Source organism: Leucopleurus acutus (genome assembly GCF_964270905.1).
Source record: "Leucopleurus acutus genome assembly, chromosome: 1".
Lineage (NCBI taxonomy): Eukaryota > Metazoa > Chordata > Mammalia > Artiodactyla > Delphinidae > Leucopleurus > Leucopleurus acutus.
Genome location: NC_139142.1, coordinates 184,694,956 through 184,805,630, shown reverse-complemented (window position 1 = coordinate 184,805,630; position 110,675 = coordinate 184,694,956). Strand labels below are relative to the sequence as shown.

General features: G+C 37.7%; 1 protein-coding gene across 2 annotated transcripts; it reads left to right on the top strand.

Moving 5' to 3' along the window:
• The first annotated feature begins 6,598 nt into the window (after positions 1-6,598).
• On the top strand, positions 6,599-97,967 carry ANKRD26 (ankyrin repeat domain containing 26). Of its 2 annotated transcripts, none has more exons than XM_082846726.1 (35): positions 6,599-6,957; positions 15,280-15,394; positions 15,557-15,730; positions 19,902-20,008; positions 23,807-23,877; positions 28,478-28,511; positions 30,958-31,030; positions 31,918-31,978; positions 32,068-32,267; positions 35,601-35,727; positions 36,029-36,090; positions 38,949-39,042; positions 41,083-41,181; positions 41,800-41,828; positions 41,921-41,993; positions 52,595-52,677; positions 53,824-54,939; positions 56,649-56,800; positions 59,105-59,275; positions 61,068-61,101; positions 61,385-61,526; positions 64,610-64,823; positions 66,692-66,875; positions 67,481-67,618; positions 69,406-70,362; positions 71,744-71,896; positions 74,756-74,826; positions 75,165-75,258; positions 79,637-79,749; positions 81,338-81,467; positions 87,416-87,706; positions 88,292-88,509; positions 89,895-90,123; positions 96,494-96,539; positions 97,721-97,967. In XM_082846726.1, exons 1-35 carry the CDS (start codon positions 6,728-6,730, stop codon positions 97,855-97,857), a joined length of 6,222 nt encoding a protein of 2,073 aa, XP_082702852.1. In that variant the 5' UTR covers positions 6,599-6,727; the 3' UTR covers positions 97,858-97,967. The 2 variants fall into 2 exon arrangements, with proteins under 2 accessions (XP_082702852.1, XP_082702851.1); XM_082846725.1 differs by lacking the exon at positions 53,824-54,939 and adding an exon at positions 49,894-50,151.
• Positions 97,968-110,675: the final 12,708 nt, after the last annotated feature.

Sequence of the window (110,675 nt, the reverse complement as noted above, 5' to 3'; positions counted from 1 at the left end):
AAATTTATCAAAACTTAATGTGATTTTTTTTCTTCCTGTTTGGGAAGTTGATAGGAGGGCAAGTGCATACTTGTACCCTGGTTCCGCTTTCTGTATGCTGCTTCATCCTTGTTAGATTTTAAGATTCTTAAGTTCATGCTTCTTCTTAGTGTCATAAGATCTCCTCAAATCCTCTCATATAAAATTTGAAGAAAGAGTTGTTAAAGGAGTACATATAAGGTAAAAAGAATGTCTCTCTTGGTTGGGTTTTATAAAAAATACACCTTTTCTTTTTTTTTTTTAAATACACCTTTTCTAAAAGTGAAATGTTACTATGCTTCTCGGTACCTCGAATCACAAATTTCATTTATCCACCAAAGCTGCTGTTGGTCACTGTTAGAACTGATTATATGGTTAGCATTATATTTTGTAAATTACTTGTGATGCCAAGGTGATGTTTAGGATTTGTGCTTAACTCTGGGGGAAATATTTCTTTAAATGGATAATGCTGATTTTTTTTAAGAGGGTTAACATAAATCATAACAGTGGGAAAATAAATTTTTACCAGAACTTTTAAACTATCTCCTATTTCCTATGCACCTAATACCATCAGCATGAAGTCATCCACATAATGGGTAAATTTGATGTCCTGTAAGGTAGTGAGAATATCAAGATCTCGGTGGATTAAATTACCACAGAATTATCAGCATTTGATGAGCAAATGTTGTCTTGAGGCAAGATGATGAAGGTTGAACCCCTATCCATATCAAGTAAGAGTAGAAAGCTTCTGGTACCCTTGGTTAATTTGTGAACTGATTGTATCCTTTGATCATTAAAAAAAAAAAATTTAGGGGACTTCCCATGCAGTGCAGTGGTTAAGACTTCACCTTCCAATGCAGCGGGTGTGGGTTTGATCCCTGGTTGGGGAGCTAAGATCCTTCATGCCTCACAGCCAAAATAACCAAAACATAAAACAAGCAGTATTGTAACAAATTCAGTGAAGACTTTAAAAATGGTCCACATCAAAAAAGCTTTTTAAAAAATTTAGTTCCTTGATTGTAAACAAAGAAAGAATGTTTTATTAATTATGCATGTTAATGCCTTATCTGTATTTGCATTTATACTGATGTGTGTGTGTGTGTGTGTGTGTGTGTGTGGCTGCACCGGCCCTGGCAGCAAAAGCGCCAAGTCCTAACCACTGGACCGCCAGGGAATGCCCTAAACTAAATTTTTTGGTCACAAATTTTATGTGGCCAAATGTACTGATATTTTCTTTTGACACTTCCATTGTTTTTGTTTGGAAAATCTTCAAAAACTTATAAATAATCCCACTCATCCATATTTTCTTCTAAAATATTTAATGGTTTCATTAAAAAGACTAAACATTTTTACTAACCTGGAGTTTCTTTTGGTGTATATGTTGAGATATGTAGTTAACTGCTTATCACTAATTGATTTTTTCCAAACCATTTATTAATAATCTATATCATTCTCATTGATTTGTATAGTTTCTCTTATGTTAATAAGTTCTCACCTCTTACTGTTTTCCAGTAATATGCTTATTCTTCTGTAGGCTAGTATTTAATAATTATATTTTTTTATTTACTAATTATATATTTTATAATCTAACAGAAAAAATTTATCTTTCTTTAAACATATTTAAAGCTATTTTATTTTAACTAGAAACAAATCACTATATGTCTGTGCAAAAGCAACATATGTTTATTGCTGAAAAGTTAGAAAATATAAATAAGAAAATAAATATGAAAGAAGGAAGACCTTAGTAGTGAGAGTGGATGTAGCTATGCCTCATTCTCCTAACACTGGGTCCCCCACGTGCAGGGTTCTGAGGGGTGATGTTAAGCTTTATGCCCTACCTCCTTCCCCTCTTAGAACCCACTTGGGTCCCAGGTTGGTGACTGAGGCACCTAATTTGTTTCCAGTGAAAAAAGTTTGGCCACAAAGGGGATGGCCATAACACCTTTCTTGGTACCAACTCCTTATAAAACTAAGAGGTCCTATGTTTGCCACAGACTCAAGCGAAAAACGGCTTAAGACTTTATGAAGTAGAGATGCCGACCAGTTTTTCTTGTAGATGGAAGTGCATTGCTGGCTGACTATAGTCATGAGAAAATAAGCTCAGTACCAATAAGAGAATGATAATAAGAATAAGAGAAAATAAGCTCAGTGCCTTCTCATAGGAAGCAAAGACCCTCGGAAGGGCTAAAGTAGGCACGTTGCCAACTGATGCTCTATATCCTCACGATGCTGGGGGGTCAGGGACACGGGATAGTCTGGATTCTATGGGGGAGAAGTATGGAAGTAAAACAGCTGAAATTTTAACTTGCATTCCTAATGAGTTTCAATGTTTGAGAGTTACAAAGAAAAGTTACAAACACCCCAGTCTGACTACGGAATCTCAGGAGTCACAGATGGTGTCTACTCTGGCTAGGTAGCGAAGGTAGGAAGAGAGTGAAAATCTTTTCCAGCTATAAACTGCCATGATAAGCAGAAATTATCCTAAGGGGGCCACAGAGATGAGGGGTATGTTGGGTATGAAAATGCTCAGATCAGGTCTCCAGTGCTAGGGACAGGGTAACAAACCATGCCAGTTTTCCCAGGACTGTCTTGGTTTTATCACTGATAGTCCTGTGTCCCAAGAATGCCCCAGTCCTGGGCAAAGTGGGGAACCTACTTGGGACACATAGTAGACTGACAGCCCCAGCAGCTGTCCTTCTGGATCCACGTCTGTGTGTGTCCTATGCCCATGCTTCCCACGACTGCTCCCAGCCATTATACCCACAATAGGGGTAAAATACAGGCCCATTCCTGGAAGATGCGGGATTTATTTTTCATATGACTGTGGCTCCAGGATTCCCCTTTGGCCTGGCCAGAAATGTTGTTAGAACTGTGCTGCAGTTTTAGACTCTCCTACCCAATCCTCTCTGTTTCCCTCTACCTCCACTTCTTCCATTCTTCCTAGCTCCCTCTCTCCATAATTTTCTATGGCCACTTAACATACTACCACAAATTTTGTGGCTTAAAACCACACATATTTATAGTATAGTTCCGGAGGTCAGAGGTCTGAAATGATTCTCACTGAGCTAAAATCAAGGCTGCATTCCTTTCTGGAGGTTCTAGAGGACAATTAGTTTTCTTGTCTTTTCTGACTTTTAGAGGCCACTTGTATTCCTTGGCTTGGGCCCCTTCCATCTTCAAAGCCAGCAATGACCTGTCGAGTCTTTCTCACATCATTCTGACACTTCTGCCTCCTCCTTCCACGTATGAGGGACCCTTGTAATTTCACTGGACCCACCTGAATTTGTTAAGGCATCCATAACATGTTTTTCATCATAAAGCAGGTATTACTCTGACATTATTAATCCATTAGCATATCTATTAAATAAATATGCAGGAAACCACCAGGGCATTATTTGAGTCTTAGATAAGCATGGGAGCTCTAAGCAACAACTTTACTTAAAAAAAAATTTTATTTATTTATTTGGCTGTGCCAGGTCTTAGCTGGCAGCACTTGGGCTCTTTTAGTTGCAGCATGTGGCATCTAGTTCCCTGACCAGGGATCGAACCTGGGCCCCTGGCACTGGGAGCATGAAATCTTAACCCCTGGACCACCAGGGAAGTCCCTAAGCAACAACTTTCTAGAGGGCATCTGTTTGCAAAGAAATCTGGGAATCTTAGCTTTCAAGTGCTTGGGGCTCTGGGTAGCATTTGACAAAGGACATACAGAAGTTCAGAGTTGGCCTAGCGTATACTCCTTGAGTATCTCTGGTCTATACAGAAACACTAGAATCAACCAAATCTTGACAGCCTACCTGGAGTCCTGGTGTGTGGTTCTTATCTCCCTACAGCCTGGTAATGTCTTTGACCCTCATTCCAGGCTGCATCAGCAAGTGTCAGAGTCTTCCTCAGATGTCACCATAGGGAGCCTTTACTGGTCTCATAGGTCACCCTGGGGAGTACTGCAGAGACAAACAGAGGACAAAAGATAATTCTCTGGTTGGGCTATTATAGGAAGAAAATTGTGGGTGGTCGGAGTTGAAACCAGTCACACACACCAAAACCATTTGGTGCAGCTAAGCTGGGCAGACCTGAGAAATGTTTTTTGGGTTTGTTCATTGCTCTTTCACCGGTGAAGACACTGTCCTGGAACCAGCTGTCACTTCAACAGGGACCCTGCCTCCTTCCAGAGTTTTTCGGTGCAATTGCTTTCTTTCTTTCTTTTTTTGGCTGTGCTGCGTTCCCCAACCAGGGATGGAACTCGTGCTTGCTGCAGTGGAACCGAGGAGTCCTAACCTCTGGACCTCCAGGGAGTTCCCCCAGCAGCAATTTCTGCTGAAGGTCTGGACACCTGACTTCTGAGTCACTAATTCCAAACAATTTGTTGTCAAATCATTCAACCTACAAAGCACAAAATGGCATTAAATTGCCTCTGAAGGATAAGTACCTAAATTAATATCTGTGCATTTGTCTTGCTGTAAAATATGGCTGCCAAACTTTCAAATTTTGCTGGTGCATCTTGTGCAATGGTGGTATCTGTTACTTTTTAATTTGGTTAATAAAAATTCTTAAAATCATTAACATGATTTTGATCTTCAAATCATTAACAAATGTAATAGAAACCTGCTGAGTTTGGGGATAGCTGGTTTTGTATTAACGGTTGTTGTGAGCCTGCTTCTGCTTCTGTCTGTTTCACCCACAATACCAGGTTTGGTTTAATTGTATTGTAACTGTATAATTACAGTAATTGTATAATTACTGGATCAAGTACTACATTAAAAGGAGTTTCTGTATACAGTCGCCTGTTTCTACCAGTATGGAGTATGGAGTCAACCTATTTTGCTTTATTCCTAAGAAATGGAGTAAAGATGGAAACACAAATTACAGATAGAGAAAGATGGAAGCAAGGGAAAAGATTATTTAAAGTTTGGGAAATTTTAGAGAATATGGGACAAGTATAAAGCATAAGAGGTTTCATAAAAATGGAGATGATAAGATTCCACAAGGTCACTATGATGATTAGATTTAGGAGTGGGAAACAGATTTGGGTGGATAAAGCGAAGGAGCAAAGAGACTATTAAGAGAAAACAAAAGTTAAATGTCCCTATTAGTTAGCTAATTACTGAAAAATTTGGCTAGTAGAATTTTAGGGAAATTTAGCTATATTGATTTTTTAAATTTGTAGCAACGATCTTATACTTCAATAAAAACAGAGTATCTTGTTTGCATTCTACTTGATTTTTTTTTCATCTGCATACTATTCTTCAATATTCTTCAATCTATACCAACCAGTTTGTGCCTTCCTTAAGTACTGCCAGAAACTATCAACTCTTTCTCCTGTTACAAAATTATAGCTTAAAAAAGTTCTTCACTCTGGTTGTCAAAAGAATACACAGATATCAAACAATAATCATTTACAAATTATAATGAAAGAATAATATACCATTACAAAAAAAAAGCCCAGGTACAGATATGTCAAGAAGTGTACAGGATTTACATAATGAAAAAAGCTACCAAAGGCTAATGAAGGACATAAAATAAGACAAATTGAGACATAACATGTACCTGGATACACTGATACAAGAGACTGATTCTCAGTTAAAATTCTCTTAACCTAATTACAATCAAAATCTCACAAAGAACTCTCTTTAGCTTGGCATAGTGATTAAAAGTTCATCTCAAATAATGTAGAGGTAAACATTTCCAAGAGAATACTGAAAAGGAAGAATAAGGAGGGGAACCTTGGACCTGTAATAGATATTTATATTTTATACACTACTGACGCTAGAAGAAGCAGACCAGAATGGAAAACCCAGAAACAGAAAAAACATCCGAGAATTAAATGTAAGATTAAGGGGTAAACTAGGTGAGGAAAGATGGATTGTTTGGGACAAGTGGATAATCATTTTTTAAAAAGTTCTCAAATGTTACACCATGCTCCAAAATAAATCTTGAATTGATTAAAGATTTAATTAGGGGAAAATAAAAGCAAAAACTAAAATATAAGTGAAGAAACTGTGCAGACGGAACGCTGGGCCACAGGGGAGGGTCAGGAGGCATGCGGAAACGCGTCTTCATTTCATCTGGAAAACCTGCGTTGGTTTCTCCTAAGTTTGCACTTGATGACACCTGTTGCCACAGTCTCTGGAACCATGAAAACCGCTTTCTGTAGTTACATCTGTTAAATTCCATGGAGAAAGCCTGGGGCCCAGAGGGATGTGGAAAGGAATAAACTGAGGGATAAGAAGATTTAGTATTTTTAGGGGAGCTCTCTGGGGGACGTGGCCTTCAGCATCCTGAAGCTCCCCGCCACTCTAGCCCCAGTCGCATGCGAAGACGACTTTCTCACGGGAGATTCTAACATTTGCAAATGTCCGGAAACGCTCAGCCAGCTTGCACCAACGTTGGAAAAGAACCCAGCGCGGCCCACAAAGAATCGCAGAGATTTCAGACGCTTGGGCCTCGCACATGCGCACTGGGCACTCCTGGTCTCCGGGCCTCTGTGCGCAAGCGCAGTGACGCCTTCTTACAAGGCGCGCACGCGCACTGTGTTTAGCTGTATCGCTTGGCTAGGGTTAGTCTGGGCTGAAACATGAGAAACCGCGGAGGTTCCCTGCTGGGATGTTGTGGCCAGACCGCGTTGGCTTATCTGTACCGCTAGTGTTGGGCTCAGGAGACTGTGAGAAGCCGAGGGGGAGGTGAGGTGTGTCTGAAGCCTGTAGGCTCTGCAATGAAGAAGATTTTTGGCTTCGGAAGTAAGAAGGGCGAGTCGCCCTTCGGCTCCTTCACCGGCTCGCGGAGAGAGAGCGGTAATCGAATCAACTCCCGGCCCGAGTACCACATCCGAGACAAGGATCTCGGGAAGATCCACAAAGCTGCCAGCGTGGGCAACGTAGCCAAAGTGCAGCAGATTCTGTTGCTTGGGAAGAATGGCTTGAACGACAGGGACAAGATGAACAGGTAACTGGGGCGGGCGGGAGGAGGAGGGGCGGGCCTGGGTGGGGTCCCTGCTGTCAGTTTCCCCTCCGAGGCTCGTGGACACCCACGTGGGATCCCGCGCCCCGCAGACTTTATAGGCAGCAAAAGCCTTAGCTGGTTTCGGACCCGCTCATGATTCCCCTTATAGAGCACTTTACTGACAGTTTTAAAGTCAGTTGACTGAATGTCAGTAACCACAGAAACGAAATTAAACATGAACAGTATCTTATTTTTAATGTACACATTTTTATACCGTAATGTTATATGTTACAGAGAAGTGCATAATGAGGAAAATGATCTGTCTCATGACAGATAAACTTCTGGACTAAAAATTCTTCAGATACAATCCAGTATCTATTTTTAAAAAAATTAATTTATTGCTGTGTTGGGTCTTCATTGCCGTGCGCGGGCTTCTCATTGTGATGGCTTCTCTTGTTGTGGAGCACGGGCTCTAGGCGCGCGAGCTCAGTTAGTTGTGGAACGTGGGCTAGGTAGATGTGGAACGTGGGCTAGGTAGTTGTGGCTTGCCGGCTCTAGAGCGCAGGCTCAGTAGTTGTGGCCCATGGGCTTAGTTGCTCTGCAGCATGTGGGATCTTCCTGGACCAGGGCTCGAACCCGTGTCCCCTGCATTAGAAGGCGGATTCTTTTTTTTTAAATTAATTTATTTTAATTTATTTATTTTTGGCTGTGTTGGGTCTTCACTGCTGCACGTGGGCTTTCTCTAGTTGCAGCGAGTGGGGGCTACTCTTCATTGCAGTGCGTGGGCTTCTCATTGGGGTGGCTTCTGTTGTTGTGGAGCACGGGCTCTAGGTGCGTGGGCTTCAGTAGTTGTGGCATGCGGGCTCAGTAGTTGTGGTTTGCGGGCTCTAGAGCGCAGGCTCAGTAGTTGTGGCGCACGGGCTTAGTTGCTCCACAGTATGTGGGATCTTCCCCGACCAGGGCCCAAACCTGTGTCCCCTGCATTGGCAGGTGGATTCTTAACCTCTGTGCCACCAGGGAAGCCTGCAGTATCCGTTTTATATCAGTGTACACCTATGTATATATGTTCTCTACTGAAGGACCTTAGAAGACAGCTTTGAAGTGGGAAGATGGCTGTGTCCTTGAATAGGAAGACTCATTTTCTTAAAATATGGTCTTCCCATATTTAAACCAAATAAGCATATGGTGGTTTAAAATTTTTTGAGTTTCACATGCTTTCTTTATTTGTTGTGATGAAATTAAAAGTTTTATGTAGTAGACAAAGATTTGCCCTTCTAGATATCAAAATGTGCTGTAAGTTCCCACAAATTATTCGTTTACTGACAACTGAAAAGACAGATAAGTGAATGGGACAGAATAGAAAATGCCCAAACACCCAAATATATGTAAGACTTTAGAACTTGAACTGATGACATTTCATATTAGAAGGAAAAAATAAATTGTTTGTAAATGGTGGAGAAGTAAACTGCTAACTATTTAGAGAAAAGTAACTAGATTTTTATCTCACAAAAATAAGTTTCAGATGGAGTACAGATCAAAAATTTTAAATACTCAAAGTGAGAAAACGACCAGAAGAAAACAAAATTCCTATTTATACATTTTTTGTGCTGACAAAGACCTTCCTAAGAATGACTTCAAAAGCAAGAATTCTGGAGGTTGATTTAACAACATAAAAAAATTAAAACCCTCTGTAGATCAGAAAAGAAGATTAACAAAATAAAAGACAATGAGCTTTTAAAATATATCAACATATTTGTATCAGGCAAGAAAACATATCTTCATTTTACAGCGAATTCTTTGAAATCAGTAAGGGGGAAAAAACCTCTAATTTGAAATTGAGCAAAGTACTTTTTTGCATATCCATAAGTGACCAATGGATATAGGGAAAAAAATTTAGCATTTCTGGTAATAAAAGGAATTTAAGTTAAAGAGGAATGAAAAACATTTTTCCTTCACAAAGTTTGTGAAGATGAAGAACAGTGGTACTTATACTGCTGCTTAAAGTCTAAGTTGCTTTTGACTTATCAAATAGGCAATTTGGTGATAAGTACCACATTTAAAAAATGTATATTCCCTTTACACATCAATTCTCTTTATACAAATTAGAGGTAAATAATTAGAGATAAATTAGAGATAGGTAACATACAATTTGTTGTTCTCAACACTGCTTAAAATAGCAATGTATTAAGACGAACTCAAAGATTTTAAAAATAAATTACAGTGTATCTGGTATGGAGTAATATGTGACCATTGAAGGTGGCATAGATAACAGATGTGTGTTGACCTGCAGAGACGTACTTTGGTAGAACATTGAGGAAAAAAAATCAGTTTCATTATATATAAACACAAGAAGACTATGGTCTTATCTTAGCCAAAAATATGTACAAAAATATGATAAAATTTGTTATTTCTGCACACTTATATTATAGGTGAAGCTTTCTTTTCCTTTTAAAAAAATCTGTGGGGCTTCCCTGGTGGCACAGTGGTTGAGAGTCCACCTGCCTATGCAGGGGATGCGGGTTTGTGCCCTGGCCCGGGAGGATCACACATGCCACGGAGCGGCTGGGCCCGTGAGCCGTGGCCGCTGGGCCTGCGCGTCCGGAGCCTGTGCTCCGCAACGGGAGAGGCCACAGCAGTGAGAGGCCCGCGTACTGCAAAAAAAAAAAAAAAAAAATCTGTGATTTCTACAGTGAACATGTACAAAAATTCTAGTAAAAGTTTAGTATTAGTGAAATAATCCTGGGAAAGAGCAGGAATATGAATCTTGTACAGATAAAAATAATTCCTCACTTTCTATTTTTTTGGAAGTTTTTCAAGGATTGATATCTTCTGACAACTTTTAACCTCTTCAGAAGTAAAGGGAATCTTTTTATCCATGCCTGTAGATTTTACTAGATATATATTTCGCTATATACACATTTTTGATTTTGTGTAACTTTATTACCTATAATATGTAAATGATTATAGATTAATCATTTTACTTTATTGCAATCTTATGAAAATAAAAAATAGTAAATATAAGTGGTGATTATTACTATTGCAAAAGTTTATAGAGTTTTAGTTGTGTTCTTATGAAAATAAAAAATCAAAAATACAAATGTAAATGATTATTACTATTGCATAAGTATTGCTTTACTTCCCAAAAGTTTTCTTTAAAAATATCGAACTCTCCAAAGTAACAACTGACATCAGAAATACAAAGATTCATGAGAGATTACTACAAGCAACTATATGCCAATAAAATGGACAACCTGGAAGAAATGGACAAATTCTTAGAAAAGCACAACCTTCCAAGACTGAACCAAGAAGAAATAGAAAATATAAGCAGACCAATCACAAGCACTGAAATTGAAACTGTGATTAAAAATCTTCCAACAGGGCTTCCCCGGTGGCGCAGTGGTTCAGAGTCCACCTGCCGATGAAGGGGACACGGGTTCGTGCCCCGGTACAGGAAGATCCCACATGCCGCGGAGCAGCTAGGCCCGTGAGCCATGGCCACTAAGCCTGCGTGTCCGGAGCCTGTGCTCCACAACGGGAGAGGCCACAGCAGTGAGAGGCCCACGTACTGCTAAAAAAAAAAATTAAAAAATCTTCCAACAAACAAAAGACCAGGACCAGATGGCTTCACAGGAGAATTCCATCAAACATTTACAGAAGAGCTAACACCTGTCCTTCTCAAACTCTTCCAAAATATAGCAAAGGGAGGAACACTTCCAAACTCGTTCTACAAGGCCACCATCACTGTGATACCAAAACTAGACAAAGATGTAACAAAAAAAGAAAACTACAGACCAATATCACTGATGAACGTAGATGCAAAAATTCTCAAAAAAATACTAGCAAACAGAATTCAACAGCACATTAAAAGGATCGTACACCATGATCAAGTGGGGTTTATCACAGGAATGCAAGGATTCTTCAATATACACCAATCAATGTGATACACCATATTAACAAACTGAAGAATAAAAACCATATGATAATCTCAGTAGATGCAGAAAAAGCTTTTGACAAAATTCAACACCTGTTTGTGATAAAAACTCTCCAGAAAGTAGGCATAGAGGGAACTTACCTCAACATAATAAAGGGCATATATGACAAACCCACAGCCAACATTGTTCTCAATGGTGAAAAACTTAAACCATTTCATCTAAAATCAGGAAAAAGACAAGGATGCCCACTCTCACCACTGTTATTCAACATAGTTTTGGAAGTTTTAGCCACAGCAATCAGAGAAGAAAAAGGAATCCAAATCGGAAAAGAAGAATTAAAGCTGTCACTTTTTGCAGATGACATGATACTATACACAGAGAATCCTGAAGATGCTACCAGAAAACTACTAGAGCTAATCAATGAATTTGGTAAAGTAGCAGGATACAAAATTAATGTACACAAATCTCTTACATTCCTAAACACTAATGATGAAAAATCTGAAAGAGAAAGTAAGGAAACACTCCCATTTACCATTGCAACAAAAAGAATAAAACACCTAGGAATAAACCTACCTAAGGAGACAAAAGACCTGTATGCAGAAAACTATAAGACACTGATGAAAGAAATTAAAGATGATACAAACAGATGGAGAGAGATACCATGTTCTTGGATTGGAATAATCAACATTGTGAAAATGACTATACTACCCAAAGCAAACTGCAGTTTCAGTGCAATCCCTATCAAACTACCAATGGCATTTTTCACAGAACTAGAGCAAAGAATTTCACCAGTTGTATGGAAACACAATAGACCCTGAATAGCCAAAGCAATCTTGAGAAAGAAAAATGGAACTGGAGGAATCAGGCTCCCTGACTTCAGACTGTACTACAAAGCTACAGTAATCAAGACAGTATGGTACTGGTACAAAAACAGAAATATATACCTCTGGAACAGAATAGAAGGCCCAGAGATAAACCCATGCACATATGGTCACCTTATCTTTGATAAAAGAGGCAAGAATATACAATGGAGACAAGACAGCCTCTTCAATAAGTGGTGCTGGGGAAACTGGACAGCTACATATAAAAGAATGAAATTAGAGGAATGAAATTCCTCTAAAACTCTTAGAGGAAAACTTAGGCAGAACACTCTATGACATAAATCACAGCAAGATCCTTTTTGACCCACCTCCTACAGAAATGCAAATAAAAACAAAAATAAACAAATGGGACCTGATGAAACTTAAAAGCTTTTGCACAGCAAAGAAAACCATAAAATAGATGAAAAGACAACCCTCAGAATGGGAGAAAATATTTGCAAAGGAAGCAACTGACAAAGGATTAGTCTCCAAAATATACAAGCAGCTCATGCAGCTCAATATCAAAAAAACAAATAACTCAATCCAAAAATGGGCAGAAGACCTAAATAGACATTTCTCCAAAGAAGATATACAGATTGCCAACAAACACTTGAAAAGATGCTCAACATCACTAATCATTAGAGAAATGCAAATCAAAACTGCAATGAGGTATCACCTCATACTGGTCAGAATGGCCATCATCAAAAATCTACAAACAGTAAATGCTGGGGAGGGTATGGGGAAAAGGGAACCCTCCTGCACTGTTGTTGGGAATGTAAATTGATACAGCCACTATGGAGAACAATATGGAGGGTCCTTAAAAAACGAAAAATAGAGCTACCATACAACCCAGCAAACCCACTTCTGGACATATACCCTGAGAAAACCATAATTCAAAAAGAGTCATGCACCACAATGTTCATTGCAGCTCTATTTACAATAGCTAGGACATGGAAGCAATCTAAGTGTCCATCGACAGATGAATGGATAAAGAAGATGTGGCACACATATACAATAGAATATTACTCAGCCATAAAAAGAAATGAAATTGAGTTATTTGTAGTGAGGTGAATGGACCTAGTGTCTGTCATACAGAGTGAAGTCAGTCAGAACGAGAAAAACAAATACCATGTTCTAACACATAGATATGGAATCTAAAAAAAAAAAAAAAGGTTCTGATGAACCTAGGAGCAGGACAGGAGTAAAGACACAGACGTAGAGAATGAACTTGAGGACACAAGGAAGGGGGAAGGTTAGGCTGGGATGAAGCGAGAGAGTAGCAGTGACATATATACACTACTAAATGTAGAATAGCTAGCTAGTGGGAAGCAGCTGCATCGCTTGGGAGATCAGCTCGGTGCTTTGTGACCACCTAGAGGGGTGGGATAGGGAGGGTGGGAGGGAACGCAAGAGGGAGGGGATATGGGGATATATGTATACATATAGCTGATTCACTTTGTTATACAGCAGAAACTAATAAATCATTGTAAAGCAATTATACTCCAATAAAGATGTTAAAAAAATTATTGAACTCTCCAGTTATGTTTATCCATTGTTTAATCCATTTGTTCATCAAATATAACTTGAATACCTATTATGTAGCAGATGCTTTCTACTCAGGACCCTGCATCTATCTCTCAGAACTCTTTCATCCTTAAAAACTTCATGTTGCCCCCGTGAGCACGATGAGAAATTTAAAATTTGAAGTATTAAGGCTTAGTCTCAATTGAAGCTTTTCTCCCTTCTTTCAAACAGAAGCATTTCTGAAGGTAGGAAATTGTAAAAGATAACCTTTACTTGTCCTTTTTGAACATTTATAATGGTATTAAATACTAATATTGATCATTGGAAATGTCTGATTTCACACAATCTATAAATGTAAATATTGAATAAAATGAGCCATTCCTATTCATTTGAATCCTGAATTTCCTTTGGCTTAAAGTTTCCTGAAAATCAGAGTTAGAATTACTTTTTAAAAAATTCTTGTTTTGCTTGTTATTTTAGTTCTCTTTCCCCGTGCTGCTTTTATTTTATTATTTTTTAAAAATTGAAGTATAGGTGTTTTACAATATTGCTCATCATGCCTTTAAGAACTAAAAGTTATTTAAGTGCCAACCGTGTGACTAGAACTGCAGTAGACCCGTTATACAGGCCATTATTTCATTTGATGAAAGGCACCATGGACTGTATGATGCCCCACTATTTTATATATTAATATAGAAATTTTTTTAAATGTTACCAACTCACAGATATAGAGAACAAACTAGTGGTTACCAGTGGGGAGAGGAAAGGGAGGAGGGGCAAGATAGGGGTAGGGGATTAAGAGGTACAAACTATTAGGTATAAAATAAGCTACAAGGATATATTGTACAACATGGGGAATATAGCCAATATTTTATAATAACTATAAATGGAGTATATAACCTTTAAAAATTGTGAATCACTATGTTGTACCCCTATGATATATAATTTTTATTTTATTATTATTTTTTTATTTTCGGCTGCGTTGGTTCTTCGATGCTGCGCGCAGGCTTTCTCTAGTTGTGGCGAGCGGGGGTTACTCTTCCTTGCGGTGCGCGGGCTTCTCATTGTGGTGGCTTCTCTTGTTGTGGAGCACGGGCTCTAGGCGTGTGGGCTCAGTAGCGGGTTCTAGAGCTCAGGCTCAGTAGTTGTGGTGCATGGGCTTAGTTGCTTTGTGGCACATGGGATCTTCTGGGCTCGAACCTGTGTCCCCTGCATTGGCAAATGGATTCTTCACCACTGCACCACCAGGGAAATTCTGTAATATATAATATTATACATCACCTATACTTAAATTTTAAAAAAAATGGCAACTTTAGGCACAGAGACAGAGATAATTAGACCAACAGGAAAAATGAGAAACGAACAGACAAAAAATGCTACCAATTATAGTTGTAAGACATCATGAATTATAAATTTCATTCCAATGTCAGAGATGTTAAAATGTGAGAAAATGAGCATATTAGAATCACTGAAGTACAGTGTTCTCTCTAGTCCTCAAGACATATCTTCAAAAGAGGTATAATATCCTTTTACTTAATTGAAATGTTGCCCTTGTAAAATAATAGTAATAATTATGATAATATTACCTAATAATTATTGAGCTGTTATCTGTGCGAGGAACTGTTCTAAACCCTTTGCATGGGTTCTCATTTAAACATCACAGTGGTGTCCTGTGAGATAACTACTGCTCTATCCCCATTTTGTTGATGAGGAAATTGAGGCACAGAAAGGCTAAGTGACAGCTAATAAGTGACACAGTTAAAGTCAAATTCAAACCCAAGTTGAGCTGAATCTCAAGGTCATGCTCTTTCTATTCAAGCAGGTTGTTCTTTCATTAATGTGGAGAGTAAGAAGAGCTAATATATATTGTTCTTTCTCCAGAAGAAAACTAAATATTTGTTTTAAAGGGATAGGAATAGCATGCTATTAAATGTTTTCAATTACATGAACAATTGTATGTTTTGAAATAGTGCACTACAATTTCCTAAAAACTCCTCTTGGTTTCGTAGGACTGCTCTCCATTTGGCCTGTGCCAGTGGCCATCCAGCAGTGGTAACTCTCCTAGTGGAGAGAAAATGCCAGCTTAACCTCTGTGACAACGAAAACAGGACAGCGCTGATGAAGGTACATAGTAGCCAACCATGTCAACGTGAGATGGATTTGATTTAACTGCTTAGAATAAAAATGGATTTATCTCATTTAAATATAACGAATTGGTGAAACTTCTGGAATGTTTACTCTGAATTTCTAGAATTTACAATCTGTGTCTTGGCGTAACACTTATAGGCCATACAATGCCAGGAAGAGGAGTGTGCAACTATTCTGCTGGAACATGGTGCCGACCCAAATGTCATGGATATCAGTGGCAACACTGCTCTCCACTATGCTGCCCTTTATCAGAATATATCACTCGCAGCAAAGCTGCTTTCACACGACGCCAACATTGAAGCAAGGAACAAGGTATAGCTCAACTATATTTACAAAATATTTGCAATACATGGTTGTTTTTTTTTGTTTTAGCTGCAGATGTTTTATCTATAATAATATGTATACTGAATACCACCCATCAGGCCCTGTTACCATGGAAACAACTCCAAAGCCAAGTCATGGGCTGGAGAAAGGTGGTGCTCACAGAAAGAGCACAATTCTGTCTCCCAGCCACCCTTCTACCCCAGAAGGGAAATCTTCCCATTAGGATATGCCTGGGAGTGGGTGGTGGGCTCAGAGCCCACACAAGACAAAGACCTGGGGGGAGTGAGATGAGGTGGGAGCTGGCTGCTTGCAGGGGCTCAGGGAATGGGTGCTGTTGGGGATGGATGGGAGGAGGAAGGAGACCCAGTACCCAACAGGGAGAGCTGGGTGAGTGCAGGTGGCCAGGGCAGGCAGCAGGCCCTGAGTCCTCCAGGACCCCAGGTTCTAAGATTGGGGAAAGTGGGGCAGGTCGTGTTTGACACCCAGCAAGGGTGTTCACTTATGCTGGTGGCCATTTGGTCTACCATGTACACCTTGGGGTCTTCCACACTCAGCCTCGGGTGGCTCCTCAGCAGGGTTGTAGCTGTGCATGGGGAGCAGGTGATGGCGAAGCTGCTGTTCCTGCTTTTTCTTTGGGATACACATTACCTCCTCCTGCTGCAGCCCCGCCAGGAGCTCCCTCTGCTGACATAAATGGGGTCAGTTTTACATATTTGGAAGCTCAAGCATTCCCTGAGTGAAAATATTTTGAAATAACTTAATTATCTAAGATTTCACTTTAAATCATTATATTTCTAAAGCAGCATTAGAGGGTATAGCTTTCTTTTATGTGTCTATAGCAGATATTTGTGAAAACATTGCATTTGTTAAAGGTAAGACTTTTTTTTTCCCCAAATATTTTTTCCCCCGCTCAAATTTTTTTCCTGATTATTGTAAAACAACACAGAAATGCAAAACTTGCCTTGGAGATAGACTTTGTCCTAAAACTCAAACAAAACAAAAGCATTTTACAATAATAACAATCTTGCTGCTGTTGACAAGTTCCTATGTTATTAAAAAATGATTTATGTAAAAATGATTTCTCTCTCATTACCTAAGGCTTCAGAGGGAAAAAGGAAAAGGAAAAGGAGAGAGCAGTTGAAATATGCAGGCCGGGCTTCCCTGGTGGTGCAGTGGTTAAGAATCTGCCTGCCAATGCAGGAGACATGGGTTCGAGCCCTGGTCCAGGAAGATCCCACATGCCGCGGAGCAACTAAGCCCGTGAGCCACAACTACTGAGCCTGCGCTCTGGAGTATGCGAGCCACAACTACTGAGCCCGCGCCCCTAGAGCCTGTGCTCCGCAACAAGAGAAGCCACAGCAATGAAAAGCCTGCGTACTGCAAGGAAGAGTAGCCCCCGCTCACCACGACTAGAGAAAGCCCACGCGCAGCAACGAAGACCCAACGCAGTCAAAAATAAATAAATAAATAAATTAATTAATTAAATTTAAAAAAAAGAAATATGCAGGCCAATTTGGAAATTTGGCAGTTAGGAAGTGCCAAGAAGAGGTTTTTGGGGGGTTTTTTTCCCTTCAGTTTATGTATTTAGGCAAAGTTCTTTTCAGGTTTCGGGGATAATAATTCTTATTTTGGGAAAGAGCCTAAGTGAATTGTAACCTTGCCTAGAGATCAATTTTAGGAGGACTCAGAGGAAATCAGATTGGCAGTGAACGTGTGGTGATTAAATGGGAAATAAGGGAGAAGAACAAATAATTAACTGACATATTATCCTGTTTTGGCAGAAACAGCCACTTAGATAAGAGTCTAGACTCTGCTCTCAAATCTAGAATGTCTTGATGGGAAGTAAAGGGTTTATAAGTAATGAGATCAAGTTGCATTTTGAGTTTACTTGTCCCTGTTCTACCTATTTACCCAGAAAAATTAAATGTAGTTTTGGTGATTCTTATCTCTTACACTTTTCTTTTTTTTTTCCAAATCCTCAATTGAGAAAAGGAATTGGCCATGTGGGTAGGAGATGAGACTGACATGGTTGCTACACTAATTCTCAGCTAGAATTCTTCTCGTGAACCACAGTCACCTGGGAGAACTTATACAAAATTTACAAGCCTAGGCTCTCCCCTAAGATTTAGATTGACTAAATCTAGGAAGGCCCAGACATGTGTGTTTGGAAATATTTCCTCGAGATTCTGATACATTCCTTGGTTAAGAACAATGGAATGGATGAGTGTGATTTATAAATTCACAGATCTCAAAAATAAGAAATCTCTAGAAGAGCTGGAGTTTGATAGATGCTACTTCCATCAACTCCCTCCTTTCCAACAATATTAGCCTGACTTTTATCTTTCTCTGCCTCTGTGATTGAGAAGGTAAAAGGGATATTATTGGCAATATCTATTGGCTTGAAGAATAACTCCTTTTTCCTTCCAACCACTAGTCATTCACTGGCACTCAGAGAGTCTTTAGAAATTTGCTCATGGTGAGTCATTTAATAAGTAGAGTATGAGCCTTTGCGATTTTTGCACCTTTTGTTATCATCCAGGTCGTTAGGTCAGCAGATGTTTATCACAAACAGGGTTTTCCTGACTGCAGTAACAGTAAAGCATGAGCCTTCTTTTGGTGAAAGCTGCATGACAGACTCTTGCAGTGTGTCTGTTAGGTTCACTGGGCCCTGGCATAAGCAAGATGATAGTTTTAAACAACAAAACCCATGAAGTTAGTAACAGTACAGATAGGAATTGTTTTAATAATTTAGTTTCAGCAGTCTTATGAACTAATTATCCATTTGGTTAACATCAGGGAGAATTATAGAAATAGATTGTAGTTTTTTTTTGTTGTTTTTTTTTGCGGTACGCAGGCCTCTCACTGTTGTGGCCTCTCCTGTTGCGGAGCACAGGCTCCGGACGCACAGGCTCAGTGGCCATGGCTCACGGGCCCAGCCACTCCACGGCATGTGGGATCTTCCCGGACCGGGGCACGAACCCGTGTCCCCTGCATCGGCAGGTGAACTCTCAACCACTGCGCCACCAGGGAAGCCCATAGATTGTAGTTTTAACAGGCATTGGAAACATTCTTGAAGTGGGTATTATGAATCTTAATAGCAATTTTTATTACATGTTGGGACCCACTTTTGTTTTGTAAAACACATGATACTAAAGAAAGGAAAGGTTTTACATGCAAATATTTGCTTTATATCCACCCGTTTGGAAACACTCACAGCAAACATAAAAACACAAGTGGGCTATAGACTAAACGTGGCCCCTGGATGTGTTTAGCTTTTCTCCACAAATTGAGTCAGCATTTAAAATTTAGGAGACTCACGCAGAAATCTGCATTTCAGGCTTCTCTTAAGGAATCCAATCTGGTCCCCCTTGAGCCCACGCTACTGTTTGGTCTGCCGTGCAAAGGGTGCCCCTTCTGTATGGTGCGCGTTCTCCGGTTTGCTGGCCTCACCTGGGTTCTTCACTTACTTGGGTCACCTACTTTGCCTCCATAAGCATCTGTGTTTCCAGTTCCTGTATTACAGTTTATTTTGATAACTATTTCTAGATTTTAAAACAGTCATTAATTTATAATCTATTTCATATTTTAAAAGAATCTCTTAAGAATGGGATTGAAATTTTCAAGTTAGAATTTATAAGTTTTTTTTAAAAAAACTCTTTTTCTTTACATGTTCATGTGAAGAATCATATTCCCATTGGAATGTCTGTAAACCTTAGGAGGTTAATTGGTTATCGTTGGATAGGTTATGCATGTTGCAGACAATATTATATCTTTCTCCTCAGCATTGTTCCTAAAATATGCAGTTGATTTAATAGTTAAATGATTATCTCTGGAGGAGTGTTTAGAGTGTATAGACTAGTATAGAGCAATAAAGTAACTCCAGTATACCTGATAAATACTGTGATAGAAGCAAAGATCCTTGGAACCGGTAAATGTTGGAAGTGAGTTTTAGAGAATGACTTTGCAGTTAATCATGTAAAGAAGTGAGCATTTTAAAGAGAAGGAAGAAGCACAGCGTGGGTGAGAAGGAAGGGACTTCTTTTTATTTACTTTCTATATTAGATGTTTAAGTTCAGAGAATCTATTATAAGTTTTAAAATTCAGTTTAGAAATATGTAACTTTGTACCTTCTGTATAAAGTGTTTCTGCTGTCTTACAGGAGGACCTCACACCACTTTTACTTGCTGTAAGTGAAAACAATCAGCACATGGTGGAATTTTTAGTAAAGAAAGAAGCAAATATACATGTAGTTGATAAGATGAAAAGGTACAGTAGTTCTTTTTCTTTTTAAAAACCTTAGTGCTGTTCTAGAGTGGTGACAGATTAAATTAGTAAGAAGAGGATTAATGTATAATCAACACATCATCAGGTCGAAAAGCAATTACTCTGACTGTGTATCATGAAAAATAATATATAGCAGGATTCATATTCCTTTATAATATTGACTGATGTCATTTGCAACCTGATTTTTTTCGTTTTTTGGTCACACGATCTTATAATAGCTAAGGGATTTCGTATTAGTTTTATTAGCTTTTTAAAATATGGATTCTACTTTTTAATTTACCTTATGACACAGTATTGAATTTCTTAATTCTTTTAGAATAATTTTTTAACCTCTACTTTGTATATATTTTTCCTTAAAAGATGCATGTCTTTGGGATGACTCTTTGCTTTAAATTACTTTCTTTGAAGAGTACTGATGTTATTAGGTTATCACTAAGTGATTGTTAATCACTATTACCAGATACTTTGGGCTCATCAGTTTTTATCCTTTTTCATTTGTAGTACTTTTTTTTTTTTTTGTGGGGGGTGGTATGCGGGCCTCTCACTGTTGTGGCCTCTCCCGTTGCGGGGCACAGGCTCCAGACGCCCAGGCCCAGCGGCCACCGCTCACGGGCCCAGCCGCTCCGCGGCATGTGGGATCTTCCCAGACCGGGGCATGAACCCGTGTCCCCTGCATCGGCAGGCGGACTCTCAACCACTGCACCACCAGGGAAGCCCCATTTCTAGTACATTTTGATGTTCTTATTTTTAATTGGTGAAGGTAGAAGGAAGAAAGATAGCTTTAATTGGATAAACATTTCATTCAATGAAGACAAGTCATAGATGGGTGATAAGGAGGAAAGTGATGGGCTTTAGATTCAGACTGGGTTTAATTCCTAGTTTTCCTACTTACTAGGTGTATGACCCTGGGAACGTTACTTATTATCAGCAAATATGTTTCCTGATATGAAAAGGAGGATAGTAGTATATGCTTCAAGGGTGGTTGTGTGGAAGAAAGATTACATATATAGTATTTCATTTAGTGCCTAGCACATGCTTATCAGCAACATTAACTGCAACCATGACTATTTTTATTTCATTATTATTAATATTATTGTTTTAAGCCTGCAAATAGCTTTTCCTTAACCTGACCTCTAGCTGATTTTGAAGTATAATACAACAGACTAAGGAAGAAATGGGGAATTCTTCCTTTATATACTCACCTGCTTCAGATAAGTGACCTCAGCATAGTTTCTTGTCCATCAAGGACTTCAAATTAGCAATTTCTTCTACATGTCATCCGAGTGGGACAGGAGGCTTCTTTTTTGTCCCTTCATTTTAGCCTTGGAGGCAATTTACAAAGATGAACACTTGAATATGTAAATGGTCAGTTCTGCATGGATGGGCAAGATATTAACTTGGTAAAGTATATCAAATTAGCTGTTAAAGTAAGTTAGCTAAAGTTCCTAAGGGTGAAGTTATCTCTCTGTTATTTTAGAACAGCTCTCATACTTGCTGTAAACTATGAATCAACAAATATAGTCAGGCTTCTTCTTCAGCAAGGTATTGATGTCTTTTCTCAAGATATCTATGGATGGACCGCAGAAGAATATGCTCTTATTAGTGGTTTTAATATGTAAGTGTTTACATTAAAATGCCAGTTATCACTAAACTGTGGTTAAAAATAATTTAACTGTTACTTGTTATGTGACAGATGAGAGTTCTCGTTTGGTGCATTGGGAATGGTGGTGAGATGTTCCCCATCATCAGCTGGAAACCAGCCGAAAGACCAGACTAGTTAGATGTAGCAGTGGGCACAGGGTTCTTTATCTCAGGACTTTAAGACTTTATATCCTTAAAGATCCTAACATTATCCATTTCATTCCAAGTGTAACCCCTATGCATGGGGTACAAGTGGTGTCACAGCTCTGATTTTTCTAACTTGTTATTTGGGTCTTGAAGTGTTTAGTTCAGCAGACTATCCTATATTTTCTCTTGGGGACTTACTTCTATACTCTCCCTCTTAAATTTTGCAAGAACCTAAGGGATTCCCTAAGATCAAAGAGACAGTCCTCTTCCACAAGTCATTTGGAGGGGGAAAAAAGGGCATTCTCATCATTCTGTTGATTGCATTGATTCTGTTGCTGCAGTGTTGCTACTAAAACTGGTCTTAGCAGGGTCTCCTTGGCAGCTGGATCTGGAGTCTGGATGTTGCTCTATAAAGACCTTTAATAACTTTAAAAGAAAAAAGAAACTGGTCCTGCAGTCGGGTCACGATCGACCTTTGCTCCCGGGATGTCCTTGTTGATCCGGATTCCTCAGTCTTCATGGTGATGCACACTTAGACTTCAAAGTGACAACTTTTTTAGTTCTCATACATATGCCTGCAGCTCAGCCACTGTTCCAAAGCACCAGCACCCAGTCCTGGCACCTGGGCCTCCTAGCTTTAGCCACACACACCCTCCCCGACACACTCAAAAACCTTATGTAGAGCCCACATCTTAGCCCAGATCTTCACGATGGGTTACCCTTTGAGGCTCTTGTCTTTTCTGCTAGCAGATGTCAATGGGAACTGTTTTAGGCTTTCTGAGAGGTTCAAATGCTCCTGCCGGGAGAGAGCTGACTTTCCTTTTTCCTTTGTTACCAGACCTGAACCTCAAGGCTGCTTTCTATCCTGTGGGGCACTTTTTCTTAGGTCGTGGAAGGTCCCATATCCTCCTCCTCAGAGGAGTGGGTGCCAGCTTGCCTGGGACTCCGTAACTGAGGTTGGCCCCTCAAGTGATCTGAAAATCTTCTAAATGATTTACATCTGCCTCAACCTTCAAAGTATTTTCAGATTCTGCCTCATAAGGAACCCATTCACCAGAAATCCCTGAATCTCAAGTAGGTTAGTTGGCATTAGGAGAGGTAAGCCCTGTCCAGGACTTGTCAGCATCTATTGTAAAAGTAGAGTTATGTCTTCCAAGTGAATTGGAGATGAACATGGAGCTTAAGCATCATTCTAAGAAAGATCTGTTGGTTCAGAGTTTGAGTAGGTAGAGAAGGAGTAGTAGTGGTCCAAGCCAGGTCTGAACTTTGATTAGTTTTCTACTCTTGGTGCGATTAGCTGCGATAATGGGGGACAGTTATGTTATCTAATTTAATGAGGTCATATATTTATAAATAAATTCAGTTACAAATTATAGAATAGCTGAGAGTCCTTGAATTACAAACCACAAAGAAAGGACAGCTAATCACCCTGATTGCTGACATTTTTCCTGAAAACTGCAACATTAGAATGTTAAACCTATGAAAAGACACACACATTGGGTTTTTAATATGATTTTTTAAAGTTAATTTATATATTATTTATTTTTGGTTGCATTGGGTCTTTGTTGCTGTGCGCGGGCTTCCTCTGGTTGTGGTGAGCGAGGGCTACTCTTTGTTGCAGTGCGCGGACTTCTCATTGCGGTGGCTTCTCTTGTTGTGGAGTTCGGGCTCTAGGCGTGTGGGCTTCAGTAGTTGCGGCGCATGGGCTCAGTAGTGGCTCGTGGGCTCTAGAGCTCTGGGTCAGTAGTTGTGGCGCACGGGCTTAGTTGCTCCGTGGCATGTGGGATCTTCCCGGACCAGGGCTCGAACCCGTGTCCCCTGCAATGGCAGGCGGATTCTTAACCACTGCACCACCAGGAAAGTCCCACAATTGAAGTTTTGATAATAGCTCTGACATTGTCTGAAGTGATCTAAGAATTTAATACATTTGGTAATTGTTTTTCATATTAGTATTAAAATAGTAATATTATTTATCACATTTTTAATACATAGCAATCGCCAACTGATTTCTGAATATAAAGAAGAAAAGAGACCTAAAACTCCTTCTCAAAATAGCAACCCAGGTAAGACGTCTGATAGTGAATTACTCTTGGTGACCCTACCATAGATAAAGTAAGAGTGAGGAAGTTTTAATAATGAAAAAGCAATGAAAAAAGCCAGTGTGTAAACTGCATGTATATTTTTATTTTTTTAATTAATTTCTTAATAGTCTAGTATTCAGAATTGTTTAAGAAGTTAATTGTAGGTAATTTAAAATCAGAGACAGTATTGTCTGAAAAGAAATCCACATATTTAATCATGGCGCCTAAAATCCCATATTATATCTTTGTGTAAATAAGAAAAAAGATTTTTCGGTTAGTATGTTGTATGTTTCCTCTATAATCACATGAATATTAGTTATTGTATAGTGATTAGCCTCACTAAAAAAGTTACCAACTTTAAGCCTGGGAACTCAACAGTACCTTCCTGGTACTTTAAACAGATGGCAAACAAGAAGACCTGCAAAGCTGAGCCAGTGTGCAGCGTACCAAGAAGAGATTATTTTTGAAAGATACCTACTGATAGCACAGAAGTCAGAAAAGCAATGCCTGGTAGAGAAGCACTGGTTATTTTCCATATTATTGTACCAGCGAGGTCTCACTATTACCAACTTCATTCCTCACAAGTCCAAACAGAGTGAGATAGGCTGACTTCATCAGAACCAGATGTTTTCTTCTGTGTGTTGGATAATTGTCATGACACTATAATTTTGTTAGAATGAGATGCTCTGTTGCCATTAGTTAAAGGATTATCATAATATTCAAATAGCCCAACTGGAGACTCAGCAAATTCTAATAAAAGCACAAAAATACTTCACATTAAGAAAAACACTATTGTGTTCCCTAGATGTGGCACCTAGCGCGTTGTACAATCTGTATGAGGACACCTCTAACATAGTAGACCTCTGTCCATCAAAGAACTTCTGTAGGTTGGTTTTACACGTTAGAGGAGATACAGAGATGAAATAGAGCTTTGGTCTTCAAGGTGCTCATAATAGAGTTGTCCCTGGTTAATTTCTGTATTTTTTTAAATGGAATTTTCAGAGAACACATTTATTTATTTATTTATTTGTCCACAAATTAACTATCAAGTATCTTTTAGGTACTAGGCACTATTCTGATGTCACAGGATGCAAACATGTAAAAAACACAGTCCTTGGGCTTCCCTGGTGGCGCAGTGGTTGAGAGTCCGCCTGCCGATGCAGGGGACACGGGTTCGTGCCCCAGTCCGGGAGGATCTCACATGCTGCGGAGCGGCTGGGCCCGTGAGCCATGGCCGCTGAGCCTGCGCGTCCGGAACCTGTGCTCCACAACAGGAGAGGCCACAACAGTGAGAGGCCCACGTACCACACAAAAAAATAAAACGAAACAAAACAACAACAACAAAAACACAGCCCTTGCCCTCCAGGAGCTTGTTATTATAATGATCATTTTCATTATTTAGTATACTTTATTCTGTGCTTACTATGTCCCAGAGCCCACTAGGAGTTTATAAATTGTCTTTATGTATTTTTTTAAATTGGTGTTTCATATGTGCCAGATATTTTAAGTCCATGGTGAGGGATTCGAGTTTTAAAAAGTGCATGGACCTTATGGTAAGCGTGCAGAGTGAGAAGTTTGCCAGGTAAAGAGGCAGAAGGACAGCGTTTGGCTGGAGGAACATCTATCAAGATCACATGTTTTGCAGAAAGAACAGCAGTGCACAGGCTAAGATGTACGAGTGGACTTGGCAGGATTTATGAGCAGTTCAGTTTTGCTGGTGCAGAAAGGGTGCTGTGGGGATGGTTGGTAAAGAACACTTGAGGAGGGGCTGGAGAAAAGTAGGGCAGGCACTGAGCTCCGCAGCGGGACAAAGGGAAGGTCTCCTGGGGACAATCTGAGTCACATACTGCAGGGATCCTCCTCTAGGAATTTGAGTACCAGCCAATAACGAAAAGATGTCAGTGGAATTATAAAGCCCTTAACTGAGGACTGAGGGTCTTGAGATGGAGGGAAGTAGCATTGTTCCACGTAGATCAGTTTCTTTTTTTTTTTTTAATATTTATTTTTTTTGGCTGCGTCAGGTCTTAGTTGTGGCGTGCAGGCCCCTTGTTGCAGCGTGTGGCCTTCTCTCTAGTTGTGGCGCGTGGTAGATCAGTTCCTATATTTGTTCATTGAGTGTGCTAAATAAAACTCTCATTCAAAATAAAAACTAAAAAGGAAAAACAAAAAAAAGAAAAGTAGAGAATGGTGGTGATGTTGCAAAAATTTTTTTAAATGAAAAATTCAAGGAGGGAGTATCAATTCTATCAAGTAAAATTACTGAAAAGAAAGTTGGATTTAACTCTTAAAAGTTCTTTGGTGGTAACCTTTTCATAAGGACAATTTAAGAGTCATAACATCTACTTTTTACATGAGTGGTACTTCTGATGTCCAAATATGGAAAAATTATCACGTCTACCAAGGTCCTACCTAAGTTTTTCATAACAGCGGCAGCTGCCCACCCAGGGTCAGCGAAAACAGTCTGGCCTGGTGAGTACGCTTGCCCGCGTCTTCCCAGAGTTGTCAAAACCTGGGAGTGGGACTCCCCTGGTGGTCTAGTGATTAAGACTCCTTGCTTCCACTGCAGAGGGCATGGGTTTGATCCCTGGGGAACTAAGATCCTGCATGCCACTCGGTGTGGCCACAAAAACAAAAACAAAACAGAAAACCTGAGAGTCAACCGTGAGGAATTAAACGCTGCTTAGTTGGAGAAAATTAACTGATCTTTTCATTTTCTTTATAGGAACTTGCATACTTTAGAACATATTATCAATCATCAGAATTCTTTGGTTTTTTTCTTGTTGAAATAGGATTGTTGCTTGTTTCAATTAGTTTCTGACGTCACTGTTTCATCTATCCCTTTTACGCCTTTATTCAAATGGATATAGAAATACAGGAATCTCCAAGGCAAATATCAAGAAAAACAAAATTGAGGAAGGTTATTCTGTGAAATAACCTGACTGTAATCACATATAACACATCAACCCAAATAATACAGACTTCATGTAAACAATGCAACTGTTTGAGAGGTTCCCCAAACCACACCAGGTTTGGCTCTTCCATAGAACTCCCAGGACTCAGCATGTGGTTGTACTCATGCTTGTGATTTATTACAGTGAAAGAATACCAAGCAAAATTAGCAAAGGGAAAAGGCGCACGGTGCGAAATCTGCAGGACACCAGGCGCAAGCTTGCAGGTGTCCTCTCCCCGTGGAGTTACTGCATGTACTTCATTCCCCCAGCATCAGATTATGACAACACATGTGAAATGTTGTCCAGCAGTACCAGAGTCTCTCCTTCCCTCCTTTCCTCCCTCCCTTTTTTTGTTCATCAGCTTAAGATACGATGACATATGCCTTACAAGCTGAAGAAGCATGATTTCTATAATCATTTGCCACATAATGGGAAGGGTTGAGAAAAATGACATCCCTCACGACTACACAGCACTAACTGTTTGGACCGTGCTGCTCTATGTGGTGGGTCCAGATAGACTCTTGAGCAATGGAAGGACACAGTCTCAAGAGATTATACTTTTAAAATGTATATATATTTCAAACTTAAAAAAAATTCAACTTCTCCATCCTTACCATCCAGTTGACCCCATTTGCCCTTCCCTGCCTCCCTTTCAGGAGATTATCCTTTATAAAACTGGAATTACAAAGTCTTTCATGCTTATCTTGCAATTGGAAATAGGGCCAGAAAGAGTTTATTTCCTGTGTTTTGCCATGCTCTAAAGTACAGTGCCTGTAGACCAGGCTTCCTTGTGACAGGGCGTTTTTACCCTGAACTGAAGAGCCGGAGAAGTTGTGTTACGTGATGGCAAAATACATATATTCTCTATGCACTGCTCTGAGTGATGGAAGTCCAGAAATATCATGCTATTTAAGTTTGCTATTGTCAGTTTATGGTACTGATTCTACTAATGATATCATTTTCTGTCAGTCTCACAGTTTGGTTAGGATTATGGTCATTGTAAACAGCACTTCACTTTTAGGTATCAAATTTTGATAAGTACTGTTCCTTTTTTTTTTTTTTTTTTGCATTTGATAAATGTAAAGGTGGGGAAATGGCTCTCATGCATAATTGCCTAGCAGTGGTATAATCAGCATTCACTCTAGTATACTCTCCAGGTGTGGTTCCAAAGGAATACTTTTTTTTTTAATTAATTAATTAATTATTTTTATTTTTGGCTGCGTTGAGTCTTCGTTGCTGCACGCGGGCTTTCTCTAGTTGCGGGAGTGGGAGCTAACCTTTGTTGCATCACGCGGGCTTCTCATTGTGGTGGCTTCTGTCGCAGAGCACAGGCTCTAGGCGTGCAGGCTTCAGTAGTTGCAGCGCACGGGCTCAGTAGTTGTGGCTCGCGGGCTCTAGAGCACAGGCTCAGTAGTGTGGCATGTGAGCTTAGTTGCTCCACAGCATGTGGGATCTTCCCGGACCAGGGCTCGAACCCGTGTCCCCTGCATTGGCAGGCGGATTCTCAACCACCGCGCCACCAGGGAAGCCCACAGAGGAATCCTTTTTAACAAAGCATCAGTCTTACACTTTTAATATTCTGTATTTTTCTATTGTTGATTTAAAATGTGTTTTACTTTTTCCTTTAATAGTGGATGAGAGTTCTGAAGAAGAGTCTTTAAGCAGGTAGGATTTTATGGATTTTTAAAACTTGTGTGTTTAACTAAGGGAACATGGAGAAAAGAAACTAATGTTTGTTGAGTGTTCTACTCTGGGTTAAACACTGTATTATGTGCTTAAATTTGTTACATCATAAAGTCATCACAACCGCTTTGCAAAGTAGCTGTGCTATATAGCTTACTTTATTAATTAGGCAGCTGTGGTTTGGAGAGCTTGGTTAATTGACCCATGATTCCATAGTCAACAAGTTGCTGACCTGTGATGTGACGGTCAGCCCCAGATTCACTCTCATGTCCCTCAGCAGAGATTGATAAGTACCCGTGTAGCACTGGGGTCAAGATACAGACCCAAATCAGATCAACTCAGAAAGTCAAATTTAGTTATGTATTAACTCTGATTTAGAGTTTTCCTAAGAAACCTGGTTAGTCCAAGCCTTTGTCCTGATATATTTGACAATTGCAGTGGTAACTAGTACCTTGTATTTACCATTAAGGTGTTATGGCAGATCTCAGGTAGCTGAGGCCTCAGAACCATAGGGTTTTATACAAGCAAGACCTCCTTAGGCAGGTCTTCTTAGATATAACGATGTCTACTCTCCTTAAGGTGAATTAGTTTTCTATAAGAGAAGAGTATCTGCCTATAGACCATGTTATGTTAATTAAATTCAACATCTACGTAGAGCATCTGTCTAGTTGATTTCTCTACTTACTGCCTTCCCAGTCTGGTTTTGGTTTTCCCTTCAGGGTAGTACCCTTGCCTGGTTTTCTGAAGTTTTTTCTTCTTTCCTAGAGTCTTTTTTCTTTTCTTTTCTTTTCTTTTAAATAAATAAATTTGTTTATTTTTGGCTGCATTGGGTCTTTGTTGCTGCGTGCAGGCTTTCTCTAGTTGCGGCGAGCAGGGGCTACTCTTCGTTGTGGTGCACGGACTTCTCATTGCAGTGGCTTCTCTTGTTGCGGAGTGCTCGGGCTTCAGTAGTTGTGGCACGTGGGCTCAGTAGCTGTGGCTCATGGACTCTAGAGCGCAGGCTCAATAGTGTGGCGCATGGGCTTAGTTGCTCCGGGGCATGTGGGATCTTCCCAGACCAGGGCTCGAACCGTGTCCCCTGCATTGGCAGGCGGATTCTTAACTACTGTGCCACCAGGGAAGTCCCGAGCCCATCCTTGATTCAGGAACCATTGCCTTCACAGGCTGAAATCTTAAAGGTTGGAGGCTGCTATTGAGCAGGCCTCAGGGGTGAGGCACAGGGGTGATTTGGGAGGGGAGCCTATAGGAAGGAAGATATTTAGGCAGTACATAGGGAAAGAGAGGCACAGCTGCCAGGACTCTGTTTCTATAGCACTGTCTCTGCTTGGGGATCTGAGTGCCTATGAGGGTTTTTAAGAGCTAGCTATTTATGTGGACCTGAATAAGGCAGGACCTCTATAGGAAAACTAAGTAGACTTTATAATTTTTAATGTTTTAATCTCTCTGGGAATAGTTTAACATATAAATTAAACATATAAATTTGTTCTTTGACTTTTGTACATTTAACTTTCAAACATTTCAGGGGACTCCCTGTACTGTTTTAGAGTAAAGGGGAGGAATGGGGCCTTCTTTTTTTTTTTTTTTAATAAATTTATTTATTTATTTAATTAATTTTTGGCTGTATCGGGGTCTTCATTGCTGCGCGCGGGCTTTCTCTAGTTGCGGCGAGTGGGGGCTACTCTTCGTTGTGGTGCGCGGGCTTCTTATTGTGGTGGCTTCTCTTGTTGCAGAGCATGGGCTCTAGGCGTGCGGGCTTCAGTAGTGGTGGCGTGTGGGCTCAGTAGTTGTGGCTCGTGGGCGCTAGAGTGAAGGCTCAGTAGTTGTGGTGCATGGGCTTAGCCGCTCCGCGGCATGTGGGATCTTCCTGGGCTGGGGCTCGAACCCGTGTCCCCTGCATTGGCAGGTGGATTCTTAACAACTGTGCCATCGGGATAGCCCGGGCGGCCTTCTTTAATAAGTGGTTTCCCTACTGGAGAACCAAGACTGCCATTTTTGACGGACACAGATTAGTCTTTGAACCAGGCACGGACAATGGAGAAGGAACAGCATATCCTTCTACTTTATTTTAGGTCATCAGGTTTGTTCCAGTTCGGTTAAACAAAAGTTATGTTACCCATTAATTGGGTTTTCAGTTCAGGTTTTAGGACTTTTGGTGGAAACAAATTATTCTCAGGCTCTGCCAGTATATTGGCTGTCACTCTTTGTTATGGGAACTAAGAATGGGTCTTAGCTAGATATTTCATAGGTTGGGAGAGATGGAAGCAGAAATAGGTAACTAAAAGCTTTTCTAAAACAGAGGCCACATTTTAATGATGTCAAGAAACATCATTTAATATATAGACAACCAACCTTTCACTTGATTTTTTTTGTTTGTTTTTGGTTAAAGAAATGAAGTCACTCATTTTTGTTATATATTTTTGCTCTGAAGGCTTTCCAACAAACCTGGTGTTGATGATTCATGGCCTACATCAGACGATGAAGACTTAGATTTTGATACCAAGGTAAAGTTCTCTCCTGTGAAATTAGTTTTCCTGCTTTGAATTTAGTTTTGTGTAGTATTAACTTCTAAAGTTTAGCAGTGGTCTACCTCTCATTGTTTTATGTTTGTAATAGAAAGTTGGTCAGAGCAAACCATTTTATAAAAATATGACTAGTTGAATTTTTTTTTTTACTTTGCTAAATACTGAAGGTCGGGGCTGAAGAGAAAATGGGCTGGGAAGTAGATAGTGACGGGAAAAGTGTATTGGGAAGCACTTTCCCACAAGGGAGGAAATACGAAATTTGGTCAAGCATAAGGATTCTTACTGAGACTTTTCAGCCATACTGACGTGATTTATATAATACTCATGCTTAAACGAAATCTTTAGTGGATACAGTTACTTACTGAAATAATCATAGAATTTTCCTGGGGCCTTTCAGTTCCAAAACTATTTAGCATATATCATCTAGTTCTTTTTTCTTGGACAATTTTTATTTTGGTATCATAGAGTTGTTAGGAGAGAGCTTTTTTTTCCCTCTGTTTCTGTCTTTGGTTCTGCATTAAGCCTAAAATAACAGTTGAAATTATGGAAATTTAGAAATTAAAATTCTGTTTCTCAAAATCCATATTATGAAGGGATTTTGCTGTGTTTTCTGAAGCATTCCATTAAGCGTATATTCAGGGAATTCCCTGGGTGTCCAGTGGTTAGGACTCCACGCTCTCACTGCCAAGGACCCAGGTTCAATCCCTGGTTGGGGAATTAAGATCCCGCAAGCGGAGCAGGATCTTAGTTCCCCGACCAGGGGTTGAACCTGCGCCCACTGCAGTGGGAGCATGGAGTTTTAACCACTTCATCGCCAGGGAATTCCCAATACTTCTTATTCTTAAAGCTCTTGTTTTCTTCTCTAGAATGTCCTGAAACCAAGCTTAACAAAGCTAATGAGTGCTTCTCGGCAATCCAAGAAAAACAGTAAGTTATTTGAAGCCTGTCCTTCTTGTGTTATTCACTGATTTGAAATTACGGATGTTCTCATGTACTCCACTTTGTTTTCACTATAGTAGAAGCAAAATGTGGCATCGGGAGGCCAGAGAAGAGAACCTTCTCTGAGGACAATAGTTCTGATAGTGAAAATGAAGATGTGGTCGAAACCTTTCCCAAACCATCAATCAGACTCCAAGGCGTCTCTCATCCTGCTTTCCCATCACCTGAACCTCTCCCAAAACCTCTCAAGTCTTTAGCAGGCCTTGGTCTTACAAAGGTAAGTTGTTCTGTTTTGTTTTTAACTTTTTTTTTCTGTGCTTTTTCACATACCAGACCCCTGATTCTTACAGTGATGAAAAGAATCCCTTACAGAAATGGAATTCCTCAAGATCACGATAGAAAACAGTGTAACAACAAGAGCAACATATGTGCAGGATTGAGATTTATGAACGTTGGTGGCAGTAAACCATTCTGAAGTACGCCATTATGAAAGGAAAGAATTAGAAAGCAACTAGAAAGAACAGCTAGATGAATATGAAGATGGGGAGGGGGATGAAGGGGAAGAATTCATTTAAGAAGGACAAGATGAATTTAAAGATTGAATGAGGGTCAAGATGAGAGAGATTATTATTATATTATAAACACAACAGAAATAGTGGGGTTAAGTGAGAGCAGGAACTCTATAAAATATGATAGAAATTATTTCAAATTCACATTAACAAGAGAAAGTCAGGTCATGGGAAAAAATGCTCGTACTCTTTTGAATGACATATAGTTGATTTTTATGAAGAACTGAAAGAGAATTTGATCCTTACCTTTTTTGATTGTTGTTTTTTAATTGAAGTATAATTGATTTACAATATTGTGTTAGTTTCAGGTGTACAGCAAAATGACTTGGTTATACATATGTATGTATCTATATTATTTTTTTTCAATTCTTTTCCATTATAGTTTATTACAAGGTATTGAATATAGTTCCATGTGGAAGTTAGTTTTAATCTGAAGTTTTTTCCTTTTTAAAAAATTCTCACTTTTAAATTAATAAGGTTATGTCTTATATTTAATCTAGCAAAACCTTTGTTCATAGATAATGCAAGATGAGCTCTGTTTTAGGCCTTATCAGATTTATTTTGAATTAAGAATTTTTGGCTCTTCTCCTTCTTGTGGTTTCTTACTTACTGTTTGGTATATACTTAACTTACTTAACTAATTTATCTTACTGTTTGGTATCATCTTGGTAGCCGTTTTAGATCTTTTTGAGAATAGACAGAGAGGAAATAAATAAGTATTTTATCTAGTTTTTCACTAAGATTATAATTTCTAATTATGTAAATGAGGTTCTTAATTTCAAGTCATTAAATGAGAAAATTTTAAACTGCCACAGTCTTAAAGAAAAAAATATAGAAATCTTTTTTTCTGGAGAGATTCTGATTTATCTTTTCCTAGTAATATCTGTACATAATGGGCACATATACACGCATCAAATGAATGAAATCACAATTTATGATTTTTTTCTGATATAAACTACTTATTATTATAAAATAATAAGGAAGGAAAAATTACCAGCAGAGTGTACAAAATTATCTCTGGAAGACAATTTTTTACTTTTTAAAATATCTCCAGCAATAGGTACATTTCATGTTATTCTTGAGAAACTTTATTAACTTCAGTATTTATAGTTAAACTAGCATGTAAATATTTTGTTATACAAGTTAAACTAACATGTAAATTCTTTCATATCTAAAACTCAGGAATCCTGGTTACTTGATTTTTTAGTCCCTTTGTTCTTCCCTCGTGTGAACATTGGGTCGTGTTTGTTAATCATAGATGTATCTGAGAACTTTTAAATCTCCAACTTGGATAATCATAGTTTTACTAATTTTTTTTAGTACTAAATCATTTCCCCAATCTTTAACTGCCATTCTGTAAGGCGTAGATAGGAAGAGTTATTAGCGTGCTGTTCACAGGTGAATAAGAAAATCATGTGAATTTTAAAATAGGGTTTTATGTTTCTTTCGTACATCATAATAGTACTTAAAAATGCCTTATAATTCCATAATCACAAAAACATTCTCTTCTACAATTTTTTTTTTTTTTTTTTTTTTGCGGTACACGGACCTCTTACTGTTGTGGCCTCTCCCGTTGCGGAGCACAGGCTCCGGACGCGCAGGCTCAGCGGCCAGGGCTCACGGGCCCAGCTGCTCCGTGGCATGTGGGATCTTCCCGGACCGGGGAATGAACCCGTGTCCCCTGCATCGGCAGGCAGACTCTCAACCACTGCACCACCAGGGAAGCCCTCTTCTACAATTTAAAACTTGTCTTTTAAGATTAATTTTTGAAAAGGAATCTTCTTGTAGTCTCTTGAGTTGGTGTTTTACAAGTAAATCTTTTCATTAACTTAAAAATGCTTATTGCTATTATATCCCAGAAATGAATATTTGCACATATTCATGAAAGAGTATATTTTATATCCTTAAACAAATGTTGCAATATATAATCGAAAAATTGAAGCTCATAGTTTTCTTCCCCAGTCTTGTTTATATTTTCAAAAGTTGAGAACTCTGCATAGGTTTGCATCATTATACCAGGTTAGTATATTTTACAGATATTTATCTTAACATCATATGCTTTTCCTGAACAAGTTTATCTATTACTAATCCAAATGCATTTATCCAAATCTTTCTTCTAAGTCCCCTGGGTGCCTCAAATTTCTTATGCCCCAAGCTGAAGACATTGTCCCTGATGCTTTCCTCTTTCCTGACTCTTTGTAAGCTACTCTGTCATCTGTCTTCCCCATCCTAGTAGATAACATCACTGAAATACTGAAGCAGGAAAAGTCCTAGACTCCATCCCTCCCTGAAATCACCACATCCTGTTGCTCATCAAGTTCAGTATTTTCTACCTGCTTACCATTTTTCATTTCCTATTACTTTCTCACTTATAATTTTGAGATGCTCTTTTCTAGTTTTGCTCCCCTGATGTTCATCTTTATGTTGCTGCCAGAGTGACCTTTCTAAAATATATTTGTGAAGATGTAACGCCTCTACTTATGTAGTGGATCCCCATCACGTGAAGGAGAAAGTTCATGTTCTAGGAGGACGCTTGCTTTTTTTGGTTTGGCTCTGATCCTCCAGTTTTTCTCTCATTACCATTCCCGGTAACTGTGTTCTAGTTTTCCACGTGACTTGTTATGTTGTTTCACGCCTCGTCCTTTTGCTCAGGCTGCCCTTTCTAGAATCCCCTTCACATCCCCGCTCTACACTGTGTCTGTCTTTTAAGACACAGACCTGTCTTTGCAGCATTTCCTGAGCTACCCAGATACAGCTGACTCCTCTTTCCTTTGTGCCCTTCCTGTACTCTGTTCACATCAATTGTAGAGCTTTTGAATGATACTTTTCTGTTATTTGTTTTCATGTAGCTCTACTTCTCCTAGAATACAAAGCAGAATCGGTCTTCTATTTATATTTCCAGCTTTTCTCCCAGGATAGTGCCTATGATTTGATAGATCCAGTAAATGTTTGTTGTCTTAGTGATTGATTGAATGACCAAATGAATGAATATGATGTTTTCTGGAATTAGGTGTTTATTTTATTTTGTTTTGTTTTTATAGGAAGGAGCAACAAATCCAGAAATTGGAGAAAAAGAAGATGATACTGATGTTGAAAGTGCTCCACAAGAGCAAATAGATCATAACAATTTGACTTCTTTTGATGGAGCACACAAAAATAATAGGAGTGGTAAGTTAGTGAATTTTTATGAATTTTTTCTATGCTTAAAGGCTAGTATAAAATCATCTAAAGTGTGTAGATCCAAATATACTATCCATTTCTTTTTAAGTATGTTTCTTTTGCTCTGTTTCTTCAGAAGTATCCCAACTACTACCAACTTTTTCTTCCTGAAAATGCCTCAACCCTCTGAAATTCTTTTCTGCTACTTTATTTTATTTAAATATTTGTGGATGGAGATAGACTTATACAGGTATTTAAAATTTACAGTAGTAAATGTTCTCATTAATGGATCTGTGGCTGCATTTTACAGATATGATGTCAGCATTAGGATTAGGAGAAGAGGAAGGTATAGAATCACCTTGGGATTCTGAGGTACTGTCTTCTATTATTATTTTTTTTTTATTTTAAAATATAAGCACTGAGGGATGTTAAAACATAAAAGGGAGGATGCTTTGACTTTACTTTCTCACCTTTGCATTTGCCCATCAAAATTTTTTCCTTATATTTTTAACCTGTAATTAATTAAATAATTGTGTTCTAAATATAATAACTACCACATAGTGCACTTTTGTTAATTTGCAAGATTCACCTAATGAAACCAGTGTAGTATAGAGCAAAAACCAAGGCTTAGACGTCATAAGGAATCAGTTTGGGTTCTGAAGTTAAATTTATCTGAAAACTGAAGCATTATTCCAGGTCAGCCTATGGCCAAATGTATGTTTCTTTTTTCTGTTCTTTTTTTTTTTAAAATTTTTTGGAGTATAGTTGATTTACAATGTTGTGTTAGTTTCAGATATAGCAAAGTGACTCAGTTATACATATACATATATCCATTCTTTTTTCGATTCCTTCCCCATATAGGCCATTACAGAGTATTCAGTAGAGTTCCCTGTGCTATACAGTAGGTCCTTATTATTGATCTATTTTATATATAGTAGGGTGTATGTCAGTCCCAGTCTCCCAAGCAAATGTATGTTTCTTTGGTACATATAGATGTGTAAAACTCCTAGTGAGGTTCAGAGAGAAACAGGTTGAAATGTAGTTTTTTACCACTTAGACCTGAAAAAGATAGTGCCTGAGAATTGAAAGTATTATTACATTTGGATTGTCAAATAGATCTGCAAGGAACATTTCAAGAGAAGCAAAAGAATGGGGAATAATAAGTATGTGGCATTATAATAACAACAGTTTGGTTTAGCAATGTTTTAATAAGTACACACCATTTTGGATAGTTAAACTAGTGTGCGTTGAGTACCTTTATGGCAGCCGTACTTGAAGTAACATAAATATAAAGTAATGATGACCTGTTGTAAAGTGACAGCTATGGAAAGAAATAAGAAGGGCCTGATCCGTTAGATATAGGCAGCTGCTGCAGTGATACAGCACTGTTTAAAGTCAAAAGACATGGTAGCATCCTGGTTCTGTCACTAGCTGTGGGATCTCGGAAAAACTTGTCTACCCTGGTTGAGCGTCAGTGACCTCCTTTGTAAAAATGGTACTGGTACCCACTTCTCAGGTATGTGTAGGGAACAGATGTGGTAACAGCTGTGAACACACACTGTAAACTGTAAAGGGTGCTATAGAAATGTAAGACAAAAATGATCACAGTCGCAATTAGTGACTCACTAAATGCTGGGGCACTTTTTTAAAACCTGAAGGACAATAAAATGACAGTAGTGTTAAGAATAGGAAAATTAGAACGGGCATGTGGATTTCTAGTTTGGGGTATGTTAAGTTTCTATAGACTGTTATCGGAGATCTCCTATAGGTATCAAGTGCTTTGGTACTTGAGGTGCTCTCGACATTTTAAATGTTTTGATCTTAAATAAATTCCTGTCATTGAATACCAACTATGTGCTGGGCAGTTAGACACTGACTGTACCAACTGAGGGGTTAGGCTGTAGTGGTGGGAACATAAAACCAAACAGAAATCCTTTATAAGTCACTGTTAAGTCCTTCATGTAAAGAAAATGGAGAGGGCTTCCCTGGTGGCGCAGTGGTTGAGAGTCCGCCTGCTGATGCAGGGGACACAGGTTCGTGCCCTGGTCCGGGAAGATCCCACATGCCGCGGAGCGGCTGGGCCTGTGAGCCATGGCCGCTGAGCCTGCGCGTCCGGAGCCTGTGGTCCGCAACGGGAGAGGCCACAACAGTGAGAGGCCCGCGTACCGCAAAAAAAAAAAAAAAGAAAATGGAGAATGTTAAGTTAGACAACATTGAGAGAGTTTGTAGTTAGTATGGGGATGATAGTGGGAGTGGAATTTAGGTAGTCAGAAAAGATCTGCATGTGAGGAAAGCTACCAAGGGGAGGATGGGAAGGAGCCTGTCATGTGAGGGTCCAGGGGAGGGACATTCTGAACAGAGAGAACAGCAGGTCCCATCTGTTCGTCATTTCACTCTCGCATCTTGGAATGACCAGGAAACAGGAAGTGGGGTAACTGTCCTTACAATCATTTTTATCGTTGTTGTTGTATGTAGAAAGTAAAATGTGCATAATAAAAGCTTGGCACATTTAGATGATTAATAAATAAATGTTCTTATTCCCTTATTAAAGCTTGCTGTACTTTTTTGAAGAGTTGCATAACTATATTTAAATTTTTTGCTATTATTTAAACAAAGTTTTTCTTACTACTTCGCTATTTTATTCAACTAGTTTTCCTATCAATAAAAATTTTATCAAATAACAGATTCTTGTAAGCCCTTGTTTACCTAAATGAAGCAGCTTCTACAGTGTTCTGTTTATGCTCAACATGACATACTTCATGGTTTCTTTTCATGCCAAGTATATTATTTTAATACTAAAAAATTTCTGTCTTTAGAAATATTTTAAATTTATAGCAAGTGTACTTATTAAAGAATTTATTTAAATACATATTTTTAAAAAATACTCTCTTCTTTTGACAGGGAATGCAAAGTAGAGTTAGGTATTTTGAAGTTAATTCCTTGCTGAAATGTGCCTGTAAGTCAGTATTCTGTCTGTGAAAATAATTCCTCCGGCTTTCCATGCTCAGTTTACAGAGTCAGTAGCCAAATGAGGATAAAAGATATACTTGATCTAGAGAGTGTATATGAAGTTTTCTATTTAAATGTTTGGGTTTTCAATCCATGCTTCTCTTATTTTTAAATATAATTGCTTGTAAGGTAGGAAATTTTTAAAAAGTAGGGTATTTTCAGGTATTAGAAGGGGATTAGGAAATCTTTATGCAACTCATTAGTAATATCAATTTTAACAGAGTATCTCTGAGAGTCTTCCACAGAAGTACGTTGATCATTTATCTGGAGCTGCAGGTCAAAGAGGAAAAAATATATTAAATGGACAAGTAGAAGGTAAGAACTGTATTTTTATGAAAAAGTCATTTGACAGCATGTTGATTTAAAATGGGAATTCTGATATATTCTAATAGCCAAGGAAAATCACCTGTCGGTTAAGAGGAAGAATCATTCCTCACACTGATTTCAAGTTGAACTGAGCCTGTCTCATTCTGGAAAAGAAGTGCTGTATCAGAAGAACTAAGCAGCTACATCTTTTTTTCTAGTCAAAAATCCATCAACAGTTTTTAGGCAGTTTTTATTTGGCCAAAAAGCAGTGCTTGAATACTTAACTGTGTGCTGTGTTCTATTTAAGTTCTGACTGTCCAGATGTTCTTTTGTAGATGACATGCCATGATATAATCATCTATCTCCATGTCTGTTATCAAGGTACACTGTGAAGTGTGCCACCCTTTTGAGGTGGTCCTCAAAGACACAGTTTGCTTTTTGTTTAACCAAGTGCCCTAAAGCATGTACCTGAAGTTATATCATTTTTTATTCTAAAAAGCTATGCAGCTTATATTCTGAAAACTATTACAAAATATAACACTGTTGATGTAAAAAAAAAAAGAAAGAAAATCACCTGTCAAATGCATAGTGAGGAAAAAGATGAGAAAAGGAGGGAAGCTGTGTATCTTATCTGATGTCAGCCACAGATTAAATTGAGAGTCCCCTTTAAGGAGCTAAATTATTAATTCCGTTTCAAGGTACTCTGCAACCTAAGGAAAGTTGGGAAATGAGGAAGAGGAAAGAAGGAGTAAAAAATGAGAGAGGCAGAGGTTACAGGGAGTAAATGAAGGAAAAGGAAGCAGGGGTCTGTGGAGGACGGTGGCAAAGTAAAATACGTCTTTAGAAAAAGGAAGGGAAGAGTATTTGAAACGTGAGACAAATTTGAAGTGAGCTTCCAGCACCAAAACTTGTCAGAGACAAACAGTAAAGCTTTCCCACTCTTACTGTGGGAATGTAGAAGCAGACTCACAGATCAGAGTTTCTCAAATTTTAATTAGTCCCCTGGGGACCTTGTGAAAAGTGCACATGCTGAGCAGCAGGTCTGGGATTGTGCATTTCTGACAAGCTCTCAGAGTAACAAGGGTGTAGGCTTGCATTTAGAGAAATCTGGAAGAGGAGCCACTGGATAGTTTAAGACAGAACAGGATCAAGGAAAAGCATTATTTTCTTTTTCTTTCTGAGCGTGTTTATAGCCAGAGGGTAGCAAAGCGTTGAAGTAGAACTTCTAGATGTAAGGTACCACTGCTAAGCAAAGAGGAAAAAAGAAGTGGTGGGGATGATCCATAAAAAGAATGTAAAAGGGGAAGAATTAAGACCACAGATCCAGAGACTATCTTTGAAGAGGAAAGAATATAGTGAAAGGAAAGAGGGAGGAAAGAAGGATGTTAGGGAGGTGATTGTGGAGGTGATGAGGAAACTTGAGAGAACTCTTGTTAGATGACTTCAGTGTATTTACACTGAAACAAGGTTACGTCATTGCTGCCCCAGAGAATACTGGAAGCAGGAGTGGGTGCTAGAATTGAGGTAAACCCCAGCTCCTCCATGTAACTATCAGGCATCAAAGATATATGTTGTGTTGGTATGTGTTATTCAAATGAGATTAATTTGAATATGGAAGCATTGGCTGTTTTTGTTTTTTTTCAAGATAGGTTTTTTTTTGTTTGTTTTTTTGGCTGCTCGGCTGGCATGTGGGATCCTAATTTCCCCAACCAGGGATTGAACCCGTGTCCCCTGCAGTAGAAGCATGGGGTCTTAAGCACTGGACCGCCAGGGGAGTCCGTAAGATAGCTAATTTTTTGATGATAATTGTTTCACAGAAATCCTTTTAAACATTAGCATGATATACTGAACCAAACTAATTTTGGAAACAAAAGAAATTAATAGGGTTCATTCCCTAAATGCTAAAATTGTTATTTTTAGTAAATACTACACTGATTTTGAAATATTAAAGATTTTTAATATCTAATAATTCTGTGGCAGTAAAATTTACTTTTTCCTTTTTGATAATCGTACTTCGATATTGAAAACTTATAATACATTATTTCTTAGATGTGCCTTATATACCTTCTTGCATGAGTGGATCGAGAAACTTTAAGATGACTAAACTAGAGGATCCAAGAAATGTAGGCATACCAGTAGCCCACATGGGTATGGAAAAAAAATGAATATTTTTATGAACTATTATTCTACAAGTGTATATCCAAGCTGATCAGTTCATAACACTTTCTCTGATGAGAAATGTATTATACATTCAGCTGAACTGTCATCCCAACTGTGCACTTCCTAAATTACAGGACAAATTGAAGAACGTGATGAACACTTGTAGTATAATGGTGTAAATGATGCTGCCGTATTGCATTCAAGATATGCTGTTGCATTTTACCATCAGCTTTCACATTTACCTTCTCGGGGTCATGATTTGTCCCTCTGATTAAAGATCACTTTTCTCCTCGTCCATCAGCATGTTCACATTGGTACATGTGCATTTTTCTATTTTATAAAGGCTTTTGGGACATAATCTTACTTTTGAAATCTTAACTGCATGTTTTATTAAACCTGTACTCCTATTTTTTCTTCAGTATCTATAGTGGATTCATATGTCTGTCTTGTTGCCGTCCTAACCTCCCCCAAGAAACAAAACACCAAAACCTAAAGTATTCACTGCCAAGGCCAAGCATGAGGAGTCTGCTCAGTACTAACTGCATGAATATATAGGTGGCTTTCATAGTTACGTGTAGTTGATTCTATGTCCCTTTTGCCTTTTAGATTCTCCTGAAGAATATCCTCACTTGAAGGTAAAAACTTATATTTTTATCTTGAATTATTAACTACAGATTGTATCAAATGTACATTATTTATTAATCAACTTGTTTCAAAACCCATTCAGCCTGCAGTTGGAGTGAAAGATTCTGTTCCTAATGAAACAGTAGGAATGAAGGATTTGCAAACATCCAGATCAGGTAAATTCTGCAGTGCAAATTTCCCTCTGGAGGGAGGTACGCTAAAATATTTGAAATGCTCACAGCCTTCATATTCCTAATTCTTTTTTCTTTTGTTTTTGCAAATTTAATTGAAGGATTTGCCGTAAATAAGGCACATGTTATTGTTGGTATCCATGTTTTGAAAAAAGGATATTTACAAGCATAAGAAAAAGATATTTTTAAAATGTAAGCTTTAACTCACATGTTTCTATGTATGTTTCAATACCCTGAAGTTCTCAGTTTGGAATCTCTGTACTGCTTAGGGATTCTCAGAGGTAAATTATTAGATTCTAAGATTTTTCCAGTTTTATCAAATGCTTATTTGAATTCTGACCTTTACCTAGAGTAAAGCTTCACTTGCTAACATGTCAATCGTATTTCAACTTTAATTATTTCATTTTAGTGGTGTTACACGGATGAGCTTAAGCTAACCAGATGTTTTGATTAGCAGACTCTGTGTGTCTGTCTCGTGTGTGTGTGTGTGTGTGTGTGTGTGTGTGTGTGTGGTGGTCTTTGATTATTAAAAGTGGGGGAAAGTAATCATACCTTAATGACGATTTGCTAGACACAATCTTTTTTTTTTTTTTAAAACAGTAATTCTGAAAGTTTTTGGCTTTAAGATCCTTTTATTTATTTATTTGTTATTTTTTTATGAGGCAGATAGAGGATCCTTTTATACTTTTAAAAATTATTGAGAATTGCAATGAACTTTTGTTTAAGTAGGTTGTATCTACTGATGTTTACTGTATTGGAAAATAAAACTGAAAAATTAAAAATACAAGCACACACAATCATACATTCTATTAGCCATTAGAACTATGATGTTATCACATATCTTGACTCTGGAAAACTCCACTGTACACTTAAGACAGAATGAGAATGGAAATAACGTTTACTGTTATTGTGAAAATAGTTTTGACCTCTTGGACCGCTTGAATGGTTAGGTCTTGGGACTCCAGGGATGCTCAGGTGACACTTGAGAACCACTGTTTTAAACCATTCACAGAGCTTATGGATGTGAAATGATAAAGGGACCCTTGTGATGAAACAGGATTTAAACTTTCACTTTTACATTTCTTGCTTTTTTCTTTGATTTGTCTTCTTTTTTTTTTTTCTACAGCAGGTTCTTATTAGTCATCAGTTTTATACACATCAGTGTATACATGTCAATCCCAATCGCCCAATTCATCCCACCACCATCGCCAACGCCACGCGGTTCTCCCCCCTTGGTGTCCATATGTTTGTTCTCTACATCTGTGTCTCAATTTCTGCCCTGCAAACCGGTTCATCTGTACCATTTTTCTAGGTTCCACATATATGCGTTAATATACGATATTTCTTTTTCTCTTTCTGACTTACTTCACTCTGTGTGACAGTCTCTAGATCCATCCACGTCTCAAAAAATGATCCAATTTTGTTCCTTTTTATGGCTGAGTGATATGCCATTGTATACATGTACCACATCTTCTTTATCCATTCGTCTGTCGATGGGCATTTAGGTTGCTTCCATGACCTGGCTATTGTAAATAGGGCTGCAATGAACATTGGGGTGCATGTGTCTTTTTGAATTGTGGTTTTCTCTGGGTATATGCCCAGTAGTGGGATTGCTGGATCATATGGTAATTCTATTTTTAGTTTTTTAAGGAACCTCCATACTGTTCTCCATAGTGGCTGTATCAGTTTACATCCCCACCAACAGTGCAAGAGGGTTCTCTTTTCTCCACACCCTCTCCAGCATTTGTTGTTTGTAGATTTTCGGATAAAGCCCATTCTAACTGGTGTGAGTGAGGTGATACCTCATTGTAGTTTTGATTTGCATTTCTCTAATAATTAGTGATGTTGAGCAACTTTTCGTGTGCTTCTTGGCCATCTGTATGTCTTATTTGGAGAAATGTCTATTTAGGTCTTCTGCCCATTTTGGGATTGGGTTGTTTTTTTTTTAAATATTGAGCTGTATGAGCTGTTTGTATATTTTGGAGATTAATCCTTTGTCCGTGGATTTGTTTGCAAATATTTTCTCCCATTCTGAGGGTTGTCTTTTCATCTTGTTTATGGTTTCCTTTGCTGTGCAAAAGCTTTTAAGTTTCATTAGGTCCCATTTGTTTATTTTTGTTTCCATTACTCTAGGAGATGGATCAAAAAAGATCTTGCTGTGATTAATGTCAAAGAGTGTTCTTCCTATGTTTTCCTCTAAGAGTTTTATATCCGGTCTTACATTTAGGTCTCTAATCCATTTTGAGTTTATTTTTGTTTATGGTGTTAGGGAGTGTTCTAATATCATTCTTTCACATGTAGCTGTCCAGTTTTCCCAGCACCACTTATTGAAGAGACTGTCTTTTCTCCATTATATATCCTTGCCTCTTTTGTCATAGATTAGTTGACCATAGGTGCGTGGGTTTACCTCTGGGCTTCCTATCTTGTTCCATTGATCTATGTTTCTGTTTTTGTGCTAGTACCATATTGTCTTGATTACTGTAGCTTTGTAGTATACCCTGAAGTCAGAGAGTCTGATTCCTCCAGCTCCATTTTTTTCCCTCAAGACTGTTTGGCTATTCGGGGTCTTTTGTGTCTCCATACAAATTTTAAGATTTTTTGTTGTACTTCTGTAAAAAATGCCATTGGTAATTTGATAGGGATTGCATTGAATCTGTAGATTGCTTTGGGTAGTATAGTCATTTTCACAATATTGATTCTTCCAATCCAAGAACATGGTATATCTCTCCATCTGTTTGTATCATCTTTAATTTCTTTCATCAGTGTCTTATAGTTTTCTGCATACAGGTCTTTTGTCTCCTTAGGTAGGTTTATTCCTAGGTATTTTATTCTTTTTGTTGCAGTGGTAAATGGGAGTGTTTCCTTACTTTCTCTTTCAGATTTTTCATCATTAGTGTATAGGAATGCTAGAGATTTCTGTGCATTAATTTTGTATCCTGCAACTTTACCAGATTCTTTGATTAGCTCTAGTAGTTTTCTGGTGGCGTCTTTAAGATTCTCTATGTATAGTATCATGTCATCTGCAAACAGTGACAGTCTTACTTCTTCTTTTCCAATTTATATTCCTTTTATTTCTTTTTCTTCTCTGATTGCCGAGGCTAGGACTTCCAAAACTATGTTGAATAATAGCGGTGAGAGTGGACATCCTTGTCTTGTTCCTGATATTAGAGGAAATGCTTTCAGTTTTTCACCATTGAGAATGATATTTGCTGTGGGTTTGTCGTATATGGCCTTTATTATTTTGAGGTAGGTTCCCTCTATGCCCACTTTCTGGAGAGTTTTTATCATAAATGGGTGTTGAATTTTGTCAAAAGCTTTTTCTGCATCTACTGAGATGATCATATGGTTTTTATTCTTCAGTTTGTTAATATGGTGTATCACATTGTTTGATTTGTGTATATTGAAGAATCCTTGCATCCCTGGGATAAATCTCACTTGATCATGGTGTATGATCCTTTTAATGCATTGTTGGATTCTGTTTGCTAGTATTTTTTTGAGGATTTTTGCATCTATATTCATCAGTGATATTGGTCTGTAATTTTCTTTTTTTGTAGTATCTTGTCTGGTTTTGGTATCAGGGTGATGGTGGCCTCATAGAATGAGTTTGGGAGTGTTCCTTCCTCCGCAATTTTCTGGAAGAGTTTGAGAAGAATGGGTGTTAGCTCTTCTCTAAATGTTTGATAGAATTCACCAGTGAAGGCATCTGGTCCTCGACTTTTGTTTGCTGGAAGATTTTTAATCACAGTTTCAATTTAATTACTTGCGATTGGTCTGTTCATATTTTCTATTTCTTCCTGGTTCAGTCTTAGAAGGTTATACCTTTCTAAGAATTTGTCCATTTCTTCCAGGTTGCCCATTTTATTGGCATAGAGTTGCTGGTAGTAGTCTCTTAGGATGCTTTGTATTTCTGCGGTGTCTGTTGTAATTTCTCCTTTTTCATTTCTAATTTTATTGATTTGAGTCCTCTTCCTCTTTTTCTTGATGAGTCTGGCTAATGGTTTATCAATTTTGTTTATCTTATCAAAGAACCAGCTTTTAGTTTTATTGATCTTTGCTATTGTTTTCTTTGTTTCTATTTCATTTATTTCTGCTCTGATCTTTATGTTTTCTTTCCTTCTGCTAACTTTGGGTTTTGTTTGTTCTTCTTTCTCTAGTTCCTTTAGGTGTAAGTTTAGATTATTTATTTGAGATTTTTCTTGTTTCTTGAGGTAGGCTTCTATAGCTATAAACTTGCCTCTTAAGACTGCTTTTGCTGCATCCCATAGGTTTTGGATTGTTGTGTTTTCATTGTCATTTGTCTCCAGGTATTTTTTGATTTCCTCTTTGATTTCTTCAGTGATCTCTTGGTTATTTAGTACCGTAGTGTTTAGCCTCCATGTGTTTGTGTTTTTTACGTTTTTCCCCTGTAATTCATTTCTAATCTCATAACATTGTGGTCAGAAAAGATGCTTGATATGATTTCAATTTTCTTAAATTTACTGAGGCTTGATTTGTGACCCAAGATGTGATCTATCCTGGAGAATGTTCCATGTGCACTTGAGAAGAAAGTGTAATCTGCTGTTTTTGGATGGAATGTCCTATAAATATCAATTAAATCTGTCTGGTCTATTGTGTCATTTAAAGCTTTTCTTTCCTTATTTATTTTCATTTTGGATGATCCGTCCATTGGTGTAAGTGAGGTGTTAAAGTCCCCCACTCTTATTGTGTTATTGTTGATTTCCTCTTTTACAGCTGTTAGCAGTTACCTTATATATTGAGGTGGTCCTATGTTAGGTGCATATATATTTATAATTGTTATATCTTCTTCTTGGATTGATCCCTTGATCATTATATAGTGTTTTTCCTTGTCTCTTTTAACATTCTTTATTTTAAAGTCTATTTTATCTGATATGAGTATTGCTACTCCAGCTTTCTTTTGCTTTCCATTTGCATGGAATATCTTTTTCCATCCCCTCACTTTCAGTCTGCATGTGTCCCTAGGTCTGAAGTGGGTCTCTTGTAGACAGCATATATATGGGTCTTGTGTTTGTATCCATTCAGCAAGCCTGTGTCTTTTGGTTGGAGCATTTAATCCATTCATGTTTAAGGTAATTATCAATATGTATGTTCCTATGACCATTTTCTTAATTCTTTTGGGTTTGTTTCTGTAGGTCCTTTTCTTCTCTTGTGTTTCCCACTTAGAGAAGTTCCTTTAGCATTTGTTGTAGAGCCTGTTTGGTGGTGCTGAATTCTTTTAGCTTTTGCTTGTCTGTAAAGCTTTTGATTTCTCCATCGAATCTGAATGAGATCCTTGCGGGGTGGAGTAATCCTGGTTGTAGGTTCTTCCCTTTCATCACTTTAAGTGTATCATGCCACTTCCTTCTGGCTTGTAAAGTTTCTGCTGAGAAATCAGCTGTTAACCTTATGGGAGCTCCCTTGTATCTTATTTGTCGTTTTTCCTTTGCTGCTTTCAGAAATTTTTCTTTGTCTTTAATTTTTGCAAATTTGATTACTGTGTGTCTCGGCATGTTTCTCTTTGGGTTTATCCTGTATGGGACTCGCTGCACTTCCTGGACTTGAGTGGCTATTTCCTTTCCCATGTTAGGGAAGTTTTCGACTATAATCTTTTCAAATATTTTCTCGGGTCCGTTCACTCTCTCTTCTCCTTTTGGGATCCCTATAATGCGAATGTTGTTGCATTTAATGTTGTCTCAGAGGTCTCTTAGGCCGTCTTCATTTCTTTTCATTCTTTTTTCTTTATTCTCTTCTGCTCAGTGAATTCCACCATTCTGTCTTCTAGGTCACTTATCTGTTCTTCTGCCTCAGTTATTCTGCTATTGATTCCTTCTAGTGTAGTTTTCATTTCAGCTATTGTACTGTTCATCTCTGTTTGTTTGTTCTTTAACTCTTCTAGGTCTTTGTTAAACATTTCTCGCATCTTTTCATTCTTTGCCTCCATTGTTTTTCCGAGGTCCTGGATCATCTTCACTATCATTATTCTGAACTCTTTTTCTGGAAGGTTGCCTATCTCCACTTCATTTAGTTGTTTTTCTGGGATTTTATCTTGTTCCTTCATCTGGTACATAGCCCTCTGCCTTTTCATCTTGTCTGTCTTTCTGTGAGTGTGGTTTTTGTTCCACAGGCTGCAGGATTGTAGTTCTTCTTGTTTCTCCTGTCTGCCCTCTGGTGGATGAGGCTATCTAAGAGGCTTGTGCAGGTTTCCTGATGGGAGGGGCTGGTGGTGGGTAGAGCTTACTTTTGCTCTGGTGGGCAGAGCTCAGTAAAACTTTAATCTGCTTGACTGCTGATGGGTGGGGCTGGGTTCCCTCCCTGTTGGTTGCTTAGCCTGAGGCAACCCAACAGTGGAGCCTACCTGGGCTCTTTGGTAGGGCTAATGGCAGACTCTGGGAGGGCTCAGGCCAAGGAGTACTTCCCAGAACTTCTGTTGCCCATGTTCTTGTCCCCACGATGAGCCACAGCCACCCCCACCTCTGCAGGAGACCCTCCAACACTAGCAGGTAGGTCTGGTTCAGTCTCTCCTGGGGTCACTGCTCCTTCCTCTGGGTCCCGATGCGCACACTACTTTGTGTGTGCCCACCAAGAGTGGAGTCTCTGTTTCCCCCAGTCCTGTCGAAGTCCTGCAATCAAATTCCACTAGGCTTCAAAGTCTGATTCTCTAGGAATTCCTCCTCCCGTTGCCGGACCCCCAGTTTGGGAAGCCTGACATGGGGCTCAGAACCTTCTCTCCAGTGGGTGGACTTCTGTGGTATAAGTGTTCTCCAGTCTGTGAGTCACCCACCCACCAATTATGGGATTTGATTTTGCTGTGATTGCACCCCTCCTACCATCTCATTGTGGCTTCTCCTTTGTCTTTGAATGTGGGGTATCTTTTTTGGTGAGTTCCAGTGTCTTCCTGTCGATGATTGTCCAGCACCTAGTTGTGATTCTGGTGTTCTCACAAGAGGGAGTGAGAGCACATCCTTCTACTCCACCATCTTGGTTCAGCTCTGATTTGTCTTAAGAAATTTAAATCTGACAATTTTACTTTCTTTAAAAAAAAGAAAAATATTTTTGTTATGTATTCATTTCCTGTCTCATGGCACTGTATGCTCTTTTGATCTAGTGTGGACCTAGACTTATCCTATTTTTACCTGGAAACAATTAATCACTTAAGGCTATCATTTCTTTTGTAAATTTATGATATTTATCCAAGGCTTAAAAAATTATTTCTGAAGATACATTGGTAACATTGAGGAAAGTCCATCTCATTGTAATTAAAGTAGTACTATTCATTAAAAGATTTTTTGAAACCCATGTCTCTGGAACACACAATACTGTCATGCATATTTAAACATAAAATAAGTGGTTAGACATAATTTTGTTAATGAAAAAATTCATATGTTGAAGAAACATAATTATTAATAAAGCTCTTATAGTATATAGAATATGTAATAGAGATTGATGAGTGAATCAAAGTAAGTAATACTAGAAAATTAAAAAGTAGAACAGGGCTTCCCTGGTGGCGCAGTGGTTGAGAGTCCGCCTGCCGATGCAGGGGACACGGGTTCGTGCCCTTGTCCGGGAGGATCCCACATGCCACAGAGCGGCTGGGCCCGTGAGCCATGGCCGCTGAGCCTGCGCGTCCGGAGCGTGTGGTCCGCAACGGGAGAGGCCACAACAGTGAGAGGCCGCGTACTGCAAAAAAAAAAAGTAGAAAAAATGAGAGGCAATAGTTAACGTATCTATATGAATGGCAATGACGTGTAAGATACAATAAGCCATGAAGGAGTAGTGTGTTTGTGGGGAGAAGAGGACATGGGACTGCTTCTCTGAAGAAAGAATTTGTTCAAGTTAGTCAAATTTGTATTAGTATTCACATTCTAATAAATGGAAACTTTGTTTTCAGATTTCTCAGATTGGGATTCTGCTAGTTTGACGCTCAATAATGAGACTTGTCAGAGAGCCGGGCATTTGAAAGTTGATGATAAATATCCATTTGTGTCTCAATCAATGACCAAAAATCAGTCAGCATCCACAGAATTTGGACAGATGACCTTAATAGATAAAGAAAAGATTAATATCGGAGCGGTGTTTCTGTTAGGGAATTACACGCTCCATGACCTGTGTGAGTCACAGCTGCCAGAAAACAGAGAAAGCAAACAAGGTAATAAATAAGCACAGAGCACTCGACCGTAGGCCACCTCAGCATGGCTTCACCATAATCCTCATGTTTCCAAAATCATTTTGTGGCAAAATCTGCTTTGTGTTTACTCCTTTTATTCAACCTGCAGCCAGACATCTTTTAGCAAGGCGTTTGCATTCTTCCTCTGACCAAAGCAACATGATAAATAACAAAGAGAATTAGGAGAGAGAATAAGTTCGTTAGGCTAGTATTTAGCATACACCTGAGAGTGGGTAGCAGGATTATATTTAGAATTTTGGGACCAGTTAGGAAACCTAGGTAGACATCTCAAGATTCCTTTCTCAAAATATAGTTTTTTTAGCTTTATTTTTGTTTAGCTCTGAATTCATTAGTATTAGTTATAACTATATTCAGTGTAACTAAAAAAGCACCTCCAAAACCAAACACTAAACTATTTCTTGTATTTTCTATGAGTTTATATATTTTAGAATTGGCTTTCCCAGCGGTAATGGGAGTCATTGGGGATTGCTACATAGTCCCTCCTTCTTAGCTGTGTCCACATAGTATATCAACTTATTATTTTTAATGAATTAATAGTTCACAAGGGATATTGGTTTTAAGGAGCGCTGATCATTTTAAAAAATAGTATATGGAAAATCAATTCTAATTCTACTAGGATGCCCAGTCTATTGATTAACCACACCTAATATATGTTCTACATAACTACCAATTAATTTAGTGCCCTTGATCAGTCATATGATCAGGGCTATAGTAATCAATCATACACTGTTTTCTTTTTCCAGTCCTATAGTTTTATCTTCTTGTCCTTCCTTACCTGTAGAATTAATGTTACATTTACAAAAGATTCTCAGTTATCTCCTAGAGTAGTGACTACAAGCTATAAACTCAAAGTTTTTTTTTATCTATACAAGTGACTTATTTGCTCTCATTTCTCCATGAGCTTGGTAGGTCCAAGAAGCACGAATTCAAACGAAACAGCTACACGAGCCCCCTCAACACAGGAAGATGTGAAACAGGAAAACTGGAAACTAAATACAAGCAACTTAAAACAGTTCATGCAGATCATTTCTCAGTTGATACCTTTTATAAAGTAATAAGCAGAGTCTAGTTCTTGAGGGACCCAGGATTCGTGCATTTATTTATTTAATAAAGATTTATTCTATGCTGGGTCCTGGTAATTTTATATCTTAAATATTTCTGGAAACAGTCCCTCAGTGTAGGCCTGCATCATCTTTTTTTTGCATTATAATGCCATCAAATTCGTCTCCCTCTATTTATTTGTATGGCCTTCAAATTCATCCCTCCCGCAGCATTTAGAGTGATCTATCTCAAATGCACCAGTGATCATGAACCACTCTTTAAAGCATACTAATGTCCAGCCATCTTAGAATGACACGAGGCTTTCATAATCTAACTTCTACCTGATTCTCCCTCTCTAGCCCTTTCTGTCTGTCCTTTGCTCTGGAATTCTGAACTGCTGGTGATGCTCTCTCATCTATCCCTGTATTTTAGACAAATATTCACCCTGTTTTATGTATGCTTCTCTCCCTGTCTTGCTACAGCTTTCCATGCTCTCTCCCTTTCCTGTCCTCTATTCCCTTGAATCTGACTGACCTCACTGTGTAAGTCTCAGCTCAGGCATTATCTCTAGAAAAGCCATCCCTGACACCTTTTATCTACATTCTTCTTTAAACTACAATGTTTAGTACTGAGCAGGAACTCAGTAAATAATTATTGAGTAAAATAAATAAAGACTGTGTATACAAAGATGATTTCACGAGATTGTCCTCTACAGTCTAGGAGCAAAGAGGATAGTCGTGAAGAAATAATTTACAGTTCAGGTGATGAAGATACACTAGAAAAATCTATAAAGTACTAAGGTAGCTACTAGGAAAGAGATACCTATTTTGGGAAAGAGAGCTGTAATCAAGGAGGACTTCACAAAGCAGGCTGGGTCTTAAAAGATGAAAAGAAATTTGTCAGAAGAGTAGAGGAAAACATTTCAGATTAAGGAACTGATAAAAGCATGAAAAGTAACAGTAATTTTGGAAACCATGAATAACGTTGCAGTTGAAGCTTGGTGTGTTGTTAAATCGGTACTATTATGAAGTAGAGAACAGAGTATATTGTGACTTTATATGTTTGTCCTGTATTTTTAAATTTTGTTTGGTTTTTGATTGTTCTGTTCATTGATGTTTGGTGGATGAATTTGTAAATGAATCTTTGAGATGTTTGTGTGTCTGTAACATGGTGCATCTGGTATTTCCCAGATGGTTTGTTGAAGTTTTAGGTAATTAGAAGTATTTCTTAAAGAAGTAAATATTCAGCTAAAGATTAAGCTTAATTTAAATTGTCATTTGATAAAATTTTTTAAATCTATTTTTATAAAGATTATGTCTTTTATCTAACTGTTCTAAATAGTTAATTTTAACTAAACATATAGATTTGTCAGCAGAACTAGACTTAGAAATAACATCGGAGGAAGCACAAGAAAGGCTTGATGGAAGTGAAAATAACCACTCACAGGTATGTAAAAATGTAAATGTAAATTTCTGGCTCAATATTGTTTTCTATGCTTTAATGACATAACAGAGTTCAAATGAAATTACCTTTCAAAATTAACCTCTTAGAATCAATAGATAATAATTTAATATTTAGTTTTTATAGTGCTTTAATTACAAAGCTTAAAATATTGTTAGAATCTATTATAATTTATAGTTAAACTTTGTCCTTGGAATTGAGGCAAAAAAATTTCCTGAATATTGTTTGCTTCTTCCTTACATGATAAAGAAGGTGATAATCAAATACTGAATCATATGATTAAGCAGTTGAAATTATGAACAATATATCAATGATGGTCCGTGAGTTAGATTCATGGAAGGAGAAATCATTCCCAGCTGTTCAAAATTTGCAGTTTCAAATTGCCAGTCACTAATGCCAAGATTAAAGATTTATTCTGTCTTGTGACCTCTATGTAATCGACCTAAGGATCTACATTCAGGGAGAGAAGGGGTCATACAATCAACCCAATTGCTTATTAAGGAATCAAACCTTCCAGAATTGGACCTTTGTTGTTAGGGTACAAAGAATAACTTTCTAATTTATTTCATTTTAGGGTAGGAAACCAGTAAATATTATTAAACAATGTTTTATCCACTTTCATTAGTAGATATTAGAATAAAATATAACTGAATGAAAGCAGGTATTATATCAATGTATAATATTATCATAGTATATAATTTGCATTAAAATTTAGGAATTTGTTCCTCTTTCTGATTGGTGTTTATTGATTTTGGCTCCTAGTAATTTAAGGTTTGTCTATTCTCCAGTTACTAGTCCTTAAAAAAAAAATCCTTATGTGCACATAGGGACTCTTTAAGGTACGGTGAGGTGAAATATTTTTAAGTAAGGAAGCCTTTGTAACATTAAAAATCATCTCCTAATTCATTTTTGGTAGATTTAACATATATGAATTATTTAGTTCAAACAAACAGTGACAAAATTGGGTTTGTGAGTTCATGTTTTTCTCCTGTTTTAGGCTAAGGCAAGTTATTTTTCACTTCTTAGTTGTAAATCCAGTGATTTGTGAGTAGCTAAACATAGATTAAGAAGTCTAACGGTTGTACTTTAATTATTCTCTAATTTTTCTTTGTCCGTACTTGATTACTTAAGGATAAAGTTATTTTACAAACATGTACCCTGACAGAAAAGACATCTGAAAATCAAATCAAGCCAATTAATCTTCCGCTTTTGCATCTGCAAAAAATGCCTCAAGAACCAGAAATGAATAATGAATGTGATAGAGAGGACATATCTGTATGTTCAGGACTTCCTTGTGTACAAAAGTATGAGGAAATGTGGACCAAACAAGGCAAATTAGAGTGGAAAAATAACTTAAAACTCATCACAAATGAGTTAAAGCAGAAGTTTGGTGAAATTTTTGAAAAATACAAAATTACTGTTTGTCCTGAGGAAGAGCCACTACATGATACCCCTAAAGAAGGAGCAAACATAAAGGAAATACCTTCTAATTTGACAAATAATATACCCGACTGTGAGGCAAAAGATGCATTTGGAGTATCTGTCTCTCTAGCATTTCAAGCATTTCCTGAACAAAAAGAACCCAGTCTTGAAAATGTTTTTCCATCTTATTTAACCTCTGGGTACTGGGGACATGCTTGCCCATCATCTTCACAGCTTTATTTAAATGAAAATAAATTAGACTATGAAAGTGATAAACCAGACACTGAACATGTTTTTAACAAAAATGAGGAGAGTTTTTATAATGATACAAAAAATAAAAAAGTAAGGGACCCAGTAGTTACATTTGAAGTGCAAGAAGACCAAGAGTTTGATATGCAAATGGTACAAAATATGAACCAAAATAACACTAATTGGAAATTAGACATCGGATGTATACCTCAGTCTAGTGATCCCAAAAGACTTTTTGATTTATGGCTTGCCCGCTCCAATGAAATGAGACACATGATTCAAATAAAAAGTCGTGATATTTCTGCTGTTACAAATACTTATAAGAAAAACAAACCAATACAAGACTGGTTCCAGAAGCCATTACTTGCAGATAATTGCAGTGCTAATAATAACTATAAAAGCATGGAACCTGAATTAGAAAATGGGAGTTCTTCTCCACCGAATAGTAACAGAACATCCAAAGTGTATCTAAATGAAGAATTACAGCAAGATATGCAAAGGTTTGAGAATGAGATAGGCATGTTACAAGTACAGTTCCTGGCTTTGGAAAAAGAGAAAATTCAACTTCAAAAAGAGGTAGAGGTTCATTTGCTGCTACTTTGTTCTTTCTCTTTATCAATGATCTGATCCATTCTGATTTTCCACTTATTAATAAAATGGGGTCAGCTAAATAGGTAATTGTGTAGAAGTAGATTACTTCTGCCATTTAAATAATAGGAAACTATTTTCATGGCTTTTGTTCCTTAATCAACCTAAGTCTCTCTCTGTCAGTCTTTCACATGGACTGGGAAACTAATTTAGCTACATACCGTGTGACCTTCTGAGCCAGAATAAACACAAAGGAAATTGCTTAAGAAATATAATCAGCTAGGGTTTGGGGGTTTTAAAAATCTATTGGGTTTTAAATATAAATTACACTTCTATAGTATGGGAAGGAAGCAGTGACTGAAAGAAGGGACATAAACACGTATTCCTGCTAAACTAATCTCTTCATTGTGCTTTAGTGTGTGCGATCTTCTCTCCTTTACTCAATCCCTTGGCACTTAGAATTCCAACATGGCCACTTCAAGATATTTTTAATAACAAATACATGTACTCCCACATATTCTTTAATCACCACTCTCAGATGTTTCTGTTGAGTCAGACCTTTACATTATGTTGTTTAATAAAATGTGGTAAGTTTTGACATGTATGATTTTATCATATAGGTAGTATAAACCCTCAGCCAAAAAAATTCAGTATTTATCTCCAAAGGAGAAAACTGAGTTTTGACGTGCGGTGAGTTTTTTTTTCCTTCCAATAATAGATTTTTTAATTTGTTTGTTTGCTCTTTTGTGTAAGAGGTGCATTGACTGAGTTTTAAAGATAGACAAAAATCTGTAGATATTCTCCTTTAAAAGAAAAAGAGATGAGCCCTACCCCCAACTGAGGCATTAAGTTACTTTGCCAAAGTCACACTTTTAACTTATCTGATTAATTTGATGAATTCATTTGGTAATTTATCAGATTCAGGGTTACAGAATTGTATCATCTCTTTTGGTGCCATGAAATGCTAGGAAATGCCACTTTAGGGGCTTTGGACAAATCATTGAACCTTTCTTGGTTTTATTCCCATTATTGGTAAATAGTGGGGCTAAAGTAGATAATTACTTCTATACCCTTAAGCTATAAAATTTCATGGTTATTGAATGTGAAATTGGGAGGCGTTACTCATTTTCCAGAATTCCACACTAACTAACAATTCATTAATTTCACTCTACTCCTGTTTTTTGGTAAACTTTGGTTCATATATTTTAGTGAACACCGTCACTTTTTTGATAGTCCCAGGATCCAAATGGAAAAAGAATTGTAAAAGGCAGTGGGGGAAGAATAGCTTCAGTGCAGAAAGAAGAATGTTTCCTTTTTGTTACTGAAGGACCAAGGTGTCACATCCTCTAAATTTGGCTGTTTAATGCAAAATCCAGGTGGTAAAGACCGAAGACAAATTTTGTGTCTTTGTCTCTTTATTTCTCTATCTCTGCCATCAGATGGGGAAGAGTGGATGTGAATAGCTGCACAACATTAAAAAGCCCTTTTTGAAATTTTTAAAACTTTATTTCTTTTCCTCAAACAGAAAGAAGCAGAATTTACAAAAATTTCAATGACTTGTAATTAAAAAAAATTAAGCACAAAACTATTTTTATTGCTTAAAACCGGGGCAAACTCTGAGTCAAATAATTAATGAAAAGGTCTTTATAATGAATAAGGTAATAACAATTATATGTAGTGTCAAACTTTCATTGAAGGTTGAAGAAGAAAAGAATAAGCACAAAAGTAGTGAAATGGAAGTATCAGAAAACATATATGATGCTGATGATAGTGGATTAATTCAACAGAGAAAGAGCAGAAAAACTAATAACCAACAGTTTCCTACCATGGAGAATGAAGATTCTGATAGGTAAGCCAATGTCAGTATTTAACAATAGATAATTGTTATTTTCCTATAAAACAAGTTCTCATTTGAGCTAATGTTCATGATTAACAAATTTTATATTTTACTAGGGTTATAGTTATTTCTAATACCCTTGTCCTTTAGCCTTAATACTAGAGTTAATTGGTTAACACACCACCGTATTACAGTATTAGAGTATTCTGGATTTGACTGTATACTTACCTTTACCAGTGTGTTGTATATTTAAATATATTTTATGTTAACTAATTAGCGTCCTTTGATTTCAGCTTGAAGACTCCTTTCAGCATTTCTTGTGAGGCAGGTCTCGTGGTGATGACCTCCCTCAGCTTTGCTTTGTTTGGGAAAGTCTTTATCTCTCCTTCATTTCTGAAAGACAACTTTTCTGGATAGAGTATTCTTGGTTGGCAGTTTTTTTCTTTTAGCACTTTGAATATGTCGTCCTACTCTCTTGAAATCCATTGATAGACTTATGGGGATTCCCTTATAATTTACAAGCCTCTTGACTTTTGCTGCTTTTAAGACTCTCTCTTTGTCTTTGATTTTTGACAATTTTGTTATAATGTCTCCTGGCGAGGATTTCTTTAAGTTGAGTTTGTTTGGTGACCTATGAGCTTTAGGAACTTGGATATCCAAATCTCTCCCCAGGTTTAGGAAGTTCTCAACCATTTTTTCTTTAAATAAGCTTTCTGCCACCTTCTCCCCATCTTCTCTTTCTGGAACTGCAGTGATTTATGAATTATTTCTTTTGATGGTATCTGGTAATTCATTGATGGTATCTGGTAATTTCTTCCCACTTTTTCATTCTTTTTTTCTTTATTCTTCTCTGATTGGATAATTTCAAAGCTCCTATCACTTAACTCACAGATTCTTTCTTCTGTTTGATCCATTCTGCTGTCAGTGCTCTTTATTGCATTTTTCCTTTCATTCATTGTATTCTTCAGCTCCAAAATTTCCATTTGGTTCTTTTTTATTATTTCTATCTCTTTGTTAAACTCCTCATCTTGTTTGTGTATTACTTTCCTGATTTTGTTGGGTTGTCTTTCTGTGTTTTCTTGTAGCTCACTGAGTTTCCTTAAAACTACTATTTTGAATTCTCTATCAGGTAGATTGCAGATCTCCATGTCTTTGGGATTTGTTACTGGAAAATTATTGTGATCTTTTGGTAGTGTCATGTTTTCTTGATTTTTTTTTTATGTTACTTGAAGTTTTGCATTGCTGTCTTTGCATTTGAAGTAGCAGTCACCTCTTCCAGTCTTTAATAACTGCCCTCTCCAGTGTACCCCCAACTTGCATATTTTTGTTCCAGTGTTATGCTGGTGCTTCTCTGCTGGAAACCTGGATTTCCGCAAAAGCTCTCTTGTCTAAGACAGTGTTTCCCAGGGGTTCCCTGGACGTTGCTAAGAGTGGCTGGAGCCAGTTCATGGGCCATGCAGGGTCCACAGCAGGGATGCGGTCTGTATGTCTGTTACCACTTGGGTGGGCAGGACTCTTCCCAGGTCCCTTGGTTTATGGTGCTGGATCCTGCAACTCCCACAAAGCCACTTTTGTCCGTGGATAGATGCCAAATTGTTGCTGCTGGTGGAGGGATACTACGAGGTACCTATTTTTCAGCCCTGATGCTGACGTGACCCCAACATGGGGGTGTTTAAAAGTAAATTTTCCCCCCAAGATATTTCCTTGAGTTCTTCGTTCATGTTGTATGTAACTCATGTTATTTTTAAAAATCATGTAAATTAAACATTATAGATCAAAACAAAACAATATAGTAGAAATCTAATTATTACTCCCATGTCTAAGAATCATTGCTTTTAGGCAGTGAACTTCAGCTTTTCAGTGTAGCACTTGAGGTTCTTCAGAATGTCTTTCCAGACACATCTCTCTGCTTCCTTCCATGTATTTTGTACTTTTCCTTCCAAGTTCCTAGGAAACACCTAGACGCCATGTACCTGATCTTTGTGCTCACATTCTAATCACCAAGTAGAATGATTTTCTCCATTTTCTTTTCCTCATGACCTCCTCTGTTTATTTAACCTCTTCTGTAAAGCTTTCCTATGTTCACTTATAACTTTCATATGTCAACTCTTACATATCACGTTATATCATAATTGTGTATCTGTCCTTGAAGCAAGAATTTGTATTTGCTTGCATATGGTTGGTACTTCATAACTGTTTTGTGAACTAATAAATGACTTATGATGGGTAAGAGTTGGAATTTTTAAAAAATTGGTTTTTTATTCTTTATCAGTAGAATTATTAGAAAACATTGGCTTTTTTATGGATTTTTTTAAGTAGCGGTCCTGGCGTGCATATGAAGGAAGTAAAGAAAAATGAAAATGAAAAATGGACATCAAAAGAATGTGTGATTACACCAATGTTTGAGAAGGACGATTCACTGATCGGTGGTCTGCTACACATGAATGATGACAGCAGTTTAAGTGGAGTAGATCAGGATGATGGCAGGTAAAATCTACAAATTCTTTATTTTTAGGTCAAGAAATATTAGCACTGAATACTTTTTCTGGAAATAGAACAGCATAATATAGTGTACAGGGCACGACAAGAGAATTCTCAACTATACCAGATGAACGCTGCTGAAAGGTTGAGATGAGGACGAGTGGCTTTGACTAGAAGTAGTTTCAATAAATATTCCCCATGGAAGCTGGACTGTAGTGAATAAGTATAAACGACTCCTTAGGGAATATTTACTGGGAAAGGCAATAGAGAACTGGATGGTAACTGAAGAGGAACGTGGAGTTCAAGGGAGTTTCCTTTCTCTTTTTATGTTAAGATGGGAGTTTTTAGAGTATGTTTGTATGCTGTTGGAAATGAGCCAGTAGAGGACGCATTTATTCAGTTTAATCTTGTTTGCATGTCCAATATTAGAAAGCGTATTGATTGTATTACATTATCTTTAAAATATTATAGTAAACTAATTGTACATAATACTTCTATTCACATATAGTTTTATGGTAAGGGCTTGTTCACTGATTTTGAAGTGTAATATTCTTATATAATTGAATATGCAGATGAGTACTTAAAAATTATTCTATCATACATAGATTTTTATAAATTATATAATCATAAATTTGCAAACATTTAGGCCATACTGAATAAGATTTAATCATTCCTTGATAATTCTAGATGACAGTATCATCATGAGTGGCTATGGTTTTGTAAGGTACTCTAAAACAGATTATGTTAACTTCATAGTGGTTTAGATTCCAGGGAAAAGGGTAAGATTTTGTTTATATTCGATAGAAAAAAAAATTATTAACAGTCTATCACAGATTATTACTTTTGGATTATAAAGTTCTAAATTACAAAAGTCATGCTTCCTATACTAAAAGTGTCATTAACATGTATTGTGCGCTAAGTATATGTTGAATGCATGAATAAACAGCTGAATGGGTGAATGAATGCCTGTTGATGAATTTCTTTACAAAAGCAAATCTTTATTGAAAATAGAATTCCAATATTGCCTAGGTCTAAAGCCTTTTTATTTTTAAAAAATATGTGTAAGATTCAGAAATTATTATTTATAGTTATAACTAGACATGGAATAATAATACAGATTCATTTTCTATCATATTACTTAAAAACACTTAAAAATAAATATTACCTTCTCATCATATTGTGAAACACAAGTGTTTCGATGCCAGATTTCCTGGATTTGAATTCTGGGTCTGCTGCTGATCTGCTGTAGGGGCTTGGGCAAGTTACTTAGCCTTTCTGTGCTCCATTTCTTCCTGTGTAAATAACCTAATGTATTACCTCTCTCCCAGAATTGTTGTGAGGATTAAAATGCCTTTAAGACATGTAAGGTGCTTATAATAATGCATAGCAGTTACATAGTAAGTCCTCAAAAAGCTAATATCTTGATTATTAAAAAAGAGTTTCTTTCATATAAGGACTTAATACTTTCCAAATAGGTTTTAGTGCCATAAAGTTAGTTTTTATTGAAAATGACAATAACAAAAAACCCTGGTATATTTCTTCCTGTCAAATAATGCAAGTAACATTATGCTTTTCCTTTTCCTTTGATTGTCAGCTTGATCTAATTTAATGCTTTGTTAATATTATTATGGTATATTTTCTTTGTCCTTTAATGTTACTCTTTCTATTTATTGTTTAATCTCTTTTATAGAAAATTAATTACCGATGCAAAGATTTTATGTAAAAAACAATAGGTTTAGGTGTTCTTTGTATTTTAAGTATTTAATGTTTGCCTGAAAAGAATCGTTTGTTTTTTTAGGGCTACAAAGGAAACATCTAATGAAAAGAACAAGGTAGAGTAAACAATTAATTATAAAAAATATTATCCTGTAGTAAAAAATTACTTTGTAAAAGGTATAGTGGAAAAATAAAAAATCTTCCTTTGTTGTAGAGACATTTACTTTGAAAAAATAATTTAGAAACACTGTTGATAAAATTATCCCTTTGATAAAAATCTGTTCTTTTAAAAAGTATCTGTGTTTTTGCTTTAATAAAGAGATATTTATCATCTCTGTACACTTAGTATATTTTATAAATATTTTGGGGACATTGTGAAATAGTATTTTTTATTTGTAGGTCAAAGAGCAAATTGATTCTATGGATGACCTTGATGACTTAACTCAGTCATCTGAAACAGCTTTTGAGGATTGCCAGATGCTTTACTCTAATTATAAGAATTCCATGTTGCTAATTGAACAACTTGGCATGGAGTGTAAAGGTAGGACCATGGTATAAATATAAAGCCTTTTTGTGTATACTGTTGTAATATTTGGTAGAATTCACCAGTGTAGCCACTTGGGCCTGGAATTTTCTTTTGTGGGAAGGTCTTTAACTAGGACTTTAGTTTCTTTTTTAGAGATAGGGCTGTTTAGTTTACTTGTTCTTTCTTGATTGAGCTTTGGTAATTTCCCTCTCTCAAGGAATTTACCCACTTCATCTGAGTTGCCAAATTTATTTACATAATGTTCATAATATTACTGTCCGTCTTTTAATATCTGTAGAATCTGTAGTAATTTCTCATTACTCATTTCTGTGAAATTGGTAATTTGTGCCTTCTCTCTCTTTTTTTTTTTCATTATCAGCCTGGCTAGAGGTTTATCACTTTTATTCATCTTCTGAATATATTTGGTTTCACTGATTTTTTAAATATTTATTTATTTATTTATTTATTTATTTTTGGCTCTGTTGGGTCTTCGCTGCTGTGTGCAGGCTTTCTCTAGTTGTGGCGAGCGGGGGCTACTCTTCGTTCAGTGTGCAGGCTTCTCATTGCTGTGGCTTCTCTTGTTGTGGAGCATGGGTTCTAGGTGCATGGGCTTCAGTAGTTGTGGCACGCGGGCTCAGTAGTTGTGGCTTGCGGGCGCTAGAATGCAGGCTCAGTAGTTTTGGCACACAGGCTTAGTTGCTCTGAGGCATGTGGGATCTTCCCGGACCAGGGATCAAACCCGTGTCCCTTGCATTGGCAGGTGGATTCTTAACCATTGTGCCACCAGGGGAGTCCCTCATTGATTTTTCCATGTCTTTTTTGTTTTGTTTGTTTTGTTTTTTCTCATTGATTTTTTCTTTGATGTTTTTTATTTCCTTTCTTCTGCTTGCTTTGGGTTTACTTTGCTCTTTTTTAAAAAATATTTATTTATTTATTTATTTTATTTTATTTTTTGGCTGCGTTGGGTCTTAGTTGCGGCACGTGGGATCTTTCGTTGCAGCCTGTGGGCTTCTCTCTCTAGTTGTGGCGTGTGGGCTCAGTATTTGTGACACTCCAAATGGGGTGTGGGCTCCAGCGTGTGTGGGCTCTGTAGTTGCGGCATGCTGGCTCTCTAGTTGTGGCTTGCGTGTTCAGTAGTTGCAGCGGGCGGGCTTAGTTGCCCCATGGCATGTGGGGTTTTAGTTCCCCGACCAGGAATCGAACCCACGTCCCCTGGATTGGAAGGCAGATCCTTAACCACTGAACCATCAGGGAAGTCCCCTAATTTGCTCTTTTTCTGGATTTTTATGTTGGAAGCCAAGGTTATTGATTTGAGACCTTCTTTTCTAATATAGACATTCAGTGCCTATAAATTTTCATGCAAGTAAGCAGCATTCCACAAATTGTAATATATTATGTTTTCATTTTTATTCAGTTCAAAATACTTTGTAATTCCTCTTTTCATTACCTCTTTAATCCAAGGGTTATTTAGATGTGTGTTATTTAGTTTTCAAATATTGGAGTATTTTCCAGAAATATTTTTGTTCTTGATTTCCAATTTGATTGCTTTGTGGTCAGAGAACATACTTTGTATGACTTAAATCCTTTTGACTTACTCCTTTATTTTATAACCCAGAAAACAGTCTTTTTTTGGTAAATGTTCCATGGCTACTTGAAAAGAATGGTGGTGTTCAAGTCTACAGTATCCTTGCTGATTTTCTGCCTGCTCTTTCTATCACTTACTCATTGAGGGGTATTGAAATCTCAGACTGTCATTGTGGGTTTGTCTATTTTTCTTTGCAATTCTCTCAAGTTTTGCTTCATATATTTTGAAGTTATTAGGCACATAAACGTTTAGGGTTGTTATGCTTCTTATTAATTGACACTCTTATCATTATGAATGACCTTGTTTATTGCTGATAATGTTTTTTGCTCTGAAGTCTACTTTGTTTGGTATTAATATAGCCAGTCTTAGCTTAGCTTTGTTTTGTCACATATTAGTGTGGTATATCTTTTTTTGTTTGTTTGTTTGTTGTGTGGTATATCTTATTTCTAACCTTATTACAAATTTATATCTGTGTGTTTAAAGTGCATTTCTTGTAGGTGGCATACAGTTGGGTCTTGCTTTTTGATCCAGTCTGACAATCTGCTTTTTCTTAAAATTTAATTAATTTATTTATTTTTGGCTGCGTTGGGTCTTCATTGCTGCACACGGGCTTTCTCTAGTTACAGCGAGTGGGGGCTACTCTTCGTTGTGGTGCGCAGGCTTCTCATTGTGGTGACTTCTCTTGCTGTGGAGCACAGGCTGTAGGCCCATGGGCTTCAGTAATTGTGGCATGTGGGCTCAGTAGTTGTGGTGCATGGGTTTAGTTGCTCCATGACATGTGGGAGGACCAGGGCTCGAACCTGTGTCCCCTGCATTGGCAGGTGGATTCTTGACCACCAGTGAAGTCCCTGACAATCTGCTTTTTAATTGAGGTTTTCAGATCATTTTCACTTAATGTGATTATTGATACAGTAGGTTTGAATCTGTCATTATGCTGTTTGATTTCTGTTTATCCCATCTGTTCTTTGTTCCCCTTTTCTTTTTCTGCTGTCTTTTAGATTAATCGAGTAATTTTTATGATGTAGTTTTATTTCTTTTTTGTTTTTTTGGTTTATTAACTGTAACTCTTTTGTTTCACTATTTTAGTGGTTGCTTTAGGGTTTACAGTATTTTAGTTAGGGTTATCACAGTCCACCTTCAAGTAATATTGTACCACATCATATATAGGATAAGAATATTACAAAACAGTTTACTTCCACTTCTTCTCTCCTTGCCAGATCCTCCTGGATCTGTGGGAGTGTAGTTTTCATTAAGTTTAGAAAGTTGTTGGCCATTCTTTTCTTCAAGTATTTTTTTTCTGTCTCTTTCCTCCACCTCTTTGGGGCATTGTATATTTAGCCACTTGAATTCCTGGTCAGGGAATTAAGATCCCGCATGCTGTGCGGCATGGCCAAAAAACAAAAAAAATGTATTTGTTCAATGTATGGATGAGTGAAGGGGAAAATGCACAGTGCTTTATACACAAAAATTACTCATATATTTTATTTCTATCTTTGTTTTCTTCCTAATGCAGATTCTGTTAGCTTATTGAAAATTCAGGATGCAGTTCTTTCATATGAAAGATTAATAGAACTTAAAAAAAATCAATGTGAACTACTTACAGGAAAAAATAAAAAAATGGAAAGTAAGGTTAGTGGGCTACAAAAGGAGCTATCAGAAACAAAAGAAATGAAATCACAGTTAGAGCATCAAAAAGTGGAGTGGGAACAAGAGCTCTGCAGCTTGAGGTATTGAACATCTTGGTTTTAAAGAAATATTTGAACTGTTTTTATTTACTGTAATACTACAGATGTGTATTTACTTTAATACTATGGGAAGTTTTATAATTGCTAAGTTACCTGCTGGTATTTTACAGGGGAGAAAACTTCATTAGTATTGTGGAGTGTGAAATTCTTGGAAATAATACAGCAAGTTCTTAACAGTGGATACTTCTACTAATAATTTAATGTATATATTTCCAAATCATCATTTTCATGGCCATACAGAAGTCCTCCATATGAAGCCTCATTTTTTTTGCAATCTCTCTCTTTTTTTAAATTTTATTTATTTTTTTATACAGCAGGTTCTTATTAGTTATCCATTTTATACATATTAGTGTATACATGTCAATCCCAAGCTCCCAGTTCATCCCACCCCCCTGCTTTCCCCTCTTGGTGTCCATGCGTTTGTTCTCTACATCTGTGTCTCTATTTCTGCCTTGCAAACCGGTTCACCTATACCATTTTTCTAGATTCCACATATATGTGTTAATATACGATATTTGTTTTTCTCTTTCTGACTTACTTCACTCTGTATGACAGTCTCTAGATCCATCCATGTCTCAACAAATGACCCAATTTCGTTCCTTTTTATGGCTGAGTAATATTCCATTGTATATATGTGCCACATCTTCTTTATCCATTCGTCTGTTGATGGGCATTTACGTTGCTTCCATGACCTGGCTATTGTAAATAGTGCTGCAGTGAACATTGGGGTGCTTGTGTCTTTTTGAATTATAGTCATTATTTTTTTAACAAATTGAATTTCAGTTGTTTTTCATTTTTCTGTATTCTATTTAATGCTACAAGGAACGTCTCTTCTATAAATTCATTTCTACATTTCTGATTATTTATTTTGAATAAATTCTTTAATATTGTGTTATTTGGTTAAAGTATGAGAACTTTTAAAAAAGGTCTTTGATCCATGTTTCTAAATTGTTCTCCAGAAAGTTTATATTACTTTACACTCCCACCCACAGAAGTATGAAATGGCCATTTTTCTCAAGACAAAATTAAAAAAAAAAATTATGCAGTTTTATTCTTAACATATGCATGGATGAAATAAAAGGTAAAAATGGAAGGTGATTACTGATTAGTTTATTCAATATCTCTTTCATACAGAGATAAAATTAGTTCAAAGGTTTGTACTGAAAGCACAAAATACTCTCTATTGTTTAATTAATTAAAATGGATCCTGCCTTACGGGATTTAAAATTATTTATTAAATAGATAATAATCAACAAGTTGAAAATGTTGCAAAAGAAGAAACATAAAAAGTGTGGGGCAACAGATATTAGATTCCCTAGCCTAGTCTTGGATTAGTGTCTGAAGATATGTGTTCTGTAAAAGACATCTGCAGATTTTTATCTGACACTGTAAGTCATTTAAGGGTACCTGTAGTATTTTATGAAGTTGAAATTTTATTTCTAGTGAACTTATGAACTTGTTTCTAAACAACAGCTTCTCTTTTTAATTAGTAACTAAATTATCTGTCCTAAAGGAGGAGTAATTATGACAGTGTGGAAAACAGGGTAATTTTCAACCTAACTTCACTGAATAATTTCAAAATTTCTTTCCTACACTATTCACCAGAGTTACTGTGGACTAAAACTTACTTAAGTGGCAGAATGTTTTTTCATTGCTACCTTTCAAGTATATATATCTTTATGAAGAGATTGAAGTGAGGAATTAAAAATATGAGACCTAGAAAGGAAAAACAAAACTGGAGAACAGAAATTTCATTAGGATAGTAAATCAGCGGGTGAAGAGCCAGATCATAAAATGAACTTTTTATTTCCTAACAAAACACATTTTAAGGTAAACATATTTAACTGCAGATTCACCCTAAAACAAGAAGAAGAGAAGAGAAGAAATGCTGACATGTTATATGAAAAAATTAGGGAGCAGTTAAGAAGAAAAGAAGAGCAATACAGTAAAGAAGTTGAAATGAAACAACAACTTGAACTCAATCTCAGAGCACTAGACACGGAACTGAGGACTGTGAGAAATAATCTGAATCAGGTAAATTAATCTTTGGTGAAAATTTCAAATTTCCAACAGTATTTCATCAGTATTATTTGTAATATCTCTTTGATTTAATATATATTATTTAGGTTTAAAACAAATAAAAAGTGTTATCCTAAATATGAACTATGACATTTATAGCTTAAATTATTAATTTCTTGCCATTCTTAGCTTCTAATACATGCTCTGTGTATGTTTTCTGAATGGAGGAATGGAAGGTAAATTGAGCTTAATGATTAACATAATGATTGGCATTTTTGGTCCATTCGAAAGTAATATTCTTAATTCCAATCTATGTGTTAATTTTGGCTTTTTTATGTTAAAATACAGGCTAAATTGCTTTGAGACTGTGATGGAACTAGTTAAATGCTTTGTAAAAAGATTTTCTTTCACAATACTATATCTCCCTGTATTTTTGCTCTGTGATAAGTTTAGCAGTCATTTAAATTAAAATCTTAAGTTATTCATGTGGGATAAAGATCCTTGTGTTTATTTAAAAAGGCTACTTCCTTTTAACAGTTTTTTTTTAATTCTGCTCTTAAGCTTTTGACTTTTTTTTTTTAATGGTATGAGACCAAAAACCTCATGAAATGTGTCTCCAGGTTGTAGAAGAGCGAAATGACACTCAGAGGCAGCTTTCTCGAGAGCGGAATGCCAGAATTTTACAAGATGGAATCCTGACCAATCACCTTGCCAAACAAAAGGAGATAGAAATGACTAATAAGGAAATGAATTCTGAGGTATTTTCTTTAATCATTTTCAAATATTTGTGTGTATGTATCTGTATATGTATATATTTTAAAAACCAATACTATACATCACAGACAGTATAGAGGATATTTAAAACCTATTTAAGTATATTTTGGGGGGGGTGACGTTTCTCGTCCATTGGATATTTAATATTTTTAGTTCAAACATAATTGAATTATCTTTAATTAAATTTAATTCAAGTAGTATTTTTAATTCAAATCCATTTGTCTGCAACAGTCAAGCAGTGACATACGATAGCCTCATCCAAGGAGAGGCTTTTAATATTTTCCGTAGGAACTGATGAACTTTTCATAATCTCAAAACTATTGCTACCATCTAGAAAAGTCTGCACCCTGATGGTGGTTTAGGCAGGGAAGACCATGTGTGCTCCACCATCGACCACACTACCCAACCAAATCCCAGCACTGAATACGATCTTGCCCTCTGCTTTGGAGTGAACATGTCAATCACTATGCACCTCATCATTTTCAGTGTCTAAATCAGAGTCTGTTCTTGGTTTCACTGTCATTTCTTTAACCAGTACCCCATCAATGACATTTTTACATCATTTACAATTTTTCAGTATCGTAAAAGCTGCAACATTAGTTGTAAAAACTTTTTTTTTTTTTGCGCGGTACGCGGGCCTCTCACTGTTGTGGCCTCTCGTGTTGCGGAGCACAGGCTCCGGACGCGCAGGCTCAGCGGCCATGGCTCACAGGCCCAGCCGCTCCGCGGCATGTGGGATCTTCCCAGACCGGGGCACGAACCCGTGTCCCCTGCATCGGCAGGCGGACTCTCAACCACTATGCCACCAGGGAAGCCCAGGAAAAAAATTTTTTAGGAAATTTAATCTGTCGAAATATATACAGAGCTAAGGCTTTTACTATAGGGTAGCTGTATAGGTTAGATAGCAGATGAGCAAATTTTTTTTTAAGCTAGCGGGTGGTATTTTATTTTATTTTTTATTGAAGTATAGTTGATTTACAATATTGTGTTAGTTTCAGGTATACAGCACAGTGATTCAGTTTTTTATATATATATATATATATATATATACCTTTATAGATTCTTTTTCCAAATATTGAGTGTAGTTCCCTGTGCTACACAGTAGGTCATTGTTGGTTATCTGTTTTTTATATAGTAGTGTGTATATATTAATCCCAACCTCCTAATGAATCCCTCCCCCTCTTTCCCCTTTAGTAACCATAAGTTTGTTTTCTATGTCTGTGAGTCTCTCTGTTTTGTAAATAAGTTTATTTGTATCATTTTTTTAGATTCCATGTATAAGCGATATCATATGATATTTGTCTTTCTGTCTGGCTTACTTCACTTAGTATGATAGTCTCTAGGTCCATCCATGTTGCTGCAAATGGCATTATTTCATTCTTTTTTTTATGGCTGAGTAGTATTCCATTGTATAAATATATCACATCAGATGCAATTTTTAAGTGTAGTCAGATTTATTAGTCATTTATTTTAAGCCTTCTGGGTTTGTTATAATTTAGAGAAAGGCCTTTCCAATTCTGAGCTTCTTAAGAATTCTCTTGTGGTTTCTTTTTTGCTTTCGTGGATCCATTGTCTTTAATTAAATTTTTGAACTTTTGAAGATTTCTGCTTGTAAGAAGTCTGAGGTTTGTATCCAACCTTATTTTTTCCAGTTGGATATCCACTTATTGCAGCCTTTTCATTGTATAAACATATAGGTTAGTCTTTCAGAGGAAATCATGAAATGTCAATTTATTGAGTACTAGCTAAAAATCTCCTCTGTTTCACTTAGGTGTCCAATAGTCCTGAAAAAGAAAAAGATCTGTTACATAAAAACCACATCTTGCAGGATGAAGTTGCCATGCTAAGACTGGAAATAGACACAATAAAATGTCAGAACCAGGAAAAGGAAAAGAAATATTTTGAGGACATTGAAATTGTAAAAGAAAAGAATGATGATCTTCAAAAGACAATAAAACTGAATGAGGAAACATTAACAAAGACAACATTCCAATATACTGGACAGCTTAATGTTCTGACAGCTGAGAATACAATGCTAAACTCTAAGCTGGAGAATGAAAAACAAAGCAAAGAAAGACTGGAAACAGAAGTGGAATCCTACCGTTCTAGACTGGCTACCGCCATACATGATCACCATCAAAGTCAGACATCAAAAAGAGACCTGGAACTTGCCTTCCAGAGAGCAAGAGATGAGTGGTTACGCTTGCAGGACAAAATGAATTTTGATGTGTCTAACCTGAACGATAACAATGAGATGCTTTCCCAGCAACTTTCTAAAGCTGAAAGTAAATTCAATAGCCTAGAAACCCAGCTCCATCACACGAGGGATGCGCTCAGAGAAAAGACTTTGATGTTAGAACGTGTACAGAGAGACCTAAGCCAAGCACAGTGTCAAAAGAAGGAAATTGAACACATGTATCAAAGCGAACAAGGCAAAGTGAATAAATACATTGGAAAGCAGGAATCCTTAGAAGAGAGATTATCTCAACTCCAGAGTGAAAACATGTTGCTCAGACAGCAACTGGATGATGCGCAAAACAAAGCCGACAGTAAAGAGAAGACAGTAATTAACATCCAAGACCAGTTTCAGGATATTGTGAAAAAACTTCAAGCTGAAAGTGAAAAACAAGGTCTGATGCTGGAGGAAAGAAACAAGGAGTTAATCAATGAATGTAATCATTTAAAAGAGAGAATGTATCAGTATGAAAATGAGAAAACAGAAAGAGAAGTAAGTATCCAAGAAGAGAAATAATTCTCAGACTTCCTGAAAGAAAATTCAAAGTGATTTTGATTATGGCTAAATGTTGAATCTAGTTGAATATAAAAATATATAGACTATAAATCTATAGACTGTAAATCAGCCTAAAAGCATACCTTGTATCCAGCAAATAAAGAATTAGACCTCAGAGGTGCTTTACTTTGAGTAGAGACATTGTGTCACCTATGAAATTTTAAGAGATTAAGTTATAAATTGTTAATGGGTATAGACAGGTATTAGTAACTTACTCTTCTACTGCTAAGATAATAATTTTAATCTTTATGTCACATTTTAGTATCATGATGAAGCAGATAAATGAAACGCTCAGATCTAAAATGAATTATTTTGAAATTAAGATTCAGTTGCGTGTATTACCTTGACAGTCAATTCCAGATTTCCCAGATGAACTGATGTGTCGATGCCATATCTCATAGTACTTTTCCTTCAGTAGCTTGTCATAACTTTTTAGTTGATATAATTTTATTTTTATTCATGTCAATTAGAATTAATTTGGGAAATAGTTCAGCCTCAAACCATGTATTCTTATGACCTCTCAACTCTTTAAAGGCATCTACTTTTCATTAAATCATAATTTGGGATTAAAGTAGTGAGCTTTAGCAAAACTATACTTGATTTAATCTTCCCACTTCTATTTATAATTTACTTGGAACATTTTTACAAATAATTTGCTCATAATTCTCATTTCAAGGCTCAGTTACTATCATTTGGATATAAATTTGTCCAATACAAAGAGAATTGTAGCTCTCTGTGACTTATTAATTTGACATTGGACTCCCATTTTCAGACTAGTGAGGGGTGACAGATTCATGAGTAGCAGGAATAGAGTGGGGGACAAGGTCATAGGGGCTGCCATCGGGAGACCCTGAAGGTCTCATTTTAATTCTAGGAATTAAAATGGGAATGACCTCATTTTAATTCTGAGATAGGAATCTATTGAGCACTGGATTGAATATGTGAGGATCTCTGAAGTTAATCGAAGCCTCCAGTAGAGAAGAGGGAAGATGTTCCCACCACTCGTCCCACCTACACACCCATTTCTTTCTGAGACTTGAGGAGGTCCTCAAGCTCTGCAAATTGATCGGGAAGGGCGGGGAGTGGATAGCGGGACTGAATCCATTGTCTAAGTAACTTAATAGCGATAAGGCCGGAGGGTAACACCTTCTGTGTCTTAAACCAAATTCAGTGAGCAGGAAGGTGCACATATGAGAAGAAGGAGACAAATTGATGTCTCTGGTGATAGTTTTCAAAGTACATATGTTGGAGTTATCTATTATTAACATAACTTAATAATAAGGTAATTTATTAAATCAGTGACAGAGTATCTCATTAGGCACTTGTGAGACAACTTCAACAAGAACTGGCTGATACCCTAAAAAAGCAATCTATGTCAGAGGCTTCACTGGAGGTCACGTCACGTTGTCGTTCTAATTTAGAAGATGAGGCACAGGATTTAAAGAAAAAATTACGTCAAGTCACCAGTCAGGTATGTATGAAATTTAACGTGTCAATACTTAATGTATAGGATAAAGTGTTTTAGGACACTAATTTTCTTGGACGGCTTTTTGTATTTTCGTTACAAGTAAATTTATTACAATTTTGTTATCTTTATAATGCACTTGTTTCTTAAACTCTGACTTTCATTCTGCCGTTTGCATTATATATTTTTTCTTACAATGTTTACCCTTAGGAAAGTTGAGAATTGTGCATGATTCCTCACAGAAGTTGAGAGACTTTTTTTTCTATTAAACAGTATTTTTTAGTGATATCTCTACTACCATGATGAAGCAAGCCAGATAAAATCAGAGGATAATGTTTAATGGAATGTTCCGTAAAATTGTCATTTTTCACTTTCACTTTCGTGAATGGATATAGTATCTGTGGATATTTATTTCATGGATTTCAGAATAACTTGTGCAGAAAGGTCATTATACAAACCAGTTGAAGTTAGGCATTGCCTTCATTTTCTTTTCATTTTAGATATATTGTAAAAGCGTAGAGATACTCAGATCGTGTATAGTATGTACACCCAAAATAGAAAATTAAGAAAATTATATAGATCCTGCCATTGTATTTTTAAGAAAACTATTGAGATAATTCACATATCGTATAATTCACCCGTTTAAAATGTGTAGTTGAATCTCTCCTTGTATATTCAGAGAGTCGTGCCCTTGGCACCACAGTCAATTATAGAGCATCTCCATCACCCACAAAGGAAAACCCTGCATCCCTTAGCCATCACCCATGGCCCCCATCTCCCTCAGCCCCAGCAACCACCAGTCTAATCTCTGTCTCTGTAGATGTGCCTATTCTGGGTATTTCATATAAATGGAATCACACAGTATGTGGTCCTTTGTGATTAGCTTTTCTCATTTGACGTAACATTTTCGAGGTTCATCCATGTTATAGCGCATATCAGTACTTCCATTTCTGTTTATTGTCGAACAGCACGTTATGTGGCTAAGCCATTCATCCATTCATCAGTTGATGGGGCTCTGGGTTATTTCCACCTTTGGGCCGTTAATAATGCTGCTGTGAACATTCATTTACAAGTTACTCTGTGGACATAATTTTTATCTCCCTGCTGTTGGATTTTATCCTCTGAGTTAATTGGCTGATTTCACCTTTTCTTGGCCTTTACTCATGCTGTCCTTTCTGTCTTTACAGTTTCTTTTCCTCCTGCCTAATCCTCCATTTATTCAGACCTGGCCCCCAGTCTTCTCCATGAGGCTCTCTCTGACTGTCCTAGCTCTCATTGACCCTGTCATCTAGTCTGTGAAGAACAGTTTAGCTCTTAGTTTTACACTGTTTTAATTTTTTTCATGAGGGAGAATCTTGTCTAAGTATAAATTTGTCTAACAGGGAATACTTATTGATATGCACAGCACCTGTCTTGCATAAATTGAAAATATTTTAGCTTAACAGTTGCTAGGATACAATTAAGTACTTTATACCATACCAATAATTTTTTCTTGGAGCTATTGATATAATAAATCTTGTATTAAAATGTATTTTAAGCAATTAAATATAAAATTAAAAGCTCTTAATCTAATAGAGGAGAATTGTTCAATTAAATGCTCTTTTTTTTTCCCTCACTCTGGAAAAAAAATCTAAATTTACCTTCCTTCATTATGCAGCCAGAACTGGGAATTTTGACATTGATAGCATTTCACCAACTGTAAAGCTCTGTGGATAGCTTCTCCGATATCCATACCACATAACCTTAATTTTCTCATCCGAGTACTTTCTAGACATAAACAGTCGCTGGGAGTGAACTGATTCAGAACTTTGATTTAGCAATAGGGTGATATTTCCATGCCAGTGACTTAACCCTTCCTCTGATGGTCATGTAAGTTATGTACCACTCAATCCAGGAGGTGCTATTCGCATATTAAATCCATGATCACTTCCCACTGAGTAGTACAGAGAGGAAGTAAGTTATAAATTATTATAAGTGGAAAAAAGTACTGGTTGATTAGTGGAATCAGTGAAAGTTTTTGAAGTACTGGGCACATACATTCTGGTCCTCACACTCCCCGTTTACTGCCAATTTCAATGGTATGGAGAATGCTTTCAGTGGGACTTGTACAGGAGACCACTTCTGTTGGCATGCCATCTGCCTAAAATATCAAATTGTTCAGAACATAAAATACAGCAATAGTAATAATTCTAATTGTAAACACTTAGCATTTACTATGCACCACGTACTTTTCTAAATACGTTATGTATACCCCCTCCCCCAATTTAATCTTCCTGACATCCCAGTGAGGTCAATGCTATTATTATCTTCATTTTACGGCTGGAGAAACTGAGACACAGAAAATTTAAGTAATTTGCTCAAGGACATCCAGCAAATAACTGGTGGAATTGGGACTCAGACCCACGCATTCTGGCTCCTGTGTAGATACTGCCTCTCACACTAGTCACTGAAGCATCTGGTTGTCACCAACAGTAGTGTGTAGTGTGAACGTTCATAATCACTGGAAGAGCTGTGGTCATTCACATATGTGGATATTTAAAATTATAATTGGTATAGAGCGTGGAATAAAAAATATAAATATCTTTCCCCATTTGGCCAATTTATAAGTTTGTGTATTTATTTGATAAAATATAATTTAAAGCATGAATGATGTTGTGGTTTAATACTAGAGGTCAGTAACTTGTAAAGGGCCAGAGAGTAAATATTTTAGGCTTTGTGGTTCACAAGGTGTCTGTTGTAGCAACTCAACTCTGCTGTTGCAGCAGGAAAGTAGGCATAAACAATATGCAGATGAAAGACATAAAAACAGATGATGGCGGATTTGCTAGATTATCAGTAATTTAAAAAATTTTTTTCTCCTTTTAGCTGCAAGAAGCACAGGATCGACGTACAGAGGCCATGAGATGTGCTGAGAAGACACAGGATCACATCCAAAAGTACAATTTAAAGCAGCACAGAAAATAACTTAAGTATAGAGCAGATAAGCAGTATAGTATGAGAATTATATCAGTAATGACAATAAATACATCATTGTGAGGCTGGGTAAACATTTCAGCTTTGAGCTATTTTGAAATGCATAATTTTTCTCCATTATTTCTAAATTTTTCACATTATCCACAGAACACAACTAGAAAACGGCACAATTGCCAAATCATCTACTTTTCAAAATTCTAAGAACGTATGTAATTGAACGTGCAGGTGTTTGTTCAGAAAATGTGTGTGGTATTTTAAAAATCTATATGTGAGAATAATTATTTTAAAATATGCATTTTAGGCTTGAAATTGAAAATGCCAAGTTAAAAGCTACAGTCAAAAAGCAAGCCAGCAAAATTGAACAGCTTCAGAAAAACCTGTTAAGTACAAGTTCAGTAAGTCAATCTCTTAATTTCTGTCATGCTGAAAAGGAATTTTAATTTTTATACTAGTAATATATAAGAATATTTTGGACAATATGAAAAGTCTCATTGATAAAAGAGTTTATTTTTATATTGATACTACTTGCTACTAGTAGCATAATTCTCTTTATAGAGGAAGTTGACTGAAATAATAAAATTGATTTTTCTAGTAAGATTTTAATTAAAAAGATTGTGACAGTCCAAAAGCAATATTTTATATATACCACATTTTGTTAATTCATTCATCTGTCAATGAACACTGGGATTTTGCCACCTTCTGGCTATTGTTAATAATGCTGCTATGAACAGTGGTACACAAATATCTGTTTGAGTCCAGAAATTTGAGTAATGATTTGATCTAGAATTCTGAATTTCCCTTGTAATCTAAACCCTCCAGTGCTATTTTGAGAATGAATTACTTTTTTTTTTTTTTTTTTTGCGGTATGTGGGCCTCTCACCGCTGTGGCCTCTCCCGTCGCGGAGCACAGGCTCTGGATGCACAGGCTCAGCGGCCATGGCTCACGGGCCCAGCCGCTCCGCGGCATGTGGGATCTTCCCGGACCGGGGTACGAACCCGTGTCCCCTTTATTGGCAGGCGGACTCTCAACCACTGCGCCACCAGGGAAGCCCGAGAATGAATTACTTTTAATGTTGTAGTTCGTTTTATTTATCAAGAAGGAATACTAACTAGGTCACTATGCAAGCATTTTTCTGAAAGGAATGTATTTTTTCCTTTCTTGGATTTTATTTTACTTTATTTTTTAAAGATTTTTTTTGATGTGGACCATTCTTAAAGTCTTTATTGAATTTGATACAATACTGCTTCTCTTTTATGTTTTGGTTTTTTGGCCAGGAGGCATGTGAGATCTTAGCTCCCTGACCAGGGATCGAACTCCCTGCATTGGAAGGCAAAGTCTTAACAACTGGACCTCCAGAGAAGTCCCCCTTTTTTCTGTAAAAAAAGAAAAGAGATGCCAGTGAAAAAGTAGAAATGGCTGCTCAGTCAGGCCCTTACACAGTAACAGGTGCTCCTAGCATAGCAAGTTCAGGAACAATTTTTTTCCCAGACACTTGAGTTAATCAGCCTTTCAAAGGTGTAACGGCCAGTCTCAGAAAAGACTGATGTGTAATCCAGGATTCCAATTTATCAATGTATAGTGAAAGCTATGTAACTATTTACCAAGCAGAAAGGGATTCTCCTGCCATTTATACTCTCCTTTGTAGGGGAAGCTACCTATGATTTAAAAATCAGAAGATTCTATTGTGAACCCTAAGTTGGAGGGATGAGGTAGATGCACCTACCAACTCGTCTCTTTCCATCACAATAGTTAGATTCATGCAGTGTCATTATACAGATATACCTGTCAGGGGAACTAGAACATTCTATTGACTGGCCCTTCTTGTGTTAAAGAAACATTGAAAATTATTTTTTCTAGACTTGATATAAATTAGTCACATTGTATTAGCATACTTTTCATACAAGTGACAATACAATATGTTGACAAAAGGAGTCTTATGTGAATGAGAGTGCCAGGTGTCCCCTTACATTGTCAAACAGAAATCTATTCGGGTATCAGAAATTGAAAATTTTGTAAGAATACCCCACACTGATTTAAGCATATTAAAAATATAATTAGGGATTTTCTGTAGATTCCTATAGAAATGAGTTAGGATTATGACATAGAATTATTGGCCACTTTAAGGTCTACACAAATCAAAAATTTAATGAGACAGCTTTTCACCAATTCAGTCAGTAGCCCTGGCTTCTCTAGAAAGTTCTCATCTCAGGAATCCCCAGGCCAGAGCCAACCTGAGTTAAGATATATGGTCAGCACAGTGTTGAGATGAAGAATCTGGGCTGGGAAGAAGAGAGAGCTCTATCTGACTCAAGACTCCAAACAATATAGCTGAGTATTCACCTGAAAGGAGTGTCAGAAGACTTCCATAAGGTCAGGTCTCTATGGAATAGGAAATTATTCAAAAGAAAACAAGGGCAGGGACTTCCCTGGTGCAGTGGTTAGGAATCCGCCTGCCAATGCATTGGACATGGGTTCGATCCCTGGTCTGGGAAGATCCCACAGGCCAGGGAGCCACTAAGCCCGTGCACCACAACTACTGAGCCTGCACTCTACAGCCCGTGAGCCACAACTACTGAGCCCATGTGCTGCAACTACTGCAGCCCACGTGCCTAGAGCCTGTGCTCTGCAACAAGAGAAGCCACTACAGTGAGAAGCCCGCGCACCACAGTGAAGAGAAGCCCCCACTCACCGCAATTAGAAAAAGCCCGCACCCAGCAACGTAGATCCAATGCAGCCAAAAAGAAAAAGAAAACAAGGTCAAATAATTGATAATCTGATCCTTGTGAAAAACTTTCTCATTACAAAAGAAAATAAAGACAAAGTATGCTGGTCAACATCCTAAGGGTGAGGGTGCCCCCCAAGATTAGAAAATAACACTACACTCAAAGTAACACCAATAAGAATAAACATAAAGTGTCCAAGAATAGCTCTGTACAAGGATAATCCACACCAAGTAATGGCTCATGAGTGTGGCTGAGGATGTTGTCTATGAGGAGCGAGGAGGGGGAGAGAAAAGTACAGGTGATCTCAGCAAAGGGGTCAAGGCTTGAAAGCTAGGTTAGGGAATCCGGTACGAAGCCTTGAGATGTAGGGAGCCCTGAGAGAATTTAGAAAGAGGATTAGAAAGGGTCAAGGACTGAACATCAAGGGTTACTGTCATTCAGACTGAGGTGGGCTCAGAGGAGCAGAGGCAGAGTGTGGTCATATTAGCAGTTGCTGCTGAGAAGTAAAGCAGGGTAAGGACTGAAGAAACGGTTCTTGATGACCCTCAAAACTTTTAGTGGAGTTACAAGATTGAAAGTCAATTTAGTGTAAAAGAAGAGAATAAGTGATGAAAGATGAACTGTGGATGAGACCGTGCGTTAAAGAATGTAAGAGTCCAGGGCTCCCCTGGTAGTGCAGTGGTTAAGAATCCACCTGCCGGGCTTCCCTGGTGGTGCAGTGGTTGAGAGTCCGATGCAGGGGACACGGGTTTGTGCCCCGGTCCGGGAGGATCCCACATGCCGCAGAGTGGCTGGGCCCGTGAACCATGCCCGCTGAGCCTGCACGTCCGGAGCCTGTGCTCCACAACGGGAGAGGCCACAACAGTGAGAGGCCTGTGTACCCCAAAAAAAAAAAAAAAAGAATCTGCCTGCCAATGCAGGGGACACGGGTTCGAGCCCTGGTCCGGGAAGATCCCACATGCCTAGGAGCAACTAAGCCTGTGCGCCACAACTACTGAGCCTGCGCTCTAGAGCCCGGGAGCCACAACTACTGAGCCCATGTGCCTAGAGCTCATGCTCCGCAACAAGAGAAGTCACCACAATGAGAAGCCTGTGCACCACAACGAAGAGTAGCCCCCACTCACCACAACTAGAGAAAGCCTGCACGCAGCAACAAAGACCCAACGCAGTCAAAAATAAATAAATAAAATTAATTAATTAATTAAAAAAAGAATGTAAGAGTCCAGTGGCAGGGGTGGGGAGAAAAAGGATGAGAGAAAAAGCTACAAGAATCAAGAAGAAATTACATTTTTATTTAGTGTATAGAAGACTTAAACTTTATTTAAAGAGAAGAATGGTTAATAGAAATGGAGAAATTAAAACCTATGGAAGAATGCTTACAGAGAATAAAAGGCTTTATCTCATGTTGTGTGGGAATTTTTCAAAGATTATATTAGTAGGATGTGATTTAACAAAACCTGGAGTATCTTAAACCATTGATGAAAATGTTTCTAGGGCATCTTTAGAAACTAAAACGTAAATATAGCCACTCTTTAAAAAAATTTCATTAACGTGTAAAAACCTCTGGGTTATTTATTTATTTATTTATTTTTTATTATTATTATTTTGGTTGCTCCAGGTCTTGGTTGCAGCAGACGGGCTCCCCAGTTGCAGCAGGTGTGCTCCTTAGTTGTGGCATGCAACCTCTTAGTTGCGGCCTGCATGTGGGATCTAGTTCTCTGACCAAGAATTGAACCCAGGCCCCCTGCATTGGGAGCACGGAGTCTTATCCACCATGCCACCAGGGAAGTCCCAAAACGTCTGTTTTTAACAAATAAATTTTGGCAATTTAAATTCTAGGAAAATGATGAAATGATGAAAATGAAAAATCAATATAAGCTGTTTCAAGAAAAGTCATTACTTTTGAAGTCTGTCCTTGTTGGCATCAAGTTTATAAACTGTGTTTCACTATAAATGTATATTACTCATGAACTCATGAGAAGTAATATTTTTAAGAAAGAAGAGTAAGTCTCTAGGTTTTAAAAAATAATTAAAATTTTTTTTTCAAAGTCTGAGGATGAAAAGGAGCAATTAAAGAAATGTATTGAGTTAAAACAGTCTCTGGAATATAATTTGGATCAAGAAATGAAGAAAAATAGTGAATTAGAAAAAGAGATTGTTGGGTAAGATTTTAATATTTCTGATAATTTCAACTATTAACTAATTGATTTAACTATAATTTTGTTTTATTAAAACCTTAGATACAAATTCATTTTGTATGTGTATATTCATACTTAAATCATCCATCCTATTTAAAAGTTTACTTTAGAAACTCACAGCACAATCTGAAACTGTTTTGAGTGCCCCAGTATTACAGTTCCTCTTCAATGATTTCTGAAACAATAACAATAGTGTGCCTTGTGTATAGTAATGTCACTCTGCTCTTCATCATCTACCTTGAATTTTTATGTCTGCAAGATATCTTTGCTCTTTTTTGGTAATCCTGCCTTCTTTCAGTTGTGTCCTTCCCCTTCAGCGTTCAAGTATTTTAATATCTAAAAACCTATTTGTGTCACTGTTTAACAACATCAAAAACTACCTTGATTTTGCTTATATTTTCTTTCTGCTCTAAAAGTTTAGTTCTAGAATATACATACAAAAACATATGTATGACTTAAAGAATAATAACATTAGTGATCATGTTTTGACCACTCAGATTAAAAAAAAAAAATAGAGTGTTTCCCAATGTCTGTGATGCCTCCACATGGCTTCCTTTCTGGTTATTTGCTGAGCATAGTTAGCCCTCAGCATCCACAGATTCAACCAACCTCAGACTGAAAGTATTCAGGGGGGAAAAAATTCCAGAAAGTTCCAAAAAGCAAAACTTGGATTGGCCTCAGGTGGCAACTATTTCCATAGCATTTATTTACATTGTATTTATAACTATTTACATAGCATTTACCTTGTATTAGGTATTATAAGCGATCTAGAGATGATTTAAAGTATACAGGAGTATGTGGTTAGGAGGACTTGAGCATCTGTGGATTTTGGTATTATACTTATGGTTCTTCCCTGATTCTCATTAGTATTTTTCTCTCATTTAATTTTCTCTACATTGCTTGGCATTTTGTTAACATTGTGCTGGGCAAGATTTCTAGATCTCTTAAAACAGCTTGAAGAGACTGGTACACATTCTCTCTCTGCTGATTTCCTTTTTTATGCAGCTCAGCCTGGTTTTCTTCCCTGTCAACTCAGACTCCAAAGATTTTTCTTTCTTGTTTCTTTTTCTGTTTTGAGTGAGTGTCGATGTTTTTTGTGTGTTCTTTCTTTGCTTCTTGTAGAGGCTGTGGTCAGTAAGTACCAAAATGTCTTTTTGTGTCTTTTCAAAACATTCATATATGATACGCTTTTCTTCTTCAACTTGGATACTGATCTCTGGTTTATAACTAGTATTTAATAATAAGTTAATATTTCATATTAACATACTAAAAATGGATACTAATAACAGCTTACTTATAAGAACTGTATAATATATGTATACACACACTATATTAACTCTTTACTTAGCGTGTCATAAAATTTTTCTTCATATTATTTACCTAAGATTATAATTTAGTCATTATGCTTTCAAACAATATTGGATTAGAACATATGAGAAAGAATTATAATTTATAGCATTTATTTTACATGATAGAACATATATCTGTTTAAATAATTATTAATTATCTACTCTTAAAGAACTTGACTTATTCATTCTATGCATTTCTACAGACTTAAGAAACTCTTAAAAATGCCAAGAAGGAAGTTAAATGAATATGAAAATGGAGAGCTTAGTTTCCATGGAGATTTAAAAATCAATCAAATTGAAATGGATATTCAGATTAATATGCTAAAACATAAGGTAATTTTTAATCAGTTTTGGGACCCAAAAGTCACTTAATTTGGGGAAATAGAAATCACTCCATGCTTTGAGCAGTGAAACGCAGATTTGTCTCTTAATGTTTTAGATTTGATACCAGTAAAAAAGACAGCTTTTTCCTATATCATTTTTCCATAAAAAGGGCACACTGTTGACTGTCTGTGTCTTGAACCACGGCTAGTGATCTGAAGCTGAGCAGCACACCATTACCCCAAAGCATCCATTATTTTTTGGTGACAGCTTTATTGAAATATAATGAACATACCATGTAGTTCACTCATTTAAACTGTACAGTGACTTTTAGTATATTCAAAAAGTTATACAGTTACCACCACAATCAATTTTAGACCATTTTCATCACCCTATAAAGAAACCCTATACTTTTTAGCCATCACCCTGTGCCAGTTTTCCCTTCCTCATATTCCCAGCCCTAGTACCACGACTGTACTCCCTGTTTCTATAGATTTGCCTATTTTGGATATTTCATGTCAGTGGAATCACAGAATATGGGGTCCTTTGTGACTGCCTTCTTTCATTCAGCATAATATTTTTAAGGTACATCTGTTTTGTAGCGTGGATCAATACTTCATTTCTTTTTATTGCTGAATAATATTCATTTGTATGGACATACCACGTTTTATTTATCCATTCATCAGTTGACCTTTGGGTTGTTTCCACCTTTTTGGCTATTGTTAATAATGCTGCTGTGAACATTCATGTCCAACATTCATGTCCAAGTTTCGGTGTGAACATATTTTTTTCATTTCTTTTTGGAATATACTTATGAATGGAATTGCTGTATCGTATGGTAACTCTGTTTAACCTTTTGAGGAACTGCTGTACTGTTTTCCAGAGTGGCTGCCCCATTTTACATTTTTATCCAAAGTGTGTAAGCATTCCAATTTCTCTACATGCCCGTCAACACTTGTCATTACCTGTCTTTCTGATTATAGCCATCCTAGTAGGTGTGAAGTGGCATCTCATTGTGGTTTTGATTTGCGTTTTGCTGATGACTAATAATGTTGAGGCACTTTTCATGTGCTTATTGTCTATTTGTGTATCTTCTTTGAAGAACTGTCTATTCAACTTTTTGCCCATTTTTAAGTTGGATTGTCTTTTTTTTTTTTTTTTTTTTTTTTGCGGTACGTGGGCCTCTCACTGCTATGGTCTCTCCCGTTGTGGAGCACAGACTCCGGACGCGCAGGCCCAGTGGCCATGGCTCACGGGCCCAGCTGCTCCGCGGCATGTGGGATCTTCCCGGACCGGGACACGAACCCGTGTCCCCTGCATCGGCAGGCAGACTCTCAACCACTGCACCACCAGGGAAGCCCTGGATTGTCTTTTTATTATTGAATTGTAAGAGTTCTTTCTGTATCCTAGATACAAATCTTTGATCGGATATAGGATTTTCAAGTATTTTCTCTCATTCAGGAGCTTGCCCTTTCCCCTTCTTGATGGTGTCCTTCAAACCACGGAAGTCTTTAATACTGATGAAGTTCAGTTGGTCGATTTTTGTCTTTTGGTGTCATATCTAAGAATTGCCAAATCCAGTCATGAAGATAAACACCTGTGTTTTCTTCTAAGAATTCTGTAGTTTTAGCTCTTGCATATTGAGTTAATTTCTACATATGGTATGAGGTAGAGGTCTAATTTTATTCTTTTGTATGTGGATATTCTGTTGTCCCAGTACCATTTGTTAAAAAGACTCTTCTTGTCTCATTCAATTATTTGGCACTCTTAAAATCAGTTGGCCATAAATGTGGGGCTTTCCTTTTAGATCCTCAATGGTAATGCATTGATCTATATGTCTGTCCTATGCCAGTACCAAGTCAGATTTTATGAGAATTCTTTCTTAGTCATCTTGCATATTACCAGTTGTTTTATGTAATAATAAAAAGTCAGTGTAATGGAATGTCTTTAACTACTTCCGTGGAGGTTTTTTGCCTCTTGAAGGAGCCTGTGGCCAGCTTATGCCTCACTGACCCCATGACATGATGGGAAGTAGGTTTACAAAGGTAAAGTCCATTCCTTTTTTTCTCCCTCCATTCAGACCTTTAGTCTCTCACCCAATGCCTCCCACTTCACTCCAGTTTCCATCAAATCTTGGTCATGAGATCTGCTGACTTAGTCTGCTATCTGCTTCATTATGTTTAGCTCATTATAATTCATAGACCCATCCATAGGTTTCACCATCTAGGAGGAGATTAAGTCTGGGCTGTCAGCTTTCCTCATTGGAAGTCTCTCTAAGCCATCATGTTGCAATTCACAATTAAATCATCTTTTGACGTGTTTCTTGTGTATAACACTCGTGCTGATCTTGTTCTTGACATAGATCCTGAATTCTCAGAAACCACAGTTCCCTGTATCTACCTTCTTTTATTTAAAAATAAAGAGATGCATAGCTGTACTTTATAGCTTTACACGTAATGAATAGAATAACTATTTCATCCCATCCAAAGAAAAAATTTTAAGAGTATAGCTGTTAAAAACCAAGTAGGGCTTCCCTGGTGGTGCAGTGGTTAAGAATCTGCCTGCCAATGCAGGGGACAATGGTTCGAGCCCTGGTCCAGGAAGATCCCACATTGCCATGGAGCAACTAAGCCCATGCGCCACAACTACTGAGCCTGCACTCTAGAGCCCGCAAGCCACAACTATGGAACCTGTGTGCCACAACTATTGAAGCCCATGCGCCTAGAGCCCGTGTTCCACAACAAGAGAAGCCACTGTAATGAGAAGCCTGTGCACCTCAACGAAGAGTAGCCCCTGCTCGCTGTTAACTAGGGAAAGCCTGTGCGCAGCAACGAAGACCCAACACAGCCAAAAATAAATAAAATCAATTTTTTTAAAAAAGGTAATCAATTTATCTGGGACAAATAATAGAGTAGTAATTTGAATTTCAAAATTTCAAAGCCAGTTTGTGTGATATAGAGAAGCACTGTGGTACAGTGTAAAAATGAGATAGTCCTACCTTCCCTTACAAACAAGCTTTAAGTAAGGTAAAGGAAAAATTGTATTTAATTATATACTGCCAAAGGACACTGCATTTGTTTTACTACTGAGAAGATTAAAAATGCTTCCATGATGTTTTATTTCTTCTCTGAGGAAAGGACAATGAAGATTGAGTCCTAGATTAATAAATGTTCAAAGCTGCCTATCCCTTAGAATTTCAGTTAATTGAGATGAGGTAAAAAAGTCTGATTTTGGTAATTAAACTGACGAGTTCTAGTTGTTTTTCAACTATTATACTTCATATGTCTCCTTGCTTACCAACCTTCCTTACCTTCAAACTTGAGGGGGAATTCTGAAGAGGCATACCTGCCTATCTGTAAGAAATTGTAAGTGAAGGGAACCTGCCGAAAACTTCCTCCTGAATAGTCCTTAGGTCTTTCTTCTAGTTATCTGCTGCTTCTCATCAGCACTGTTTGTCATTTTAAAGTAATCTCGACATTTATTAGATTCCAGTTTATAGGAAACCAATTTCTACTGTGTCAAAGTTATGTTTCTTATTATCTCTTTTTTTTTATCCACTTTTCTATCTGATTTTTTCCTAAAAATCTCCTCAAAGTTTAGTAGCTTAAATAAGCAACGTTTATTTTGTTCACAATCTATACTTAGGAAAAGCATAGCCAGGAGAGCTGGCCTCTCTTCCCCTCAGTTGGAACACCTACCCTGAACACCGAGGCTCTCTTTGTGGCCTGAGCTTCTCACAACATGGGGCTGGGTTCCAAGGTTAAGAGCCAGGCAGAAGCTGTGTTGCCTTGTCTAACCTCGCCTTGCAATTCACACAGCATCTCTTTCACCATATTCTGTTCATTAGGAATAAGTCACTTAAGCTTGGCCCATAGTCTACCTTTTTTTATGGAATAAATTTTTTAAAAAACTCATGGATACATTTAAAAACCAGCATAATCTACCCACTGGCCACAATTTTTTATATTCCTTCCACATGAAGAATACACTTATCCCTACTCAGTTCCCCCACAAATCTCAATTGTTATGGTGTCAGGCTCAGGCTTGAGTCCAGGATCTTACCATCTTTCACCAGGTACGGATGGGGATGAGGCTCCTGGGTGTGGTTTCTAGAGTATAGCCCCTTGAGTACCAATCCTCTCAGTACTAAGACTTGAGAGATAAAGGGACAAATTTTCTGCCACCCACATACCCAACATTCTGTTAAACTGCTAAAGACTCTCCCATTCAGAAATGGAAAATGGAAGACATGCTGGTCCATAGCAGTTCTGAAATACAGCCTGATACCTGCTGCCAGCTCTTTGGTTAGGACTTAGTCCCGACCATGGAAGTGATTCTCCTTTGCTGTACCCTCTGAGCTCTTTGTTCTGTCCTTTTCGTAAGAAGTGACCTGTGTTTGCAGCTGAGTAGTGTTTCTCAAGCCAGCAAGGGAAGAAAATTGCACTGAAACCTGGAGGAAGGGGGACTTATAGAACTTCTAAGAAAATCCCAAAGGCCTCTTCTCATTTTGTACTGTCTTGGTCTCTGTTAATCCAAGCTAGCAAGCAGTGTTTTTGCTACCACAGTTCTCTTTAAAGCTTTGAGTGTCCTGTGAATTTTATTGGGGTTCATGCCATTGGAAAAGCTACCCTCCCAAATCTTTTTGAGATAAGCTCTTCCCCTTGGGCTTCTTGTGAAGCTGTTGTAGGACGGGAAACTTTGTAGGAGATGCCTTTAAAATTCTTATGCTTTTTTAAGATCCTTAAAGGAATTTGAGGCACCAACTTAAGTCTTTCCAGGGTGTTAATAAAGGGTTCTACAGTCTTGGCTTTATCTTTAGACCATGTTTTCCTGGCAGCACCCTAAATCTGATCTTAGCCCAGAACCTATTTCTTTGTTTTAGCATTATTTGGGCATGTGGAGATGCTGTAAATGGGATACAGATATTTGAACCCAATGAGTCCTGGATCCTTTATATTTAATAGTCTTTTCTTTTTTTTAGCTTATCCCTCTCATCAATTTTACTTTCAGCTGCTTTGTAGCTAGAGTCCCCCTTCCTCCAGGTTGCAGTGTCATTTTCTTCCCTTGCCTAGAAGCTGTCACCTTCAGCCTCTTCAAGGGCCATCAGGCTTCCATTAACAGTCTTACGAAGCCCTGGGAATTTCGTGAGATAAGTGTCAAAGAATTTGTAGACATGTTTTAAAACTACCACATCCACTTGACCTTGTCTTACCAAATAATCATTCTGTCTAAAGGGAAGTTCTTCCCAACTCAGTGTCGTTGAAATTCCAGCAAGTTTTTTTGTTTGTTTTGTTTAGTATGTTCTCTTATTCTGTAGAAAGTAACAAAGCATTACAAGAATTAACGGCACTTTTTCGTTCAGAAAAATGTATGGATCATCTCGCTAAACTGTTACACTGGGAGATGTGATTTCTCCTTAACCCTGTGAAGCATTTCTCCTTGGAATGCAATTCAAATTAGCATAAAATATTTGTAGTTCAGAAAAAAGGCTTATGGTATTAGAAGCCATATTTACAAGACTCATTAGAGTCTGATTTTCAGAGTCTTATTTTGGGAGGCATTTATTAATTCAGCCCTAAATAACTCAATATGATATCCCTAAAACTTTAAAACTCATGGAGGGTTAAGATGAGGGTGGGGAAGGAGTAAGAGACTTTCTACTAAGAGGTGACTTATAGTCATTTTTTGGAGGAAAGACATGAAACAATAGGAGAATAAAAGAGTATAAAATCAAATGCAAATATTGTGTAACAATGATGACAGTAAAGGATATATATTTGTGGCTCTTGGTGGTTTGAACTTTTTTCTTCATTTTCTTAGTAATTGAAGGTCCTACATGCTACAATATAGACACCATTTTATTGTAACTGAATTTATTTTAAAAGTTGATACTGGTTTTGAGTTAGGCTATTCTCAGTCTACGTCCCTAATTACCAAACGATTTTATTTTATTCATGTAGATTGATGACCTTACAGCAGAACTGGAAACTGCATCTTCAAAATGTCTACATCTGGGTGCAAAAAATCAAGTTCTTCAACAGGAGTTATTATCTATGAAAGTAATGCAAAAGAAATGTGAAAAACTAGAGAAGAATAAAAAGAAGTTGGAACAAGAAGTAGTGAACCTCAGAAGTCATATAGAAATGAATATGATAGAACACAGTCAAGTAGAGCAGTATAAACGGGAGATTGAAGAAAGAGCAAGACAGGATATAATAGAAAAATTAAAAGAAGTCAACCTATTTTTACAGGTTAATTTTTTGATCTGTAATGTGCTTTAATTCACTTCACTATAAATTACATTTCGGATGTATACATTTTATGTGTTTCTTCTACTTCCCTTACAGCAGTTTGTTTTGTAAATTCCTGGAAGGAAGGTGGCATTTGTTTCTCCCTTTAAATATTTCGGTTTCCACCATTATTCTCACTAAATTGATCTTTCAGAACGATTCTCACTAGAGAATCATTTTATTTTTAAGACCAACTGGTATAAAACAAAACTATTAGGATGAAAAGAAAATATTGTGATTTAGAAATTGTACTATACTCTTGGATTATTCCTAGTTGTATTGTTCAATTTAAAAATTTTTAAATTGATCCTATTATTCTTTGAATTATCAGATTACATGAGTACAAATATAAGAATGATCCAACTTTAATTTTATAATTAGGATTTAAGTCAGTTTACATTGATGATAAATATTTATAAAGTTCAGCTTTTTTTTCACATTTAAAATTGTTCTCTGAATCATTGACGCAAAACTAAAGGGCACAAATATACTATAATTATTCAGGTTATAATTATTTTAAACATGTATCTTTTTATTTTACTTTAGACACAAGCAGCATCTCAAGAAAACTTAGAGCAGTTAAGAGAGAATAATAATGCTTCAGTAAGAAGTCAGATGGAACTCAGAATTAAAGATCTGGAATCTGAACTCTCCAAAATGAAAGCTTTTCAAGAAGATTCTAATAAAACAGAATTGGAAAAATATAAGCAACTCTACCTCGAAGAACTAAAAGTTAGAAAGTCATTGGCAAATAAACTAAACAAGTAAGTAAAACATAGAATCATAGAAAATAAATTTAAATTTAGCTCATTAATTTCCCTCTAAAGCATAATTTTTATTGAGCCAGGTTCATGAGATTAGTAGGAAGTGAAAGCTAACTAGATAGTATAACTTTGGAAAATGATGTTAGTAAGTGAAGTCACCTTTAAAATGTTAGTCCAGTTTGCATCTCCCCACCTTTTTGTTGGTTTTACATAACTTTATTTTTTATATTTTCATATATTGGGTTGGCCAAAACGTTCGTTTGTGTTTTCCCATAAGATGTTACTGGAAAAACCCAAACGAACTTTTTGGCCAACCCAATAGTTAACCTGATTTAGTCTTTAAGCTAAGTATTTTTGAAACTTTGTAGTTTAAATAAAATTTCTTGTTGGCATTCCCGTAAATAGAAATATTAACGAGTTTAATTATTTTTTGGAAGATTACCGCTTAAACGCAAAGCGTCACATTTTAGCATTTGGTAAATTTACTTTCTTGATTATGATCTTTGGTATCACCGCTAGAGGGCGCCCTGAGACAAACTACTGTATTTGAAGTTTTTCTACTCTACATAAAGTCATGCTTGTGAAATAAGGGGAAGGTAACAGAGGGGCGAAGGGCCGTATAATTCACAAAGTGTCTAAAAATAACACGGTGGCCTGCGTGAGGGGGTGCGTGGAAGACCGCAAGGGCAGATCCCACCCCCAGTGCCTCAGTAACAGTGTTACCGGTACCTGTCCGCAGCCTGTTAGGAACCGGGCCGCACAGCAGGAGGTGAGCAGTGGGCGAGCCAGCAAAGCTTCACCTGCCGCCCCCCATCGCCCCCCATCGCTCGCATTACCGCCTGAACCATCCTGACAGCCCCCATACACCCCCATCCATGGAAAAGTTGTCTTCCACGAAACTGGTCCCTGGTGCCAAAAAGGTTGGGGACGGCTGCTCTAGATTATTCCTCAGTGCCGAATGCTTAATTTCTCTGAGGTAATGAGTGAAACGTGTATACAGGGGTGGTGAAAGCAAATGCTTGAAAATGTCTTTAAGGGGTGGTTTGGTTTTTCGTCCCTGAACGGGTTTACTAAAGGTGGGTGTCTAAGTGCAGCCATGGCAGAAGGCAGCGAGCGTCACCTGTTAAGCCGTCTCCGTCACTGACGCCATTTCTCTCCTCTCCCGACTTTGACTTACTTGTTAGTTCAGGATCCCCCAGACACATATATACTTCTTTAGAACAATTTTACACCTAGAATTGTTTATAGTATGTCTGCTCTGAGCCATTTTCAGTGTTAAAACGTGGTTTCATGGGACATTCCATTTACTATTATGGCAATTTAAAAAATGCAAATCATTTAGGAAAAATGAAATGAATGAAATTGGTGTTTTGCCATCTTCCCAGGACTAATGAGAGGCTGGCAGAGATCAGTACCAAACTACTGGTGGAGAAACAGCAGAACAGATCTTTACTCAGCACTCTTACTACGAGGCCAGTCGTGGAGCCACCTTGTGTAGGAAGTCTTAATAATAGTTTAGTGCTCAATAGAAATCTTACTCCAGGAGAAAACGTAGAGATTTCTACCTCAAGTTCACGCCCTTCAAATAAGAGCATGGAGATTTACTTGACCAAGGTTAGTGATATTATCCTTTTTTCCTTGGGTTTCAGATTTCTGATAATAATTCTTGTTTTTAATTTGGTGAAATTCTGAATTGTTTATTTGACTTACACACACGAAGTAAAAGCCATAATTAATTGTGCTAATAAAGAGACAGAAATTTTATGATTTTTTTGAAGTCCCTGGATTTCTCATTTTCAAGAGAGATTTATCATTAACTTTATTCAGTAAATGTAATTAAACTGACAAATTTTAAATTTCTTGAAAAGCTGCAGTTAAATTCTATTTTAGAAATTAAATATTATTGCCTAATAACCAAAGATACACTTTCTAATTGACTTCAGTTTGACAGTGGTTCATAATCATTTTCAAGTTTTGCTGCATCCTAGTTTTTCTACCCCTAAGCATAAGTGAATGATTGGCATCCAAACACTTAACCATATATGGATTTTTTTTATTTAAAGGAATCCTAGATAAATCCTTTTTGTGAATTAAATAGACTTGTAGCACTAAATAGGTTAATTTTTGTTTATAAGTTAAAATTTTTTGTCATTTTCATACATGAGAGTGCATCCTTAATTGCTGTTTTACTTAGAGCATTTTTATTGAATTTTTATAAAGTGTCTTGCTGAGCAATTGTAGAACATTTCTAAATACGTAAATAAAGCAAATATTTAAATTTTTAAAATGAAGTCCACTTATCTCTCTATCTTGCCATCACCTGGATGAATGATGACTATGATGGGGAGTCTTTAAATTGCAACTAGTTTTCATTGTGTATCATTGTTATTAAAATATCCATCTCACTCAGTGCACAGGGGTTTATGGTTTTGATGGTGTTTTCATGATGTTCTTGATGCAGAGAAAAGTAGCCCTTGTTAAATGAAGTCTCAACCTGTTTTCTCATTTGGCTTCACGTCGTAACAAATCATAGAAGAGCAAAGCTAAGGTTTCTTAGACAGTGCTGTGGCTAACTTGGGTCTAAGTGCTTCAGAGCCGTGAAACTGGACTCCAGGGTCAAAAAGAAAATGCATGTCAAGCCCTCTGTCACTTGCCAAGCGTGATGTAAACTTAGAATGTTCTCATGAGTTGTCACCAAAAAAATCAGACAATGCATCATTTTACAAGATGAAGATGAAAGAGTGTGTGAATGCAGAAACAATGTGAGAGAAATATTTCTGCAGGAAATTTTTCCTTTAATTTTTTTGGAGGAAAGAGGTGTTTATTTTTTTAGTAATTCTAGATAAATCGAAAAATAGTTTATTTTAAACTCAATGTTGTAGTTACTAGGTATACATAGTTCCCTTGTGGGGTCTTTGCCAAATCGTGCTGGTTTTAATAAGAGAGATTGAAGAGCACTACTTACTCTATCAAGATGCAAAGACATGTCTCCATAATCACTACAGAATGCCGCGGAAGAGTTATTATACAGTTGTTGTTCACATAATTCTTAGTAAGACTTACAGAAAGAAGGTGCCTTCTGGAATTGCTAGGAATATATTTATTTCTACTAGGAAAACATAAAATAATACTATGAGAGGTGTTAACGTACTGTCTAAAATGATAGAAAGGGGTGGGTTTTTGGATGGGACATTACAAAACAATAGCCTTCTAAAGGTTTTAGCTATGATTCTACAAAGTAAAATGTTAAAAATGGCATTAGGATTGCATTTGTTTATCAGCCTCCTTTATTTGCAAGGTCTTAACATTTTGGACTATTCCTACTGTGAAGTTTTATCTTACTCAGCATTTTTCCCTAACTTTAAGGAAAATAATTATAGCAAAGTACTACTCTAGGTCTGTGGTTTCAGTTGCGCTGGTTGTAGCAGCAAGCTTTCTCCATGTACCTAACGCTTAGATTTATTACCTCCCTCACCAGTACATGAAGTTCAGTCTTATCAGTTGATACCATTGTGGGGGTAGGAGATTACTACGTATCTGTCTTGCTAATTTTACCCTCAGTTTTCACATTCTAGTTAATTCTGGGATATTTTGTCCTATATATCAGAAGTAATTTTACAGTTTTTTTTCAATTGTGTTATTTAATTATATTATTATAAAATACAAAAAGTTAACATTAACCAAAACAGCTACGTCACTGTTAGATTTTCTTGCACATAGAATTTTTTCAAGAACTGAAAACTTAAAAATCTATTCCAGACAATTTTATGACAGACACAATTTCACTGGTTTAAAGATTTTTTTATGTTCAAGAGTTTTTAGGTATTTGTGTGCCAAACACGATGCATGGCCACAGTAGTTAATAAATGCCCTTTAAATCTGTCTTAAGTAGGAGGACTACATTTTACATTGACTGATTTTGGACTTTTGATGCATTACTGACACTTTCAAGATTTTTCTAATGATTTATTTAAGTAATTTAAAAAATTGCTCAAATGTCCATTCAGTTTAGCAACTCTCTTTCTAAATGTGGTCATACAAATGCACTGAAGCTAAAACAATTAATATTCCTAAGACTTTGACTTTTTATATGACACAACATTTTGTGTCTCACCAGAATATTGAGTCACATTTCTTTTAAAAAAATGGGCCTCCTGTTTACATCACCAAGGCAGCGCCTGTCCACTCTGAGCTTTAACTCTAATCAAATTACCACAGTAGTTAAGCTAGTTTCTCATAAGGCACAGGCAGAGTGCAATAAACTTGTTTATTGTCTCAGTTTATTATATCAGTATAATCCTTCTTGTTTCCACTTCATTTTGTCCACATGGACAAATGAGTAGGCATTTTATCTTTTGAAAGATAGAGGTAATAGTTCAACTTCTTAACAGTTCTTTTTCTTTCATTCATTTTTTTTTTCTGTACTTAGTTTTTCAGCTCCTTGATCTACAAATTCTTCCTCAGTTCTTCTCTCTGCAGCAAAATACATGCACTTAATATCTACAGACTGCCAAGTGTAATTTCCTTCATACATTAGCCTGTTTACAATTGGATAATGGATGGAAGTGGTTTAAATGACTTGATTTTATTCCATTTTCATGACATTTAAAATGAGTGATATCAAATTTTTAAAGTATCAATAATTACTGAAAATAAATTAACTTTGGAAATGAGTGTGCGTGTGTATGTGTGTGGTGTGTATATATTTATCTAATTGGTCTTAAAAAGAGAGTGCAACATTATTTTCCAGCCTGCAGTCTCAGATGTAATTTAACAGTAATACATTATGGTTGGGTGAACGAACACATACTTGTTGTGCTTCATATTGTTATTGGCTTCACGACGTTTCTTTCTAAAATGTTCCTTTCACCTCTCCCCTACTTTATAGTGGGGGTTGTTTTGAACAATGTACGTTAATTATAGAGTCAGGGAAGAAGAAGAAAACGTTGCCTCGGTGTCGTCTGGTCCTCTGCCTTGTTGGAGCTGTGGTGGGTAGGTGGCAGACGACACTTCTCTTCCCCTTCTGAGTTCAGCACGAGGGAGTCAGCAGCTGGAGATCAACTAAGGAGCTTTGTTACTGACACATAACTAACGAATTGGAGGACGTGCTTTAGGTGTGCAGTCACAGTGGGCCTCGGGATACTTCATTCCAAATTAGGTCTAAGGGGAGGAAGCAAATGCTTGACCCCCGCCCCAGGGCAGGCTGCTTACTGCGGGCATGAGAGCAGACCCCAGTTCCCGGTGCTGAGGGCACACACACCTTCTCAGAGAAGAGATTCGGAAGCAAGCAAGCACTTCTTAGTTCCTTCTCCCGAATTCACCCATTGGGTAAATCTCCCCTCCTCTCGTGAGGAGGGTAGGAGTGTAAGTCCTCACGTTGAAACTTTAGGCCAAGGAATTAGCCTGTAATTTCTGACTGGATTTAAATTCTAATTGAGATTACACTCATGGTTTTTGTACATACAAACTAATGATGAGAGATTGAAGTATGCTAGATGGTAAAGAGAAATCTGTTTTGTGTTTTAAATTTTGCCATAAATAACCTGCAACGTGGTTCATTTGTTGACTCCTTTCGGTAAACCAAGTTTTATTTGGAGGAAACGAATATCCTTTTAAAGAAGAATCTCCTCAATTTTGGCCTGTGTGATTCAACTAAAGATTTTCTCCTTCAAGTTCCCTGTCCTGTGGTTAAAAAAAAAAATCTGTGCTTTATAAATTAAATATATTGACTGCTACTAATAGGAGTTATGATAATTTATTCCTGTTCATGCCTTTAAAACATAATTTAGTTAGAAAGCTACTATTTCATGTCTCATGCATCAAATGTTATTGAGCTACATGACAAACTTTTACATATTCATTTTCTCTGAGTTATAGTTAAAAATCTATGTGTTTTTTTTTCTTAATCTGAGGAAGTAGCTGGCGTAGAACTCTCTCTAGACTCAGTGAGAAGGCCGTTGGCTTTGTGACAAAGTCTCTCTGAGCCTTTGTTACCTCTTTTGTAAAATTAGGGACTTTGACTAAATCAATGACTCTCATACCTTAAAAAATTTTTTTTCAAGGAAAAGAACCTTTCTTTTTTTTTTTTTGCGGTATGCGGGCCTCTCACTGTTGTGGCCTCTCTCCCGTTGCGGAGCACAGGCTCCGGACGCGCAGGCTCAGCAGCCATGGCTCACGGGCCCAGCCGCTCCGCGGCACATGGGATCTTCCCGGACCGGGGCACGAACCCACGTCCCCTGCATCAGCAGGCAGACTCTCAACAACTGCGCCACCAGGGAAGCCCCCTTTCTTTTTAAAAAAAAAAATTTTTTTTGCATGAAACTGTATTATGTAAAACAGAGACAAATATAGAGCTTTTTAGCTAAAGGAGTGGCTGGAGACCCTGAAGCTGTGACTTCTTTGTCCTTCAATCCTGCAGTGTCCTCAGTGGGACCTTCCATTTCTATGGGACATAGTTTGGGAACTACCAGTTGTGAGAGAATCCTTCTAACTAAAAATCTTTAGAATTAAAACTTGCTGATATATTGTTTTCCCGTGTATAATTTTCACACCTTTCTGTGTTTTTGTTAAATGGAAAAGTTTAAAGAAAAATGCAGGTGTGTTCTCCTTATTCATGTTCGACTTCCAGCTACTTCCTCCAGCTGAACAGGATCCTCACCTAGAAATCAACATGAGGGTCTTGGAAGTACATATTGAGGAAAAGAGCTTTTGGGGGAAAAGAGAGTAATCTTACACGGGTCATTCCCTAATTCAACGCGTGTAAAAACGTGACCTACATTTTGCAGTGTTTATTAATGGTAATAAAAAATCATTTCAGTAAAGGCTTCTTCCTTCATCTGTTATGAATTATTAATTTCACAAAACCTGTCTAGTAATGTTGTCACATTATTCATTTTATAGGGCCTCTCTATAGTGCTGTTGTCAGAAAAGTGTTATGGAAAACAGTCTCTGAAAATATTGGGAAACCTGCTAGCCAAAAAATTTGTCTTTGCACCTAAAATTTACAAAGGCGTTGGCTATCATGGTATCATTATCATCACAGTGTTTATTATGTTCAGTATACTATTTTAGACCCTGTTTAGTGAGAGGGTGCCTTTTATAAGAAAGATTTTTAAAAGAACACTCTAGGTGGAGACACTTGTAATACAGTTTGAAATGTTCCCACACATTTCATAATTAAGTAGATAACTATAATTAGTCAAATGTTTCAAAAAGTTGGCCCTAATTTCTAGAATGGAAACAAAGTTACAGTTAAAGAATTATGTATTGTTTTCCTTGTTTCTAATTCTAGAAAGTCATGAATCAGAAACTGAGTTTGAAAACTGGCTCTAGCCTCTACTTTTCCTTTCTTCAAGCAGATTTTCTGAAATAAATGTTTTAGTCCTAATATAGACAGCAAAATACCTTTACTTAATTTTTTGCCAGTAGAATTTTGACATGACATTACAACAGAACCATTTTCTTCATTTTATGTATTTAAGATTCTATGTTGAAAAATTATTACCATAGAACATACCTTAAAATTTTAGTTTTATAGAAGTGTAAGAATGGAAAACTCATTTTAAGGGAAAATCCATTAGAGTAAAAAAAACTGATTAAACTTTTATAAAGAGCAATTTTTCTAAGAATTGCAAAGTAATGCATTCATTGTAATATATGACTTGAATCGTTTAAACTTGTTTGTACCAATAAGATCAAATATCACCCTCTGAAATTATGTATATTCAATAGACTGATATTTATTGTACTTTTTATCAGATTAATCTAATAACATTACATATATATGTTCTCTATTATCTAAAATCAAAATAAGTAGGAATTTATTTTATTTTATTTATGTGATTATTTTTCTATTTAAGCAATCCTCAAATTAGGTCTAGTCTCTAGAAGTATTATTAAAGGCCACATTTCATAAGCTATACATCATTCCTACAAAAATGTCTCTTGTCTAACTTAAACATAAATAATATTTGACTTATTTCAGATGCAGCAGGAGATGGAAAAAAATATAACTAGAGAACTAGAAAAAGGTATGTTGCCGAAATTTATGAATTAAATTTAGACATTGATTTTGGAAATAAACTGTAAATATTCAGTAGTAAATGGCATCTCTTTCCATTGTTTGGATGACAGATAATATTGATAGGCTAAATATCTTTTCTTATACATATCTAATGAAAACTGTGAAAGCACGAACATTCATAATGAAAGATATCCTGATTCCTCATTTATTCATCATGTTCCATAGCTTTAAAAAAAAATCTCAAAAAGCCTATGTATTTCTTTTTATTTCTGGCTGTATCCTTCCTCTACTTCTGCCATCCCTGTGGAACTGTCAACCTGCACACTGACACTATTAGGAAACATGGGGTTCATCAACTTCTCAAGTTTCTGGCAGTGATTAAGGCCAAAAAAAACCAGACTCAAGCAGCCACGTTCGTGTAGCTGTCGCTTAGTGGCTGGCATTAAAATTTCCTGTCATTGACTTTGTCATTGGTTTATCTTTTGCTCTCAGGAAAAATTCCAAATTCCTTATATCATGGAGTAAAAACACCCAAATCAGTTTGGGTCCTGCCATAGTATTCAGCCTTATCTCTTTACTACCTTCCTCTGCCCCTTTGCTCTGCATCTAGTCAAATAGACCGATTACAATCCCACAGGTGCTCTTCCTCACCTTCAGTCTTTGTATGTGCTTCTTCCCTCCATCTCCCGTACTTTTTCCTTGTCCTTCAGGTATCCACTTACATACCACCTCCACCAAAAAGCTGACAGTATTGACACAAAGCTGGGTGTCACTTCTGAGTGTTCCTTGTACCCTCTTTTATACCTGTCATAGTATTTATGACTCTGTATGGAAATTGCCTGGTTTTTTTCCAGTTTATAGTATATGATTTTTCAGGGTGGACTGTGTTACCTTCATCTTGTAATTTCAGTGCTTGTCACAGCACCTTAGCAGATGGTTGTTGAGTAAATGAATGAAGATTGAGAAAATCAGGAGCTCTGATACTCAGCCACAAGAGCAATGAATTCATCGTGCAACCACGGGCAAATTATATAATAGTAATCTTGTATTTTGTGTTATGTCGTGTATAGATATTTTTCATTCTTCTGAACGCTTAGAAAGGTCTCAGCTTTTTTTTTTTAACTAACTTATATTTAGTCAATTCAAGTATTTTAGGTAAAGAATATAATCCTTTCTTTTTCTTTTCAGCTGCTGCTGAATGTGAATTTGGATCCTATAGAGCTTCTCCTCTAGGAGCTACTGATGAGTCAAATCTAAATCAGGATCTAGTTTTGAAAACATCACAAGAATATGTACAGATTTTGAAGAAAAATTATATGATCTAAAAGATAAATAGTAAAAATTTCCCTACTGGGTTGTTTGCATAACATTTTAGTTGTTTCCCATTAAACATGATGTGAAAATCTTTATTAAAGGAAAATATTTTTGTATTATATGTGTATGATGAAAATTTATATAGTATTTTAAACCATGTTTCTCTGCATCTAACTTACTTTTAAGCAGATTTTGTGAATCAAAACACTGTTGAGTTTTACATACTCAAACTGAGCCCTGCTACCAACACCCAGACAACCAAACTTGTCATTAATATATAGTGGTGTTGATTGATAGCTTTTTTGTATTTCCAATTTTATCACTATATATAGACCTAAAGATTTAGACAGACATCATTTGGATATACTGCTGCTATGCCTATTGTCAATGTTTGGTTTTTTTAAAAAATATTATTTATTTATTTTTGTTTTTGTTTCTTGCGGTACTCGGGCCTCTCACTGCTGTGGCCTCTCCCGCTGCGGAGCACAGGCTCCGGACGCGCAGGCTCAGCGGCCATGGCTCACAGGCCCAGCCGCTCCGCAGCATGTGGGATCCTCCCGGATCGGGGCACGAACCCGTGTCCCCTGCATCGGCAGGCGGACTCTCAACCACTGCGCCACCAGGGAAGCCCTATTTATTTATTTTTGACTGTTGGGTCTTCGTTGCCGCATACGGACTTTCTCTAGTTGCGGCGAGCGGGGGCTACGGGCTTCTCATCGTTGTGGCTCCTCTTGTTGCAGAGCCTGGGCTCTAGGCGCGCAGGCTTCAGTAGCTGTGGCATGTGGGCTCTAGAGCACAGGCTCAGTAGTCGTGGCGCACAGGCTTAGTTGCTCCATGGCATGTGGGATCTTCCCGGACCAGGGCGAGCCCGTGTTCCCTGCATTGGCAGGAGGATTCTTAACCAGTACGCCACGAGGGAAGTCCTTATTGTCAATGTTTGATGTATTACAATTGTTATAGTGCCATAAAACTTAGTATATGTAACTTTAAATACTCATTCATAGATCTTTCCTCATGGAGAAATAAAATTTGCCTATGACTTTTCACATTTTCTATTTATTTACTTACTTTTTGGAAACAGTCTTAAAATTAGAGAAAAGTTCCAAGCACCAGACTCAAACAGACATTTTCATAAAACTACCATATCTCCCATATATTCTCCTAATGTAACATTTATCTTTCCTAAACGTCATTTGTTCTCCCATAAGTGCCCTTCCCTCCCCCCCACCAAGAAGTCATGTTTTTCAGAAGATGCCTTTCTCCTACTCCCTGTCACTTAAGTAGTATATAAGCCCCCAGTTGTAGGCAGCCCCTCAAATCACGTTTCTTTGTGAACCCCTGCATGTAGTCATACACAGTTAAATGTTTTTTTCTCATGGTAATCTGCTTTTGTCAATTTAATTTGCAGATTCCCAATTAATGAACCTAAGAGGGTAGAGGAAGTGTTTTCCTTCCCAACAATTCCAAGAGCTAAAATGTTAGTAACTCTTACTTACATCCTTTATTCCGTTTTCTTCTGTCCTTTCAGTGTACTTAGTTGGCAGAACTCTGTAAGAGATTGCTTATCATTCTCCCCACTTACCTTCACCCAGGCATCTACGTGCTGCTGAAGAAAATTATTCTTTTATTTAATTTGCATCTTCTTTCTTCACAATGTCGATTTCAAATCTCCTCTCTCTGTAAACTTTTCACCCTGTTTTTTCCCTCTCATGTGTACCAGGCAATCTCATTTCCCACGACAAACTTCTTGAAAGATTTGCCTGTATCCCCACCCACTCTAGGCTGTCTTCTCCTTCCCCCATTCTCTCAAAACTACTCCGAAGTCATCGATGACTTCCACATCGCTGAATCAAAGTGTCACCTTTCCAGTCCTTGTCTAACTGAATTTCTCATTCCTCTTGGCATTCAGCATAACTGACCTCTTTGAGACACTCTCCTTTTGGCTGGGCTTTTAATACTCTTTAATTTTATCCTGAATGCACGCACAGCGTATTGTGATCGGAGACAGAGTTCTTATTAGTATCTCACAGTAAATACACAGGCCTTCCTCCCTCGCCCAGGCCTGCACCTGGGGCAACATGGCGAGAACAGGTCAGTTGTTCTAAGCCAGCAGGTGAAGGGCGGGAGGAAACTGGTTTTCCCTGCTGCTTGTGAAGGGGCGGGAGTTAGCCGTCCTCCTCTCCTGGGAAGCATCTCCTCCTCACTCTGGCCTTTGGTATGTAAGTAAAACTGTTACCCACCCCAACAAGGGTCCTTCTGCCCAGTGTCGCTGCCACCAGTAGAATGAGTTGGGTTCAGAAGCAAAGCAAAGCGTTACTCTTTGATCAAAGACTGGAGAGGCACGAGCTCCTGCTCAAGAGGCCGTGGGCGGGGCTGCTTCACAGGGATCCCATCAGCAGGGGAGGGGGTGGAGTTCTCGCGGGGCAGGCGCAGGCGCTCCCCATCGCAGGGCCCACGTGGCCCGCCACTGCCATCTTGAATGGGAGAGTCGTGTGCAGCGTTCCTGCATACGGTCGGTCCTCCCACCCCCAGCTGGAGCATTGGCACAGCAATTTCACACCCGGAACTCGGGTCTGAAGTGCGGGGTGCGAGGCCTCTGCACGAAGCACCCTGTGAGCCAGCGAAAGCAGACTAAGAACAAAGGCAAAAAAGGTTAGACTTTATTTTACTACCGAGATTCTATTTTTATATCCTGGGAACAGCTAATGGGCTTTGCCGCTGATGAAATCTCTCCAGGAGCCAGACCCGGAGTCTCCAAGTTTCTGGACCTCATTCCTCCTTGCAATGTGAATTCCTAGGGAGATGGTGCACCTTCGGCGAGTACTCAGAGCTGTAACTATTTGGTCCTCCTGGGGGGGATGAGACTTCATGAATCCTTTCAGATCAGAGCAATTAACTAGACAAATGGCTATAGATGTGAATCTCACGCTGCACAAAGTGTCTCAGAGGGCCAGGGCTTTTTACAAGATCGCTGAGAAATCCCAGGAAATTTTGCTTCCCCACAATTCCACCCCTCATTCCGGAAGGAGTTTTAGCCCCAACATCGGCCACTGTAACCAGTCCAACCAAACTTGAAATTGGTGGGCACCAAATCCTTTGGGTTTGTCTTAGCCAACACTTAATCAGAGCTACGATCAGCAGGACCCTGACTTAGCAAAAGAAGTTGGTCTCAGCTGAACTCCCCTAAATCTCAGATTCAGGCATCTAGCCGAGTCCCCCAAACCATTAGGGACTACCTTGGGAAGGCAGGTGGCTCCTCCTTGTGTTTCCATATTAACCTTTGCTACCTGGCCCAAGGCACTGTAGGGAAGCAAATTTGTCACCCCCAAACGTGTCTCTTTGGCACGGGAATTATTTTAGGCCGAATAATTTTAAGAAGTGGGAAGACTCAGGAAGGTCTTTCTTTTTACCACCCCCTTAACTGTTGAAGAGTTTAGATAAAGGGCAGAAGACCGCCATCACTAGAGACACCTAGAGGGAATATGGGCGAGGTGCGGTTAAGAGCACTACAGTTATTTACAGGGAGTTCCAAACATTTGCTTTTCCATCTCCATGTGAATTGCCATCCTCCACTTTGTAGTCCCAAACCACTACCCATAACATCCTCTTTTGTCTTTAGCTGAAGATGGTATTTAAGGGGAGGGTTTTAGGCATTCTGGTGAGTTACTCAGTTTTCCTGGGTCTCTCCCGTGTGTACAGGAAGTATACATGTTAGTAAGCTTTTTTTTGTTTTTCTCCTGTTAATCTGTCTCACATCAATTTTATCCTGAGACCAGCCAGACGAACCTAGAAGGATAGAGGAAGGTTTCTTTTCTCCCTGACAGCAGGTACCTTAGTACAGGTAGCGATGCTAATTTACAAGTGGCACAGACTTTGCCTCGCCTGCAAGGAAGGAATCTGTGGCAAACTCTGTTATCCATACAATACTAGCCAGTGAGTTGAAGCTCACCTGAATGCCTTCAAGCTGAGGTGGGGTCATTGTGTTAGTCATACTGCTTGCTGCAGGACCGGCCAATAAATTGAGAGACGAGTTGTTGGAGCAAGGAATAGCGACCTTATTTGGAAAGCTGACAGACTGAGAAGATGGCAGACTCATGTCTCAAAGAACCATCTAGCCTGAGTTAGAATTCAGGCTTTTATACTGAAAGGGGAGGGCGTAAAGTCAAACACTTCCTGATTCCCATCAGCCTCCTGGGGGAGGTGTTAATTTCTTCCTCCCTGCAGTCATTCACAGGTGGGCCTGGCCAGCATGCTTCCTGGGAGCTAAACAAAGGTACTTGAGCTTAATGCTCATTACCTGGGAGGCAGGGTTCCCAGAGATGGGCCATTGTGAATAATTTAAGCTTATAGGCAACATCCCCTCAGTGATTAACTTGTAATAGAATACGAAGGTTCTTCACTTTGTATGGTATTGTACAACTGTTCACTTCAGCAGAAATCAGGGACAAATTTCATACTGCCTTTTGTGAAAGAAAAATAAAAACGGAGTCGGTAATGCTCCTTAAAGAGGGCTCTCTAAAGTGGAGCTGGGAGGCCATTAAGGGGTGTGACATATGCAAGTCTCAGCCTGGATGGAATCTGACCTTTTGACCATTTATTGTCCTAATGAAGTCATCCAGAACATCTGCCAGAAACTCAAGATCCTTCTTGGACCCTACCCTAAAATAACTTGTGATCCCTTAAGGACAAGTATTTCCTGACTCGTATCAGAGTCAGTCATAATTCTCATCAGGCCATTTTTGTCAACGTGTGGCTTTTTCTCTTTGTAAGCCCCTGACTCTCTCTCGGAACACTCAGTTTTACGTGAATCTGTGTCTCCCGAATTGAAATTCTTTTTTGTTCCTTCCAGTTTTATTGAGATATAATTGACATGAAGCACTGTATAATTTTAAGGTGTACAGCATAATGATTTGACTTATGAGATGATTACCACAATGTATTTTACTATAATTATAAACATAACTATATCCCTGTTGCCAGGATATAGTGAAACATAACTATAGCCCTGCTGCTGGGATATAGTAAAATTATTAGTCAGTGTTCTCCAGAGGGGAAATAAAAACAGTATGGGATTACCTACCTATCTATCTATCTATCTATCATCTATCATCTATCTATCTATCAATATCTATCTATCTCTGTCAACAGGTCTGAAATCTGCAGGGTGGGCCTGCAGGCTGTAAATTCAGGGAAGAGCTGATGTTGCAGTCTTGAGTCTGAATCCCCAGGACAATAGTCTGGAAACTCAGGCAGGGTTTCTATGCTTCAGTCTTGTAAAGAGTTCATTCCACTCTGGGGAACCTCAGTCTTTGCTCTTAAGACCTACTGATTGGATGAGGCTCATGGACATTATGGAGGGTAATCAGCTTTATTCAAAGTTGCTGATTTAAATACTAATCACATTTAAATACACCTTCACAGAGGGGACTTCCCTGGTGGTGCAGTGGTTAAGACTCTGTGCTCCCAATGCAGGGGGCCCGGGTTTGATCCCTGGTCAGGGAACTAGATCCCACATGCACACCGTAACTAAGAGTTTGCATGCCACAACTAAGGAGCCTGTGTCCCTCAACTAAGGAGCCCACCTGCTGCAACTAAGACCTGGTGCAACCAACCAAATAAATAAATAAAATCATTTCCTCAAAGAATACTTAATGGTATGGTAAAGTGCTCCAAATGTGATATTTATAAAAGTAGGATACAAAACTGTATTTAAATATATATATCTATTTAAATACCTTCATGGAAACATCTAACTTGTGTTTGACCAAACAGCTGGGATCATAATCTAGCCAAGTTGGCACATAAATTAACTATCACACTGGGCAGATATTTTAACTATCAACTTTAAGAAGAATATTGAAATATTCTAATATTTTTCCAGTTCTAGGCTAGGTTTTATGGAGAACCTGTAATGCAACCTGTATATTCCTTCCTGCCCCCCTGCAAGAGTTTTTTGTTTTAATTTTTAAAATTTTTTATTAGAGTATAATTGCTTTACAATGTTGTGTTAGTTTCTGCTGTACCATGAAGTGAATCAGCTATATGTATACCTATATCTTCTCCCTCTTGGACCTCCCTCCCTCGCCCCGACCCCCATCCCACCCACCTAGGTCATCACAGAGCACTGAGCTGAGCTTCCTGTGCTTTATAGCAGGTTCCCACAAGCTAGCTATTTTACACATGGTAGTGTATATACGTCAATCCTGATCTCCCAGTTCATCCCACCCTCCCCTTCCTTCCTGTGTCCACATGTCCATTCTCTACATCTGTGTCTCTGTTCCTACCCTGCAAATAGGTTCATCTGTACCATTTTTCTAGATTCCACATATATGCATTAATATATGATATTTGCTTTTTCTCTTTCTGGCTTACTTTACTCTGTGTAACAGACTCTAGGTCCATCCACATCTCTACAAATGACCCAATTTCATTCCTTTTCATGGCTAAGTAATAGTCCATTGTTTATACGTACCATATCTTCTTTATCCATTCTTCTGTCATTGGACATTTAGGTTGTTTCCATGTCCTGGCTATTGTGAAGAGTGCTGCAATGAACACTGGGGTACCTGTGTCCTTTTGGATTATGGTTTTCTCAGGGTATATGCCCAGTAGTGGGATTGCTGGGTCATATGGTAGTTCTATTTGTAGTTTTTTAAGGAACCTCCATACTGTTCTCCACAGTGGCTGTATCAATTTACATTCCCACCAACAGTGCAAGAGGGTTCCCTTTTCTCCACACCCTCTCCAGCATTTATTGTTTGTAGATATTTTGATGATGGCCATTCTGACCGGCGTGAGGTGATACCTCCTTGTAGTTTTGATTTGTATTTCTCTAATAATGAGTGATGTTGAGCATAGAAGTTTGTTATTGATTTTGTTACCAAACCAAACTTGGGTCCACTTGCCCGATGCACAGCAAAGATAATCTACTGACACCAGGTTGTGATGAAGGAAAGTGTGGCGTTTATTCCAAGGTGCCCAACGTGGCGCCAAGCAAGGAGAACAGACGGCTCAGGCTCAGTAGACCCAAACTCTCCGATGGCTTTCAGGGAAGGGTTTTTAAAGGCAACATTAGGGGTGAGGATGTAATGTGCCAGATGAGCTTGTGTACGTCCTTCTGGATTGGTTGGCGGTGAGGTAACAGGGTGGTGTTTTGGGAAGCAACATCATCAACCATCAGGTTCCAACCGGTCTGAGGTCTATGGGCTTGTGGTCAGCATGCAGTGAACTTCTTCCACCTGGTGGGGTTTTCAGTATCTGCAAAACAGCTCAAGGATATATATGGCTTAGAATATTATCTATAGCCCTTGAGGAGGAACTAAAGGTCCTTGACTTTGTTTTATGGCTAAACTATTATTATTTTGTCTTGCTTCACTATTTTCCTTTTTCCTCACTTCCCTGATTACATTTGCTCTTTGGAACCGGGGGAAAGCCTAGGAGGCTAAAGGTTTTCTACAAACAAGAGGTAGGGGCCATGGGGAGGTCCCCACTGGGCCCTGCTCCATTGCAATTAGTTTTTCTTTTAAACAGTGTTTCCCCCCTTATTTTTAATGGATTCAAGAGGAGGGGAGAGGGTTCCTAGTTAGTTTTTCAATCATAACCCACCTAAACTGGAAGGTCTAGAAAAATCTCTCTCCTTAAAATAAAATAATCTGTGTGTCATATTCCCTCACCTCAGATAGTAAATGCGTGTTATACCATTTGAAAAGCCACAAAACCAAAACCAGCCAATTCCAGAGCTCTAGTCTATGTGCTGGATGCTAGAGATGCAACAACAAATAAAATGTGGCTTCTTCTCTCTAATTGTTTGTTACCGGTTGTCATGTTGATCCTTATGCTAATGACTCACTGGAGTAAATAAAACAAAATCACTTTATGAAACTGCAAAGAAAATGGGAAGGAAGTCGTAGGAAAGACCACTTAGCTTCTGAGATATTTATTAGGAGTTGGAGAGATTTGTTCTAAAGCCTTGTTCCAGCAGGAAACAATTAAAAAATTTTTTTTATTGGAGTATAGTTGACTAACAATGTTGTGTTAGTTTCAGATGTATATAGCAAAGTGAATCAGTTATATATATATATCATACCTATATAGAGCCATTATTTTTCAGATTCTTTTCCCATATAGGTGATTACAGAATATTGAGTAGAGTTCACTGTGCTATACAGTAGGTCCTTATTAGTTATCAATTCTATATGTAGTATTGTGTATATGTTAATCCCAGTCTCCTAATTTATCCCTCCCCCATGCTTCCCCTTTGGTAACCATAAGTTTGATTTCAAGATCTGTGAGTTGGTTTCTGTTTTGTAAATAAGCTCATTTGTATCATTTTTAAATTAGACTCCACGTATGAGTGATATCATATGATACTTGGTTTTCTCTGTCTGACTTACTTCACTTAGTATAATAATCTCTAGGTCCATCCATGTTGCTGCAAATGGCATTATTTCATTCTTTTTTTATGGCTGAGTAAAATCCCATTGTGTATATGTACCACATCTTCTTTATTCATTTCTCTGTCGATGGGCATTTAGCTTGTTTCCGTGTCTTGGCTATTGTAAATAGTGCTGCAGTGAATGTTGGGGTGCTTGTATCTTCTTGAATTATGGTTTTCTCAGGGTATATGCCCAGGAGTGGGATTGCTGGATCATATGGTAGTTCTATATTCAATTATTTAAGGAACCTCTATACTGTTCTCCATAATGGTTGTACCAATTTACATTCCCACCAACAGTGTAGGAGGTTCCCTTTTCTCCACACCCTCTCCAGCATTTATTGTTTCTAGATTTTTTGATGATGGCCATTCTGACCGGTGTGAGGTGATACCTCATTGTAGTTTTGATTTGCATTTCTCTAATGATTAGTGATGTTGAGCAGCTTTTCATGTGCCTACTGGCCATCTGCATGTCTTCTTTGGAGAAATGTCTATTTAGGTCTTCCGCCCATTTTTTGATGGCATTGTTTGTTTTTTGATATTGAGCTGCATGAACTTTTTGTATATTTTGGAGATTAATCCCTTGTTGGTCGCGTCATTTGCAAATATTTTCTCCCATTCTGTGGGTTGTCTTTTCGTTTTGTTTATGGTTTCCTTTGCTGTGCAAAAGCTTGTACGTTTGATTAGGTCCCATTTGTTTATTTTTGTTTTTATTTTCATTGCTCTAGGAGGTGGATCAAAAAAGATTTGCTGTGATTTATGTCAGAGAGTGTTCTGCCTGTGTTTTCCTCTAAGAGTTTTATAGTAGTCATCCTTACATTTAGGTCTTGGATTTTGAGTGTATTTTTGTGTATGGTGTTAGGGAGTGTTCTAATTTCATTCTTTTACATGTAGCTGTCCAGTTTTCCCAGCACCACTTACTGAAGAGACTGTCCTTTCTCCATTGTATATTCTTGCCTCCTTTGTTGTAGATTAATTGACCATAGGTGCGTGGGTTTATGCCTGGACTTTCTAAACTGTTCCATTGATCTCTATCTCTGTTTTGGTGTCAGAACCAGTGTTTTGATTACTGTAGCTTCGTATCCTAGTCTGATGTCAGGGACCCGGATTCCTCCAGCTCCGTTTGGGAGGATAGCTTTGGCTATTCAGGGTCTTTTGTGTTTCCATATAAATTGTAAAGGTTTTTGTTCTAGTTCTGTAAAAAATGCCATTGGTAATTTGATTGATAGGTATTGCATTGAATCTGTAGATTGCTTTGAGTAGTAGAGTCATTTTGACAGCGGGAAGCAATTTGCTCAGGATGGTTCTAGGTATGCCTAGGTAGGCACCTGATATTCATTAAATCAGATCTGATTTTCCCAGCCTGTGACTCTTTGCGCCCAGCAGATGGCACCAAATGACTGGCCATGATTCCGATACACGGGCTCTTCTTTGGAAAATATGAAATGTAATTATAAAAGCCCAGCACCTTAAACAGAGCATTCATATTGTCTGTCTGCGACGCTTTCTTTTGCTCTATTTTAGCGTGATGTGAATCAAAATGAGAAGCAGACAGTAAAATGGTTGCCTCTCCTGGCATGTGGTAATATTGTGGAATAATGAAAATGTAAGTCCAACACAGAGACAGCCCAGTAAAACAGCACCTAAACATAGAGCTGGTGTGGGGAACTCGTGTGTGTGTGTGTGTGTGTGTGTGTGTGTGTACGTGTGTGTGTGTGTACGTGTGTGTGTGTGTACTTGTGCTTCTGAGAAAGATAATAAAGAGTGGAAGTGATGAAACATACTTCAATAAAAGGTAAAGAGAAAATATTGTAGAAAAACCTATAAAGAGAGTAAAAAATTTGGAGATGAAAGAGAGAGAAAGAGGGCTTCCCTGGTGGCGCAGTGGTTGAGAGTCCGCCTGCCGATGCAGGGGACGTGGGTTCGTGCCCCGGTCTGGGAAGATCCCACATGCCGCAGAGCGGCTAGGCCTGTGAGCCGTGGCTGCTGAGCCTGCGCGTCCGGAGCCTGTGCTCCGCAACGGGAGAGGTCACAACAGTGAGAGGCCCACATACCGCAAAAAAAAAAAAAAAAAAGAGAGAGAAAGAGAAGGGAGAGCTCAAGGGAGCATGAGACTAGGCTAGATGGATAAAAGTATTGACATGGGAACTCCAGGAGACAGCATCCTATTCCTCTATTTCTTGCAGTTCTAATAATAATTGAATTTCTAATGAATATCATAAAAGTAGAGGACAAGAAAAAAATACAGTAAGTCATCTGGAACCAATTCAATGGAATTCTTCATTTCAAGGGACTCTAACTTCATCTCACAAAGACTGGGAATGTTCCATACCCCTCACAGCACCTGTTATAGAAGGTGAAGTCGAAGCTGCAGGTACTGAAAGAGGAAAGTCCCTCTCATTTCTGTGGAAAAGGAGAAAAGAAAAACGCAGCGTTGAGTTCGAATAGTAGACCTACTGAGTTCACTTCTTTGTTAAGCTTTTAAGATCTCCCCCATTAAAAGAGAAAGTCTGCCTCAGATAAGGGGGGCTGTGAAGAGGGAGGTTGTTCCTGCTGCCTCGAGGGATCTATCAGTTCAGAAGCTGCTTCCAGAACAGGGCCACCCACATCCTAATTCGGAAAACGGTTCCCTGTGTCCTGCGTCACCTGTTGGGAGACATTTCAAAAAGGAAGAAAAAGAAAAGCAGTCGTGAGATACTCCAATGAGCAACCGCAAACGACCACTGAAGGCAGGACCAAGACGCTACTACCATGGTTTGCCCAGGAGACTGCGGCTCCTCTTAGGAATCTTAGGAATGAAATGATGCTACAGGCAGAAGTGTCTTTAAAGCATCGTAGTATAAAATATTATGGGCTTTGCAATTTACCTCAATTCCAATGACCTTACCAAAAACTAAACTTGCCTAAAAACTAGAAGTCCCTTTCTTCCAGGAGAGTTAATTTGTTACAAAAAGAGTATGACACCCAGGTTCTTACAGGTTTGAGTTTAATTATAAAATCTATGGAGGGGGAGAGGTGTTTAACCCAGATTATTCCAATTAATCCTTCAAAAGATGCCTTCCTTTTTTTCTGTTGGCCATGCCACATCTATGCAGGATCTTAGTTCCCTGACTAGGGATCGAGCCCGTACCCCCTGCAGTGGAAGGGCAGAGTCCTAACCACTGGACCGCCAGGGAATTCCCCAAAAATGCTTTCTAAACAAGCTCTGATTAGCCAGTGGCTCTCAAACTTGTGTGTCAATGAATCACCTGGGGTGCTTGTTAAGATGCAAATTCAGGCCTAGCTCCAGACTCTGATCAAAGAGGTTGGGTTTGGAGCCTAGTAATTTGCATTTTAAACAATCATTTCAAGTGATTCAGATGCAGAAGATCCAAAGACCTCTCTTAGAGAAATATTGCCCTAAGCAAAGGCAGGATTGGTCATTCAGGGAGGCCTTCAAACTCACTTCCCATCTATCCATCCATCCATCCATGCATCCTTTCAGTCATTCCCTCCCTTTCTCCTGAACTCATTAATTCAAGAAACATTTCTGGTGCCCTTGCATTGTACTAGGAGATGTTGGACGTAGTAAATACAAAGAGACTCAGTTCCTGCCTGGAAGGTATTTTATACCTAATGACTGATAGGCTGATATATATATATATATATATATATATATATATATATACACACACACACACACATATACATATATATATTATATTATGTTAAATATATAATCTATTTATATTATGTATAATATATATATGAATGACAATGTCAAGTGGTAAGTGTTGAATTTACAGCTGTGATACCAAAGAGTGTTGCAGGAATTTAGAAGAAAGTTGCGTGGACATGAGCTAGTGTGCCTGTGAAAGGAAGACAGCTCCACGGAGGGCGTGGGATGTGGCCTGGGCCCTGAATGATGAGAAGGAGGCAGGATATTTGAGAGGAAGGAACAGTATTAGCTTCCTATCATGCTTGTTAAGCAAGGTCGTTATTAATACCCATAAGCCTGCACTAAAGATAGCAGAGTGGCAAGGCAGGGCCAGGGATTAAAAGGATAATCTTATTACCTGCCTTCAGAGGAGCCATAAAGGATGAGAAGCCGAAAGTTCCTGACTCAGCAACATCATCTCCTTGGTTTTTTTCAGTATTCTGGTGCCAATTGGACCATTTTTTCTACTTTAATAAGTTGATAAATAGTAGGAACGCTTGACATGACATGTTTACTGTATATATCCTGTTTTTCTCTTAGGTCCATATCTATTTCATCCAGCTGCTTTAAAAAAGTTAAAATTATGGTCATAAGACATAAGAAGGGCATAGACAATTAGCATCATCAGAAGAGGATCAGAACTGTTAGAAACCAAGGGAGGAAGATGAGTTTAATTAAAAATTACTTATGTAATAAGG

What these genes read in the sequence shown, in the direction of transcription:
- ANKRD26 (XM_082846726.1), top strand. Translation starts at nt 6,728, where the DNA reads ATGAAGAAGATTTTTGGCTTCGGAAGTAAGAAGGGCGAGTCGCCCTTC. An exon ending in GACAGGGACAAGATGAACAG is followed by an intron (nt 6,958 to 15,279) that starts GTAACTGGGGCG and finishes TTGGTTTCGTAG; the next exon opens with GACTGCTCTCCATTTGGCCT. An exon ending in GAAGAAGAGTCTTTAAGCAG is followed by an intron (nt 28,512 to 30,957) that starts GTAGGATTTTAT and finishes TTTGCTCTGAAG; the next exon opens with GCTTTCCAACAAACCTGGTG.